The following is a 144179-nucleotide window of genomic DNA, read 5'->3' on the forward strand; positions in this document are numbered from 1 at the left end:
CAGCTTCCTTCAGCAAAGGTCACCACACTTTTACACAAACATGCTGCAATGATAAAAAAGTATATTTATTGTCAGCAAGCATCAGAATGAGTCAAGCATCAGTTGGTACTCAAACCTGCCCAGTGTCTTTCCGGACATGAAGAATGGTTATTCAGCAAAATCTAGTTTACGTGATATAAATCAGTTACATAGCATCCATCGAATATTCTTTCATAGAGAAGAGGTCATCTCATCAGACGTACGGTTGGTGCACATTGTAACAGACACCAATAATGCCATTTTTGGGGGTGTAGGTTATAGCCGTGTTGGTCTAAGGGCCTAGGCAGACAAGGTTCTTTGGGTAAATCCGGTATCTTTTATTAAACCAACTACTTGAGTAATAAGGGTTGGTCTAATCTTTTATTTCTTTCATCTCTTCCTTCAATAATACTCAAGTAGTTGGTCTAATAAAAGATACCGGATTTACCCAAAGAATCTTGTCTACCCATAGAGCCAGGTATCTGTTCCAGATTTTTGCAGTAGGCAGGACAAATGCACACTGTCATCCTGCAAACAAGGCTATAAGAAAACTTGCCTCCCTTTAAATTGTCATCCTTAAAAGCCACAGGTTTATTATGCATTAAAAAAAATAATGTTACAACAAGGTCACGTAAGTGCATGGAAAATACTACCTATGGAGAAAGGAAGGTGGCTGTTCTGCTGTAAGCACAATTACGAGAGTTGAGCCATGGCGGGCAAAGAAGGGGGAGATCTCCCAGTCCATCCCCAGAGATGTAGGTGAGAATAGGCAATACAGCTTAGTGGCAAGAGAGTGTCCAGTAGCATTGTAACTAGGGATAAGAGCTGGGCCCTGGGAGGATGGGGATAACCTGCTAAGGCTGCCGGATCAGAGGGCTCAGAAACAAGTAATAGCATGGGTTAACAGGGGTACTTTGAAGATATTTTTAGCACTAATAGCAGACGAAAGAGAGGACAGGGGGTAGTACTTGGTCCTCATATGGGAGGGAATTTTAAAGGTCACCTTCCTGTCTGCTCTCATCACCTTTAATTGTTGCCACATCCGGGGGGCCTGTCCCTGAAGATTCAGGGCCTCCCTGATGGCAGCTGCTGTTGTCAGAAGCTCGTGTTTTAGTGCCAAGTCTGGTTGCCCTAGCTCCAATTGGCAGCCTTTTTCTCTGCCCATTGCAGTCTCCCCATGCCTCCTTGATTCTGTACCATCAGCAGAGGTGCAGGATTTTTTGTTGCTTTTCTCAGCCTTTTCTACCACAATGTTTGCAGCAGACTGGGAGGGAGCTCGCTGCAGCAGCCTCCATCCCTACTTCTTCCACCCTCTGGGCTTCTTGTAAGAAAATCTGAGCCACCACTTTCCAAGTTTGCTTCTCATGTTTGTAAATGCTACTGCAGCAGCTCTGATCAACTGTGGCAAGTGACTTGCTTCTCCTTCCAAGAGTACGGGCTGTGCTGGGAACTGCCAATGGCCAGCAAGAGAACTGGAAGAGAGACGGAGACAAGATACTTTGCCACTGAGAGGAATTGACAGCAGAGTAAATGCTCCCTAGAAGAGCCAGCACACATTAGGGAGTGGAGTGTACTAACTAGTTAGGCCACTGCATCATTTTGAAGCGAGGGCTCTGCTTTGCAGCATCGCCTCATCACGCTGCACTAAGAGATAATAGAAACATTCACCAAAGTGAAAGCAAGGTGCTTTGTGGAGTCCACATAAACCAGCCAATGAAGTGACTGCCAAGACTGCATACGGTACAGCTGATGTTCCTGGCACCCAGCCTTGGAGGAAATAAAAAAAGGTAAGTAGAGGGATCACGTGCACATCCTCATGTGTTTCTTTGTGCAGATTTAAAGATTCAGTCACCCAGAGGCTGGACACACTGGCTTTTTAAGGGCCAGTCAAGTGAGAGTCCCTTCTTCTCTATCTGAACGTGAGTTATGGTTTCACTTAACCACAAGACTGAAAAGAGGAATTTGCAAGTGTGAACCTCTTCCTCAGAGCCTGAGCATCTTAACGTGACAGAAAGCTTTTATACCGAGTTCCCCTGCAGCCGAAGCAGGAGCAGCAGGGAAGATTACATGTAGTCTACTACTCCCCTGATCCCTGGTGAGTTGTATTAGTTTAACAAGAGAGAGTTAGAGTACTGCATGGTTCATATATTCAGGCAGGATCACAAGCAACAGAAGGCCTTGGCCCCTAAATTCTACAAGTATTTTCACAGTTGTATTTTCCCTGACCATCTCTCAGCTCAAATTAAACAAAGTGAGCATAAGACCCTTTGTTCCCACGGTCTTTAGACATACGGTTTAAGGTTCTGCAATTTATGATAGTCCAGAAAATGTCAAATTTTATCCTCACGTTATCCGCCGCTCTTGCAAAAGAAGACATGTACTACCCAAGTCTGATCTCTGCACTGCTTCTAGTGTTGTTGATGCCAGAAGCACTTCCTGCAGAGCCCAGCGTGCCGTGTCTTAATATAAAGTCAACTGTTTGAAAATGTAGTGGTGACCTCCACAGGTGATATTAGGTATGTGGGAAAAGCCTGAGCACATGTTCAAGTCTTAACAGTTGGTTTTTATTACAGAAACGAATCTTTAATGTAACACTTGGGCAGGTTCTGGTCAAGAGTGCTTCTTGCATTTAATAAAAAGTAATCACAGGTGGGGGTAGGTGTCTCTTGTAATGCTTCTACAAATGCTTTCAGTGACGGGTTTCGGTTCATTTAAAGAATATAAACAGCGGAGACTTAAAATTGACCATGAGATGAGGCTGGCAATTAAAGTCTGAAATTGCTGACAAAAGTTCCCAGGCTGTCTTTAGCCTTTGACCATTACCACCAAGAGAATAATTTGATTTTTGTCATAAATATTTGAGTGTGATGTGTGGCCAACTTGGTAGCAATGCCCTCGGGAATTCTGGCTGTGAAGCTGCTGATTCTTTATATGTGCTTTATGTCTAATACGCCATGAGAAAGCAGACATTTGAATTCAGGTCCTAGATGAGGCCCCAACACTACATGTTTGAAGACCCAATGATATAAACCTGACTGGATGGCAGGTAAATTATAAATTTAACAGGGCTGGGAGGGTACCTTAATTGCTGGTGGAAAATGGTCACTGGAGAATAATTGCAAATTTGTATCAAGATTATCCAACATGAATTAACACTATTAGCAGTGATATGAATTGCTCCCTTCTAAAATAGGTTCTGGATCTGTTTTGGGAGCATTCATCTTAATCCTGACATAAGTGAACAATTAAGTTCAGTTATGTGTTTGTTTTTCCCCTAGTTGCAATTATTTCTCTCGCTTTGCTGTAGGAAGCAGACAGCAACCCATCACAATGTATTTGGTCTTGCGAGCTTTGTGAGCCCAAATAGCAAGCAGAGAGATACTACTGGTCAATCTAACAAAGACTGAAAAGACTTCTGACTAACTGTAGCACTGTTTGAATCCCATTTCTTACATCTCAAGAGTAGGTACCGACAAGCAACCAACCCCGTTTGCAGCCTTTTCACCTTCTTTTGGGCTCCTTTGAAATGACAGGTGGTTTTAGTGGGATGTCTGGTAGGACAAGATAAAGCGTCTTCCCTGTTCATGAACAGTTAAAAGCTCACAGATGTATAATTGACAACTGTGGCACGCGAGAAGGCGTTTTGTTGCTCTTCTGTTTCTTCTCTCCTCATCCGTTTCAGCCTAACTTTAGACTAATCTCTTTGGAACAGAGACTGTCACTTGCTATATGTTTTTACACCTAGTACAGCCAATTCAGTTGAAAATCACTTAGTATAAAGTTATACCTGCTTACAGGAAAAGCAGGCTGTTCCAGGAACAGAGGTCAGCCAGAGGAAACAGAAAACCTTTTATTTAGGACAGTGTAACCTGACAGAATTGGGCACAGATCACTACAGAGAATAGAAACCACAGAAGTAGTAATGGAGGCACAGTCTTCTCTCTCACTATGGGAGATGCTGTTAGATCTAGGAAGCCCCAGAGGAAAAGCAGCAGCAGATAGCTAAGAGGCAGAGGAAGTTAGACATGCAGGAGTTTCAAAGACAGAATTATACAAGGTGGTAAATGAATGAAACTTTACATAAAGAAACATGAGAGCTTGCAAAATACCAGTTGAGCCAAGGCAAGGCATCACTTAGTTTAGATCTAACAGGGAGAGGGTTTGCAGATGAGAGAATAGAAGTGGCTTGAAGAGCAGTGAAATAGAGCCTTCCTCCTCATTTTTGTCATTTCAGGCACTCAAAGCAGAGGCTACTGCTTTTACTAATCCACAAAACCCCTACAGTTTGCTTTCATCATCCTAGGGCTCCTGTTATTTCAGCAGAGGGGATATAGGCTCATTTTCCCCTGCCCCCTTTAGGATCACTTGTCATAAAAAAGTGCCCCTATATGTAGTACTCCCTCTGTTCTACCATTACCAAACTCAATTAGGGAGCTGATAGTACAGTAATATGACAGAAATGAGCATAAGATAGCCCTTCCTAGCTATATGGAAGCTCTATTCCAGAAGGGGCACTTACCTAAAGTGCATCTGGGTGAGACTTTCAAACATAGGTGAGATGCAAGTGCTGCCATGATGGGGGGGCACAACTCCACCCCACCACTGTCAGGCACTGATGTCAGACAGGCAGCAGCCCTGTGTCTTACTATTAAGGCAGATATTTGCGGGGCACATAACTACCCAGTGCAACGCCAATGCTGTCGCATACCTACACCCCCCTCCTGAACCTTACGAGCAAGGAAGCAGTGGGTTGGAAGAGATGAAACAAAGGAAGTTCAGTTATTTTGATTCTTCTGTAAATCGAGCTCAGGGCCTCTTCTTATTCATCTAGCACTAAATGTTGTCATACACTCAGTGTATTAATTGGCTTTACACCCATGTTTGGAAGCAATTCCCTGTTTAGACAGTTTCCAGTTGGAAATTTGTTCTCCATAACGTCAACATAAACCATCCATAGACATAGTGCTGTTATAAGAGACATTTATTATTGCTAAGGGTGGGGACCGCCCCCCCCCCCAATTACAAAGTGCTTTCCATAAGCCTCTGTGGTCCTATTACCATCCACATAGAACGGTTGTCCAGAGTAGACCGAACTTTAACATTAAAATTTTCTTCCATCGTTCGTTCCTTTTTTGGAAAAAAAGCAGCAAGTACTTTTGGTTGATTACAATGTCAGATCCACTTCCAGATTTTTACAGCATGAGACAAATAAAAGATGAGATGACTTTAGGACAGCAAGTTACATCTTAGAGTCACTGATATTGCTTTTATTTATATACACCAATACATTTAAAAGAAAAAGCATCATCAAACTAATATTGTTTAAAGGAAACACTGGAAAATACTATGCCAGGCAAGTGCAATTTTTTCTTCTTTAGGTCCCTACGCACATGCTGGGCTTCTAGGCAGTCCAGCCTGGAGAACTCGGGTCTGTAAAGAAAACTGGTAGAGAAAGGAGGTATTCTGTAAAGGTGTGGTGGGGAAGTTTCCCCACCACCCAAGAGAGTCTTGTTCTATGCAGCAAGGCTAGACTGCATAGCACAAGAGCAAGAAATGGAGCAACAGAGAAGTACCATTCAACAACATGCAGTTTGTCCATTCCCCCTGGTAACAACAAGTACTAAATCACCACAACCCTTTGAGTATTTGCATGTGCTGCAGTCCAAGGCTTTATTTCATCTTACTAGGGGCATTCTGGAAGAGGTTAGTGGCCTTGATACAGAGGTGCCTTGTGGAAGAGGCATCTTTTCAGGTACTTCCCTGTCAGCTCAATTTTAACAGTTGTTTTTGTACTTGCAGAACCTGGCAAGGGTCCATCTCTAAAGGCTCCTACAGTTGCATCTGCAGAGTCTTGTTTCAGCAAGACATCTGGTTGCTCTGAGCCCATTAAAGAGTCTCCCTCTCTTTCCACATCTTCAATCTCATCAGCAGGGACCTGGAAGTCTTTATTGCTTTTCTCATTCTTGAGAAAGTTTGTTGCTGCAGCAGGTGGAGTGTCCTCACACTCCTCTGCAACAGCCTCTATAGCCTCCTCTACCTGATGGGCTATTGGTCTCTCATATAGAAAGCAAAACCCCTTCTTGCTAAATTTGCCTCCCATGTTTGCAACACAAGGGAAACACCCAAAGGTGTGAAAATCCACTTGCTTCTCTTGCAACTCTGCTTCTTGCTTCAGCAGGTAGTCTGCAGTGGAGACTAGCAACCAGTGAGATCTGTGGGACAGAAACAACATATTAGCTATTTGTTCAGCCCGAGTGGTATCTGGTAGCACAGATAATCCTCTTCCAAACTCTTAATTCACATTGGTTAGTTGACCTCAAAAGGTTAGACCAATACATTACTTTGAAATTCCAATGATCCTGCCAAGCATTTCTGTTTTGTACTATGTCACTAGAAGCAGACTGAAAGGATCATTTCACCACAAGAAAAGTGGGATGTGTCAGTTCACTGGTCATTTTTTGTTACTGGCACTAGTTATGAGATATCCCACCCTCCTCCTCATCCCCTATAGATCTGTGAAGGGGAGGGGAGGGAAGGGGAGGAGGAGCAAGGCAGTTTTTTTCCCCCGTTGTCTTTCAAGGGCTCCTTTGCAATTTAACAATCCAACCCACCCAATAGACTTGGCATGTGTTCAGTACCAAGAATACAGTGAAGGTCTTTCTAGCTTCTTTAGAAAAGAAGATGTGTCCATACCTGTAATGGCACTACAGTAACAGGAGAAACCAATTAAATCTTTCCTGTTATCAAAAGGTGTTTCACATCATTTTCTACAAATATTTTAGCTCCCATGGAAGTGTTCTGAACAGATAATATAGTGTTAGTCTTAGTGCACTTCGCTAAGCAGACTTTGCTTATTGTATTTAGTAGGTCAAGAAACAGTAAAAGAGAGATGCATCACATCCCATCCATCAAGGGTAGTTCCTTGAGCCATCCCCTACCCATTAAAGCCAACTTGCTTCAGAACGATGGCATGCTCCAACAGCAACCAAACTCACAGAAATAAATATACATAATCACATTGTTATACTATACACAGCTTGAAAATTAAAACCTAGAAGAAGCACTTTTAACACATCAGAATACAGGAGAACTCTTACCAAGCAAATAGAAACATTCCCCCCAGCACCTCAGAAGACAACTAACCTCCTACCACCTAGCCAACTTCTACCATAGGCGGCAGCCACGCCTTATATAGCACTAGGTAGTTACACTGAACTGCTTCCCTACAATACCCCAAACATCAGTTCCACCAAATTACTTTCCCCTCACATCATTTCCTTTACCTGCAGAGATAAAGGTAAATGCTCTTTTAAACTCTTACAACCAGGTAGTTTTATCTTTTCTATCACCTTCTAGTGGTGTTATTTGATTATACTTTAAAAGTTAAAATAATGAATGCCCCATACTAATATATTCCCATGTCTCTGTGTACATTATTTACTTGGATTAGGCTTTAGTGTACGGTTGTGGTATGAATGAGCTCGTTCATGCAAACTGGTGATGAGACAGGCACCAATCCTGCAAACCATCCCACATGTGGCCTGGTACATACAGAGATTTATATGTCTGAGCGTAATGGGGATTTGGCCTGTTGCATCAGCTTTGCCAGCTGTTTGATGTACAACCCTGCTGCCATATCATTTGAAAGAGACTTGGCTTTGTAGTGGTTTCATTGAGACTACAAATTAGATTGGCTTCCTAACAGGATCTGATCACCTGCCGTGGAGCAGGGCAGAAGTTACTATTAGTGTTCCACTGCTTCTCAGGGTTGTGAAGGCCTGGAGGGTCTGAGCAGTGAAAAGAGGAATCCTAACATACCTTCAGCCTGTAATTAGTGCTCCAAAGCCCATGTTATATATAGGCAAGTGTCACAGATCCACAGGTAGAAACACTGTAGAGGATTCTCTGGCTCCTGGAAGGAAGGTGATGGTGGGAAAAGGGACAGTTAATGGCTGGCTGGAGATAGGGGGTTGTGGTGGGAAAAGGGGGAATAGAGGTCCCTGCCTGGCTGAGGGGAGGTTGACCCTAGGATGTTGTCACGGGGATTTTCATGAGCTGGTAGTCTGAATATAGGGTAAGGATTTTGTTGGTTTTGTTTACCATACCCTGCTGTCAAAACATTTGATCACTTTTTCTTTTTTATACCACTTGTTCTTCCTTGTAGCAAACCCTTTTGTCTTTATGTTACTTTACTGAAGTCCCTGTGGTAGATTGTGATTTCTGGGCAAATTAATAACTTGGGCATACCCATTTAGCAGAGCAGGGAACCAGGAAGCTAACACAAACCCCAGGCGCATCTCCGGGAGCACCCCGCTGCCCTGGGGTTTCGCCACAGCAAGATCCAAGTAAGACCACATGAAATACTCTCATCCACAAAGGTCTACAAATAGATTCCCAGTTTTATTTTTTCCTGCCATCTCTCATCCCAGGAGAAGCATCAGTTTTCCATGCATGCCTTGGAAATATGAAATCAAATTTAAGTCTTTTCAATTACATCAGCCCAGACCCCGTCCTCAGTCAAGCCTAATTTCTGCCCTCTAAGCAAGTTCACACCTGTTCTGCACAGGAAGAAAGTGGCTTTTCCCAAGCATAATATCTGCACTGGTTCTGGAGACCTGTTGGCAAAAACACCACAAACCTCCAATATCTCCCCTCTTCTTTTATTACCTCTAATGGAGGAAGTTGGTTTTCGACACACGTTTGAGTGTTATGACCAGTACATTTGAAAGGAATGGTGTTGGGTATTTTGCAGAAATGTCATTTATGTATGCATTATGCATTTCTCCCTGTGAAAGTATTCACCAAGGGGAGGAAGGGCATGGAAGTTAGGTTCTTAGAAGCATCTTATGGAGTGAAAGGTAATAACAGAGAAAAAGAGCTAATGCTCTAAATGTTTGGAGACTCAGTAATATGCAGAGGATTGGCTTTTACATAACTTACATTTTTAACAGGGCTGTGATAGTTTCATAATTGTTCTCAGGAGAACAATTACAAATACATATAGATCCATCTAATGCAAGCAAATGATTTTTTGCTGTGATGTGAACCACTACCTATCTGGACAGTTTCTAGACTGGTATGAGACTACACAGCTTAATGCTGGCTACAAAACAGTCGCTGTCCATTGTTTGTTTGTTCATTCATTTGTATCCTTTTTTTCTAGTTACAATTACATCTGCCATGGCTGAGTAGAAATCAGACAGCAATCTACAAGTGCTTAGTGGATCTACTGAGATTTGTAATCAAGTTAGGAATCTCGTCGACAATTATTTAGTATATGGTAGACTAGTCTACATGGTAAATAAGTGACAGGTAGATAGCTGCTGTTTCAAGCACAGGTATTGGCATGAAAGAAGGCAGAAAACTAACCACGCTTCCTTGAAACTCTGTTAAATATTTGATCGCAACTGACTTTTTTGTTCAATTGGATATTTTGGCAGCAAAATATATCCTTTGCACACTTTTTTCAGGTTGTCACTAAAGGGCCAAATTTTGTTGTTGATGAAAAATTTGAAAATGTTAAAGAAAAACCTGAACTATTTTTAAACTTTTGCAGAGCCCTCACCTAAACATATTCCTGGGAGAGCAAGTGGAAAGACAAAACAGGCCAAATCTTGGGAAGGGAGTGAGGGCCTTGTTACACATTAATTTTGAGTGGCTCCTGGAGCTCTTAACCCCTGGACTATCCACACATTAATACCTTTAAGCACTTGTTATGGCAGTTAAAAGTTATGGGACTCCAGGGCAGGATCATCTCTAGCTCCTGGGTCATTCAAGTATGGCCACTACCCACAGATGTGCCACTCCAATTGAAGGTGTGACTGCAAACTAGCGCTAGTCGATCAACATTCGTGCAGCTCACGGTGTAACATGTAACAAGGCCCTTAGATTAGGCAGAACCTCGAATTTAAGAGCTAGAGATAAATTACCAGCCCCACTGAAGTCATTGGAAAATGTGCCATTGACTTGAATGGGGTCAAGATTTCATCGCTGGAACAACCACTCAGTGATAGATTTCAGAATAGGTGCAGAGTGACGCAAATGGTTTCTGCTTTCAGAGAGAAATATGGTTTTAACGGTGCATTGCACAATAGAGGGGCAGTGAATGCTACTGAATGTTAAGATTCACTTTTTCATAAATTAGCTGCTTTTATGCTCATGCCTGTGCCCACGTGAGCTGCTAAATTCATGTGCACATGAGCTGCTAAGTTACATTCACTGAATGAAAACACAAGCTCTAGGTCTCGCTATTTGTATGTTGGTGTTATAAAATGACATTTCTTAACAGCCAGTACCGGTGACTCATGCAGTAGAAATGGTTGCATTAATTTAATTCTGTCCTTTGGATTCTCCTCTGTAGCAGAGGCAGCTGAGTCCCAAAATGGATTGGACATTGTCTTAATTGCATCTGTTAATGACAAAAAGGAAGTGAGGAGAAGCAAGGTTGGTCATAAAAAGCCATTCATTGAATACAAAGTTATTACACTAAAGCTGTAAAAAGCCATAGAAAATACCAATTATTCAAAGAACGGAATACCCCAGGAATCACACTTTTGGCTGCTCAGATACTGAAAGGTGCTGCATATTTAGGAAACAGTCTGTAAGATTTATGTATTTCGTGTAGAAGCCCTTTTCTTCACCTGATCTCTGCAGGGTCTCCCCCACCTTCCTTGTCTTCCCTCCCACCAGCAGGGACCAGGGATGTTTTGTCTCTACTCTGTCACTTTGCCACCTTTGTCCCCGAAACACTTCCTCACTCTCCTCTGGATTCTTTGTAGCTTTTTCTTCCACCTTCTGTGCTATTGGTTTCTTATAAACCCTGCAAAAACCCTTTCTTGCAGAGTTTCTCCCCCATGTTTTTAGGGCTACAGTCAGAGGTGCCATGTACGTGGGGACCCGAGGGCCCTGGCCCCGCCTCAAGAAGAGGGCAGTCACTTGAAATGCGTAAAACTTTCCATGTGTCCAACTTCTTAGCCCTCCCTCCCCCCCACCCCCAGCAAAAATAAAAATCGGCACCTATAGCTACAGTGATAGCTGAAAGAAGCTGTACAAGTGACTGGCTTCTGTTTCTGCAAGTGCTCACTTCTTCCTCCAACAGGCACCATTCATGCTGGGGATGGGCAGTGAGATCAATGAAAGATCTGTAAGAGCTGGAGACAGACCTTCCTACTTGCATAGCGCAAGTTATGTGTGATTAGCAAAGGCTGTGCTCTCCTGAGCAGCCAACCAACGTTAGCCAGTGGCGTGTACCAGTTAGACCTGTACATCTCCGTGAGATGGGACTGCTCAGGCAGAGCACTGCCACCTAATGAAAATATTCACCCTGGCCAGTACTCAACAGAACGAGCTAAGCACCGAGGTGGCATGCAGAGAGGCTGAGACCATGAGTGCCCACTAGGTGACATGACAGCCTATGCAGAAGTAAGACATTCCCTAAGACCTCTGCTACATATTCAGATTACAGCTAGACAGAAACCAGCTATAGAGCTGTTACACATTTTCAAGCACTAATTTTATAGCTGATTCACTCTTTTGATACTTGGGTAGTTATTTTTATTGTGTGATAATTACTTTGCGCATGAGGCTGGTCTAAATTTATTGCGTGACTGACCAGTTAATTGCATAATACATGTAACGTGTAGCAGGGGCCTGAAGGCCCACATCTGCTGTGCTCTTTGTCCCTCTCAATGACTTGTCAGTTAACAGTTTTAGCCTCCCAAAGGCCTGGCACATTTATCTGCCTCTTCCTTTTAAAGGCAGATTTAGATAAGAGCAGTGAAGGGACCTCTCCATCACTTCTCTGACACTACTACCTAGGCAGAAGTGGAGCGTTTTGAAGATCTGGTAAATTAAGTTCAGGTACATGTCTTTGAGATTGAGGTTTTAGATGTGTGGTGTTATGGAGGGAAACTCCTACACAACATGCAGAAAAAAGTGTCTTTCCAGCAAGCTTATTTAAATAGGTGCTTTGTCCAGAAACAACCAGTTGAATGTGAAGTCACTGACATTTCTGTTTTTGCCAAATAGAAACCTTATCGGGGATTCAGGCTGGACTGATGTCCTTAGGGAGGACCTAGTCCCAGCCATAGAGTATTGGAGAATTACTATTACTGCACTGCTCATGCTCACATTGCTGGCAGACAGTATATTGGAGATAAGGAGGGCATATCTGCACACTAGAAAGAAGTCTTAAAATCCCTTAAATGAACCTAAAGAAATGTTCAGTGCTCCAGAGCTAATGACATATCTAGGCAGAATCAAATGAAACAGATGGCCTCCACTTCAGACTGCTACAGACTTACTGGCAATTTTATTGTATTCCTCTACCTTGCATCCCAAAAGAAACATAATGTGAGTTGAGAGCACAGCATTTCATATCACATTCCTTGAAAACAGAAGAGTGGAGGTGCTCTAATTTACTTCAGTCCTGATCACAACAGACTTGATCTTCACTCTTACCCAGCACTTGCCTCGTATTCAAGTCCGCCACCTGTTTTACATAAGAAAAAAGTGCCTTACTCAAGGCTAGTATCTGTATGTACTCTGCAGTCTTGTTGATGTCAGAAGGATATCTCCTGAAGGGCCAGCTAAGCTCAAACTAAATGGAAAGAAGTCAATGATTTGTAGGTTTTATAGACACCACCTGGAGAGACAGCATATGCTCATTTTGTATTTCAGTCTAGAATTTGCATTGCATTATAAAGGATAAGTAATTAATATAATATTCTGATCACATCATCAAAATCACCACCTCCAGAGTCTCTCATGTCTTCATTAAATATAACACCATCACCAGTGGGTAAGATTCTGAGTGCCTTTTCTGCAAATTTTCATTATATAGATATACTTATATATCTGTATATATATACACACACGTGTGTGTGTGTGTGTGTGTGTGTGTGTGTGTGTAAAATTCATCATGGGAAAATATCCGCCAGGTAGTGGGAATGTGACCTAGGTGTCTAGAAAAGCTTGATGGGATGAATATGAGTTATGAAAATGCCTAGCATTAGATTCACCTACACTGAGTGTTGGAAGACCTAGTAAAGTACACAGTAGTTGATAGCAGATAGTTTACACATTTAAGAGTAGGCTAGCCTCATAATTGCAGCAGAAATTGTTGCCTGGAGAACAGTTGCAAATATGTATCAAAACTGTCCTAATTTAAGCAAATATTTTTAGTAGTAATAGGAACAAGTACCTACCTGACTAGGTCCTAATCTGGTAAGCGAGCATCATTCCTGCTGCTGAGCATCAAGGAACTACCAGTCCAGTGAAGCTTTATTCTTCCCTAGCTATGATTATTATTATCATGTCATTGTAGAAGGAGGATGACAGTTCATGAAAACTTTCTGACTGTAGCCAGAATTGTGAAGCAAAATAGGAAGTTGGATGATACTTGTTAGTCTAAAAAATATGAAACCCTCCTACAGACAGTGCAGCTCAGTACAAGCAGTGGACACCTTTGCTAGTGTTTTTACTTGCTTTTGTACCACTTTCAGTGTACAGGTGCTTTCCCCAGTTGTTTGGTAGAATAAAAGGAGCGTGTTAATCTCTGATTAAGAGAACACAGATGTGCATTAGTGCACACTAGCGTTGTGTGAGAAGCTTCTTCATTGCTCTTGTCTTAGACTGTAATACCTGTTTATATTTTGCATATGTAACTAAATGGATGCTCTAATTTTAGTTTTGTAGTTTGAAGAGTGGGTGTGAGGGTACAGGCTAGAACTACTGAGAATTTCAAAAGCAGTATAAACATGCATGGCAATTTATAAATAGAGCTGAAAATGTATCACACTGGGGACAGCGGCTGAAGGCAATGAGGGAGGATCAACAGTAGGTGAGGAACGATTCCCAAGCAGGGAAATAAAGCGTGGTTGGAAATTATCATCTGTTGAATGGCAAAGGCAGGTTGCAAACTGCAGTTTTTGCTATTGCTTAGATAAGATTTGGGCAAAAAGTCAGTCTGAGCAAAAGTTTCTCATTCTGTTGCACTGTCCTTGTTTTTCTCCCTCTTGGTGGTATTTTTTTTAGACTGGCCTCCTTTGACCAGGCCTATCATTTATTGTCTGTCTTCAGGCAACTTCTGTAGTTCATGGGCTGTGTGAATGAAGGGGAGTTAGAAAACTAGGACAAGCTCATCTAACTACAGTTTGATGATCCTTGGTTCTTGAGCAAGGACATGCAGATGCGGGTCTAGATGTGGCTTCAGAGTATCTTTTAATGTCTGATGTTCTTCAGAGTCCTGTAGTATAATTTAAGCATTTGGATACTTTTGAAAGTTTCACCAGAGCTCTCTTGCCACCGGCATGGAAGGAACACTACAGAAATCTGCAGTTTTACCCATGTCCAGGACCCACTCCCTGCTCCCCAGGCAGCGCACAATTAAACTCCATTCAACAAGGTGTAGGTTTGATAGTCCAGCATGTTATCCTTATAAATGCATTTTATAATTTATAATTTCTTTTATTACTCCAGCATCCTATTGCCATTCAAATAGAAGTGTTTTTTCAGAGGGATCCTACTAATGTATATAATAAGCAATTACACTGATGTAGTTTAATCCATTGAATGATTCTTGGTTGGAAGAAAAAAAGGGAACTGACATCCCAGAAGTGGGATTGGCCTTCAAATTAGATGTCAGGAAAAACCTTCAACAACTCAAACCCCTGTAGAGCATAGCAAACAAGTACCCGGAGCTCTGACAAAATCAGGAGATTGCAGGAAGTACTGGGAAATTGTTTTAGACACATCTTGCACATAATAAATGCCCCACAGATTCTGCAGAGCCTCGCCAAGGAGCTGAACAGCTATGCTGCAGAGAGCAGTCATTGCATGGCTTTCCTGCCATGGAGGAGATGCAAAATTGGTAGAGGGACCAGCTGCATCTCACTGAATTTCCTTTTCATGATTATTCGTCAGTAGCAACTCAGGTAAAGGCAATTAACTCCCCCCCCCCCCCAAACAAAAAATAACCTCATTGTAACATTCAGCTCTAAGCTTTAAAACCAGGTTCAAATAATTGGTGACTGCAGCATTCTTATCAGAAAATATAAAAGGGCTTCATCATACCATCTCATTCACCCTTGCCTCCCTGAATTTCTTGCAGCTGATTCCTGAATGGTCACTGCAAAACAAGGTACATTTGTCTAATAGGCAGAGCTGGTTACACACAACTTCTTTCCAAGTCCCTGAACATTAGTTCCATTGAATTCACTATTTCCTCACACCATTATCCCCTGCTATTCTGTATGAATGATGGAGATGACTGCTACATTAAATGCTTTAGAGTCATGTGGTTATATCTTTTATATTCACATTGCAATGACTTTGATTTATTACACTTTGCTTTAAGTGTTAAAAATAAGCAAAAAATGAAATTCAACAGCCTAGATTTATGTTTCGCCACATAGAATTTAACATGAATTGGCTTTTAAGTTTATAGCACTGGTATGAATGTCCCTGTGCTTGCAAAATGGTGATGGTTGTGGTGCTGATCCTGCAAAACAAACGACATGTAGAAGTTTACATTCAGCTAACAATGTAGCTGACTTCAGTGGGGTTAATCTTGGTGGGTGCAACTAAGCATCTGTGTATCTTTGCTGGGTTAGGGTCTAAAAACAGAATCAAGGGGGACTGGAAACAAATGGCTCAGGCCAGTGACAAACCATGACCGCTGCTGCTGATCTACTCGCTGGTCTGCAGTAACACAGTCTGTTCTTCCCCTCCCTCACCTTTAATATCTGCACTTCTAGATCTTAAACTCCACAGACCAGGGATTGCCTTTTACTTTACATCTATATAGTAGCTTGCAGTGTAATGACTAAACAAGCAAGGGCTATGCCGAACAGTGGCTCTCACTGACAGATAACCAAACACAGCAACAGAGCAGCTGCTCAAAGGGTACCCACCCTTTGATCATTTTGATAGAATAAGGCTATTTATTTAAATAAAAATCTCAATCTGTATCATGCATCCATTCAGACCTTTTAGGGGTTGGTTTCTCAAAGAGTCAGAGTACACTCGCTAACTATTTCCTTACCAGCTGGATAATGCAGGATTATGAAAAATCATGAATGCAAGGGCAAGGGGTCCCTTTGAAGTTAGCAGGATGATCCAACATTGACTAAAATAGGGCTGAGATGATAGCAGTGGGGCATCAGTGGAAGAAAAGAAGCTGGAAGATAGGGACAGAATAACAAAAACTGGCTGATATCTTCAGAAAGAAAGATATCTTCAGTGGTGCCTTCCAAAGTGGAACAATAGTAAGAGAAAGTTGCAGGGAGTTGTCAGCAGTTTTGAGAGAAGAAAGTGAGACTGATTTAAGAAATACAAGAGGGGAGAATGGAGAAGAAGGTTAATGGAGGAGGAGGAGGAAGTGCACAGGTAATAACAAGTACATAAGGGAGTTGGAGGACAGAGGAATGTCAATGCTGATTGAAGCAAAGAAGTGGAGACACATTAAGAGGAAAGAGCCAGCTCATTTTGGGATGGGCAATTTGAAATGTCAGCAGAAGCGAGTGGAGGGAAGGCAAGTCAATTGGAAAACAACAAATTGACAAGAGGCAGTAGGTGAAAGAATGACGGGTAGTTTGAGGCTGCTCTCAGCTATACGAATGTAAGATCAGGGAACATCCCTCATCTCTGTTTCAGAGCAAAGGCCACTAGAATTGGCTCCACAGCACTGGAGGCAGAGGACTGAGCCCTGTGGGACAGCGGTAGGTCTATGTCTATCTTTTTTGTTCGAAACACAGACACAAAAGAGGCTGTTGGAGGTAAGAGGCCAAGTGAAAACAAGGAGAAAGTGGTCAGCGGAGTGAAGCCAGATATCCTACAACGAGAGGCAGTGAGTTTCTTCACTTGTGGAAAAATCCAGTTCAGTGTAGAGTTCAGAGAGAGACAGAGAGAAGCTACAATCAAGCATTTCAGAGATGCTGCAAGACAGGCTGGCAAATTAATTCAGCTGCAGAGTACATGAAAGAGAAGGGGGTTTCTGCAGAGAGACCTAGAGACTCTTTAGTGAGGGTGAAGCCATTGCAAGTGAAGAAGAAATTTTCATTTCATGAACCTCCCTTCTTTGACTTTTAGTTGTCACGACTATTACTGGAGCCTGAAACCCCGGAGATGGTACAATCACCCACCCTGGTGATCTTCAAAAAGCATCTTGATGCCCATCTTGCTGGGGTCATCTGATCCCAGCAGTCTTTCCTGCCTAAGTGCAGTGGGGCTGGACCAGTTGATCTGTAAAGTCCCTTCCAGCCCCTAACAACTATGAAACCCATTTGTGTCTGAGGAGCTCTCCAGCTTGCTGTGTAAGATCTTCCCTTTGGTTGCTGCCCACCTGGTTTCACTAGGGAAGAGCTGTGTGTTGAGCCTTTAGTCCAAGTACAAAGGCTTTTTTTTTGCTGAGATTTTAGTGGACACCAGGTGTACAAAGAGACCGATTGTGGGTATACAGGGCTTCTCCATTCATAGTTACACTTCACCTTGATGTGCTCCAGCTCTGTGATTGAAGAAGGCCCAGAAGGTTTAAGGTGTGAGTGTTTGGAGGTGGTCAGCCGGAAAGGCCATGTGCCCAAATGCATCTGACTGTAGCTTTCTAGTGCTGTTGCAGCTCAGAAGTACAACTTCCTAAGGCACTTATATGCTTGGATACCTGTGTAAGGTACACTCACGCTGTCTTCTTAGCTCTACATCATTTGATGTAGAGATTAATTTCTTCATGGATCATTTGCTTTCCCACCCATTTCCAGGGGGGATACTCCCTGCTTGTCAGACGTCCCGCAGTTGAAATGTATTCACTGGAAGCAGACAAGACACAGCTTTGACATGTTATCTTGTGCCATTATAAAAACATTCATTGGCCTGAAACATTCACAAACCCCTTCATGTTACAATACAGAGAAGGCCAATTGCAGAAAAGGCCAATTTTCTCACAATTTCCCAGTTGGTCTAATAAAAGGTATCATTTTGGAAGCAAGAGTTAAATTTTTTTGTATGTCTTCTTGGCTCAGACCAGCGTGGCTACCAAGTACACCCCTCACCCACTTTTGCACTCGCTTTGGCAACACCTTTTTTTCACTGTCAGTGCTCTTGGTTTCCCATGGGCCACATTTAGCAGCTTCTTGCCAAGTTTGCCTTTCAGGTTCGCAATGCTGCAATGGCACTCGCAGGAAATGAAGATGCTTGGTGACGTTAACCAAGTCCATGCTGGGACCACTAGTGACTAAAGAGGGAGAGATCTGTAAGAGGAAGAAAAGAAACAAATGGGCCCCTTAATTACTCAGTTTGTAGGAGCAAGTTTCTAGTAGCAAAGGAAAAAGCTTGCCATGGGTAGCCAACCCCGTTAGTCAGTGAAGTGCATTAATGAAGCCACTACATCACTTTGAAATGCTAATGCACCAAGAGAGTACTGCGATTTCATGTAGCGCCGCAAAACAATTACAATATTCACATTGGAAAAGAATAAAATGCCCCATGGATTCCACAGAAACCAAACAATGAGCTGGATGCCAGGAATTCATAGACCGAGGCTGAATTTACTGACTCCCTCCACTCTATATCTTTTTTATGCTACAAGGACCCATTGCACCTCCTTTGTTTCCTGTGAATGACTCCCTGTCAGTTTAATTCGGCTAAATTATAGGCTCAATACATTATTGCCATTTAAATGAATATAACAACAAAAATAGAATTAAGATTTCCCCTTTCTTTAACACTAATGGAATAGGAACTTCAAAAAATAAACCAGAGATTTTAGGATGGATTATTTCCTGTGATTAATCCACACACACAACCACTCGCTACCCAAAAAGCAACAGAATCAAAACAACGAACTGTCTTGAAAACTATGTCATGATTCAATCGCCAAAGTAATAACAACCAAAAACATAACCTCACTGTAAGATTTTAAAATGAGAAAAGGTATCTTTAACAGAATCTTTCATTTTTTTAACACCTGTTCTCCATACGAAGAAGAGGTTGGATATGTGTACTGATCATAGAGTCTTGCTGTTATTACCAGAGTCACCTGAACCTAGAATAATTACAGGGGTTCATGGTATGTAGGCTTTGACACTACCTTCAGCCTAGATCAGTGGTTTTCAACCTGTGGTCCAGGTACCCCTGGGGTCCGCGGGCTATGTTTAAGGGGTCTGCAAAATATGCCTGTGATCAATCAAAAGTATGTGAATACCCTCAAAGGGGGCTCCTCCAGTCAAAAATTTTTAAGTGTCCACAAAGAAAAAAGGTTGAAAAGTAGTGGCTTAGATCATATATGCTGTTTTTTTATTCCAGCCTAGCAGTTACTTGTATTACAGACATATTTAAGGTTAACATTTTTTTACAGATTTTGCTCAGGTTACCATTGTCACCTTCCTTGTGCAAATGCTCTTCTTCCCATACTAAACATCAGTTCAGCACAAGTGAACGGTGTTCCATTGTAATTTTTCTTTAAGTGCTTTTATTTTATTCCTGAGTTTTAGTTCATTTTAAAGAATGGAAACAGCAAGCACTTGAGATTAACTAATAGAAAGAACTGACACTTAAATATCTGAAATTTTCATCAAAAGATCCAGGCCTTTTTTTTTTCCCTTTTATCAAACAAAGTTGTTTTTTGTCACAGTTTATTTGAGTGAGGTGATGAGTAAGCCTGGAAAGAAAGGCCTTGGAAATTCTTGTGGAGATATCATCTTTTAATATTATTGCTAATACACCATGGGAAAGCATTTGCCAAAGGATACCTACTCAGTTTTGGGTACTTAAGAAGTCTAAAATAGCACACAATTAAAAAAAAGTGTCATGCATTAAATATTTGGAGACCCTATAACAAACAAGAGAGAAGGTATTAAATGCTCATTACTAAGGCTGGGTTAGTGTCATAATGGCTGGAGAAACTGCTCTCTGGAGAAAATCATGAACATGTATCTAGATGGACATTTAGTATGTGTGAACAGTCGTTCAGTGAACAAATCCAAACTCAGTGGAGGCATTTCTAATCCAACTCTGGACTAAGAAGAAAGCACTTGGTGTAGTTAAGGTTTTTTACTGATGTTTTTTCGTGTTTGCTTCCCTTGCTATTATTTTCACGTTCACAGCAACATTGAGAGCAGGTGGCAATTCATCAATGTTGGGTGAGTCTTGTAAATTTGGAAAAAAAGCAAAATAACCTGAGAGGTTCTGTTTTTTAGATTGAAAAGTGACTCCTATTTACAGCATGGATCCACCTAGATACCACATCTGATATGTAGGGAATAGATGCAGTCAGGCAACCAGTTCCTTCCTAGACACTTGACCGGCTCTTGGACACCTTTCAGGCGGTGTCCCTTGAATGTTCAGAACAAAATAAGGAGGCATCTTTGCTTTTGTGCAGCGAGGAGTGCACAGATCTCTAATTGGCAATTGTCTTGGGAGTGATGTTCACTCTCTGCTCTACTCTTAGACTAGGCATCCTAAGTGGATGTTTGATTTTAGGCTTGATGGGGAGGGGGAAGTATGACGTAACAACTGGCACTATGAGAAGAAAGCAGTCAATGAAACGGAAACACAGGTCATTAGGTGAAGGAGGCAAGAGCCTTTTTACGTTAGCAGAGAAGACACAATAGTCAAGAATATCAGAAATGGAGCCAGATCGAAGAGGAAGGGAATGAACTTTCATAGAAATGAGGGGGGGAAAGGCAATATGAACTTCAGTGCTGCTTTCAAATACATTCAGAGTTCAGGAAGAAGGGGAGGAAAAACAACTTTCAAAGTTGCTGTAGGCACCTTACAATCTGAAGGTTTAATTGAGGAAGCAGGCACTATTGAAGCAGGCATAGGTTATAGCCATGACATATTTTCATGTGGCTGTTTTGAGATTACTTTTGTTGGCAAATTTTAGAATAAATATCCCACATTAGCGACTAACGCATGTTTCCATCACCCACAAGTGTCCTGGTACTGTAAGCATAAGATATGTTGCAGCAGACCCAATTTATGAAATAAGCAGTTATCCAAATTTCATTTCATCCACTGGATGTTCCTCTGCTGGAGTGAACACACAGTTGATATCTCAAAACAGACCTGACATGCTAATTAACAGATGCCAGGAAAGCCATGCATCAACTCACAAGATGTTTTGCATGCTGTAAACAACACCTAATGTCTTCATGCAGTTAAGACTGCATAACAAATTAAGCGTAAGCTTTAAATATGCACTCATTCTTTGCAGATAAAAATTACATTGAGGCTTCAAATACCCATGGAAAATGCTGTTTGCATTGTGGGAAGTTAAATATAATGTTGGAACTGCTTTTAGGACAGTTTAGACACCGAGATGGACTCTACTTTCAGTTAGTCCCAACTTCCCAGATACAAAACTCTGGAAGGATTTTCCTCAGTGGATGCATGCCGTTTTGACCCCATAGAGCCCATGGTTCTGTTGTATGCAGGAGAAGAGTAGTCAATACAGATCAGAAGCAAGAATGGAAGCACCCAAAACACAGCTTAAAATCGGTTTGACTGTGGAACTAGGGGGAAGAGCTAGGTGCTGGAAGGAAGGCAGTATGCTGCCCAAACTGTAGTCCCAGACGGCTATACCCACTCAGTAGCACTCATTAACAGGGTGCACACTCTCTGTCCACCAGTCCTGGTCTTGAGAGAGATGCTGGGGACTTTTTGGCCTTCACAGAGTGGGGGATTCCTTTGTTGGCATCACCTGCCTGTCTGTCCTCACCCCTTTTATCTGCCGTGACTGTCCAAAGCTAGGAAGCGTCTATCCCTGAAGAAGCAGGGGCCCCTGCACTAGCAACAAGAGCTAGAGATGCTCTTATTTAGGTGCCAAGTCTGATTTTTCTGGTTCAGATTTGCAGACCCCCACCTGTGCCCACTGTAGGGTCTCCCCTTCCTCTCTTGTCATCTGTCCTTTCAGCAAGCACCTGGGATTCTTTGCCACTTTTCTCATCCTTTGTCACCATTATGTGCACACAGGTTGGGTCCTCGCTCCACTCCAAGCTCACCGCAGCATCCTTTGTAGCTCCTGCAGCTCTCTGGGCTATGAGCGTCTCATAAAAAAGTCTGAGCTACAGCTTGCAGAGCTGGCCTCCCCTGTTAGCAAATACTACAGCAGCAGCTCAGCTCTGGCAAATGATTTGCTTCTCCTTCAAGAGCCTTAGCTTCTTGCTACAGGGGGCACAGTTTGTTTTGGAGACTGTTGGTGACCAGTGGGAGATCTGTAACAGAAAGATATAAGATACTTTATCTACCTGATAACTGCAGTTATATACCAGGAAATAAATTAGGAGCTTCCTGGAGCAGCCAGTCCATATTAGCCACTGGTGTGCAGAGATTAGACCAGTACATCACTTCAAAGGACTAATATTCCAGCCAGACATTGCAATATCACGGTACACCACCACCAAGTGATTGAAACATTTGCTATGGGACAAGAATGAAGTGCCCCATGGTTACTTATAAGACAGCCATTAGAGAAATGCCAAGACTGCGTTCAGCATTGTTACAGCTGTCCCCCACGCGAGAGCATTGCAGTCTTTGAGGTAATCTAAAACAGAGGGATCAGAGGCACTTTCTGCTTTTTTTCTTTTTACTGAGTCCTTTAAAGTTCATAGTTTCACCTGTGTGTAGGTGCTTCCTCTCCTCATTTCCATTTAAAAGGGAAGATGGACCCAGGAGCAGCCCAGCAGAGGACTGCCTTGCATCTCACACTGCTGATTAAAAGGGTGTTTTTAAAAGACAGTTTTAAATGAGGCTGGGTTTGAAAGGCTATGCAGTCAGAGCTTGAGGAAAAAGCTTCTCTCCTACACTTATATTGACTCGGTAAGGCCATGTGGAGAGCAGATTTGGTAGGCTCTGGAAGTCTACCTTTCTTTGAAGACTTTTGTCACTGCTCCATCAGTATTAATTTAACTAGAGAGAACGATGTAAGTGGTTTGAGTTATCGGCATAGATCAGATTTCAGCCACTGAGTTGAGAGAATTGCCATCACATACATTTCAGGATCACGGGATCACAGGAAAGTAGGGCTTGAAGGGGCCTCAGCAGATCATCTAGTCCAGCCCCCTGTTCAAGGATCATCCCAGCCAAGCATCTGTCCAACTCGCTGTTGAAATCTTCCAAGGATGGAGATTTCACAATTTCTCTAAGCAACCTGTTCCAGTGCTTGACTACCTTCATAATCAGAAAGTGTCTCCCCATCTCCAGCCTATGTTTCCTCTGCTGCAGCTTGAGGCCATTCCTACTAGTCCTGTCCCCTACAGTCACAGAGAAATGCCCACCACCATCCTCACTATAATTTCCCTTCAGGTATTTGAAGACTGATTGACACCCCACGTTTCCTGCCCTTCAGACTCAAATAACCCTAGCTCCTTCAGCCTTTCCTCATGAGTCATGCTTCCCAGGTCTTTAATCATCTTTGTTCTGAGCTGCACTCTTTCCAATTTGTGCACATCCTTCTTGAAGCATGGAGCCCAAAACTGGATACAGCAACCCAGGTGAGGCCTCACCAGTGCTGAACAGGACAGAAGAATAATTTCCCTTGAATTGCAAGCGATACTCCTGGAAACACAACCCAGGATGCTGCTGGCTTTTGTCTTGTTGGCTCATATTCATCTTAGGGTCTACTGTGTGGGTGCTTAACTTTTTTGGCCCCCCATGCCCAATGAGTGAAGTGGGGTTGCCCAGGCCTGACCAGGATCAAGATCTGCACTACCCCTTCTTGGCTTCTCTGCCAGGATCAGCCCCATACCACCTTGCATGCCAGATCTAGCCTGCAACGTTTCACAGGGACCTGTGGGTCTACTGTAACCTCCAGCTCCTCCTCTGGAGTACTGTAGCTTGGCCACTTGTTCATCAGTATGTACTTGCATATGCCATTATTCTGTCCCAAGTTCAGGACTCTGCACTTGTTCTTGCTGAACTTCGTCTGATTAAATTTTGAAATCCTATCCAGGTCATTTTGGATCTCAGGCCTACCTACAGTCTGGAGCATCTTCAATTCCACTCAACTTGGTGTCATGCACAAATTTGCTGAGCATGCACCGAGTCCCATCATCCAAACCACTAATGAATATATCAAACACTACTGAACCCAAGACAAACCCAAGTGAAACCCTACTTGATACATCCTCCCAACAAGACATTGAGCCACTGATGACTACTTGTTGAGTACAACAATCCAACCAATAATCCTGCCCCATTTCCTTTCAGAATCCAATCACCTTTAATCATAATCAACATGTGAATGTCACTTTTATGCAGTATTTGCCTTTACCTGTTTATAAGGCTCTTCCTTATCTCTCCTAGTCAGCCTTTGCCTGTAGACAATTCACATATACCCCAGTTCCCCAGCATATCTCAGCTTCAGAACCATATTTTGCTTCAGAAGTACCAAAGATCATAGAAATAAATAAGGATAAAAAGTCATATTGTTCCTGGATAATACCATGGCATATTGTTTTAAAAAGCAGCTTAGAGTGAAGAACCATCCTCATTTCTCTCTCTCTGCTGGTTGCACCACTCTTGCTTTTATCACTTAGTGGGCATGTCTACACATTCATTAATGTGCCCTAGTTACTGCACATCAAGTTTAGTACTTGGTTACCTAGGTACTAATTCATTGAGCAGTACAGGGAGTCCTCGACTTACAACATTTCGAGTTACAACATTTTGCACTTACAACATTTATAAATTGACACCCCATTTCAACTTTCTGACATCAGTTTCAACTTTACTATGCTTGATCTGATGCAACACCATGCCAGCGAACAAGTTCACTGCATCTCCCATGTCCCTGGAGAACATCTGTCCAAACTTGCTTGGACACTTTCTTTAAGGAAGCAGACAAGACTCCAGAAAAACCTGCAGCCAAGACTCCAGCCAAGAACCCTTCAAAAAGCCCATCCAGGAACCCTTCGAAAAGTCCAGCAAAGTCACCTTGAAGAAGTCCTTCCAAATCAATATGATTGCTATTTACAATATAAATGCATTAATGTAGCTATAGGCAGACAAGGTTCCTTGGGTGAATTTGATATCTTTTATTAGACCAACCCAAACAGTTGGAGAATATTTATTAAGCAAGCTTTCGGGTTCAAAAACCCTTCGTCAGGTTAAGGAAGTTTCAGCAGTTGGTGTGTGCTCTTCCTGGATGGAATGAAATAATGTAGCTATGTTATTCATCTATAATTGATTGAGCACAACATTCTGGGTTATTTTTGGTGAAAATAGGGTAATCGGGCCTTGGTTCAGGAACCAATCCTCATTTATAATATTGTTTCCTGTGGGAAAAACAGTTTTGAGTTACAATGTCTCAACTTAAGAGACAGTTTTCAGGAACCAATTATGTCGTAAGTCCGAGGACTGCCTGTAACGTGCGCTACTGCACAGTAGTGCTGGCTCAGTCTTTAGTGACACTTACTGCACAGTAGCCTAATAGCAATGCACAGTAGCGTATTAGCATGGGTTTTGCCCCGCATGCTACTGCACAGTGTTATTAGGCTACTGTGCAGTAAGCGTCTCGTATAGACCTGCCCACTATGGAGCAGTGGCACCCAAGGAGAGGAGCACATCCAGAATATTAAAAGGAAAATTGTTGTGCTTTTCCAACATAATCTGGTGACTATAAAGGCAAAAGCACCATGACAAGTTCTGGGCATGTTTTGAAGCTTGTGGTGCATGCAAGAGAGATCGGATGGATCAGCTTGTCCTGCTCCCCTGCTCCAGTTCTGTGACTACAGATTCCCACAATTTGTGATACTACTAGGCTTTATCTCCGGGGGTAAAAAAAACCCTACCTTGTGTGTGTCTTTGTATGTTCATTCTTGAAATTATTAAACAAGATTTAGATCCTTATGAATCTGATGCTTTGGGCCTTTTTTGGACTTCATCTGACACTGCCCAGGCTTTAGTTTTTTATTCACCACCGGTTCTTGATTCAAACAAAGGATTCATTTTTTAAGTGTGGGAAGTCAGCACAATCACCTTCTGAATTACCTTTTGTTTTCTGTGAAATGGGCCTAGTGATGGGTCATCATCCGGACCCAGTGTTGCCAACTGCCCTGACATTTCATATTATCCATAAAAGCTCAGTTCTTGGAATCAAGTGATTTCATGAAAACACCTTGAATATTGACCCCCCAAACCTAAGAAACTAGAAAAGAAATAAAAAATCCCCCCCATTAAAAAAAAAAAGATCTCATGAATTTAAACCAGTTTTATAATGTTTTTGAGAATAAATAGTTTTGAATTTTGGGGGTTTCCGGTAATGCTGACCTTTATCTACCTACATCTACCTTGTGTTCTAATTAAATAACTCCATTAGCTTGAAGTAGAAGTAGGGTGTTATCTGATACCACCTTCAAGTAGGTCATACTTGCACTGATATTAAGTCACGACAGGATTATAGGGTTCTTCTAAGTTTCCCATAAAGACTTTTATGCATTTGTTGTTTGGTTTCAATTTATCTGAAGAATGTAAACAGTTGAAAATTAAAACTGCCCTTGAACAGATCCAACAACTGGAAGCTGAACTTGCCAACAGAATGGGCCATTGCCTCTTTCCCTCTGGATCATTATTTGCAGCAGACAACATTTGATTTTGTCACAAGCTCATGATTGAGATGCTCAGTGGAGTTGGTGACTGAATGAAGAGTTAGAGCCTTTTATAGGACATGCATTTGATATCTTTCTGTACCCTAAGCTGTAAAACAGTGATTGCTGAATACCAGTGACTTGTCATTTGCTTAAGGTTTGTTTCCTGGGACCAATGTTGGCCCCAACAAAAATATATCTGCGGGACTAAGTATTTGGAAACCTTTTAACATATTGTAAAAGCAATATTATGTGGTACGCATTTTACCTCAAAAATGTTATATAATAGGCTAGAATTGGGTCATAATCACTAGGCAAAGTATATGTTAGAGACCAGTTGCAAAAATGGATGCATTAGGCTTCTCTTTTCATGTGCTCTTTTTAGCAGGATATTTGTAGATACAGGAACCATTCCCACTGAGGAAGCTCATAATGTGGCATGATTTCAATTGCTGAGAACACAGGAGTCTTATATTGGGTCCCAGTTATTATTATTATTTTGCCAATTACAATTATGATGATTACAATTACGTTGCCATGGTGAAGCAATGATCCTAGCACAGCACAAGGTTGAGGTCAATGCCCCAAGGTTTGGTGGTTCCAGTAAGCTCTGGAAAATTACTACAACCACAGGACTCTGGCTAGAGTGGTAAAGACTTACATACCGCCTAGTCCAACTTGGACACAATTTTTCACATGCAGAGGCTTCCTTCAGACAAGCTGCCAACCCCAATGCCAGCCATTTCTCTTCTTGTTGGACCACTTTCAATTGCGGAGCAGTTTCTTGGGGATTTTTGGTAGAGCAAGATAAGGATGTCTCTATGTTAATATGCTGTTAACAATGCACAGTTGCATAAATGACAACTCCTGTGTATACCTGTAGACTTTTCCATGTCTGTCTTTAATTCAACCCGTGAATCTTTTGTATACAGTGCTAAAGCATCCAGTTAGGCTATACAGTGAAAAGGGTGCTCTGATTTTAAGACTTCAGTAGTCTTCAGTAGTATGGAGAGCAAGCATGACAACTCAAGCTAGAATATAAAGCTCTGGACTGCACTATGGCACTATGCATTTGTGCTGATTTACAAACAGATGATGGCTACATTCCCACTATGTCTAGGGTTACTGCTGTGGTTAGGACATGGATCTATTTGTCACCTCCCTTACCCTTTGATGGGACTCTAGGCAGCTTCTCTCATACCCCTTCACTTGAACAACAGCATGGAGCTCTATGGGCCTCATTTTTGGCACCTACAGGTTCAGAGACCTAGTGGTTTTTCTCTCCATTAGGTACTTTGGGTAATCCCTCTAGGCCTTGTCTGTATTTTAGGAACTTAAATGCTTCTGAAAACAGAGAAGCATAGGAAATTAGAGTAGAAGAGACCTCAGGAGATCATCTAGTCCAACCCCCTGCTCAAAGCAGGACCATCCCCAACTGTAGCATCCCAGCCAAAGCTTTGTCTAGCTGGGTCTTAAAAACCTCTAAGGATGGAGAGTCCACAGCTTCTTTGGATAACCTGTTCTAATCTTTTACTACCTTCCCCATGAGAGTTTTTCCCCCACTATCTAACCTTAACTTCCTTAAAACATGTTCCATGGAACCTGGTAGAATAAGGACAGTTCAAGTGAAGGGGGATAAAAAAAAAAGAAAAAGCAATGCATGAGCTCCTTAAAACTACAGTCTAGGGCAAAAGAAATGACATAATAGATGACCATTATGACCACTGAAGTCATATTGATTGAAAGGACAAGGTTCAATTTGTTTTGGTGGTACAGGAAGCTGGAGATATCATTTAAGGCAGGCAAAGCATAACATAGCAATGTATCTCAAGGATGCCATTTTAAATAGGGAGTATGAATAAAGTTGCAGTAATCTAATCACACCCAATAGCCTACTGCTTGGAAAACATTTCAGTTATGGGAGAACAGAATGGATTTAAAGAGATGGGCCCTGGAGAGAAGTTAATTGCTTGATTTTAATTTTTGCACAAAGTCAGAGTAGTAGAAAGACAATGAATTGTTATTAGAGTATACAAGGAGTCTCTCTTTAATCTCTCAGTCCCAGGGAGTCAGAAACAGAGTGCTCCAGCTTTAACTATGGGGTATAAATAGAGGACACATCATGCAGTTTCATCTAGGTCCAGGCTTTACTCTCACACCCTTACAAGTCTGGTATTTTTCTTCTAGGTTTAGACTAATGTAAGAAATGCAGATCTGACCTGAAGGACTAGAAGAGAAACAGAGTACAGAATATTGAGGGATGCCAACAGACTGCTGCCACCCCCTCTAAGGGGACACAGCAGAGGCCATAATAGGGTGGCCAACAAGGAAAAGAGGGTGTTTTCTCTTGTTCTGTGAAGGAAGCAGCCTTGGCTAAGCAGAGTACCAAAGGGTGTTGGAATTCACCCTTTTGTTGCCAGCTGCATGTTGCATGCAGGTTTCTAGGGCATCTGCAAGCTATTCCATGTATCTTGTGCCATGACGTACTTGATTTACATATCCAGCAATGCATGCTTCTTCTTGCAGCAGACCCCAGCAATAACATGCTGGAAAAGACTTCACAGAGAGCAGAAGATCTCAGAAAATACTATTTTATTATTTCAGGACTCCAACAACATTACAGCAAGTAGGTCTACGTGCTCTCACCTGCACCACTCCACAAGGAAATGCACCAACTGTACATACTGTGTCCCTTAAAAAAAACCAACAAAACAAAGTTTGTAAATTGGAGCATCTGTCTGCAATGGAGAACTGGCCTTAAATTTGTGGTGGGGAGAAAGAGTGTAGATGCAGCCACCATGATACACAATAGCTCATGAGAGCTCTAGGGAGGCTCATTTACAGAACAGCGAGGGAAACGCTTGCCAGGAATCAAGTGGCTGGTGTTCTGTGACAGCAGAGTAGCGTTGGGGGAAAACAGCCAGTGTTCTTGAACAACAGAAAGAGCCACACAAATAAAGGCTGCACCAATCTAAAGAAGCAACTGCTTGTGAAGAAGACTGCACTTCCTAACCCTACTGGCATAAATCCATGGCAAAGGCAGTGATGGTGGTGTAGCTGCAGGAGGGGAGCTGTACCCAAAGACAGTTAAGGTAGTTTATGCTCTTGGAGTCGCACAAGGGCTGGGTGGGTTCATGTGCTACACGCATTGAGAATGACCAAAAGCAGGTTATTATTATAGCCAGGAAAGGTAGTTCAGGATCACTAAGGCAGCAGTATCAGTTCGGTCAGCAGGTCTGTGAAGCTGCAGGGTCCATGGCCGCAGGAATGGGATCAGCTGCATCCTTTGGGAATGGTTCTTCTAGAGAGAGGGGGCCATGGTTGCTAGGAGTGATGTCCGAAGATAGGGCTCCTTTGGTTTTTGCTGGGTGGGTGGCAGGACCCTCAGCCTTTTCATGCCTGTCCTTCACACCATTCATGGAAAGTCCTGTTGGAGGAGCTTCTACAGTTTGCAGATTTGCAGCGTCACTGATGGGCTCACAAGTTTTAGGGGCCGAAGCCATTTGCTTTTGCTCCATGACCTGCTGTGGCTCTGGCTCTGGATTGGGCTCACATTCCTGAGGCTGTTCCTTGTTTGCTTCCAAGATATTTTTTGTGACTTGGGAACTGGCCCCCATTTTCCCACCCTTTGATTCTGTGGTCCCAGCCCCTTCTGGGATGCTGGCAGCTGGTGGTGCTTCTGTAACTATGTCAGCAGGATGGGCTACTTCACTTGCTGCAGTGGCCTGACTTTCAGTCCTTTCTACAGTGCCTTGTGCAGTCTCTTTAATAGACTGGGCCAGGTCAGAGACTTCTGTGGGCTCTGGTACGGTCCTTGGAGTCACCCATGCTTCAGAGTCCCCTGTTGTCTGTGCTCTCAGCTGCCCTTTACTCATCTCCTCAGTGTTCAGTGCAGCAGACTGGGCCTCAGTCACCTCTGTGGTGCCTTGTGCCATCTCAGCAACAAGATGGGGCTCATTTTCTCTAAAGGCATCTGCAGACTGGGCACCGCTCCCCTGTGCTCCAGACAGGCTCTTCCCCATCTCCTCTGTTGCCTTTAGAGAAGCATCTACAGAAGGACAGAGCTCCCTTTCCCCCATGGCAAGCTCAGCTTCACATGCTGTTGACAGAATAGCCTGTGCGCCAGTCTCCACCGTAGCCTGTGCAGTGGGCTGCACCTCAGTGACTTGTATGCTGTGCTGCATAGGCTGCATCTTCTCTGTGACATCCATGGCAGCTTGAGCCTTGCCCTTTCCCATCACGGGATGTACAGAAGCCTGGTCCTCAGTCATGGCTGCAGTTTCATCTGCAGACTCCATACTGGGCAAGGCCTCTGTGTCTATAGAGGTTTCAGCAGCAATCTGGGTCTCATCAGTCTCCCCTTTGGCTGCTAGGGTAGTCTGTGTAGCAGGACAAGGGCAGGTCTCCGTTGCCTCTACAGCTGTGCCATCTTCTGCAGTAGTTTGGATCCCAGTTTCAGTAGGCCAGGCCTTGCTAGTTGCTTGTGGTACAGTCTGTGAAGCAGGATGGGCCTCAGTAGACCTTTGTGAATGCCTTGGTGTCATCTCTGCTGTGAAACTGGGGTCTGTTACATGGTCAGTCTCCAGCATGGTCGGTGTGGGAAGCTGGGGCTCAGTCTCTAAGAGGCTCTCTTGCCTGGCTCCCACAGTAATCACCACCTCACTGGTCTCTTGTACAGTATGGGCCATGGCCTGGGGTTCAGCTGTGTCTTGCATGTTGGCTTTAGGAGACAGGGTCTCAGTAGTGGCACTGAGACTGCAAACAGTAGGTTCAGTCTCACAGGGAGTTATTTGTATGCATGGTGCCACAGCAAGGTTATCAGTCTCTTCAGCAGTGCCTGCGACAGAAGGAGCCATGCCCATCTCTCCAGCATTTAAGGACTCAGACTCTGCAACAGCATGGGTCTTACTATCCTTTGACGTCCCTGTGGCTGGTTGTACCTCATGCATCCCTTGGGAAACTGCTTGCCTAGGCAGTGCAGCAAACTGCACTTCGCTCTCTCCTGCCGTCACGGGAGCATCAGGGTTTTCTGGGGCTCCGACTGTGGAGCCGTGTGCCATCACTGCACCATCCTGCATCTCACCGCTGTGTCCAGAGGTAGGAAGGGATGAAACATCATGGAGATCACTTTGGGGGTTTGGTGGAACAAGCTGCACCTTGGTCATTTCTCTGGGCTCTGCAACAGGATTGAGATCATGGTTCCTTGCGACCTGTGGGGACTCGGTTTCCATAAGAGACTGGCTCTCACTAATTTGGGAGGTCTCCACAGCAGACTGAGCTTCTACCTCCTGAGGGATCACTAGCATAGTCTGTGCATTCATCCGGGTCTCACCAGTCATTTCAGTTTCTTTTTGAACATTTGTTACCATAACCTGGCTCTCACCCCTTTCCTCTGTGTGAGCCTGGACCACGCTAGGCTTTTTCACAGTTGTTTTTGCAAGCTGGGCCTCACTAACTTCCTGGGGAGCCTGTTGTGTTACCTCTGCAACAGGATGGGCCGCAAACTTTTTCGGTAGTCTCTTGATCTCCATGACATTCTTCTTGGCATTTCTCTCTCTCAATCTCTCAAAAATCATGCCGAGTCTGCTCTTGCTGCTTTTGCTCCCCATCGCTGGGGCGCTGCCGTACCAACAGAAATAGAAACGGACCGTCAGGGGGCAGAATCCGGGAGCGAGGGGACAAAGGAAGGTGTTGAGCTTCTGGATCAAAACCAGCTCAACACAACAGGTATCACATCTGTAAGGGAAAGAACAGCATGAGCACCCATACATCTTAGATAACTAATTGCAGTCAGACTAGAGTTAACACATGGGATACCCCCAACCCCTCTCCCTTCTTTCCATACACATCCCAGGAGAACATCAGTGCTGATATTTATTATTACACTTCAATTTATTATGCACCGTTACAGCCCTCTTCTAAACCAGAAAGAGCAACTATCACAGAGGCCAACTTTATACACATGGATCACTTCTACTAGAAGTGGACTAATCATTTTGTTGTTATGGAGCAGATTTACTAACTGAGAATCCCAAAACTAACTGAAATGCCTAAAATCCCTCCCCACCAAATTGAGTCTTGGTTCTTGCATCAGAGCAGACAATAAAGCCTCTTTTGTTGTAATATGCCAGCCATTTACTTAGCAACAAAGCATCCTTGTGCTTTCATAATGCCCCAGGATACTAGCTAAATATATATCCAGACCTGTTTTAACAAGAACTAGAACAGAATAACCAAATTCACAGAAAAAAAACCTGAAAAAACCCTTAATTTACCAGCTCACCCTCCAAACAACGTAAGAGCTTCACAGCCTATGCTAAATATTCAGCATTTAAAGTGATTCAAATACTTGTATTGCTCTTATATAGGGTTAAAGACCCACACAGAACTACTTCCCCCCCACAACACCCTGAACATTAGTTCCACTTAATCACTGGTCTTCTAGCCTGTTGCTTGCTTTCCTGTTTTCTCCTAGATGAAAGAGGCAGCACATTTGTGTGACTGATTCTAATTTGCTTAAAAAAAGGGTTAATTGGCCCACTCATATTATTTCTGATAGCTCTCACCTGGTTCTGAATTTCAGCGTGCAGCATGCATTGTGAGATCCTGCAACATCATGTTCTCTAAAAAGACATCATATCAACAAATTGTTGCACAGCAGGCTAGCTGTGTGCAAAGCTGTCTTGGGGTGATGCTTTATATAAAACAATTCAATGTTGTTAACCCATAATAAAAAAAAAAGCCAAATCCCTGTTCTCTCTTTTTTCAGTCTAATAGATCCCATGGCTTTCATACAGATGTAGCTGGGATGGCTATTTGTCATGCCAGCTGATCTTATTTTTGGGCATCTCAGCAGCTGTCATCACCTCATCACTTAATCAGACCACTCCTAGGCAGTGAGACATAAGAGAGGCACATCCCACCCCTGGGTGGTAGTATTTAGTTGTGGTTTTTCTTGCTTTTTGTTTAGTTTTTGATTTCTTTGGACTAGGCTTATCTTTTTGCTATATGTTTGTAAAAGCATCTAGTAGAATGAGCACCTTGATCTATGGCTAGGGTACCTTGGCAAGTTTTATAATGCAAGTACCCATCTGTAAAGGGAAAGATGAATTTCTTCCTGCTTCCCTCAGAAACCAACCTGCATATGTGAGTATTAACATGGAAAAGAAGGAATAAAGGGTTGTTTCTGAAAGAAAAGGATTTAACAGATCAGTTTAGCTAGACTCTGGGTAGAATTGCAGAATCTCCTGTTCCTCATCACTGAAATACCTAAGTGGGTTTGGGAGCCTCTGTTTTCTGAAAAATCTTAGAGCACCTTTGGGACCTTGTATTTTGGTTAATTCAATGATCCCTATCTCTTATAGCTGGACTGATACTTGGGCTAGGAGATATTATCAGCATCTTCTCCTTCAGAGCCCCTGTATTTGCACAAAATAAAAGATATTATAGGTGTTCTTGGTGTTTCCAACAATGTGGTTTTGTGCATTTGGTGTTAATGCATTCTCTAAATGATAGATATCAGAAGTAGGCCCAGTATTGTCTTTTGAAGGGAGCCAGAGTCAATTGTGCTGGGCATAACTACAGTTTAACAGGAAATATATAATAGGATAATCTTCATTTAAAAAGCCCTCCCAGTCTCAGCTCCTAGTGCAAGAGGATAGGTGAATACAATAAAGGCACAGAAGGGAAGCTTGCATGCCTAAGCATAATGAGACTATTGTGACTACTACAGTCAGCAGGTGCCACAGCCCCCTCTCTCTGTTAACTGCTCCAGAGCATTTCACAGGCACCCTGGGAAACATGAGCATTATGGAAAAGTTTGAAAGAGATAAGGGCAGTCTTGGAAGAGGCAGGCATGTAGATGACGGGCAGTTAAAGTTGGCCATGAACTGTGTTTCATAATTAAAAACTGCAGTTGCCAGCAACGTGTCTTGTACCCTGCTTGCACCCTCTCTAAGACTTCAGGTAAAAAAAAAAATGAAATTTCCCCCCTGCCGCTGTAGGAGAGGAACTCAGACCTAAACCAGGTGGACTTTGAAACTCAGGACTGACTGAGGCTGAAATGTATATTTTCACAGAATATGCTAAACAGAGAAGTGGGATATACAACAGCAAATACATTTTTAATGGAGGTTCCCAGGTGAACATAACTAGGACTTAGTATGAGTCACAAGAAAGATGTCAGTAGCCTTAAATATTTGAAAACCCTCGTAACAAACAAGGCTCCAGTTTACAGGATCCAGAGCCATTATATTCAAGGCTTTTACCCTTTGTATGAGTGGCTCCTAAGAATGGCAGTGTCTTGGTTTTTGGAAAGCATTTGCAAGTATTTGCTACTGTTGTTTTAAACTTGTTTCCTACTTCAAAGTCTACATTGATAGGGATGATCAAACATCAACATGCTTAATGATGGCAATTAGGAGCCTCTGGAATCAGCTGAAGCACATCTCTCCTTATTACCTATGAGCATTACTACTTGAGCATACAGAGCTCAGGCTACTCTCTCAAAGTTCTTGTAGTTGTGTTTGCCTTGTGAAACAAGCTATTTTTAGGCAACTTCTGGTTGAAACGTGAAGGGGAGGGGTTCCTTCTTTATCCTGTTATCCCAAGGACGTTGTTTCTCAAATGTATACAGAGTAGGTCAAACAGTTACTTTCATTTCCAGCCTTTTCTCCAGATATCCCGTGAACAATAGCATGTTTTTTTTTTTTTTTTGTGCCTCTTGGAAGAGAAGATACACAAACCTGCAGGTGATGATGCGGAGCTGTATAATGGAGTACTTTTTTACAGTGCCTCATGGTTTGTTCTGTTCTGTACTTTAGGCTACTTGTTCTGGGGATTGGGGATGTTGCAAGGGGAGAATTCAAGATTGAAGTCTACTTTACAACAGCTATTTTAAAAAGTAAGGCACCATTGACCAAGTGGTGGAGAAAGGCTTGTTAGAGATAAGAGGGCAGACTTTTGGAACATGAAAGGAGAATGAGACAAAGTGCCTTTAGGCACAAGAAAGCTGTTTTTTATCTTGGAGGAGAGAGGCTCTTCAGTGTCTTGGCTTTCCAACATACCCAGAAAGAACAAGTTTTTCATAGAGAGTAAAGGCCACTCTACATCACAAGAGAATATTGTATTTGTAGGCTCATTAGACTCTCATGGATCTTCAATACACTAAAGATTGGAGGTTATAATGATGCTGCTTAGACGGGGTCTGACCTATCACATTCTTACCTAACTGCTCAATTTATACAATATTTAACAAAAATAACTAAACCAGCTCGGACTGCATTCCAGTGCTGGGGAGGTAGTGGCCTGTACTGCTCTATACCCATTTAATTGAATAGTACAACTTTTGTTTTGCGACGGGTACTGAAGCCTGTTGTATGACCACAGCCTTTAGGATGCTGTGAAAAATCACAGCACAACTCAAGGAGCTGTACTAGAAAAATTGTTAATGGGGCAGCTTTTGTAACACGCCTTCATTTAAGCCTCAAAACTAAATTGCAAAAAGCAGTGAGTAGAAAGCAGACCACCCTCCTTTTACAGGAACAGATTTTCAGGGCCTTGAGCAGGGTGGAATAGGACATACAGGCGCCTTGTGAAATAGGACATGGGGCCCAATTTCTTTCAGTTGTCCCTCAAAGCTGGGTACCTGGTTCCCTTTGACTGCTTCAAAAACCCCAGGCTTCACTATTTTTAGGCCTCTTTGTGGGTAGGATTTCATAATTGTGCAAATAGCACTCTTTATAGGCTGGTTGAAATTTTTACATGGGGGCACAGCAAAACCCCTCTGCTCATTCAAAGGCCTGTAGCTATACAGAAGGGCAGGCACTGCAAGTACAGTGCAGAGGTGCACATTGATGGGCATAAAATATTTATTACATTACAAACAAGTCTTATCACTTGACAGCATAACATACAGACTCTCATGTTCCTTCTTCTCATCTCTGAACTTAAATGCACCCTTACTTGTATGCAGTTCCCGAGGATCTGTGTTGACTTGCAATGTTTAGACAGCTACATAATTTCAATAGCTTATTGTACATGCAAAGTGGTCTTCACTTCTCTGACAAAAGCAGATCTTGTGTTCAAGTGAAGTGAATGGTCAATGCATTAGCTTGACAGATCTGCATAGGCTAATTCAGATGCTAGTGTTGGTTACTCTGGAGATGGTAAGGGATATACAGTATAGGATGGTGTTTGCCCTTACTCCTCATGACCCCAGCTAAGAGGAAGTGTTTGAACAGTCTTGAGGGGGGGGGGGGAGAGAATCTAAAAATTGGAAACTACTTTTCAAGTTCCAGTTGGCATTTTGGTCTTTTCACCAGACATTTTGATATGGACCTTATATTAAGTGGCCCCTGTCTGTACAAGGGTACGCTAATAGCCAGTTAGATGTAAAAGCTGTTTTTTCAGTTCCTAGCTATTAAAGATGAGACTAATTTTGGCAGAATAACCATTATAACATATCAGAGCCCTATACAACTACTTCATGACATGTTCTGGGCGAGACATGGCAAGCTGAGGCCTGGTTGTGTGCAAAGGTAAAAGCCTATTCATTTGTTTTGCTGTGTCTGCACTTCAGGATCCATTGTGAATATGTCATTCGTGTAGGCTAGCCGAAAGCTTAGCCCAAAGCTATCCTGTGCTCCTACAGAAATGAGTGTTGTGCTAGCAGCACATATAAATAGACAGGCACCTCACACTGCCACAGGTGTTGTGTTTTCCAGCCACACTTGCTGACTGCACCCAGGTCTGAGTTTTGTTATGACAGCTGTTCACAAACACCCCCTTACTGAAAGTCTACATGCTAAATAAAAGGAGGGTGAAGTAAAATAGCAAAAGGCAGCACAAGCTATCTATCAGTCTCCAAAAGAATTGCCACACTCGCCAAGAGCAAATTCATAAGCCATACCTACAATAGTAGTAGGGAAGAATTAAAATATATAGGCAGTCCCATTGTGACGCACAACATTGTAATGACACACCTGAGGAACCACGAGGTCCTGAGCAATGCACTAAAAAATACATACCTCCCATGAATTTTATGTTCAATCACTTGGAGCTAGGCACATGTGCTTTAATACTTCCCCAGGCTTCTACAGAGCTTGGCAGCTGCTCCAACCTTTTCCCCCAAAACGTCTTGGAGCAGCAGATTGCTCCTCCCTCAGTCAGTTATTCCATTTACTATATGCCTTGCTCCATCCTGCCCTACTGCACCCTGTCATTGTTCTTGCCTGTATAAAATCCCTTCCACTGGCGATGGTAGCCTCCTCTCCCTTTGCACAGGGGAGAATTGGCCCTGCAGTGTCTAACGATTGAAGTCTCAAGCTTTCAGGTGATTAGGACAGACTGGCAGGAACCAAGTACAACACTGAGATGGACATTTGCTTGGGAAAGCCTGGAGGCTGTGAGACTCTTAGAGCTGCATGGATCAAACCGGAGAGTAAGCACTCTGTTCTGTCTTGAGGCATCTGAAGAAATGATTTTCAAAAGCGCTCAGCACCTAGCAGCTCCCATGGAGAATACTGGGGGGGTGTTTGGGTGCCAAGTGCCTGAAAATCGAGGCATATATTTAAGTGAAGTGCTGGGCATATCAGTAAGTACCTTTCTTTTCCAGTGTGCATGCACACCCACATACAGATTTACTGGCTTAAAAATGTATAAAGTGCCTCTCAGAAGGACCTATACCTTGTACAATTGGCAAAGACAAAGCACTAAACTTGAACTGAAGCAGCAGTCAGACCAAACGTACTGCCAGCCATCACCAAGAGGAACTTGCACAAAAGCAAGCCCCATCGCCCCACAGGTGAGTTACCTTGTCCAATGAATGTAAGTAGGTATGTAAGTATGGGATGCAAGTAACTCCAGCAACCATGAAAGCATGGCTTAAGGGTGCTGTGCATCTGCCGGATCCCTGTTATGCATCCACTGCCTTGTTCAGCTTTCCCATATTTTGAGTATGTGGATCACACAAACTTAAGGGGGAAAAATGTTGTTTTTTGTTTTGTTTTGTTTTGTTTTTTTTAATTAAAATCCTCCCTGCCCTCTAGCATGTTTATTTTACACAGTAAAATACTATTTCTTTTATATGTGGCATTACAATATTTTCCACCCTTTTTTAGTATTCTCAGCAGTTGGGTTTCTACTCAGTTGGCAAGAATATGACTTCAGAAGCAAGGCAGTCAGTCAACTACTTGGGAGCTTTCTGGGAGGAAATGTTGTCATGGTATTAGTGTGTGGAGTAAAGAAGCAGGATGCCTGCAGTCACTTCCCAGAATTGCCAGTTTCTTGCTTTGTAAAGGTAGAGAAATCACATAGCCCTTGTGTGAGTTAGTTATCCAAGTCTTGCTATGTACCCTGGATATTGCTATCCCCATTTTACAGATGGGGAAACTAAGACCCAATCTTCCCAGCTTCATTTAAGGTCTGCTGATATGGAGTGTGCTTAGCATCTTTGAAAATCAGCTCCCTTGGATTTGTAAAGTACCCACAGATTTTTGGATAACAGGTGTGATTTGAGAGCAAAGTGCTGTTATAGTCATTGCAGAGTTTGCATTAATTCATTTCCATGTCCTACAGTGATATGCCATGTGCAGGCAAAGTAATTTGGGAGTTTTCTCATCCTTTAAAAATATCTTTATGGCCGTAGTATCTAGTTGTAAAATATATCAATCCAATAACACTATAATCTTGAGAGATGACTTCCTTTTCTTACTAGCTGGCAATTGGACATTGTTATGCTAGTCCAATAAATTTAGTAGAAATAGAGACAGAGGGTAGAAATTGCCATCTGGTGGTTCAAAGGTTTACAGTGACATTTGCCATTATGACAACAAAACATGAGCTTTAATTAGGGTCATTCACTCACCCTGACTGTAACAGATCTTTTATATGCACAAAGCACAGCTTAGTACATCTGCATCCTTAAGCACCTAACTACACTTGCAGATCTGGCCCTAAGTGACTTGCAGGGTGCCAGGTGATTGCCATTTTGAGACCAATCTTTAAGGGTGTAGCTACCCCCCAGGGAATGACTCATGTCCTGCAGGGGACAGAAGAATTGTAGTCTGATTTGCAATGCTGTGCGCTCTCTAATATTGTCCATTATAATAATCTCAGTTCAGTCTCAATTTCCTAGAATCCCTTTGGACAGCCAAGGGTAACAGCCCAAAGCCAAGACTCTTCCTGGTGGTTATTAATCCCAAGGAAAAACACAGCTGGGCTTCCAGCAGCATCATGTAAGCCTGTGTGATTTATCCCATGAACTGTCAGTCTGTTTACCAGAGTTTAGACACGTCCAAGCCCAGCTGACAGATGAGCCCATAGAAACCAGGGCAAAGTCCCAAGCTTTGTTCCTAGTGGTTGGCATCCTTTAGGCTGCGTGGAATAGCACGAGACATCTTAGTGTGGGCCTGCTGGGGGCTCAGCCCTGGGTAGGAGAGGAATTGCTGAAGATCTCAACACTCAGCTTCCTCACGGCCAGCAAATGGGCCAGAAAATGGATCATTTCACATTCCTGCAATCAGATTCCTGGAATAAGCAGGGATTTTTCACAACACAGCCATAGTCACAAAGGCATTTTCTATTATTGGTTTGGTTTCACACTTTGCCAACATCTTTGACTCCCAGGAGGTTGTAATTCAGTGGGGAAGCAGTAGATAGCATTGTGGGGGGGATGAATGACACAGGAACACCTCTTAGCCATTTTTTTTTTTTTTTAGCATTAACCATTTCTCAAGGCATCCATCCCCTTAGGAGAGGCACCGCTGGCATCACCTCCATTTTACAGATGGGGAAAACTGAGTCACGGGTAGAAAGTGACCTGACCAAGGCTCCAGTGAGAGCCAGTGACAGAGCTGGGATTAGAATTCGGGACACCCTGTAAGTGTGCCAGCGTGGCATATAGAGTAACACAAAGTTTGCTGTAACTGTGAAGCAGGCTCCTGGATTTCTCCATGAGTCCTGTACACTACATTGCTGTCCAAGGCAGAAGCGTTTCCAGTTTGTGTTGGCAGCTCAGTCTCTGGAAGATGCCGAGAGCTCGTGTAGTTAGGTATTACCTCTGCGCTGAAATCAGTGCCCAGGTCAAAGCTAACATGGTTGTGGTGTGTAATTCTTCAATTTGCACTCCTCTAGAATGGCATTAATGGCTGCATGCCAGCTCTGACACCCGGCCAGGCCGCAAGTCTTATTACCAGTCCCTGCACGTGGTACAACGCACATTAATGCCTCCAGCTGCTCCCCAAAGGCTGGCATGCCACAACCTCCAAGAGGAGCTATCATGCAAGGGCTGGGAAGGGAAGGGCCGGCATGCAGCACTGCTGGTAGCTCTCTCACTGTTGAGGGATGGATTATGACACAGTCCATGCAGCATTGCTTTGAGACTTGAGGCAAGCTGCCTGGCATGCAAAGGTATCCTTCATGCCAGGGCAAAACGGGACCCATACACAGATGCAAAAGCGTTAATGGGCCACAGTTGAGTCCATCCAGGTCCAACGTGGACCTCCAGTGGGGTTTTCTTCCTTTCTGGCTGTTTGCATCCACCAGACTGCCAGTATGTGGGAGGATCTGTCTTTCAAACACAATAGGAGTCACTGCAGGAGGCTGTGGATGGAGCCATCTCTCTTCCATAGGATGCTTATTCCATAGAGGAGAGCTTAGTTGGGGCATTTGAATCATTTCCCTTTCTGAATGAGACCGAGTACCTCCTCAGCAGCAGTTTATGTGATTCAAGTGCTACTTGTTAAATGACTTTCTTAGTAGAAAGTGAAACCCTTTTCTTTGCCTTAGTTTTGGGCAGGAGAGTTAAATTACTATTCAGAGTTATTAGAGAAGGGGTGAGAGAACTGAATTGAATCCTACAATGGAGTTCACATGGGGCTGCTCAGCAAAGCCTGATGCACCGTGACACAGTAAAACACCTCTAGGGCTTTTATCCTTCATGTAACTCAGCTTACATCTTGTCCCTTCTCTGAATTAGATCGGAAAAGACTCCTCTTTGATTATTATTTTTTTTTTTTTCTCCTCAGTCTCCCCAAGCTCAGGATGATCAACCTTAACTAGTGAGCATATGAGCTAACATCAAATCAAGTTCAGTGTCTGTTATACCACAGTTTGTGCCCTGGAAGGGAAAATAGGCAAGAGCCAATTATGTCCATAATGGTCCGGGTGGGTGCATGGGAGGGCAACAGTGGCTTTAAGGAGGCAACGAGTTTGTTCATATGTCATGGGAAGCTGCATCCAGCTGCCCATGGTAAATCGGGGTGAACTTTGAGCCCTCTTTCCTTGCCCACGCATGCCCCAAAGGATGTGATTTTTGTGTTGTGGACTGTTTGTGTTTTTCTCTTGCTCTGATTTCTAAAATAGGATTTCACAGCCAGCCATGCTGTCTCTCCTCTTGTGCTGCAGGCACCATGCTGCAAACTTCCCTGACAACAGGGCGGCTGTTAGATCGGGGATCTGTGGTCAAAACAGATTAGCCCACGGGCACTGTTGTGACTGAATTGCTGTAGTCACCCTGGGATGACTCATTGCTGGGGGAAGAGAGTGAATGAGGTCAGGTTGTTTCCATCCAAGGAGGGGTCTGCATGGTGCACCTGCTGTCTGTGCTTCTGGCAGGCTGTGGCATCGATAGGGTTCTGCTCACCATGCTGAGACACCGGGATCTGGGACTTCAGCAGGCATTATGCTAAAGGATGCCAAAGACAGTTCAAGCATAGCCTGATGTAGAAAAGACAGCAGAGCTCAGTACTGGTAGACTCGCTAGTTTTATGCCAAATACACCGATAGGGCTGAGGATACAGTTCTGCTGCTACTTGTCTCATTACAGGGTGCAAAACAGTGTGGTATTAGACCTATTCATTGTTCCTATCAATAGCAGTAGTAGGCCAGGGGCCTCAATCCTGGATCAGAAGTATTGTTGTAAGGATTATAGAGAGGCACAGTTCAGCCTCTGAAGAGCTCCTTGTTTCGAAAGCAATTCCCGAGGAAGGAGAGAGGGTGCGCACTTCTGTGGACGTAGAACGAGCTGTTTAGGGAAGCTGTAGCATCCCCTTCATGGGAGGTTTTCATGAGAGTGGACAGGCATGTCTGGGATGGTTTAAGAACAGCAAACCCTGCTGCTGTGGAGCAACAAGTTCCCTTTCAAGGTGGCCGGGACTCCCTGATTCCACTTTTACTAGCTCAGGATCGGTTTAGTGCGTTTTCTGGCCTTCATGCACATCCTGTGCTGCAGAGTAGGCTGCAATGGGTCAAGTGGTATAGTTGGTCTGTGCTGAGCCATTGATAGTGATGTGAGTGGATGGATCAGGGACAGCCCTCATCCGGGCAAATGTGGGTCATGCATCTGAAGCCAGTGGTATTTCCAGGAAGTCTGGACACTGCATGGGGAGAATTCATTGCACCTGGTCCTCTATGACCCACATGTGTTCAGGTGTGCTGTGTCCCTGCACATCCACCCCTGCAGGTTGGTAGCAGTCTGCCCCACATGCCAGCTACATCCGTCTCTCCATCCTAATACGTGGCATGAGCACCCAGTGCAGATGCTACTGTTCTGACCTGTCTGAGGTTTGCCTCAGATGAGCCAAGAGAATTGTTTTCGGGTATTGCTTTTACCTGCTGTTAAGGAGGATGAGTTGCTTTGCATGCACCACCCCCAGCTCTCACTGCTGCGATGCAACGTCTCCCAGAGGCAAGGAAGTCTTAGATTGCAGCTTGGGTTGCAGCCGTTCCTGTTTCTTTCTATGTGCCCATTTATCACTTAGAAGGAACAGCCATTTGCCTCTGACCCCTGTGCTCATCCTGGAGGGACACAGTTGTTATAGCATCGTAGAAAATGAGGATTCGAAGGGAACTCAGGAGGTTGCATCTAGTTCAGCTTTGTGCTCAGAGCAGGACCAGACCCAACTAGATCACCTCGGCCACGGCTTTGTCTAGCTGGGTTTTGAAAACCCCCAAGGGTGGAGCTTCCACCGCCTCTCTGGGTAACCTGTTCCAGTGTTTTACTACCCTCCTAGTGAGAAAGTTCTTCCTAATATCTAACCTAAACTTCCCTTCCTGCACCTGGAGACCGCTGCTCTTTGTTCTGTTATCTGCCCCCACCGAGAACAGTCCAGCTCCATCCTCTTTTGAACCCTGCTGCAGGGAGTTGAAGGCTGCTATTAAATCCCCTCTCAGTCTTCTCTTCCTTAGACTAAATAAGCCCAGTTCCCTCAGTCTTTCCTCATTAGTCATGTCCCCCAGCTCCCAAACCATTTTTGTCACCCTCCATTGGACTCCCTCTGATTTGTCCACATCCTTTCTGTAGTGGGGGGCATAAAACTGAACACAGCACTCCAGGTATGGCCTCACCAGTGCTGAAAAGAGGGGAATAATCACTTCTCTTGACCTACTGGCAACACTCGTACCAATTCAGCCCAGGATGCCGGTAGCCTTCTTGGCACCAAGGGCACGCTGCTGGCTCATCTTCAGCTTATTGTTCACTGTAGCCCCCAGGTCTCTTCCTGCAGAGCGGCTGCCCAGCCAGTCAGCCCCCAACCTGTCCCAGTGCATGGGATTGCTCCCTCCTAAGTGCAGGACTTTGCACTTGTCCTTATTGAACAGCATGAGATTCCTTTTGGCTGAACCCTCCAATTTGTTGAGGTCACTCTGAATTCTAGCCCTAACCTCCAGCATGTCTACTACTCCCCGCAGCCTGGAGTGATCTGCAAACTTGCTGAGGATGCACTCTATGCCAGCTTCCAGGTCCCTGATGAAGACACTGAATGTTTTCAGTCCTCCATAAGTCTCCATTGTTGTGTCTGTCAGGGGTAAAATGTAATTACAGACATCCAGAGCAAACCAAAAAATACCCCCCAAAAACATACTCCAGTGCAGCCCTGGTGAGTTCAGGCCCATCCTTCAGCATCACAAGGGGAGATCTTGTTTACAAATAAATAAGCTGAGCTTTACTGTCTTACACCAGGCTGACAGCTGGCTGCCAGCTCCCGCAGCCTCCAAATTAATGGCTGGCTTTTCAATTGGCTGCAAGATCTATTGCTGCTGGAGTAGCCAATCCCCGATATAGGTCTGTGGAGTTGGGCTGGCACAATGCTTATGTCTGCAATGGATGGGCTTAAGCTTAAAGTGAAATATCTCCTCCTGCTGCCAGATTCTTAAACAAGCCAATCGCTTCCCCCATGAACAGCAGTGTCATCAAATTGCCTCCCCACCGCACTTCATAAATTGGATTGTACAAACATCCAGTCCATAATTTGTGAGATCAATTTCTCTGCTCACTCTCTCACACACCTTATATCTCTTCTTCTCTCTCTCCTCCAATACTCAAATCATCATTCACTTGGATCAGAGGCTCCAATTCTGCCCTTATTCCATGCATCCAGATTTATTTGTAAGGACTTGAGTTGGGTGAAACTAGGGAAGATTTAAAACATGAGGGTTTAGAGGATGAGAGAAGGCAGAGACAGGCAGATGATACTAGGTTCTGTATTTCCTAAGTGACTTCAATTAACCAAGAGGAGTTGATGAATAAAGTTGCTGCCAGTTCTTTTGAAAATCAGAGAGAGCTTTGCATTTTGACTACCATGAGTATCTTGATGTTCTCTCATGATGTAGTGCTATTTGTTGGCAGATTTGGGGCACTGTTTGGAAAACCAGGCTAACTTCTCTACTTGCTGAGGCTCATGGCTTATCTAATTCAGGCTCCTAATGTAGGAATGTGGCCAGAGATAAGCAGTCCGGTTTGAACGAACTCAAAAGGTGAACCACCCTGGTTCAGCTTGTTGCAATTGAAAAAAATGGCCTTTTCTTTACTTCTGTAATGGTCAGTAGAATAAAAAAGAAATGAGCAAACCACTTGGCGTAGCTTCCCCTGTTTCCTTGTGACTTGCAAGCTGACAAGAGAATCGCTTTACTTGTTAAATGCTGTCTCATTCGGTGCTGGACTAGGCTGAAATAAAACCCAAACAACTAATCACAATGAAGTGAAATCTCAACCCATCCGTTTCTCCTCCATGTTATGGCTCAGGTCTGTCCATCGCACCTGTTACCAATTAGGATTTTTGTCAGTGACTTGAGTAAGTGCTGGATCAGATGCTAAATATTTTCAGTGCAGCGGAGAATCACCAGTTGGACAGCCCTTGAGAATTTGGGCCTGATTCTTATAAACACCAAGGCACCTTGATGTGCAAAGTCAGCATACAGGGGCTTTAGCATAAATGAAGGTGTTAGGACAGGGGCGGGCAATTATTTTGGTTGCAGGGCTGCTTACTGAGTTTTGGCAAGCCATCAAGGGCCGCATGACAAGTAGCCGGGGCAGATAAATATAAATTTTCTTAATTTTGGGGAGGGGCCCCACGGGTCAGAGAGAATGGCCTGGCGGGCTGCATCTGGCCCCCGGGCCACATTTTGCCCATCCCTGTGTTATGGTGTCCAGACTGTGAAATAAGCTCCCTCCAGAGGTGCAGTCACCTGCCCTGGAAATCTTCAAGGGGAGACTGGATAGTCATCTTGCTGGGGCCACCCGACCCCCAGTTATCTTTCCTGCGTGGTATAGGGGGCTGGACCCAATGATCTTCCAAGGTCTCTTCTGGCCTTACAATCTATGAATCTATGAGATTCAAGTCTTAAAACTGCTCTTAATCCACAGGTAGTTTACCTCATGGGTAGCGGCAGGAGTAGCTTCTCCCAGGGATAAGTTCAAATTGGACTAGTCGTGACAACATCAAAGGCCTGGTCTACAAGTGAAGTCATACTGGTTCACATGAAAGGTGTGATTTTAAATATAGGTATTTGAACCAGTACAATTTTGTATCTGATTGCTTTTGCATCATTTTAAACCTTGTTTAAATTATATCAGTGGTATAAGTAAATTTGCAGAGCTAACCAGTTGTGAAACTCATGCAGTAAACGTTCACACAACGATTTGACTTGGTTTCACTAACTTCTTAGTTAGTGAAACCAAGTTAGTTCAACTTGTTGGCATCTAAACGCTTCATTCTTTGGCCCATATATCTACTTTGGTTAAGTCTACAAAGTGCCATCCACCCTGCCTTCTACCTGGCCCTGACTGAACTTCTCAGCAAGAGTGCGAGTGCAGCTGGGGTGGTGGTTTTTTAGAGTGAACACCAATGGGACCTTGGCTAAGACTACCAATCTCGTATAAGACCATGCACATAGTTTGGCTCCTCTGTTCCAGGTGGAGCCCTCCGTCTGTCATTGTGCCTGCCCATGCACACATGTGCGGACATGCATACAGGCATTTATGCACGCATTTTTTCTCTAATTTCTATTTCAGGCTTGTTATGAGCTAGGAGAGTCCCTTGCAGCCATTGTTCTGTTGATCACATCAGATCATACCCATATGTGAAAATGCATCAAACCAGGCAATACAAGCTGTTGCCACATAGAAGACATGTTTGCATGAAGTGTGGGTTGTTTTGGTTTTGTTTTTTTTTTTTTTGTGTTAATTTTAATTAATTTCTGCCTTTAGGCTAGAAGAGAGTAAGCATTTCCTAAACACAATAACACTAGGAATGAAGGAGCAGACAGCTGTGTAGAAGTGTATTCCAGCACATGCTTACATTAATGCATTGAAGAAAGGCTGCGTACACGGCAGTGGGGTTAGGCACCAAGATTTAATTCTGTGATTTGCATTTTTAAAATGTCAGTATCTTCCATATACAATGAAGTCCTACTAGTGGAAAAAATGAAAATTTGCTGCATTGTTGCTCAAACAGTGACTGCTGCCTATTTTAGAACTGGCTTAACTCCTCTCACTTTGACCCCTGTTAATACAGAGTAACACCATTGAAGTCAATAGAGTTAGTGGTGTAACAGGTGACTAAGGTGAATGATGATATAGTAGGTAATAAACACACTGAACACAGCTAGTGAGCAACCTGTAGGCTGGTATTTTGTCTCCGTGGAATATTGGTTGAATAATTTAGAATAGAGGACAGAATCGTAAAAGCACAGTGGCAATGGGCCAAAATATATCAGTTCAATTGTTCTTTGAGAATAGTTTGCCCAGCTCTAAGCATTAACTGTGGCACTGGAGCTTCCAGTAATAAAATTTATACAGGATTTAAGCCAGGGGTGGGCAATTATTTGAGCCAGCAGGCCACTTAATGAGTTTTGGTGAGCTGTTGAGGGCTGGGGGGATGGCTGAGGAGATGCCAATTGATCCTTTCTGTTGGCTGGTGCCAGAAACCTGAAAAAGGATGGTTATGCCCAGTGCTGTTCTGCTTTGCCAGAGCTGGGGCTGGGCAGGGCCATGCAGCGTGCAGGCTTCTCCACTCCGCTTGCATCCCCACCACTAGCTTCCTGTTGGATCTGTGCAGTCCTGGCACCACAGCTGCTGGCAACTGGGCCTGCATGGGATAGGGCATCAAATAGCTGTCCCACCTGCCTGCCCACCTGCTGTGACCAGGAAAGTTGTGGGGTCCTCCCCCACCCTGCTGCAGCCAGCAGACTCACCTTCTAGCAACTCATCACGGTGGGCAAATGGGCAGGACAGGTACTTGATGCTCTGCATTATGCCCCATCCCATGTAGACCCAACTGCTGGTGGCTGCAGTGCCAGGATTGTGCAGCTGCAGTGCCAACATGAAGTGGGGCAGGGGGCAGAGGGGGTGCAGAGGAGTTTGTGTGCTGCCCAGCTTGGCCCTGAATGCGGCAGAGTGGAGTGGCACAGGACGCATCCCTCCTTCCTCAGGCTCCTGGTGACGGCTGGCAGGCCGGATAGGATCCACTGGTGGGCCGGATACAGCCCACAGACTGCATTTTGCCCACCCCTAATCGAAGCCATCCTGGCCTAGAGAAGCCTGCTTTCCCCTTCTTACTAACTCTCGGAGCATGCTGCTGGAGGCATTATAGATAAACGCTTGCATTTACAGGCTCATAAGAGATGCTGCACACCTCGTCTTCCTTGTTTTTTTGTATGGGTCCAATTCACCTCTGGTGTAACTCCACCAAAATTAGCGAGCCTGTAGCAGGGGTGAATCTGGGCCAATATCTTTATCTCGGGAGAGTTACGCACATCACAACCTCATTTCCTCTGCTGTGGAATCGTGTAGCCCAGAGCGCACACTACAGCCACTGTTTGATTATCCTTGATTTACAGGTTCAAGTCCTTTGAAGTACATTGCTAAAGAGATAAAGATTTCTGTGGTACTTTTCTGTGGGCAGTGCAGGAGCTTTAGATTTGAGCAGTAATCTTCGAGCTGCATCAGACAGGAGAAGGTCAACAAAAGAAGAGAAACTTTTTTTTTTTTTTTTGGAAGAGGAAAAAAAAAAACCAAACGGTTCTTTGTTACTTTTGACTGTTGAGCCAGACTTGCCCCAGGGCAGAAGAAGATCTTTAGGGAGCAAGGCTCCATCCTATTAGTGTTCAGGGTATGAGGGCAATTAGCGGCTTGAGCAAAGCTGCCCCACCTGCTGAGAGCATCTTTATCTGTAGGTTGTGCTGGAGATGCTTGCTGTGTGTGTGCTTGTTGTGGCATCATTTGATGTGGAGCTTATCTAGAGCTTGACAAACAGGGCAGAAAAAACAACCCACCTAGGCCTTGGCTAAGAGCTGGGGGATTGAAGCTTTGTGGGAATTTAGAAGTATGCAGGGAAAATAATCATCACCATTATTATTTATTTTTTTTTTTTCCCCTGTTCTGTGTCAAGGCTCTGTGCTAATGGTCTGATTCTTGTTTTCATTAAGACCTCTTTACATCACTCTAGCAGTGCAGAACAGGCTTCAAGTGGGCGTAGATTTGCTTTTACAGTAATTTCGAGACCTCTATGCACAGCCTTGCTCTGACTTAAAGAGACTGTTGGATAAACAAGAAATAAACCCTTAGATTCCAGTTTAGCAAGGGAGTCAAATGTAAGCGTAACTTCACAGAGGAAGGTATCGGCATGCCCAGGGCGTGGTGGCTTCAGCATTCAAAATCTGGCTCTGGAAAGGCTCCTGGAACGTCAAGTCACTTTTCTTCTCTATCTGTTTGTAAAATGGGGATAATTCAGCTTCCCCCTCTCACAGATGTGACATGAGGCTGAATGCCCTGGAGCAAATTCTGCTCTTTGTTACATCATTGTAAATCTGGGATAGACCAAATTAGGATAAGTACAGCGTGGACAAACCCAAGACGAGCAGTGATCTGGCCAGAACTCTTCTTTGCATGCATTGCTTTGCATTGGAGCTGGGGTTTTTGCTCATGCCCATCTGTAGCTCCCAGGCTTCTTAATGGCCCTTAATAAGCTCCTTCTTGCCCCTCCTTGGGATGCGTCTGATGGCAGGTATTCTCTGTGAAAAGCATTTGACTTAAGACTTTACTCCCACTTCTTGGTCCATAAGGGTGCCAGTAGATGTATGAGGAGGCTGCTCTCATGCACTGTAATTAATTGAATCTGCTGGAGTTTGCTAATTAGTGTACCTCTAGCAGCCTCTGCATCTCATGTATCAGCACCCCCAATCCTCAAAATGGCAAGGGGGGGCTTTAAGTAAAACTCATTCGATGAGGTTTAGTTCAAGAGCCCATGACACCATTTTGAAGTGCAGGGACCCTAATACATGAGACACTGTGGGTGCTTTAGTTAGAGCAGTTCTCAGAGTTGTTTTAATTAAAGCCCTCCTCCTTCCCACCCCTGGAGCACATGTAAAAACACCATAAGAGTCTGTATTGGCTTGAAGGCAAAGCTCCTCTTCTCCTTGGCCTTCCCTGGGGGTGGCGAGTCCAGCGTCGGTGGGTTAGGAGGAAGATTTTCTTTACAGTAGATTAGCTGAGGGCAGAAGATAAGATATAGGGTTACATATCAAAATCAGGAGACTGGAGTGGAGGATATTTTGGATCAATGCAGTGCTTCATGTAGCTTCATTCTGGTTAGTCAAAAGGATGAATAAACCAGCTGACTAATATTTGTTTGCAAACAAATATCCTCTCCAAGGAACTCCTTGAACATGCCCTGTCCCAGTGTTGCAAGAGTAAAACAAGACAGTCTCCTTGCTAGCTAGGTCAAGCATCCATGAGTAGTTCTGGACCTATACGAAAACCTGCAGATGCTAAACCCTCGTTAATATTCACACAAACCTGTCCTTCCTTCTGCTCAGCATTTAATGGTCCAGTAAGCAGGACAACAGCATCCTAGAAAGAAGGCTCAATCATCCTAAGCCTCCATTTTTCACACACTATTGGAGTGTTTCTAATAATAGACAGGACAACAGTGCCTGCCCCAGACTCTCTCATTAGCACGCCCTTAGTTTCAGCAGAGTTGGCTGATGTGTTCATCGGACCTTGAAGGGTTTAGTCAGTTTGCCTCCATATCAGCCTACAGAATATGAATATGTGCGTGAGACATGCGCAGAGACATACATGCACTAAAAATGCCACCGGGGATGAGGCTCCAAATATATAGGCATCCATCACACATACAGAAGTGCAAATGCTAGGAATATTTCCCCTTTTCTGCTGTTGGGAGTCCTCTTCCTTCAGACTGGGCAAATGATTCTGTCCCCAGGCCTTTGGCCTGAGTGGGTGACAAATGCACACAACCCCCGTGAACTCAAGGCAAGTCATGTGCTCACTGTCACGAAGAATAAAGCTCTGTAAGGAAGACTGAGAAAAGGTTTAAAAAAAAAATCTGAGCCAACATCTGATGCAGCTCAATTCCCTGTGGCTTTTCAGCCTGTATAGGAAGGGAGAAGCATTGTTTAGCTTTGCCTGCAGTGTGGAACTGGGAATAACAGCAGCAGCAATTCTTTGCACTTGCACATAGTGTCTTGTCATCCAAGAATCATGAAGCTCTTTCCAAAGGTCCCTCCAGCTTCCTGACTGGGAAACGAGCTCAAAGGGGCAAATTTACTCCCAGGCCTTATCTACATGACAAGGTGCAGCGCCATGTTGCAGAACTGGAGGTGACACTAAATGAGCCAGTGCAGGTACTGGAAGCAGCATGGCCACATTGGTGCACTTAGATAATGCACCCGCCTTCTCAGTTGGGGACTAATAAGCAAGGGTGGCTCGCCATGCTGAAACAGTCATTCTGCCTCCGGTATTTCTACATGGAGCTGCATTGTATAATGTGGAGATACCCTAATATACATGGGTTTAAATCCACAACAACGTGGCTACTTTGAAAAGCAGTGCTACAAATTGGCCAGAACAATACGGAGCTCTTATCTTGTTGTTTTCCATCAGTAGGTCCTAAAGTGTTTTACAAGGGACAGCAGCATCTTTGTCCCCTTCGACTGGTGGGCATCTGGAAGCACAAGGTGGTAATATGACTTGCCCAAGGTCACTGGGCAGGCCAATAGTGGTGCTGGAAAAACAACAAATGTCCCCCGAGTCTGCTAGGCCGCATCACATCCCTTTCACATAGTTTAAAGCTGACATTTTTCCGAGGGCTCGCTGCTTTATGTACCTTGTTTTGGGCGATGCAGTTTAAGACTTGGGATCAGAATATGAAAGGTATTTAGATACCTGCAGACTAGGTGCCTAGTGAGAATTTTTTTTTTTTAAAAGGAGCCTACAGAAATCCATGGGACTTGGCTTCTGACTATTCAACACTCTGCATCTTCAGGGGCATCTATATCTTCAAAACCTAGGCCCTCGGGGACTAATTTGCAGAGGTGCAGAGCCCTTGCCAGCACAGTCCACTTGAGCTACATTTCCACGTATTTGGTTTCTATGAAATCAGCCCCATACTAGCTACAGCCAGTGCCCCAAGTCACTGGAGATTTGGCATCAGTGACTGGCACAAGGTCATACAGAAAGTATGATCTCCTGGATCACGCAAGGCCATATTACCTCTCTGTGGAATGAAACAATGATAGGCTGTAATTTAGCAAAAAAACAATTAAGCACAGTCTTATGAGAAATGTCCTAATAGGATGTTATGTTAGACTGTGGAACAGGCTCCCACAGGAGATGTGGGAAGCTCTGTCATCACTCAAATATACTCAGTAACACAGACAAGACAAAGCACTCAAACAGTGGTTCTCAATCTCTTTAGACATGAGGCACCCCTCGATAGACTCAACACACCTGTCAGAAAATGTCAGCTCCTAGTTTTCATTAATGTTTTTACTACAGAAAAGTAATAGAGCAATTCTTCTGTTGTGAAGAACTCACAAAGTCCACAGCATGTGTCAGCGTGTTTTTAACACTGTGGATTCCTATTTGAAATCTCTGGGTTTATCGTAGGAATCATGTTGGCATGCCTACCAGTGCTAACGTTGTGGGGCACTCCGTGGTACTTTTGAAAGGATCTCAAAACATCCCAGGGTGCCAGAGTTGAGAATCACCGTACTAGAGAATAACCAAGGGGGTAATTGCAAAAAAAGAAAAAAAAAAAATTAAACTAGGATATCACTGGCTGAGTGACTGAGCAGCATCATGGTCCCAGACAGTGGTTCCTAACCTTTTTCTCCATGATCCCACTTCCAGACCAAGCCCTAGTGTTCTCAGTGAATGTCTTTGGGGCTTATGACCCCACTTGGTAAGTGCCACGACCCCATTTGGATTGCAATCCCTGAAAACTATCATCGAGAGTGCAGTGTCATGCAGTCTAAAAACTGTCATCGAGAGTGCAATGCTGCAAGGTGCTGAACACCCAAAGCAAGCTCCAAGGGGCTGAGGAAGTCAGCGTGAGTTGGGACACCCTGCAGATAACAGAGATGCTAGCACCTTTCAGGATCAGCCTTAAGGCCCCAGTCCAGCAAAGCACATAAGTATGCACTTAATGTTAGGAATGTGCCCAAGTGCTTTGTTAAATCCAGGCCTAAATGAACATTTTGTACATCTGCTTTATTTTCTGTAAGTGTTTGTTTTCCAAAGATGAAACACCAGTCTAGTGAAATTTCAGATCCCGTATCTTCCATCCCCAAATCTGGTATTTAACATGTTCCCATCCTGAACCAGTATTGTTATCTCTTTCCTCTGACTATATAGCAGGTGGGTGCCTGAGATAAAACCACTGACCTTAGGATGGCCTGGAACTGAATCAATTTCTAGTCCAATTACAAAAAAACCCACTTTCTGGGCAAAAGAGTCAGTTGCCGCTCCACACAGGCTTGTGATCTTTGCTATTACCAAAGGAGTGTGAACATGCTGATGTTCAGATAAACAGAGCATGGGATTAACAGGCTCTGTCCAGGTTTCATTCTTTAGGGATATTCTGGTCCAGCTCATCCACATTTTCCCCCCTTTCACACTAAATCCATATGCAGAATCAGCCACATTGGCTGCAGCTCCAGATGAGTGAAATAAATACTAGAAACACAAACAGCCTGTGACAGCAAGGGTGGGAGGACAGCAGAAGAGAAAGGAGAGTGCTTGATTTCTTTTTGAGCCTTAGTTTCTATCGTCCATATGGATAAAGGGTTACTTTTTTTCTCAGCTCTTGCCTATATTACCTATTGAGAGAGCAAGAAAGGACTATTTCTTACCGTGTGTTGACACAACAGCTAACACAATGGATCCCTGATCTGTGGTGGGGCCACTGTATGCTATGATAATATGAAGAATTGATGGCAAGAGCAGTGTACCTCAGTGCTCACAACAAAACAGAAACCTCATAGAAACATACGGCTGGAAGGGACCTCAGAGGTCATCTAGTTCAACCCCCTGCTTGAGGCAGCATCATCCCTATCCAAACCATCCCGTACAAATCCTTGTCTAACCCTGCACAACAGCGCGTAGCACCCTAACCTGCCATGGGTAAAACAGGGAGACACCAGCAGTCAGTGTCCTGTTGCTGCAAGGGCTGGTAAAATATGTTTGAGAGATGCTAGGGACCCCTGCCAGCCCCCCCCCCCCCCCCCCCGATGCCCGCTGAGCAGTGGGGGGCTGTGGGGATCACCCCTTACCCGGCAGCACCTGCTGAGTCAGGGCTTTTCTTTAAAAGGCTGGGAGCTGGGGCAGGCAGGGCTGGGAGAGGGGCAGGGGATGGGTCTGGCCTGGCCGATTTGGAGATTCGGCCAAATCGAATCAGGACAGTGATTCCAATCACCGAATTGAGTCACTGTCCCCCGAATTGGCTAAATCCAAAGTGAATACTAGCAGCTTTGCACAGGCCTAATGCTTAGGTGTACACTCTGTCATCGTTTTTATTTTAAAGCTCAAGTATCCCTCATACTTGGGAGAACTCCCTGTAAGTATCTGCATAGCTATTAGCTACCTCATTATTCTCCTCAAATACCTCATTAAAAGTCTCCTTCCCATCCTGCCTACACTAAACGTAGCGGAGGTTAATGCTGCTGGCGCACTGCCACCACTGCCCATCATACTCACTAGTGTCCCCGTATTGCCTTGTAATGCCCTTTTTCTTGTATATACTCACCTGTCGTCTGTTGTAATATGTAGAATGTATGTTTTTTGGGGCAAACTCTGCCAGCTTGTTCAGTGCCTAGTATTGGGGGCCCTGGCCCATGGTTCCTCCCTGGTATGGGGGTGGTGGCAATAGTACTAATAATGCTGAAACTTAGGAGTGCATCTGGCCCATGGAGCAGAAGATGTCGATGCTCATATTGAGAGTTCGTTGTAGTCTTGAACCGGCCCCTGAGACAGCTATTGTCTCTCTTAAACTATACCATCACAGAAGATAGTTGTCTGACATTGGAGAAATATAGCTTTTGATTTCCGTTTTCAAGTCAAGTTTCTGTGATTTCTGACTATCCCAGGTATAATAAGCCTTTTAAGTGTCTTGAAGACAAGGACATGAAAACTTAATTAGTACAATCAATTACTTGTGAAGGGCAAAGTTCACCTCTCAGAATAAAACTATGTGAAACACAGCAAGTTTGGCTTACAAGGTTTCAAGTAAACACTGTCTGTGGTCTGACCTGTAAGGAGCTTGCTTTTATGACTTCTGATTATGAATAAACCCAAAATTTTCAAAGCAAAAATCAGTAGAAAACCCTGAGTTTCATCTGGTTGCTCATCAAAGCCAGGGGAAACCATAAATTGCATGTGGTTTTGATATCAAACCGAAGTTCAGCTCAGAAATAAGCCAAAGGGTTTGCCGGAAACTTGGAGCCAACTTTTTGGTAACACAATCAGAGTTCAGACTTGATAACAATACTGAGTGAGCTTTGAGTAGTCCCAGGATTTGCTTCTCAATATCTTCTGATTCAGACACTTCATTACCTGCAGTGCACTGAGTCTTTGCAGACTGACCTGGTACAGATGGGGCCAAAAATCAGATGATTGTTAAGGATTCCCTTTCGCGCTCTGAAGAATGTATGAACTTTTTTTGAATACAATGGGAATCTCCTTTTCTTTGATATCAGAGTGGATGACAGTTATCAGAAAGTCTAAGGGTTTGTTCAGTTCCCTGGGACTGTAGGTCTACGGGAAGACAGAGAGCAGGTGTTGCTAACTCCAGGCTTGGATTCTCTTAATGCATAGTAGAGATTTTGCATTGACACCCGCTGAGCAGGGGTGGAGTAAGGGGGAGGTGGAAGGGAAACTTGAAAATCTGAATGTAAATCACTTGCCTTTGGTCACACAGATGGTAAAAAAGGAAGTCAGGAACTGAACCCAGGTATCTCATGTCCCTGGTCTGTGTTTTTGCTTTCAAGTTTGGGCCATCTTGCTGGAATTGCATCTTAGCTGTTCCTGTTTTCCAAACACACAGTACCGTGCGCTTCTTTCCATTACTGCCGGTTCTTCTCCATCCTGCCATGTTCCTCGAAATATCTATCTTTTCCACTTAAAACGGTTTCCTGCTTAGTGTTTATCATCAATTACTCCGTAAATATGCAAAACACACATGCAAGCCAGCAGCAGCAGCAAAAAAGATAGTAGATGGAACAGAAACGCCAGCATATAATGAATGTGCTCCTAAAATTACCATCTCGAGCCGTGTGAGGAACAATATGACATAAATTACCGTAAGGAATGCACCATATCCTGCCACCACACCTATTAACTGGTTTATGTTTTTTATGAAATAACAATTGTAACTAGCCTTGATGAGCCTTGATGGAAGCAGAACATACTTTTTAGTTGCCCCGTAGTGTTTTTTTCTAAGTGCTTAAAAGGTACAAAAGGTAGTTTAAAAGAGATTTTTAGGATGCTGCAAATTATAAATGTCTCTTTGTCAGCCACAAATGACTGTAATTTTGTGCAAACGTTTATTTTCAATTGACACCTCTGCTGAGAAGCAAGACATGCCTTCCCTCAGAATTCAGAATAATTCATCTGAAAAGGTTTCCAGGGCCAGAGGGAGAGGACCAATTTTGTGCTCTTTATTGACCAGATCCGTGCTCTATGGCACAGAATACAGAATGAGCAAGAAGGATGGCATCAGCTGTGTGCCCATCTGCCTTGAAGAGATTTGCTATCGGTGACCATGTACCCATCTGCATTGAGAAGCTTTGCCAAAGGTAACTGTGTGTCTCATTTCCATCTGTCTTCACAGCACATAGGCCAGCACCAAAATGCTGGAGCTGAGCTTGCTTGAATTTTAGGAAAACTGATCCAGATCCAGCACCATGAAGTAGGGGGGAATAATAAGCCTGTCCCAAGCAACCTGGAACGATTCAAAGACCTGGCCTTCGCTTTTGTCCGAGACCCTGTAATTAGGGCTAATTCTGCACATCCTTGACCTTTGCCAGGCAGGAGTGAGTGGAATTTCTCTTTGGGATCTGCATTGGGTCTGGATTTCTTTTGAACAATGAAAAATTGTCTTTTTCAAAAAAATAATAAAATAAAAAAGAGAGAGAAGCTTTTTTAAAAAAAAAAGTAGCCAGTCTTATCAGCCCTTGCCATTTTTAAACAAAATTTTCCATGATACTTTTACCAATATTGTTACTTACTGTTTTTTTGTCAGAACCTATATTTTGTGCTGAAAAGTGGCTTTTTAGTAATGAGGGAAAAAAAAATCAAAAACACGATAGAAAAACAACGGGTAACAGCAACACTAAGAGTCTTGTTAGCTTATATCCAGTCCCCTTCAATGCCAGAGCAGTCCCTACAGTCTATATAATCCAGGGCTAAATAGGGATTGTTGGGCAGCCTTTCTTCTGGTACGTGGGACCTGACTGTGAGCAGCCTCACTGATTTCTGTGGTTTAGGTTTACCTGCTCTGTGGTATGTAGCTGTAGTACCCCAGGAGCCTTTTGGGAAAAGTCTGAAAATTCAAAGAAAAATTACACTTTCCTCTCTTCTAACTTGTTCCCAGGGAACACTGATCTCCTACTGCCACAGGCCTGTAATCTGAGTTGGCTCTACCCCATGTCCTGGCTTGCCTACATTGGCTGGAGGACATCCTCTCCCCTACCACAGCCTTCTCTGGTCCTTTCTCCCCTCCATGTAGCCTGATGAGAACCGGGTAGTTGATTATTCCTCTTTCCAGTGCTTGCAGCAGAGACCCAGGGAAGCGGTGTGTAGGAGGGGAGGCAGGCAGTTACTCTCCTGTAGCATCTTTTATGATTGCACAAGCTGAGCCCGTCTGACCCAAAGGGGCTTCTTGCAGAAAAAGATACTAGTCAAGCTCTTTCTGTTTGTGCCTCATGCCTTTTCCCCACCCTGTAGAGACCGTCTTACATATTTAGACTTTGAGGCAGGAGCTGTCTACTTCTTTATTTATACAAAGCCTAGCACAAGGGGTCTCATTCCTGGCTGGTTTCTAGGACATAGAGCAAATAGCGATGACGATGTCAAAAGAGTGGGCAGAGTTGGTCCCTTGCCTTTCACAAATGTTCTGAAAGCTTTCTGAGGAACTGACATCTATTTACAGCTATTTACAAAAAGGAAAAGTTACTGTCAAATATTTAACTTTAAACACGCATTTTTTGTTTCTGTCCTTGCTGCCAGATGAAGAGAACCGGGACTGATGTTTTCTGCTTTCCTATTTATGGGGGTGTTTCCTATGTATTCATTCCTTGTCAGAGTGTTTGCTTTGAAAAAAAAAGAAAACCACACTTCTAAAATACAAAAAAAATAAAAAAATAATAGTGCACAGTTTTAGTGCATTTGAAAGCCCTTTTCTTTCTCTGCTTCTGCTTTTGAAATGGGGGAGTAAAAAGATGGAGCAACAGCTAGAATATGAAAGAGAAGAATCTATTCTTGAATGGTATTTTATTCTGATAATTTCCTTCCTTCCATGGAAAACATTGTACCTTCAGGAGAAGCAATAAAAAAATTATGCAGCTAAAAGTAATAATTTTAATTGGACAGTTCAGATAAAATCAAAAGCAGAGGATTAAGATTTCTATGCAGAAAAGGTAACAGTGAAAGGTAATGGAATGTTTTCTTTGGAAGATCCTTCAAGGAAAATAAAAATACAGGGGTTAGGATTCATACATATCCCCAAAAAGTTATGCTTTATATTCCTTCCTTTTTTGTTTTGTTGCTATCTCAAAGTTAACTTGTCATGTTGCATTTATCACCATCTCTAAAATACCTACAGGTGTTGAATGGATTGGTAAAATATGCTGTTGAATCTTTGGGTTCAAGTTTATAATTCCTCTGGGGGATTTAGATGTCCATTTTCATGGACCTCCCTGGAATCGTCACTTGACCACTTTGACTTTCTATGGCACGAGGCTCCCAAACTCTTTGGCCAGAAGGCAGAGAGTTAAAGCTCATTTGCCTTACATTTCTTACTGCTTATTCTTTGAATCTGTGTGTCAACCAGTCAGCCATATTTTGCCATCAACTTATACGTTAGCAACTGGAGACTGAATTGTTCATCTTCCCTCCCCACTCTCCACATGTTCCCCTTTCTCTTCTATCTTTAGGCCTCCAATGCCTCTCTCCCCATCCTTCCCCTCAATCAGGTCATTGCCTGGGAGCTGTTTTTCTCTTCACTCACCTTCCTTGCCTCATACATCAGAGGTGTTGCCAGATCTCATGGCTCCTCCTTCCACATTTCTTCCAAACTCTCTGCCTCCTCAGTCAAGACCCTTGCCCAGACCTTCATCATCTTGTTTATTGCAGCTTCCTTCTCTCCAGCTTGTGACATTCTCAAACTGGTTCAAGACACAGGTCAGGTCATTGCTCTTGGTCATCACTGGGACTAGGTCACTCCCATCTCTGAGTCTCCAGGTCCCCATTTCTGACTGCATCTGCTTCAACAGATTCACAACGTTCACAACATTCACAGGTTTTTTGCAATTTTATTTACCTGTTCCAATCTGTCATTGTGTTGTCCTTCACCACATCAGCTCTACTAGTCATGCCAGCTTCCTCCATCTCCATAACCTCTTCTCGCACAAATATCTTTGGGTGCATCGATCCTTCTCTCTGAACTCATCTGTGAGGCTCCTCTCCCTCTTGCCTCAAATCCCTCCAGAACCGCTTCTCTTCTGATATATAGTGGGACTCAGCCAACAGGGACATAGTTAGGCTAGAAAAATGTCAATATATATTATTGGCAAAACTCAAAATGTATGTAGTTTTCTACCTATGGGTAGGGACTTACCAAAATTGCAATTCTGCATTTTTTGCAGAAACCACAATTCCAGGAAAAATCGCAGGGTCTCTGGGAACAAAAGAAAACTTACTGAAAATAAAATGCTAGCTCCCTTTGGCTGCTGGCCCAGCAAGATGCCTGCCATCCTTGCCCCTCTCTGCCAGTTGGGCACTGTGCTCGGCCTGTAAAAATGGCTGCTGGCCCTGTGATCTGCATGCAAAATTGGCTAAAAGACTCCTCCAGTTCGGCAGACTGTGGTATATATGTGTGTGTGTGTGTGCAGATAAATACATATGCATCTTTGTGTGTATCCGTGCACATACATACACATGAAAGGATTTATGTATTGGATTTTTCCTCTTCCTCCTCTCTTCCTAAGTTATTCATCTACTTTGGTCTGGATATATCTATGAGTCCCACACAGAGATTTGCCCACATTGAAGATGTGGATCATAGCATCATAGAAAACGAGGGCTGGAAGGGACCTCAGGATATCATCTAGTCCAACCCCCTGCTCAAAACAGGACCATCCCCAGCTAGATCATCCCAGCCAAGGCTTTTTTGAGTCGGGCCTAAAAACCCCCGAAGGATGAAGTTTCCACCATCTTACTGGGTAACCAGTTCCAGCGCTTCACCACCACCCTAGTGAGAATTTTTTTCCTAATATCCAACCTAACCCTTCCTTACTGCAACTGGAGCCCATTGCTCCTTGATCTGTCATCTGCCAACACTGAGAACAGTCCAGCTCCATCCTCTTTGGAAACACCCTGCAGGGAGTTAAACGCTGCTATCAGATCCCCACTCAGTCTTCTCTTCTGCAAACTAAATAGGCCCAGTTCCCTCAGCCTCTCCTCATAAGTCATGTGCCCCAGCCCTTGAACCATTTTCATTGCCCTCCACTGGACTCTGTCCAGTTTGTCCATATCCTTTCTACAGCGGGAGGCCCAAAACTGGACACTGCTCCAGTACTTTATACGCTGTTCCAGGCAAAGATTTTGTCTCCTGTGATCTTTTGGGCATAATGAGGCCCTCACCCTGTCTGGAGGTTCTGGGCATTGTAGCAATATAAAGAACAAGTGGCAGTTAACACCTGATATATAATAGATCAGAGGAGTCATCAACGTGGGACATTTAGAGGGAGTTTTCTGCTCTCTACCCGACAGGTCAGTAAAGAGCTGATGTAGACCCAGAGCCAGATTTTGCTGTTGATCTCACGGGAATGTCCGAGCATCCCCAGTGGTGCAGTGAAGTTACCTCGGATTTGCAGAGGTGCAGATAAGAGCAGCGGCTGGCTGACAGGGAGCAGCTCCTGCTCCCTCCCCTCACCCATTCACAAACAATTCATGTTTTATTCTCTTTCAATTCCGCTCCTGAGCCACGCCGTGCGATCGGTCTGCTTTGCTGCGCTTTGAATTTCTATTCACATTTTCACCCTTATTGGATTGCAAAATCTCCTCGGCAATGTGCTGATTACACAATTGAGCCTTCATGCTCTGGCATTTAGAGGTGGTTGCAGACATAAAACTGTTTATAAATTCAATATTCTCCGGTTCTGAACTCTAAAGTCAAGGTGTATCCTGTGCGCATATTCCTCAATGTTGAGATGCTAAATGCTCATATGCAGAGGCAATTATCTTGAATATGCAGGAGCAGACCAGCTCAAAGATGTGTGTGTTCAGCTTTATTCATAATTATCCTGTCATGTGTTTTAGGCAATATGGAGTATTGGAGATGTAGTTCAAGACTTAAGTAGAACACAGCCGTATCTCACAAAAAAAATTGTGACAGGATGCATGTACACACAGAGCAAGAAGGAGAGCAAAACTGATTATATGCATATAAAGCCTTCTGTTCCTGCACACATTCATATATACACGTTCTTTTCTGAAAATAAATATAATATTTCTGGGTTGGAGATTGGCTATTGTATTTCCCAGTCTATTCTTCAATGCCATTTCAGCCACCTTGGCCAGCAAGCCATAGAAGTGTCAGCCAGGGGGCAAAGGGGATCAGTGAAGTTAGGATTTGTGGCTGAAGCAGGCTGAAGACAGGGAGGGAGATAAATAAAAAGTATATTTTAAGTTAAAACATTGTGGTTCTCAAAACATAAAGATCTATAAAAATGTTAATTTTCAGTTTTCATTTTTTTTCTTCTCTGGGGGCTTTTTATGAAACCAGGTCCCCTAAACCAGTGTTTCTCAACCAGTGGGACAGGGAGGTCATGTAGGTGGGACTTCAACTCATTTTAAAATGTCCATTAATGATTAATATAATACTAAAATGCATGTAAAAGTAAAAAAACACTTCTTGGGAAAAATGGGGTTTTGTTTTAATCATGGTGGGACCAGGGTTTTTTGACAAAACGGTTGGTGGGATGTAAGGTGCAAAAGGTTGAGAACCTTTGCCCAAAACTACCAGGATTTTTTTGGGAGGAGGGAAAGGTTCAGAGTTTCATTTAACAGATAAAAACCACCTGGTGATTTTTGACCAGTCCTATTATAGACCCATCTACAAAGGGATAAAGGAAGAATCAGAGGTAGGAAGAGAGGAGAAAGAGAGAGTCAAGGAAGTAAAAAGTGTTGGTTCCCAATTGTGTATGAGCATATAGGGTCTATGTGTGAGAGAGAAAAAAGGTATGGCGCATTCTTCAAATCTCAAGCGAAACAGCAAAGGAATAACTCTCAGTTCATAACAATGAAAAGATACCTTATTTTTGCTACTTACACATTTCCAGGAGAAAAGCTTATTTTAATGACCTCTTCAGAGCAGAACAGTTCAATAGGGACATTTATTAGATGTGATGAAAAGCACACTAGTGACTTGGTAGCTAACTGGGGAAGACGAAGCCAGCTGGATTGTTTTAAGGGATAATCAATCAGCTCTCTAAGGTAGGTGTGAGGCAGGCTGTTTTTCAAATCTAGCATTGTCTTGGGGAGAAGGTCAAGGGACAAGGGATGTGTTTGATGGTAGGCTGGTATGATCTTTGTCCCATTTATTAGGTTACAACTTACAGGACACGATAGGATTTGTTATTCTTGTTTCCATATTTATCATTACTGCACCCAGGTGCATATAGGGATAATAGCTGGGAAGTCAAAGGGGACTTTGTGCTGATCCAGACTCCTAGGTCCAGATCTGCACTACAGTCAAGGAAAGCACAGCACGGATCTACTGATGGGGACTGACGATACCACTTTGCCTCTCTGATTCTGGGCCAACTTTGAACCTGCCTGAGCCTAGGTGGTCCATAAGGCTAGTGTGGCTGGCCACTGCCAGTGGCACACAAGGCCAGAATCGGTTCCTGCTACCTTTGATTCCTCTCCCCAAATAGCGAGGTACCTCCATTGCCTCCTGGTCAACTAGGGGGCATGCCTCTTTCACTTAGCCTTCCAGTCACACCAGTGCAGCTCTAGTGACATCCGTGCTCTGTACCATCTCGGTGGCTGGAGAATAACTGCATCTTCCCCTTGCTTAGAGCTTTGCCATCCCACCATAGGAAAGTCTATGTAAGCACAGACTTTTAGCGTTAATTTATCAGGGTCTATTTGTGCATGCATCTGTAACCTAGAAGGGGAGATTGTGCAGCTTTGGCTGGCGTAACAGTCTCAATCTAGTAAAACAAATAAAACCCTTCAACCGCCAAGTGAACAACCTTGCAAAAGAGCAGGAGGGAGGCATTAAGGTCCCCAAGGGACCAGCTTAATTATTTTGGCATCGACAAGATGGGAAGGGTGTTAGCTTCACTTTTGCCCCTGGGCTCTCTGTCTAGAGAGATTAGTGCAGGTTAATGATAAAGGCTAACGAAATGTGATACAGGAAATGCTAAGCAGGTTTGCCCCCTGGGCCTCTGAAACACATTGCAGAGAAGTTGTGTTTTCTCATTTGTTCAGGGGTATCAGATATAATTCTGATAAAAGAGCGAAATGAAGGGGATAGAGGAAGGAGGTGGAATCGCTGAAGGGAAGACACTGCAAGCCATCTATTTGAAACTTGAACACTTGTTATGTGCTGTAATTCCACCACACCGGAGCTAGTGCAAGGATCTTTGTGGTAAAACTAGAGTTGGGTGAGTGGGCAGGAAGCGGGGAAGTAGCTGCAATTAATTTTCTTTTAGTTAGTGTGGTGAGCGAGCTCCCAGTACTAGCCATACTCCTCAGCAGACAAGGTGTATAAAGCCATCTTACACTGAAACACCGTTGTGACATTCAGAGAGGACTTTTTGCATCCATTTATATTGTCATTGGACAAATATAATACTCTTTTTTCATAGCACCTTCTCCAAAGGTCTTGGCCAACCTAGTTTCAAGTGCTGGAGGAACGCAGCTTCCATTGCTTCTCTTGCAGACTGCTACGTGGTCTAACAGGGCTCCTTCAGACTAGAGCCCAAATCCACTCCGATCAAACAATGAGAAATCTGCCTCCTAATTAGGGCATGAACTTTTCCCATCCAACTTCTACACCACGAAGACTGCTTTCTGAAGAGAGAAAAAGGGGCGGAGGGCAGTGACGCTTCCCTCCTCACAAAGCTGTTCTGCATCTGAAAATAATTTAGAAGGCGCTTTGAAACCTTCAGATACAAAACACTGTACAAGTTCAAACCATTATTGAATGTAACCTTTTGAATTTCCCTGTCTAGTCTGCAGTTTGCTTGTCTATCATTTGTCAAAAATCTTTATCTCTGATGTTCCCCCTACAATAAATAGCTCTTCCATTCTCTCTCTCTCTCTCTCTTCCTGGGATACTTCCAGCCTACTCAGTTGGCTGGATCCTTCACTGGCATAGCTCAGCATAGTGCTAGTATTTTCAGCTTGTGTTACTAGAGGACCTGGCCTATTTAGAGACGTAGGATCTTCCACAATAGATTTGCCTATTAAATTAATGAAGCAAAAGAATAAGAGAGTCACCTCTCCAAAAGGCAAGGATTTTTGGGGGGGAGTGATGTTTTTTATTGGACCAACTGCATGGTTGAAATCAAGTTTGACTGGCTTTCAAATGCAAGATGTTCTTCACGGGGCAATAGGGGATATTCTTAGCTATTCAGCCCGTTCTCATGAGGAGTAGGCCCTGAATGATCACACGGGATGGGGAGGGGATCATTCTCTATCCAACTATTTTTCATTCAGTACTGTTTCTCACAACTGCGGACTGGGGAGGGGAGGAGTTGTCCTTACCTGAAGTGCCTAATCAAAGGAGCACGTAAATGCCTTTTGCAAATTCCAATCTCATTGCTACTAACTTTGCTTCCCATTATTATCTTAATACATTATGAATTAGAAAGTGATTTAATTGGGTCCTATGTGCTGAGGAAAGAAAAAGGGTAGAGGGGTGGGAAAATGTCATGCAGATAAGTGAAATGAAAGTATGTAAGGCACTTGTAACAACAATGTTCTCAGCCTTTAAATAGGAATAATGAAAGTCACACACTCTGCCAAACCTGATGATTGACTTCTTTAATCTGGGCCGCTCTGTAGTTGTTCCTCACCATCTGACTGTGAACATTGCTCAGTCCCTTGTTAGAAATTGGACTTGAGGCGTCTATTTATGGCTTAGCATCTTAAAGAGAAATCAAAGGCATTGGACAGTTTTCACCCAGTTGGTTCCAATTCAGTCATTTCCCCCCATGCTAGCCCCATTTCAAGGTGTCTGATAGAACTGGATGCATTGCAAGAGAGCTCGCTAAAGCATTAGACTAGTTGCTCGGGGGGCCCATTCTCCACAGCCCACTCTGCCATTGTCTGGTTCTGTGACCTCTTCCTCCTTCCTCATTTTTTCTGGCCTATTTTGCGAGTCAATTCTTAAGGGCAGGGAGTGTTTCTAACTGTGACTCTAGTGCTTAGCATATTGGAGCCTCTAGGGGCTACTGTACTACAAATGATAATGAAGCAGTCGAGCTTGGTGTATTGAATGGGCAGTGGCAGTTCCTATGGAAACAATAGTAAAGAGTTTTTGAATTGGTATTACGTTACACAGACTCTGTACCTATGGGGTGAGATATTCAACCAAGAGCTCTCTGAAGCAGGGAGGGATAAGTAGGAATGAAAAGAGAAGGAAGAGAAGTTCAACTTTTCCTCCTCCGCTCAGTGTGGGAAGACAGAGCAATAATACATTTTCCCCACCACCAACAGGCCCAGATTTCTTAGGCAGTTGGCAGCAAGCAATAGAGACAGCGGAGAAGAGTTCAGGGACTGATTTTCAAGAGCTCAACACTTGCAGCTGGAATCTGATTTTTAGCATTCAGCTCCTGTTTAAATAGTGGCTGATTTTAAACGGTGCTCAGAAATGGTCGTCTCTGGGTGCAGACAGAAGTTAGGGCCTTGCTTTAGCTCATGGTGCTTTGTGTAGATGTTTGCCTGTTGGGTTTGTGGGGGCGGGGAGGGTGGACCCAACCTGCACCAGGCCAGGTCAGCAGGCGGGGGGACTCCAGCAGCCTCCCAGGAGGCTGGCGAACTGCCCCTCTCCCCAGCCCCACCCCTGCTGAATAACCAGAGCTGATGGGGCAGGGAATGGGGGCCCCTTGCCTTGCAGCCCTCTCCCCCCCAGCTACCCTGGCTGGGGTACTGCGGGGAGCTGGGTTGGGCCCATGAGGCGAGGGTGCTCCATTGCATCCTGCTCCCCCAACCCAACTCTGGCCGTTCAGCAATGCGGTGCTCCATGCTGGCTGCTCCCAGCTGGGGGGTGGGAAAGGAGCCCCCTCACCTGGGGGAGGACAAGGTGAGGGGGCCTCTTTCCCCAGCCTTCCTCCCTAAGATGCTCTGCTTTTGAGTGCCCTAATGTAATACCTGATTTAACCAGGGTTAATTTTTGCACAATCGGGCATTTTATAAAATCACTCTGCAGCCATGCACATGTGTTAGGACATAGTGGCCGTGCGCTTTCAGGGGCCAAATTGCTCGAAAAATTTCATTTCTGTCTTCACCCTTTTATTGTGCCACAGAGGGCTACACTGTCAAAAGAGCTCTCAGCCTCTGGCAGGCCCCAGCGATGGCCAACTGCATTGAAAAGCTGGCTCATACAAATCGAACTAGGGATCTCAGTGGCTGAAAGCTGTTAGCATTTAATACCAGTAGGAAATGAGCTTGGTGCACCTCAGTCTGGCTCCCATTGAACAGACCACATCGCAAACCACCATAGCAACAGACAGCGATGAGCCCTCGTGTTGGCAGACTCAGGAAGGAGGTGGGGGGCTGAATGAGTAACAGACCCTGAGCTTCCTCCCTTTTATCCACGGAGATGATGTCTCTCCAGGGCAAGATTAAAGGCCTGGAGCTTGCCCTGCTCTGTAATGTCCCAGTTCTCTGGGTAGAAAGAGATCTGTTATCTCGCAGGCTGATACTCCAGCGCCGTTCGCTGCTGCTAACATCTCTTTAACAAAAACCAAAGAACAGAGGGATGTGAAACAGAAGGATGGCCGGACTCTTTCATTCAAATACAATATCCAAGGACAACTAGCTTTATTTAAGTGCATGTGGGGCACCTATCTGAAGAGCTCGCAGACAACGTACATCTATGCCCCTGTGGGTCAAATGCATCAATCAGCCATTGTAGGGAAAACAACCCCCACCGTTGCCTCTTGCGTCTGTGCCCGAGAGCAGATTGTAACGCTGGAGTTTACTCTGTTTGTTTGTTATTTGCTTGTTTCTCTTCCTCGGCATCTGTTTGCTTGAGGAAGACACAGAAAACTGTCAATTGAAACTTTTTTTTTCAAACTAATTACATGACTGACTTGATACAATTGTTCTCCCCCCCACCACATTCTGTGTTTATTGGACTCAAGCTCCCTGAAAACTCAACCATATGCAGGGTAGACATAATTCAGTGTAAATGGTGAAATCCTTCCCATCCTTCTCTGGTCCGTCCTTTGGCAAAAAGAGGATCTGAAAGAATTAGCCGTATCTTTTGCAGATTTATTTTTGGGAGGGGGGGTGGGGTCTCTTCTTGCCTCAATAGCCCTGTTCTTAAGATCCACGCAGAAACTTGCGTGTAAGGAACATGTTAACTGCTGACAATATGGAGATATATATATATATATATATAATAGGGATGGTGGTGAGCATGCAGAAAGCTAACAGATATTGAAAAGTGTAGAAACGTTCTGGAGAGGCTTCCCACACCAGACCGGGGAAGGGGGATAGGAACAGGGGAATGAGGATAGACTCCCTCTTCCATTCATTTGCGCTTTTATTTTTCCATGGTTGTATTTATCCCTCTTCTGCAGCAAGAAGCCAAAGCTGATCTCTGTTTTTGCAGGGCAGTTGTGGGCTTGCCTTGCTCATAGTCAAATTAAAGCAGCTTCAATGCTGCTCTGCCTCATGCTTTGCTCCCCATAGCTTTCTGTGGGCTATGGGAAATGGAGAACAACCATAGCAAACTGTGCTCCAACCCTGCCCTTCTTCATCTTTCTCTCTCTATGTATTCTTCAGTGTACAACAAAATCCTTAGTAGTTTCTTCAACTTATTTTCTCTGTACTGTTCTGTTGGCTATTTCCATCCATTTAACATCCCTTTATGCTGCCAAGGGATGGGGGTTGTTGGAAATGAGAACTGCCTTTCCCCACCAACTTTCTGTCCTTCCTGCCTCAGAACATGGTCCCCCATTGCAGGATTAGTTCCTGCTGCTAAAATATCGTGTGTGGGAAACCCCAGGCTGTATCAACAGAAAGTGTGAATCCTTTCCTCACTTCAGCGTGGGGGGGAGAAGATGTTTCATATCACACAAGTGCTGAAGTGAGACAGATGGTGCATTGTAAGTGGGGAAAGCTGGGAACAAACGCTAGCGTGGAGGGGATGTCCTGTTCCCGCGGTGGCATGTGTTGTAAGGAAAGGGCCATATTGCTTTGTTAATTTACCTTTTATTCTAATTGCAAATGGAAAATAAACATTACCAACTCAGGGCCAGGCCTGCAGCTAGCTCATATTTTGTTTGTATTTTGGGTTTCCAGTTGCATTGCACACTACAAGAAGACTGGCTCTGCAAGAGGACTAGATCCTTTGTGGTACAGTACTGGAACCAGGAGAGCTGTTGTGAAAGCAATAGGATGAAAGAAAGACTCCTTTAGTCTTTCTTTACATTTTGTACATTTTGTACATTTTGTAAAGAAAGACTAAAGGAGAGCGTCTTGGGATGAGCTGCTTCTCATCACAGGCTTACTATTGAGGCTCAAGCCACATTCTCATCTTTAATTATCTGCAATTATATCTGCATGGACTTGACAAGGTACTTGGAATAAGCGAATCATTTCCATTAACAAGCTCAGACCTGGGGGAAATTTGGAGACTAAATAGACTTGTGTATGGCATGTGGGTGTAGTTTCCTTACGGTATTAGCCCCTTGATAGGGGGCATTGGTATTGTCCCTGGTATTTTTTTTAACTGCTTTATCACTAATATCCTTATAGCATAAGTTTGAGAATATCATTTTAATTCCTTATATCCTCTTGTTTTAACACTTCTTTAATTAAAGATCCTAAGATCGAAGGGTTTGTCATATCAATGCACTGATTCCTTAAGTCCACAGTATCCTGATATGAGCCAATGATTAGGATGCTAGGACCAGTCAAGTAACCCATGTCTGACAGTGGCCCAGTCAAATCTGCTTTCAGACGAAGATGCAAGAAGCCTAGGTATGGATAGTTATGAAATAACCTGGCTGTGGAAAACATTTTCTTCCAAATCCCTCTGATTGAGGTTGTCTTCTTTCTTCTGTCCTGAAGAATGAGGGTTTTATGAATGAAAAATGTTTGCAAAATATTCCAAATGTGCAGAGTATTCTGGTATGTAAGTAAATGCTATTTATCATGGCAAATGGGGTGTAGAAATGGCATGTATGCTCTTAAGGAACTCATCTTGCCTCTCTGTGCCATACTTCTCTGTCTACGACATGAGGGTAATGATAGCATTTCACAATAGCGCTAGTGCATAGTGGTGTCACGTTGTTCAGTTCCAGGTATTTAACATACTTTAACGTGCCTGGGGAGGGATGGTCCTGTGATAACGCATGTGACTGGAAATCTGGGTTTAAATCTCACCTTTGAAATGAGGATGATTTACCTCTCTTGGAGGTTCATTTCTTTTATGTCCAGCTTCTGCCATCCTACTCCATTTGAGGAATACCTGACCCTGTGAGCATCCTCTGTGAAATCAGCAGGGTACCCATGAGGTGGGCCAGAGTTATATGTGGCAAAATCTGGTTCTTAATGTTTGAGGGGCACTGTGCTATGGTGAAGGGGACATAAGTCCAGAGGTGGAGGGACACATAAGATTTGCTATATATATCTGTTCCTGTTGTGTCATAGGGATGTTGGTTGTAGCTGTGTTGGTCTAAGGACATTGGCAGACAGGGTTCTTTAGGTAGATGTGATATCTTTTATTAGACCAACTAAATAGTTGGAAAAATGGTTCTTTGCAAGCTTTTGGGCACAAACCCTTCTTCAGGCATAGAGAAAGACCAACACGGCTACAGCCAAGAACCCTAAAGCGTGGAAGATGTTGAATTTTGCTGTTTGCAACGGCAACTTCACAACGTGAAAAAAAGGAAAGCACACAAACACCCACAGACTTCCCCTATGTCTGAAGAAGGGTGCTTGTGCCCGAAAACTTACAAAGAACAATTTTTCCAACTATTTAGTTGTTCTAATCAAAGTTATCACATCTATCCGAAGAACCTTGTCTGCCTGTTGTGTCATTGCACACATCTTTGCAGAATGAATCCACGTCACAATTCTTTGATCCCTCTCTCTGGTGAGAACTTTTTGCAAGCTTGGCCCTCCTTTGAGCACCAGTGTAAGTGGTCACGCAGGTTGCTGGGCAGCAGAGAATAACCAAACCCAACAATCATAAAATGTTATCATCTCAGCAAAGATCATGATGCAACACATCATGCTAAAAAGGCCTTCTTCCCTTGTTCTTTTAATCTCTGTTAGATAAAGATTTTCCTCCCTTTGCCTTCAGCCTCATGTTTCTTTTTCATCGGCACATATACATTGATAGCATAACTAGGAAGAGAAGCTGTGCTCCCCTTCTTTATTTTAAGTGTGCCACAAATTAAATAATACTCTTATTGGACTGGATGGTGGACAAAGCGTTTTATAAATTCTTAAACCATATTTGGAACTATCCAAGTGATCATTATAATGCATTATTCAGTCACTTAGAAGTACTTTGCAAAAAACCATGAAATATATCTTCATTGTAAGTGCATCTGTTGTTTCTTGCGAACGATTAGCTGTCACTGAATCATAAATTTTATTTTATTGTGTGGCTAAGATCATTTGTCCTAATTAAGAACTGTGTATGAGACAAAGAGAAACTTGCTGTATTGGGTAGAAGTCGGTCCTTTAGTCATGCTGTGTCTACCAAATCATAAATGTAGTTGACATTATAAAGTATGTTTTATTGTTATTTATATTAGGATAGAGTCTGAAGATTGCACCTGAGCTTGAAGCTTTCATTGTTATGGGTCTGGGAATGACACATAATAAAAAACAGCCCCAAATTGGTTAGACTTTTAACAGACAAGACAGACAAAGACCAGGAAAAGGAAGGACTATTATTAGTGCTGCTTGACATCAGATTTTCCCTTAAAATTGTCTTTGCAACCAAGACTAAATGTTTTCACTTTGATCAAAACCTTTTTTTCCAGAACCTTTCCAAATTTGTAAAATCTCCTTAAAAAAAACCCACTTTTGAGTTTGCTTTTCAATAACCAACTTTTTGTTAATAGAAAAATGGTATCAAATATTGAAATGTTTATTTTTCCCCTTTATTTTTCATCAGAAAAAATGGTGTTTTTTTAACCAAATATCTATATATTCGTATGAATGAGCGATTTTATAGTTAAGACGGTAGTCTGAGACCCAGGGGTCAGTTCTGAGCAATATATATAATAGTGGGTGATTTGAGAATGGAACTTGGTGTTCTTTGAGATACGGCTTCAAATAGCAGCTCTCGCGTGTCTCATCTCTGTTCAGTTCCAGGTGAATCCCTAACGACATCCTTTCTGTGTCTGTTGTCTGATTCTATACTCTGGTGTCATTAAAGGACTGGAGGTGGACTTTTTCCACCATAAAAAAGTCCAAATGCAAACGTTAAACTTCTCTACTCCTCTTTCCTATATTATAGCATTGTCTACTGTCAGCCACCTTCTGGTCAAATATTCCAGCAATACTCTTTGTGGAGGAGGGTTGTGCACAGAGAATATGTATGTCCTGGTGGGATGTTCCTGTCCTGAGTTACATAGGGGTATATCAAGTTAGTTACCCCAACTTGATGCTATATGAACTGAATTTTGCTCCAAAGCAGTAGGGGAAGAGGGATAAGAACAGGAATTTGAAAGCTGGAGGTGTGCTGATATGCCCTTTGCTGTGAGACAACAGCTGGAGAATGCAGCAGTAGGGTAAGGGAGGAGTTGGCAGAGGTGAATGCTATAAAAAAGCCCCAGGGGTAGGAAATACTGTGTTACGGGGCAGTAGGGACAGCAGAGGTGCGCAGGTGTGGTAAGCAAAGGGTCCAAAAAAATTAGTGATATGGGAAGGAGCCGTTGTGCAAAGTTCTGTGTCTATCCCAGACCACAGCAAGTAAGAAACCTTTTCTGAAAAGGAGTCAGCAAGGAAATTACTTAAGGGCTTGAGAAAGAAACTTGAGGCATTAAAGCAGCCAGTTTAAGATGCCAAAGCATGGCTGTGCAAAGGGCTAGCTTCTTTTTGCTTTTCAACATGGGTCCAGAGGAATGCCTGAGTTTTGTCTGGGCCCTTTGCCTGGGAAAAGAAAGCACAAAGCAGCACATCCATCTGGTTACCTCAAGGCCAGCTGGAGGAGCAAGCTCTGAACTTCTCCATATACCTACCAAAATGGGAAATGCTAAACTGTGAAATCTGCAATCTGTTCCCTCCCAAATGGGCACAGACCAGGCTGTGTGTATTTAATGTGTTTCCTGCTGCCAAGCACCTTCAAATCCAACCGCACAGCAGTAATGATTGCTGTGGTGCCATCACCCTATGGCTAATTGGAGGAAGTAGGTTTTAATTATTTTCTGCTTTCTAAAACTTTTTTTTTTTTTTTAATTCTTCCCTAAGGGTAGGAGAAACTGTGAAGAAACCACAGGGCGATTTTGCCTTGTGATTGCCTCTTATAGAAGGTCTTTTCTGGATATTAGCTGAGGGTCTCAGACGTTGATGTTCCTCACTTTTGTCATGACAGCAAATTATTGCTTGTTGGGCAAATGTAACGCAGGTCCCTAATTGAGCTTTCTGTATCCATTTTGAGGGGGCTCTTCCTCTGTTACAAGCTCCCTCCGGGAGGGCTCTTGGTGAAGTTTGAGAGATCCCTCTAAACTTTTCCAGTTGCTAATCTGAATGTAGGTGCGGTGGCAAAGTGCATAAGGGATCTTGTCTTGCTTTGGCTCTGGAGTGCAAGTCTTGCTCTGTGTTCATGCCATAGGCTGCCCCCAGGTATAAGTGGGTACCTGGTCATTCAGGCTGGGGTGTCAAAGGCAACTGGATGTGATGACAGCTACCTCACTGCCTTGAGTGCTTTTGACCCCAAAAAATAGATTTTCAGAAGGATTCTAGAGTCTTTGATTCTGGAAGCCCAATTTGAGATCTGAAAGAAGCCTTGTGCTGAGCCATCTGCCCTTGTATAACTTGGCCTTGCATAAAGCACCTGCAGTTGGATGCCCAGAATCACTCAGCACTTTAGAAAATGTGGTATGTGGTGCAGATGCTGTCTCCTAACCAACGGACATGGTCCTTCCTGCAGGGATGTCAGTAGAACTGAGCAAACGCCACAAAAAAAAATCTGTGTACTTTTTAATTTGTTTTCCGTGACTATTTTAGTAGTTGAGTTTGCATACTAGCAGCTTGTTGGGAAAAATCTGAGCTGATTTGAAGCAAATAATAGCTAATATTCTTGGAAGGAAATTTTCAGAGTCATGAAATCTGATTCTAAATATTACATTCAATAAGCACAGGATGGAAACGTCCTGTGCTCTGCATCCAACCATTCTCAGATACCCATCACCTTGTAGAATTTGTCATTTGTCCTTGGACTTTCACAGAGTAAAGGGTAAAATTTACTAAACCTGTTGTTCACTATTGCACTGATTTGCACTGATGGCCTTTCCTTGTTTCTAAAATTCAGAGAGAAACTGGAGATCCACACACCCTTATCTTGAAAAGACAGAATTTGAATTTGCATTCTCTCTCTGAAACTTAATTATGGCTTTTTTATCTCTATAATGACCAACCCAAAGCCAAGAACCTATAAAGATGTATACAAATTCAGATCTAGATTTTGCAGATTGAGCACCTCTCTAGTTAAATGCAATGTCTTACCTCTTGTGCTGTCATTGGTGACGCTACAAGGTGAATATAAAGCAGATATAAATTGCTACCTCTTGCATAACTGAGTGGAGAGTCCTGAGTGGGTCACATATAGCACCTATATGGTTCATCAGGTGCAAGGCAGTGGAGAATGGGGTCCAGGGCTTCTTTTTTAATATCCCTTTTTACTGTATTTACCATACTTTGCACCTATAGATTTTTATGTGCAAATCTCAAAATATATTTCGAGCATCACACCTCTCAGCTCATCCTGTAGCAGGGATGTATTTTATTGTCTCCTTTTTACTGAGGAGGAAAATGGGGGACATAGGGTGACATCATTCACCCAAGGTCTCATAATGGGTAGTAAAACTTGCATCTCTGGACAAGGGAGTCTCACGCTGGGGCTCATGAGCAGGTGTCAGGGATGTAATCAATCTCTTCTTTCCATGTGCTGAAGAGTAAGTGATTCCTAACTCTATCTCACATTAAAGGCTGGTTCTGGCTGGGAAAGCTTGTTTGTTATGTGGGAAAGAGGAAGAGGATCTTGGTATGCAAAAGGTCAAAATAATCTGCTATTTAAAGAATAAAAGCAACAGTAACCCCCCATTTGTCCCTCGCCATTCTACCTGTTTAATGTGGCCCTCTGTAATTATTTATTTGCACTTTGGGAGCAACAAGGTGCTGGTCAGGACCGTGTCGCACTAGGCACTGTACAAACATGGAAACACGAGAATAAAGACTAGACTCTTGGGGTCCTTTAAACCCTGAGCACTGAATAAAAAGGGAAACTTTCCCTATAATGTGTTACTGTGTCTCTATTAAATGCCTCTGGGCAACCCCCTTAGGCTGTTACAAAACAAACATATTTTCCCATTCAGATACTTCGGATAATAATTGAATCCAATTTTGGGCTGCCACTTTAAATTATTATTCACTTTAAAGTACTCTACTTTTCCTAGACTATGAAAATGAACTTTCCTCTCTGAGGAAACAGCATCGCACAGCAGCCTTGAAACCCCGGTGTGCTTGGAATGCTGATTTTCTGTGAAACACTCCTCCCAATCTGGTGCGTGCTCTCCGTGTTAGCAGGATGAGTTTCTCACCTGCCATCAGGAATCTGCGACAAACACCTACTTTTACTTTCCCATGAGTAATCTCTCTCCACCGCCGCTTTGCCTGCTTTAGAGCCAATTTCACCGATGGAAGATGTTGCCTTCCCAAAAACAACGTTTATAGAACGTGCAGGACATCCTGGGGCTTATCAGAGGCTGCAGGGTTTGATCCTTATTCCCATATGGAAACAAATCAAAATAGCAAACTTTTTCTTAGAACAGAGAGTCCTGTAAAATCACAATTCAGAATGACAATGCATGCAGTTTTACTTTGGTTCAAAGCCAAAAGGTATCCTTAGGTCTATCTGAAAACAAAAGATTTTGGTTTGATTTTTTTTTTTTTCCAAGGAAAAATGGGGAAAAAAAAATGTTTAAATCAAAATATATTTTCAGGCAAAATTCCTAACTAGGTGTATTTGTAAAAGGGATGCAACATCCAGCAAAGTTGAAAGATGCCATAAAAATAGCAATAAAAGCAAATACTGTTTAAACATAGGGCACACTTCAGCTTTGAAACTCATTGCCACAGGATAGCATTTATAGTGTTCATTTTAGCTATCATTTATAGCAAAAATATAGCAAGATTCTTGGATAACAGAATTATTGTATAACTAAAATTTCCAGAGGTGTAACCAAAGGAATGTCGAAAAAGTGTTAATGAATGCTAACAGATTTGGGAGGGGTAGAAAACCTTTTGTTTTTAGGCTGCAGGCAGTCTCTAATGCCTATAGATTAAAAGGAGTCTAACATTATCTCACATTTACCCAACGCCCATCATCCTATGAAATATCTGGTCCCGGCCACAGTTGGAGTCAAGAACATGGGCTAGTTGGACTGAGGGTCTGTTCCAGTCTTGTATTTATAATATGAATCAAACCATATGCATTTAAACACACATCAAAATGTCCCCATCACCTATGGTCTGGTCTTCCAGTGCCCTGGTACCTTGTGTAGTTATTTATGCCAAATTTCAATGGGTTAACTTCTGCACAAGTTTCCCTTTGTGCATTTTTGGTATGGTATCAGTATAGCCAATGCATTTACTATCACCTTCTTCTGAGGTTTACCAGACTAGGATTTGGCCCTATACTGTAAAGTCCAGGGGAAGAAAATAAAAAAAACAGTAAAAAAATTAGAAATAGATGACTAACAAACAGTCCTTCTTTTATTTTTTTGGACTCTGACAGTGACTATTCCAGAGCTTTCACATAAGGAAACAGAAGTTGTTCTCACTTTGAAATAGCTTGGGCTGAAATCTGCCCACAGCAACTCTCAGCAGAGGATTTGCTATGTTTCCCAATGGCAGAAGATGGTTGGAAGAGCTTAGTTCTCTACCAGGTGCCAACGAGCAGTGAATCTGGGCTCCAACCACATGGCATGGCAGTGTGCGCGAAGTAAGATGCTTTTCAAGAAGAGATCCCCTGTGGGGCTTTAAAGGACGTGTGTAAAAAAGCAGCCGTGTAGAAGAGTCTGACTCTATCACTCTGCCAGATAATACATGTGGGAGCTGGAGAGACAGGCCAGATTGCCTCCAGCGCAAGGACCTAATTTAAAAGTACAGTAGGAGCCATATCCAGGTAATGTTTGTTATCAGATGATAATGCTCTTTCAGCAGGAGACCAGACAAAAAGGGCTCCTGGCTCACTTTTAGCCGTGATCACTCACTGCTCATGTCATGTCTATTATAAAAAGGCAGAGGTGAATTATAATTAAACAGGGTTGCTCCAAAATAAGTCACCAGGGCTTTTGGACAGACTTTCATAGCACCGCTCCTGCTGTCTGTCAAGCAATCAAATTTGAACTAAGCTGGATTTAATGCATTTGTAATGTGAACAGCACTGCAGCCTTGGAAGGTGTCTATTCGCAAGGGTATACTTGTCACCACACTGCAACCACAGTTTTACCTCTGCCCAAGGCACGAGCGCTACCTTGTCTCCTTAGTCTTCCCTGCCAGGCTGCCTCCATCCCATACCAGCCCCTTCTCCCTATCCTCTGACTCCTGGATTTCCTGCCCCCCCTGCAAAAAAATGACACTAGCTTCACATTTCCTCTGCCCGAGGTTTCCTCACCTTGTGCCGTGCTCTCTCCCCCTGTTGAGGCCGACTGACTTGTGAAACCAGAATGCCATAGTCTAGCTCCTCAGCCAGGAGATTCATGCCATCTGCCTCTCTCCTGTATAATAGAAAACATCTTACCGAGAAGGAAGAAAAAATAAAAAATTCAACACCCAGCTTACCATCAGACAGCTTGGAGGTAAAAGAGACTGCTTGAACTTTTATTTGAGCCTAACTTGCGTAAAAGGAACTTTTCCCTCTAGGAGACTATAACATCTTTTTATTCTCTTGTGCATTATGAATTTTCTACCTGAGAGAGATGTTACAATCTATGCTTTCTCCTTTGCCTGAGGAAGGACACATGAGCCCGAAAGCTTGCAAATGAAGAACATTTTTTTGCAGCTATTTAGTTGGTCTAATAAAAGAGATCACCTCTGCCAAAAGTTCTGCATAGAGTAGCTCATCACGTGTGTTTTGCAGTGTGGCTGGCACAAAGGCTGCGTGTATGTGCAATGGAGCCAGAATAACGTATGCATGTGTGCGCACAACAGTATGCCTGACTGTGGTTGTGGATGTGCATGTCCTGATGAGATGGGAGTTGTGTTCCTGTTCACAGTGGCTGGCATGGGGGAGCAGAGGGGGGAAGAGAGAAAGGAGAGAAGTGTATATTTGTGTGCAGACTGTGCATACATGTGTAATAGGTCCAGGCAGGGCTGTGTCACTGGACTGAAGATTCATTTCCCCAGGCAAAGGCTCGTGAGTCATTTCCTTGTGCAGCATGAGTGTTTTTAGGGCAGAGTTAACTGTGGAGCTCCTAACAAAACTTGCACAGATTTCGAGGATGTGTCTACCTGTGATAGCAGGGGGCTGGACTCAGTGACCCAGCGGGACCCTCCTAACCCTATGTGCTGTGCTCCCCCTGGTTGGCATCTGAGCAGCGCTGAGCAGCTAGATTATGACCTGCAGAATGATATATTCTGGCTAAAAAAGGGACTAAATATTTGGCTCCTAAAGAACAGAAGGGCAGAAAGAATCACAAACTGAAATCAAATGAATACACATTCAAGCAGCGCTACTGGAAAAGCCTGAAATCTCACAAGCCAGACCACCTAGTTTCTGAAACAGCAAGAGAAGCCATTGCTCCCTGACTTGCATATTCAGCATTTATTTTAATTGGAGCGCTACCTGGGCTCTGAGGTATGAGACTGTAAATGGAGAGAACCAGAATCACTGCTGTTGGGATCTAGACAGCATGGATGAAAAAGGTGTAAAGCAATATATTTTTTCGCCTGGGGAGAAGGGTGAACTAAATGAAAAAATAAGGAATGGAAAACTGAGTCCCCAGTGGCCTCTACAAAAAATTCCCCAGGGAGAAAAATGTATCCAGGAGCTCTCAGCATCTCAAGTGTGTGCTGCATTGCTACCTGTGCAGCCTTTCCCTCTGCTCTGACAAGCTTACCTTTAATTATCCGTGTATCTGCTTAAATATCTCTCTCTCACACGCCTTGACTTCCCTCTTCTAGCTCTCATTCTCTTCTTTGATCTTTCCTCTGTGGCAGTCTCTGGGATATTACCATCTGTTTCCCCAGGGAAATGCTGAGACGTGGAATTTATTGTGAGAACACAAAGAAATCGTCCTGCATAACCCGGCCGATATTTCAGAGGTGGCACCGGCAAAATGAATTCAATGTTTTTATAGACATAACTCAAGCAATGTAGGTTTGGGGTTTTTTTTAGCCCCTTGCTAGTAAATAGAATTGTGTTTGTAGACACCAAGTGCCAAATCCATCCCTTGTGTCGCTCCTTCAATTGAATTGCATTAGAGACTGTTTTGAAAAGGGGTAACTATAGGTGCCAGGCCCAATGTATCAATCAGCGACTTAAAGCATCTGCTCTCACATAGGGAGGGAGGCCAGGTGCATGAGTTTGGGCACCTGGATCTACATCTGGATGCTGTCTTAAGACTGAAAATCACTCCCGTGTGGAGTGAGTGTGCCAAGATGTACGCAGTAAGTGCCTGGAGCTCTTCTGAATTTGACTCCTAGATCTCAAGGCAACAATGACTTAGAGAGAATGGGCGGTCTCAGATGAGCATGTGCATGCATGGAGGGGGATATGGACATGTGGATATGGGTATATTAATAGAGGCAAACACTGTTTATCCATCAGTAGCTCTGTTATGGGGAAACGAGACAGAATTTGTCCCTCCTGCCCCTGTAATTCAGACATTGATGTCAGAGCATCACCCAGCTGCTTTGAACCAATTGTCTCCTCATTTACCATCACTGGCCCTTTTTGTTTGTGCTCAGATATGGAACAGCTGGAAGGAAGCTGGCGGTAAGCTTTTCCCTAACGTTTCTATGGAAACCGCTAGCTCTCCAGCAGGTTCTCCAAAGGGCACAAGCTGTGGATGCCTCTGAGTAATTGTTACATTTACACACTTCTGAACCTTATCCCTGGACACCAGCAGGTCTCTGTAATGGTTTCCTAGGCAATTGCTTTCTCCTTGCCATGGACAGTAACAGGCACGTTAGCAATGCTAAGCGGTGATTCCTCCCTCCTTGCTGCTGACAGGGAAACACCAACCTGAATCTGGAGACAATAGGTTTCAGCATGGTGCACTTCTGTTTCCGGAGGGAGCATGCTCACACAGACCCAGAAGAAAGTATTTCTACAGGCGGGCTGGTAGCAAGTCCATCTTGTCCAGATAACATGGAATGGAAGATGGTTTTCCTGCCCTGTGAAAGGTTTGAAAAACACTCTTGCTTGACGATCTCTCTTCTTGGACCGACTACCTAGCTCGGAGGGGTTAGGCAAGCTTTCAGGCACAAAATGCCCTTCTCCAGGTCTAGGAAAGAAGCAGATACACTCTAAGCTAAGTGCTAGGCAAAATAACGACTTTTGTGCAACCCTTAGGGAAGCGAACATAGTCACTTAAAGAAGTGGAGCCAAAAAGAAGTTTTCACAGGTAGCCGCAAGCCAAGTAAAAATGATCCTGTTTGTCAGGGTGAGCACTCTTTGAGGACCTTGTCAGGCCTTATGGTGTAAGCCAAATAAATGTTAATTGCCTTAGTGGACTGGTCACAGCAGAAGGTGAAAACCTGCTCTGCTTGCCCCTCACCTGTCCAGCTGTGACTTGCCACTGAAGCTTGGTTAGGGTGACCATCACATATAGAGGACATTCTGGTTTTCTGCTACTCTGTCCTCTATTAATATGAAACCCGGCGCCTTTATGCCTTCTATTTTTGTCTTCAATAGAAAAATAGAGGCCATAAGGGCGTCCGGTTTTGTACCAATAGAGGACAACCGGACCGTGCTGTATGATGGCCACCCTAGGCTTGGTGAGCAGGGGCAGGACAGGCTCACTGCTCCCACCACTGGAGCGCCTGACAGCCACGGTGCCTCCCGATGCTGCTCCATGTAGGAGCCCTGGCTTTGCTTTGCAATCCAGCGCAGGGTGGGTGTACTAGGTTTGCAGATTTATTTTGTTTTCCATGGCAAACTGAGACCTTTGCGGTATATCCAGATGCACAAGAGAAGCAGAGTGTACCGCATGAAAGGTGCCGGTCCTTCCCAACGCATGTCCAGCAGGGGCAGTGCTGCTATTCCCTGTTCAGGCAAGCAGATCCACCTGGCGTGCTGCTGTATGTCCCAGCACCCGCACTTGGAAGGGTTGGACTAGGGAGTTGTTTTCTCTGGGGCCAGCGGTGCATTATTCCAGGTGCCTCCAATAAGAATCTTTTCTGCACTGGTGAATACCCCAGGTGCTTCAAATCAGAGCACAACTGCCCTGCCGCTAACCCTTGCAGGTGTTTCTGAGCAGAATCTGTGCTCTGTGGCTGCATGCTTGAGGGGCTGGAACCTAGACCATTTCTGCTGTGCTGCTGAATGAGCCAGGTATGACCCACCATCTCACTGATTTCAAATCTTACCTACCTATTTCAAATGTAATTGTCCCATAGCAACTTTGCGGTCCGCTGGCTTTGGCGAGTTGTTGAAACCAGTCTAGTGTTTGTAAATGATTTCTCTGATAGCTTTTCCCTGAGTCCCAGTACAGGTGAAGAGCATCCTTTTTGGGAAAGTTGTCTTGTGGGTTAGCATGTCTATGTGGAAAAGGGGGAGAGATTCAGAAATGATACAAAAGATTGAGGGAAATGTGTAAATCAGACTCCCTTGCACACAGACTCCCCAAGAGCTGCATAATATGTCTAAGGGAATCCAAGTAAGGAAAGTGGGAGAAAGTGGATTTGAAGTAACCCTCACTTCACTTCCCCCCTTCTCCCTGTTGCTTGACAGGGAGGTTATAGGATTTTATGCTCCTGAGGCATCGGTGTAAGAAACTCTTAAAGCATTCTGAGCACAAAGGAATCTAACCTGCGCGTCCCCTCAAAATGTAGCCCCATTATCTATCATTTTGTACAGTATGAGACTTGGAAGGAAGTTTGAAAAGGAGAAGCAGCTGGCTTTTTTCCAAGGAAGAACGTTTTCAATTTTTTCGTGCAATTTTTCATTTCCTAGTTATGAAAACCCTTCTATTAGCATCCTTCTTTTCACAGCTATGGTAGGACAAACGATTGGTAGCACAAAAATTATTAAATGAACCTAGTTCTTTTCTTCCTCTTTACTAGTGATATCTGAACAGACTTTGATTTTTACAAATTTGCTCATTATTTGAAATTGTTCCGCAAAAATCTTCATTCAAACATGTTTTAGACTATAGGTTGTTCATGAATGGTACAGTTTAGCTAATTGCTATATGTTGTTTGTGCTGTGTGATTGACATCAAATCACTTGGCATTCTCAGATGGGGGACTGGAGATTATAAAAGATTGGAAGAGTACTCAAAGATATTTCTAGATGATGGCATAAGGAGTGGGTTGAAGTTTTCACTCAAAAAAGAAAAAAAAAACCCCAGTGGTTGTTGCTGTAGAAAACAATCTTTTTTTCTATAAAAACGAAATAAAAGAAAATAATTTTCATTCTCTGAGAATTTTTCAGCCAGACTTTGTTATTAACATTTTCATCGCAGTGCTTTCAAAATTATTACCAAAACCAAGGTCAAAATTATTATAGGCATTTTTATCTTACCAAAAAACTTTCTTTCAGTAAGATTAAAAAAAAAAAAGGAGATAAAACATTCAGTAATCATTTTTAAAGTATGTCAATGCATTTTAGTTAAAGTATTAATGGAGTTAAATGTAATACAGTTCAAAATTTTTATTTAAACTTTTAGAGAAAATAGAAAAATATGTCAAGCAACATGGAAATGGTTTTGAAAGTTTTCACCCTCTCGTTTTCTTAATCAGTGGAGAGATGTACAAATCTCCATGTAGTCACGGGTTTTTGTTTCCTGTGGAAAGTCCTAGCTGGGTAGAAGACAACCATGAGGCTGATTCACCGCGTGGTCCGAGAGGCAGTGTACTGAATTGCACAAAGTATTTTCATCCCATAAACCTTCATAGGCAGAAAAAAAAGAATTGCTCTCCTGTAATCTGTGTTGACCATGAATATGAATGGCCACAAATACATCAGCTTGGGGTTGTGGTTTTCATTAGAATTGGTATTTGATAATGCAGTTTTGTAGTATTTTCTCAGCTGAGCTCCAGTTTTAGGAAGATCAGTGAAGCCCACCCAAATTCACCTTTGTGCTTTCTGATAATCTCAGGGTGCTGAGGGGTCAGATAGTCATAAAAACACCCCAGTGTGAGTGTGAGTTTTAGCTGAAATGAATCCCTCTCTCTCTGCCTCTCCCCACCCCCTTCTCTCTTAGTTTATTTTCTTTAAAAAATAAAATATGTGTTTTTAGTCTTGTTTTGACAGCTCTTCTGGTGTTTTGTTCCTTTGAGGTTGCGTCATCTTTGAGCTGCGTGGGTTAATGGGGCAATTAGCCATTAGTTTTGAAAGCCAAGGTAATTTTTAAGGTAAAATTATTCAAAATGTGTTATTCAGCTGCTACCAAAATCCTTTCACTTGAATGGAAACTTCAATGTATTGCAGATTTACAGAGTTTAATTCTCCAGTCTTGTATCTTATTTTGTCATTTACAGTTAAGCAAAGTGTGAGCAAAATGCATGTGTGATGCTCCCATCTGCATAAGTTAATGGAGACTTCCAATGTCTTGCATTTCCATTCCGCTTTGCATTTGCTTTACATGGTGTGAGTGGTTCTGCAAGACATAAAGGAGTGGAGAAGTAGCCCAAAGCAATTTACATATTTCAGGCAAAAATCACACTCAAAGCCAGTGGGCTTCATGAATTTGACCTTACTTCAGATATGCACAGGGATCAATTTATCCCCTGCTGAAACTCAGCCAGCACTTGAATTAAAAGTGGGAGCAGTTTGCAAGCTCAGGGCAGCACTGTACTTGACATTTAGGACAGAAAGTGGGGGAAAAAACACCATAAATTAGTTATAACCTGAGGAACAGACAGAGGCAATGCACTGATGTCTGAGTTTTGAGCTTGTCCGGGACCCCTGGGTTTTAATTACTATAGGTGGAGAGGAGCATTTTGAATTTAGCACTCATCTGGAAGCGACAGCGCTTCCTCACCAAAGTAGCCATTAACTTCATGCTGGGCTGTTGGCTCTTTACCGACTGACTGCCAAAGAAGAATGCCAGCTATTGAATCTCAAGCACCTAGGTTTTCTTTAGAGGTTTCCCATCAAAAATACACTGGTATGGCCCACAGTTCTCTCCTTAAATATTTCCAAAGAATAAACCTACCATCACTTTCCTGGGAAGACTAAGCAGTCCAAGAGTTAGGTGCAGAGGAGAAACCAAGATGGGAGGGATAGAAGGCAGCATGTCCTATCATTTCATGAAAGGGTTGTTCAGACGAGTAAAAAAGTCTAGTGACTCACAAAAGCATGCATCTTTTCTCCAGTTAGTGTGCCAGAAGGCAGTATGTGATCAGGCTGGTGTTTCACTCTCTCAAAAGAAGGTTTCTAACTGCAAGACCATGCAGAGCCATTCTTCATGTATGGTCTGTAACTGAACTAGGTTTGCACATGGGAGATAAACACCATGAACAGAAATACAAATGGCAGTAATAGATTGATGTAGCACCATGCAAGTCAAAGTCGTTACGGACACAGCATAGGGAATCCTTCACCTGCCATTGAAATGTTGCCACCACTGCCTTCAAATGTAGTGGCTATTTAGCAATGTGTAGCAGAATACAGAAGAATCATAGAAATTAAGGGCTGGAAGGGACCTCCAAGGATCATTGCGTCCAATTCCCTTGCTCTGGGCAGAGATACTGTTGAGATCAAATGATCCCAGCAAGGTGTCTGTCCAGCCTCAAAGACTTCCAAGGTTGAGCACTGCACCACCTCCTTGGCAAGTCTATTCCCGATTCTGGTCACCCTTCAGGATAAGAAGAGAGGAATATCTTCTTAGCCCGATACAGTAGGTCTGGTTGTCAGGTAGTATAAATAAGAACTTATACATTCAGTAGAGCGGGATGGAGATACTCCAGCTGATGACCTGAATGCAGAACAGGAATTGAGGACAAGAGAAAGCATGTAACCAAGGGTAATGATACTTAGGGAAGAAGCTGACAATGGTGCTTTATACCTTTTTGAAAGACCATTCTGTTGGGTGCCTTCAGGAATATCATTTTTTATTAAATTCTGTAGATGATTTTAAAAATTCTATGGACAGGATCACATTCTATATTGAATTCAGTTGTTTTTGCAGTAACTTCCATAGACCCTATCAGTTGCATCCCCGGCAAACTGCGTGGGAGTTTCCACCGATGGCTACATGTTATAGTTCACTTAGTTGACAGCTATAATATTAGCCAACACTAGGGCTAAAAGGATGGGTGTCCACAGACTGAGCTAAAGAAACAGACAATTTAGCAGAAAGCAGTAGCAGACTCAACCCTCTGTGGATTTGGCGCAGACATGATGTATAGGTATATCTGCATTAACCAGGCTCTCAGTAGAGGTCAAGAAAGGGCTGGATTCTGATATCAGTGATGTTGATATAATTTGGGAGTGGAGTACAATATTGAGCACCCTTCACCCCTGCTCACACCTTTTGATCTTACAACCTGAGTTTTCTCTCTTCAAAGCCCCATGGGAGCCAATTCTGTATCTGCAGAAGGCACTGATGAAATACTCTGATTTTCCCTGTTGATGTCAGCTGTGGCAGGGCACTGTGTGTGCTGCCACTTCAAGGGCCTGGAGCTGGCAGCCTACAGGTGCCTGACGAGGGCAGTCATTTTGGAGGCAAGGGCTGCCTATATAAGCAGGGCAGTTTGGCTGCTGGAGGCCAGAAAGCAACATCGCCTGGCCATAGGGCTGCTGTGAATGACCCGGAGGTAAGGGGATGGTTAGGAGGCTCCTGGTCCTGGGCATGACCTGAAACTGCACCCTGCTGGGAGTGGGTGGCCTGGTGGGGCTCTGAGTGGCGCGGGAGCCCCCAGGAAATGCCAGGCCAGCGATCCCCCCGGTGAAAGGCGGGTCGGGGCGCCTTAACCCCTAGCTCCCACCACTGGGTGGGTAACCCTATGTTTGAAGGGCCCAGAGTGCAAACCCTGAGAGAAAGTGAGGGGCTAGAGACCTGGCCCGAATGAGATAGTACCCTTGACTGGCCCATGCTGGGGCCAGGACCAGGATGGTCAAAAGGGCCGGGGGCCCACCACGAGGGACGCCCAAGAGCCAGGGGTCTGGGGTCCCGACTGGCCTGGAGGTGGGCCAGGGCCGGTTAGCCGAAGGTCCCGGGGGGACCACACCCAAGAGGGGAAAATGGCTTCGGGGGGCTAGTAGCCCGGATGAAGGCGGAGAGGCCGCCTGATCAGGAGGGATCGTAGAGGGGTCCTGTTTGGACGAGTCTGGGGTCCAGCGTGGGGGCCGGAAGAGATGAACACCTAGATGCCATCTGCGAGGCTTGGGCTGCGTTATTGGGGAGGTAGGAGCTGCAGAGCGCCCCTGGCACGGGGGCATTACAATGGGCAGCCTCCCACTTAATTAACATCTTAATTGAACCAAATATCATCAAAGGCGTGGCGGGCGGTTGCCCACCAGACAGGGGGTGGGCCGTGGAGATCGGCCCCAGGAGGCCCCCTGTCACATCAGGCTACTACTAAAGCGATCTAAAACTAGACTGGAGATGATGTTGGGAACTGTGTGACGGATCAGTTCTCTGCTAGCCGCGGGAGGCAAAGGGGGATTAGATTTAATGGTCTGATCTCCCTCCCCCATCACTGATTTATGTGATTCTCTGGCATGAATGCAGATCAGGAGACTCAGACCCCAGGGTAAAATTCACACTAGGGCAGGCAGCCCAAACTCTGAGAGCCACCCCAGGCCTTCAGTGGCTCTTAAATGGTGCCTAGGTTTCATGCCAGCTCTGTACACAGCGGTGCATGTCATCTTCATCTAGCTGCAAAGGGCATATCCATTACAAGATTACAAGTGTTCTGCCATGGTGGAACAGGGTCAGTAGCAAAGCTAATAGGAGTCACCAGTGTTTGCATGTGGACTTAAGAGCTGTGAGCACTGAGCAGTGCCATGTGGCCTCCCACACTGCATCTAGCAGCCCAGCACGCCTAGGGGTGATGTTCACCTAAAAAAGCTTTCTCTCTTTCAGCCCCATGCAAAGTTGCAAGTGCAGTGCTTTTGTAACTGAAATCTCTCTGACTTTACAACAATGCAAAGGATGACACCAGTTTCCAGGAAGCACAACAGCAAGCTCTTGGGTTTTATTTTGGTAGCGTTCACAAAGTCTATGTTAAACCAGCCACATATGGGGGGGATGTTCCCCATTGCCCTGTGCAGGTGCCTACCCCATCGCAGAGAGGGTGTAGATGCTGTCTGGCATGGTGCAAATGAGCGCTCAAGGTGCAGGCAGCAGAGAGGCGAGTGGGTGCAGTGCCTGGAGGAGGATGCACCAGGGGGCTTGTTTGCTGGTTTCATGTAACCCGCGCTCTCAGCTGGAAGGAAAACGCTCTGTCCTTCCTCTTCCTACTGGCTCTGCAAAATCCTATCACTGGCAGGGCCCATTAATTTTTAATTTAGCCCTCTCCACACTGCACTGCTGTTGTGTTTTATGAGCACATTATACTGAAATGAAGGCTTGTAAAACAGAGAATTTTGAAGTTAAAAAAATCACCCTCATTATACCTAATCTGCATGCTAAAGTGGAGATGAATGAGCCTTTATAGCATAGCCTGATATTAATTATTATTATTATTTAGTATTATTATTTCATCCTTATAACTTAGCTGAAGATTGAGACATAACTTAGACCCGATATCCAGAGGAATTAAAAGCAGCTCCCTCTGATCTGGAGGTTTCGTGGCTAGGAGAATAAGCTGTGCAGATGATGTGCAGCATTCGCAGAAAGACCGGTGTTGTTCTGGTAAGATCATTTCCTCTCCTGCCCAGCTTGCTTTCCTCCCTCCCCCTACCAACAACTCCAGTGCAGTATATTTACCATATGAGAACGTGTCCCCATTCTGTCAGTCACACACAATGTGATCCTGAGATTGAAAACTGTCTCCATGCACATTTCCCACTGTCATCCCAGCGAGAAGCGGCTCTGCTCTCCAGGAAGGCAGGCAGCGGCACAACAACATACGCAAGCGACGGTCACAGTCATAACGCGCTGCTCATTTTATGTCTTGATGGCAAATATGCTAATAACCTCAGGTGTCTGCAGCTAGTAGCCTCTCTCTGCACTCTCTGTTTGCCTGATTTCATCTCTGGTTCACTTCCCCTGGATTCCATTAGCAGAAGGCACGGAGAAAACAAATTTATGTCTCTACTTTAGCTGGAGGGTTAGGGGGAAGACTCCCAGCAGAAAGATTAAACTTAGAAACGCAGCACGAAACCTCGCCCGTATCCCACCAAGTTGGGCTAATGAATGCAAAGAATTTTGACTGGGGAATTTCGACAACTGGGACCACATTACCTTGCTGACGGGCCAATCTCTTCTTTTTTTTTTTTCTTGCAGTCATGACTCAGGGGCCTGAGTCAGGAATGAGGGCCCCATTGTGTTAGGAGCTGTATAAATGCAGAACAAAAAGATAATCCTGAACACAAAAGATCCTTGTACATTTTCCCCCTCCTTCTCTGCCATTGTCAAACTAGTTGCTGTTTCACTGCTGACCTTCCTAGCAGATGCATGCCGAAACTCTGAACTGCAAGCAGAGCCCCTACTTTTGGGGTGGTTTTCATCTGACATTGTGCATGAACCTTCAAACTTTTTCCCAGGTTCCAGCAACTGCTGCTAGAAATGCACGGTACGCAAGTGCAGGCGTGAGAGCTGCCTCTCCTCTGGGCTCTGAATACCATCAACGTTTCAAGGTTAAACATCTCTCCTGTTGTTTCCATCCAGTTACAGTGACAGGGACAACAGGGCAAGGAATTGAAAATCACTTCCATTACCCACCTCTGGTCCTTCACTGACACAAGTGAGCATGCCTGAAGTTATCACAGGCAAAATTTTGCTTTCAATTTTACTCATGGGGTGAAACGCCTTTATCGTCTACATCAGTGACTTAGCACTGTTGTAACCTTAGACAGAATTTGGCCCTTGATTGATAGATCCACTGGGATTGCATGAGTATGACTGGAAGAATAATTTGGCTGTATATCAGGTGGGTCCTACCATCCATGTTTTCAGAGAGACAGAAATTGTAATGTATAGATAAGCAAAAAAACTGGATTCAATTGGCACTTACCCCAGTTTAAATTGGAAGTGACTCCATTTAAATTGGGACCTGATTCAGCTCTTGCTGGGTACTTTGCTGCTGCTATGGGCTCTGAATTAGGCAAACACTTCACCCTTATTTAAGAAAGCACTTAATCATGAACTTACTTTCAAAACTGCGCTTAAATCCAATCAGCTTCAGCAGTAAATCATATGCTTAGGCATTTTCCTACATCAGTACCACCCCCCAAATGGGTCCAGTGACCAGAATCAGGCCCAGAAGGTGCATTTCTGCCTTTACAATAGAAAATAGGAAGGTAATAAATGACACAGATTCTGCATTCAGCAACCTTGGTGTAAAGCAGCAAAGTTAAGAGTTACCCAAGGGGCATGCCAGTGTGAGAACAGATGTAGTTTGGTGTCTTCACCTTCCCCAAGCCTTCGTTGCCAGCAGCAAGCAAACAGGGAAGCAGAGAGCAGAGCGTTTGCTTCTGAAATCTGAAAGCAAAAGTAATTCTCAGGTTGTAAATATTACATTAGGACTATTAGTGAACCCAGACTGGCCCAGGAGGTTTTGAAGCCACAGGCTTTAAATTGAGAGGAGGAAAGAAACAGTTTTGGTGTAAGACTTGTCTGGACTTCACATTCCAGGAAGCCCAGTAGAAAACTTCTCCCTCCAGTCTTGCAAAACATAATGTGATGCCTTCTAGCTGCTCCTCTTTATTACAGCCTGCATTGCTTCTAACAGCTCTCTGAGCTGTTCAGGAGGAAGCTGTGCAGTCAGGAAGGAGCTGAAATGTAGTACTTTACCATCCCCGTTTGATACATCTTAAATCTTTGATGCTGTCTGCTTTAGAATACACAGGCCAGCTGATCCAGTCTCAGATACTGCTGGCTTCTAAATAAAACTGCTTAACACAAGTGGTTGGGATGTCTGAAATATTTTTTTATTATTGCCCTCTCTGAACTTTGCCTGTGGCCTGAAATTAATCCCTGATTGCTCTGCTCTTTGACTCTGGCTCTCCTTTGGGTAACCTCAGTTTATTGTCTGCTCTCTGGGCTGATGGCATATAACACGACTCAGTCCCCTCTGTAAGTCTTTCTAGTTGCATTACAGATGCACCCGCAAGTCCCAGCGGAGATCAAAGCCCTGTTGTGCTAGGAGATGTACACGTGCAAAAGAATAAACCACCTCTGCTTTAAGCAACTCCAAATCAAACTAGATGGGACAGCTAAAGGGAGCATTATATAGTTGATGGAGAAAAATGGCACAGGGAATTTAACTGAAATTCCTGAAGCCAGAGGCACGTGGAGCTAGCTCAGATCTCCTGCTGGTCATTCCAGTGCAAATGAGATCAGATCCTGGTCCTGATACGTGACCGTTCCTTAAATCGAGCTAAACACCCTGGTCTTTCCTAAGGAGCAAGATTTGGTTATCACTAAGACTCTCACGTCCGGCTTTCTATACTATGGGCTTGATCTGTTTCTGCTTTCCACCTTCCACTAGTTAAGCTAAGGCAGCATCTGACCATCTCAAAAGGGGTCAGTGAAAATTTTCCATGAAACCAATTATTCAGTGGGAAAATATATATCTATATTTCCATCAAAGTATTGAAAATGAAAAATGTTCAGTTAAAACCAAAGAGGTTTGCATCTGGGGTTTATTGGACAAAACATAGACATTTTTCCATTGGAGAGAGAAATCCAACTGGCTCTGCTTAGATGTAGTCTAATCAAAATCAGTCCCTGGCTAGGGAGGGGGGATGCTCACAGGACACGCATCAAACTGTGTGCAGGTTCAGGACCAAAGGGAGGAGTTCAGGGCTTGCCTTCAACCTTTCAGGCCATTCAGCCACATCTTCCTGATGAGAAATGTGTTGCGAGGAGCATCTGTTCTCAGTGAAACATGCCATTACTCCAAGCCATGTATATTTTATTGAGGTCATTCACAATATCTGGTGTTTTCTCCCTCTCCTCTCCCACCCTCCATGTAATACAATTTTATGAAGCTGACATTTGAGACTCCTCTGCTTCCGAAAAACAAATTATGTGAGGAAAGCTGACAGCAAAATGTTTGTTTAGCTTTTATTAAGCACCAGGAGAAAAGCTTTATGAGATGCCAGTAGAATAAGACGAGCAAAATCAAGTCCTTGGCCACCAGAGAAAACATCCCTTTCCCTTTCCACATGCTCCAGTTTGTAGTAGATATTAGCAAATGGGAAGTGATTTTTAAAGCTTAGGAATTACTGGGGAAAATGATTTTGATTGAGATTGCTTATTAAAATTGAGTTTCTTAAAATGTCTTAAAACAAGTCTGTAGATACTTCAGACCTTATTCCCTATGCAGTGTACTATGGTCGCTGTTATTAGCAAAGCAATCTTAAAGGTATGTGCTCCCAAAGCAGCTCATTTAGCTGATAAGAGAGCATGGTGTATAAGACACAGTTGGGCATGTAGAGTTGGCAATTGTAGTTGAATAATTCTGCTCCAAACCGGTAGAGGCTAGGAAAAGACCCGTGTGCACAGGTACATGCATGCACACACATACACATGTGCACACAGGATTTAATAGAACAGTTCCCAATGCCTCCCACAACCATGCTTAAATGTACCTGGGTCTAAATGGTTTGAAGAAGAAAATTATACTTTGTCTAAATTTGGGAATATTCAGATAATATATTAATATTTTGGTCCATTGGAGAGACTGAATCCAGTAGTGTCAGATCCCAGTCTACCTGTGGTTCAACCCCATATCTAATTGTAAACGTTCATATTTGAATTTTCCATACTTATACATTCATAAGGTGAAGCTCTCACCTCACTGGAATCAACTGAGGAATTTCCCGCAACTTCACTAGGGGCCACTAAATAAGTGAGAAGCAGCTTGTAAAGCTGCATTGCCAACGCCATTGATACCGACTGGAGCATAGCATTGAAGAGCAAGATGGGCTCTTCACTTTTATTGCATCTGCACTGACAAACAATTTATTAGCATTATGTAATTAAGCATTCCCATGAACCAGAAAGTTGTAGGTTTATTTTACAGATCAGTAAACTGAGGCACAGAGAAGTGCAGCAACTCGCATGTAGGGCATCAGGAGCAGGCCAGCCAGCACAAACCCTGCCCACCATTTAAGTCCTATTTTGCTGGCTTAATTTGAATGCAAGTGCTCCATTAGCATGGAGCTGGCTTGCTTAACAGGGTATGGTTTACCCTTGTGAGTGACTTGGGGCTAGAAATCAGACCTGTTCCCACTGCCCTGCTCTACCACCTAAATACTACTCTGTTCGGGAACTTGGAAGATGCAGCATCCTGATCCATTTGCTCAAGATACTGGCCAACAATATCCTGCCTGGGGCTGGGTGATTTGGAAAGAGCCTGCTGCCTAAAAATCACAGCATCTGACATGTCACCCAAAAGAAACAAAAAAAGCAATAGATAATGCAAAGTGCTGCAACGCCGGTCCAGGAACGAAAAGCAGGAGGATGTTCCTAGTCAGCAGATGGTAATGATCGTAGAGAAGGTTTCCGTGGGTCACTAACCTTTCAGGCACTCCTTTCCAAGGGTAAACACGGCGCTGAGTCTCACCAGACGGACTCCACCTGCTGCCGTTTTTCTTACGTATGACCTTGCACAGCAGGACCAATTACCTGGCTAACAAACTGGAGATGAGTCCCATGCTTTGTGCCATCCTATCAGCCGAGCTAAAGTAGCCACTGTTACCATGGCAACATTGCTTCAGATGCTGATGGGAGAGCAGTTGTGATTAAACGATTGAGGATCAGGTGCGCGGTTTTATTACCTATAGATTTTCCTGGTTATATCGCATGATCTTCCTGACAGTGGGGGAAAAGACATCTTTATTATCAGACCTCCCCCGAGATGAAATTCCTTACAGAGGCGAATGGACTGTTTATAGACTTGATGGATTCGGAGGTATGCGAGACGGTCCACTGGATGAAACGGCCCTGTGGAAATACCCGAGGCAAAGAAGCATGGTTTGCACATGTAACAGGCTGCAGTGTGGAGGCTTTTGCCCTACCACAGGCTCCCTTTTGAAGACCAGTCTGCTTTCAGCTGGATTTTCCTATTTGTCTCGTGCGTGCTGCAATGAACATGTAATGTGTTGCCTGTGGGTAGGCAGTGATGATTGAACGGAGGCCTTCTACATCTACATCCCTGAGCCTGTGGCATCTGAGATAGAAACCCCAGACTTTAATGCAATGTGCTTGTGAAATGTGATGGTTTTCTCAACTTCCCTGTTGTCCATGTACTAGAGGGAGAAAAAGCTAGGCTGCGGAAGTGTGCGTTCCTCCGCAAGCAGCCGGGAATAAGATGGAAGCAGCCTATCTCTCTGGTTGACTGTAAAACAAGTCTTGATGAGGCCAGAACCATGTATCAAAATAACCATCCTCCCCTTCTCTGAAAACTGCATATTCTTATAAAGGCCACTTGAAGTGGACAAGGTTCTTTGGGTGAATCCGATATCTTTTATTAGACCAACTTAAATAGTTGGTCTAATAAAACCTATTTAACCTATGGACCTATTTAAGTTGGTCTAATAAAAGATATCAGATTCACCCAAAGACTCTTGTCTGCCTACGTCCTTAGACCAACACAGCTACAAACCTACACCCCTGTATCTTGAAGTGAAGCAATTCTTGTTACTTGAAGATGAATGGGCACATGTGAAGAACACCTGGCCAAGGAGGCCCCAAAAAGGAGATGCTTGGCATTTTCCTGAGCGGGGTGGGGAGTTGACTGAAAGATGATTTTGCCTGAGATGGAAATGAAGGCACTTCTTCACTGCTGACCACTTGAGGACATGATTCTTATGAACAATCCCCTGGCATTTTTCTCAAGAGCAGAGATGTTAGTTTTAGCACCTTAGGTAAATCCCCTTCATTTTCAGTGACAGGGCTTTCTGAAACCAGCTATAGGAAATAGAAATTGGGTGAATTCTGCAGGGGAGCTTTTCTGGGAACATTTAAACTAATGACTTAATATCTAAAAATTGCTTGCACCAGCAGACAGAGTGAAGAAGAGAAATGTCTCCTAAGGGAGCAAATGTTGCACAGTTTATTCACTGCAGTTTAATTCATCCTTGCTGAGGCTGCATGAACATCATTGATGAAGACAGGCCTACGTTTGTAGGAGCAAAAATCTGAAAGAGTTTGCAAGAATGGCCAGAGCTGTACTACATAGACTGGTTCTTTGGACAGAGAAGGGGAAGGAAGGCTGGGGTTTCTTTATTGTGACTGCTGGAAGCAGACCAGCTGAGCACCACTCTGGCTCTTTTTCTCCTGAGCTGTTGAAAGCAGGCCATTCTGTCTTGTGGCACCTGGTGGGGTCCCCCAAAGTCTTGGCCTGAACTGGGGGAGTCATGGAACGACCACCTCTTTAAAGCTACACCATGGACATCAGCTCCAAGGGAAATGGGAACAGAGGACAGGAAAGAAAAAAGCCAAAACAGTTGCTGGGAAAAGGACATTAATGTCTTAGAAAGCAGCAGTTTTTAATGTTGTGCCAGCAGTTGAGAGGCCTCCCAGTGACTGTATTAACTTATGGATTTAAAATTCCTCATTCCTGTGTTGACAATATAGTAGTAATTAAAGCATATTAAAAATACCTGTATAAATTCACGGAGGCAATTGCAGTAAAAAAATGCTGATTAAACTGTCCTAGAACAGGGCTCTGATGGGAAGGGGAGGTCCAGCAAAAAGCCAACAAGTGTCACATTCAGCATCTGTTTCAATTTGGTGCTAGGGACATAAGTGACTAGGAGCTGCCTTCCCTGGCCTGAAGCCCTGGCTGCTCCATGCCGAGAACGGCACCTGTTAGCCAAGGCAGCATGTGGGGATTAGTTTTTTGTGATTTCTATCCAGAAATAAAGTAGCAATTAGTTGATACCCTCCTCCCTTGCCTGGTGTGAGTGTAGCTTGAAGAGCTGGGGCCCTTGGTATTGCTGTGCTTGCAGTACTTGCTTTGGCCATGGAGTGGATTAGTGTTATGGAGAATGATACCGTTTTACTCTATTAACATTGTACAAGTTTATGGCATGGCTGCAGTGTTTAAATAGAAAGAAGCATCTTGAAAGACTAGTAATGGAACTAGTCATTCTCTGGGAGAATTCCCCTAATGATACCCCATTAACTCAGGTGATCTCCTGGTACTGAACACATCAGGAATCACAGGACTAGAGTCCATTGCATGTTAGAAACCCACCTCAAATAGAGCAGCTCATTGCAGGGGTAACTGTGCACTGCAAAGTCAACACTAGCAGAGGGCCCAAATTCCCACCATGTAAAATGAACTTGTGACAGCCAGTCTGCAGGGGCCGTGCTAATTCTTTTGGCTGCACTGATGTAGGAATATTACTGCAGTGGAAATAGGGACATAGCTAAGAGGATCCTTAAGTTTAGGCTTCATCCAGGCATAAAAGTCACCAGAACCTTTGGGACAGAGACTATACATAATAGACAGACAACTGGACCTCATCCTCCTGGATGCACAATGAAGTCAGGAGAATGGAAGAAGTACAGTCCAGCTGTGGGCAAAGGAACAGCTTCAAGCCAGCAACGTCAGCCAGCGGGGCAGTGGGCAAGCAGTGTAACAGCCTCATCCCTCCCTGCCAGCTAGGAGAGCCAGCGCTACAGGAGGGGAGAGGCCAGGGACACGTGCTGCACCCTGTCCCAGAGCGACTTGGCTTTCCCAGACCTTTGGAGAGAAATCTAGTCTGCTCCTCCAGCATCTGCCCTGTACTTCTCAGGGCGGGTTATTCTCCTAGCGCGCCCCAAGCACAGGATGTGACATAAGGCCATCACTTGCCCATGGCGTGTCTCGTTAACAAAGTGAGATACTATTTTTCTGGTGCTTGAAATAGATGAAAAATATTGCAGTCATTTCCTTTCATTATTTATTTCTTTGGCTGCCTGGTGCACAGCTCTGCAAAGGGTTAAAGACTTTGGGGAGGGTTTATGCTTGGTGGTTTAGTAATCTCTGTGTTCTCCTATTAATATTTAAAATGCAGAATCTATCATTTGTTTCTCCCTCTGATCTACAGCGCTTGACTCCCGCTTGCCTCTTCAGTAAAGCAGTGCAGTAAGACATAGTAACAGGCTGGCAAAACACCTGTCCAGAAGACTCTCCCTGCTGTGATCCTGATAGGAAAAGGTTAAACAAGTTCCTCTTAAATGGGCTCTGCCTGACTCACTCACTGAAGAAGTTGGATTATTGCCCTACTCGGATACAATGGAAGAGATGCATGTATTCTCTAGAGAGGATATAGTGCATGGGCTGAGGGAGGAGTCCCAGGTGCAAATGAAATTAGAGAGAAGGACTGAGATGAGAGAAGGTTTGACATGTCATTAGTTTGTTAATCAAGCCAAACCCTGGGCCACAGGAACTTGTATATCGTCATTCAGTAATGAACTTTCAGTGTTCATCGGTAGCTACAGGAGCCTCTTTTCCTACGGCTGATGTATGTAGGTAGCAATCCATCAGTCCCTATGCCAGAGATGCTTCCAGCTTGCTTGACATGGGCTGCAGCCCCACTGTGCTGCTGCTCATATAAATAGTATTTGAATGCTTGCTCTTTCTCTTTTCCCACCTCATTTTTTAAATCAAGTTTCGACTATATTTGTCTTTTCTCCTTCATCTCACCCCCACATGCTGAGGAAGTTTCTTGTAGACGCAGAGAACAAGCTATTATTATACCGAGTGGTTTTTTTTCCCCCTCTAGACTGAGACTTAATAGAAAACAACTCAGAGAAGGGAAGCCAGTCAGCTGAAGACCTGGATTACACAAGGAAAGGACAAACTGCTGGGACTCTTGTGAAGTAGTTTGCTTAACTAAATTCTGTAGTGGCAAACAGCGCCAGAGTTACAGCCCAGCCCTGGAGGCTGCATTTTCTCTCTTTGCCCTGGAAGAGAGGCAGTGCAATTCATACCAGTGCAAACCTCCCTCTTCCATCAGCCTTATTCAGTGACTCCAGCCCATTTGCGCCTTGGCCTCTCTGTTGATATTTTCCAAATCCTCCCCAGCATGCTCACGGGATAATGAGCAGCTCTAGCTGTTAGAGCATGACATTTGAGTCCCGCTTCTGCAATGGAGTTGCTTTACGAACGTGGGCCACCATGCTGTCCCTCTCAGGGTTCAATTCCCACATGTAGAAAATGGGGATAGTACCTCTATCTTTGAAAAGAAAGGGTTATTTTTACGTGCTGCTGATCTCAATGGGTTTGAATTGCCCTAGAGGAGAAAAGGCTCCGTTCTCTCAACTCCTCTTGCCTGCTCTCCCCCTCTCTTCTGGGTGCAAGTAGCTTTAAGCATCTTACTACATCTCCCCTTGAGCGTAGCTCTTCGTAGCATTGCTAAAGGAAAAGACAAAGCTCCACGAAACCTCATTTCATTGCAATGGATAAAGAGCTCATTAGGGAATGTTACATTGCTTCTGGCTGCTTCAACTGATCAGAAGAGATGCATTGATGCCCAAACTGCTCTGAGTGAATCCTAGATTACAGCAAATTGTATAAGGACCACTGGCAGGAAAAGACAGAAGTTAGAGCATTTCTTCTGTGATGTTAAAAGTCAATGCAAAGATGAAAGCTTTATGCATGCACAGTGGTCTGCAGTGTTTTTTTAACATGCAGCAGCCTCTCACCATCAGTATGAAAGGCTGGCAGGAAGAACCTTACACTAAGATGCCTTTCAGATCCTCAGGTCTAATCATCCTGTTTGATGTACAATGTAGAGTTGTGCAAAAAGGAGGCAAGGAGTTGGGCTTCTCAGCTAGGGAATGCGAGGTACTGTAAAATCCTGGGTATCGGCTACTGTGGATCAATGCTGGTGATTCATCAAGCATAGACAGTGTCCCAGAAAAGCCTGGTCCCAGCCCTAAAGAATTTCCAATCTCGAGGTCAGAGCACTGCACATTGGGTTTATGGCAGGATTGTTGCCTAAAGGTTGGGAGTTTGTCCATGCAGGAATGTTACGCTATTATGAAGGTGGGACGTAGCTCTCGTGCGGACACGCTTGGATACCGGAGAATTTGGGGTTGGTTCTATCACTTTGCAAAGAGTAAACAAGAAGTCACTTTTACCCTGAAATAGGTAGCCCTAATGAAAGGTATGCTGGTATAGCTCTAAAGGCTTAGCAGTACACAGAGTAGTAAACAAGCCTTTAACAAGGCACACGGAGAATGGTGATATTGTGCTCTTCGATATAACCAGAGGTGATGACCTGGCCCCCTTGGACAGTGGAACGGTTGTGGTTCTGAAGCTTTTGAGACTCCCCCTGGCTGCATAAGCAGAGCCAAACTAGCTGCTTTGTGCATATCTTGGAGATGCAATTACCACTCTACGGTACGTAAGGGGGTGATGCCTGTCAGTTAGTTACAGGGTAGAAAAGAGAGAGAGAGAAAGGAGAGGAAACATTTTGGATTACTGCAGCTCTTGCTTACATGGGATAGTAATGAGAATTTAAACATTCTTTTCAGTGGTGTAAAATGTTGGGACAATTAGACAGTAGACATAGCTGCAATGCTCCTTGTAGCATGTGAACTGTGACTGCTTTTTCCCTTTGACAAGAGGAAGAGCACTGAAATAATGAAGCATTCTTCTGTATGGAGATGGGCTCGTGTGCTCCAGCAAGCAAAAGGCCCCTTTTCTGAAATTCTCTCTCTTTTTTTCTTCCTTACGAAATGCGTCTTTGCAACTAGCGTGTTTACCCCTAAGGGTTATGGGAGAACTCTGCAAATCAGCTGCCACAGTGGAGATCAAACATGGGTTTGCTGCATCCAATAGGTAAAGGCAGATGAAGGATACACTGAAGGCATTGGAAGCGCCAATTCCAGTTCAGAGAAGTCCTTTTATGAGGTTGTCCAACATGCCAAAGTGATTTTACTTTAAAAATGAATGATCGGGAGGTTGAACAGGTAAAACATGTCCAGGCAACTTCGGGGGTGTTTTGGTTCAGATTCTAACTCTAGGAACAGCTCTTTGAATGGCACGATACTGGCAGGCTTTATTATCAGCATCAAATTTGCCGTTCCACCAAGCAGTTACTACTGGAGGTCCTGCTGACCTGCTTAGCACATAGCCACTCAAGTCACTGCTGCTCCATATGGGCAGAGGAGTCTGCCTATGGACAAGTCGTTGCTGGATCAGCACCCCCACCTTTCATTTGACTCATTTTTCATTCCTGCATACCCCTTATCCCCAGAGCAACCTGGACTTACCCAGAGACCTGGTGAGAGGACTGTCTGATGGTTACCGATACCGATGGTCACTGACGCCTTCAGCAGTTAAGCACTTCTACCGTTATCATCATTGTGAACACTTTGCAAATCCTGAATGAACACAGCAAGCCTCTGCTACCTAGACAGGCTCTCTGCTCTGCCAGTGCTTGGCTGCTGCCTCGCTGTGACACCCGGAGAAAGTCACTTTGCCTCTTACAGTGCATCACTTTCCCTAGCTGTAGCACAGAGCGATAGATAGTGCAATGGCAGGGGTGTTGTGAGGCTTCCCCAATTAGCGATCGTGAAACTCTCCAAGATCCTCACACGAAAGGTGCTAAGAAGTACGACATATTTTTAATTACTGTAAGTAACAGAATGTACAGCAAAATCATTAATCTGAGCCCACAGAAAATATTAATGATATATAATGGAGGTTTGGGGAGGGAGACGCATCTATCAGCTCCTCTCTGATTTTGAACTGTAATTTTTTTCCCCCCGTGATCTCCTTCAGTCTGAGCATCTGCAAACAAAGCATTCACTCAAACATCTAGTGCACAGAGCTGTTTCACTGGGTCTCCCCCTCCTGCCCCTGAATCGCAGAGCTGAACCGGACCTACTCTTTGCTCCCCCACAGCGAAAGGTGGGGTAATTGGGTTGCTGAATGTAACCAGACAGCTGATGGTCTAATCAGACGCATGGTGGCTGAAGGTACAATCAGCCGCCCAGACTTGAGCCTGAGAGCTGCTTAAGGAGCACCTGTCTGGTGGAGAAGGAGAGAAGTCACATTGCAGAGCAGTGTGGGATTTTTGTTTTTGTATCTTCCTTCTTTCCTTACCCCCTAGTCCCAAAATTGGGTCTGACTAAATACTTCACTCCTTTGCTGGCGATGCGACCTTTGAAGTGTTGTGTCCTGTTCCATTTTGGAGACGCTGAAATCTGTGTTGAAGACTCCAAGATAAACTTTTTGGAAAAAACACTTTATGTCCCTTGTGCCATCCCATGAATTTAGTGATTGGGTGAGCACACTAATGAGTTCCCACACGTTAGCTGTAATGGCTCTGCTGGACTGTGCTATAGATCATAGACAATGCTGAAATACTACTGTCTCTTGGTTAGAAAACATAACAAAGCACAGCAAGGCTGTGAAATAATTGAAGTTAGGAAATAAAAGCTATATCCAGTGGAGGCTCCAGAGGGAGTTGGAGGTAGGCTGGGCATTCTTGTTTTAATCTGGAGAACATAGAAACATAGAAAATGAGGGTGGAAGGGACCTTGGGAGGTCACATCTAGTCCAACCCCCTGCTCAAAGCAGGACCAACCCCAGATAGATCATCCCAGCCAAGACTTTGTTGAGTCAGGCCTTAAAAACCTCCAAGGATGGGGACTCCACCATCTCTTCCCAACCCTCATTTCTATGATTCTAAGGGGCTTAAGTCCTGGCCTAGCTGCTGAGTTTTAGCTGCTTAAAATACAAGTGTGTAGGTTATTCAATCTTAATTGCATATTAAAAAAAAAAAATCTTGCCTTACAAGCAACCCTTCAAAGGAGGGGCACTGCGGGGAGGGTGGTAAACTGACCTGCAAACTGTAAAATTTCTCCAATAGCTCTCTCTCATTCAGGCGTCGTTAGGGGAACATCGTTGTGCTCTCAATGGTGGCCGCATGCTCAGTAAGGCCTATTGTATTTGCATAGTGCCACTGTGTTTTTTTCACTTTTTCTCTTTTGGACTGACTGCATCTTTAACTGGTTTAGGGAAAATGTCAGACAAATGGAAAAGCTTAAAGCCAAAATGGTGGGGGTCTCAGCACTGGCCATTAGGATGAGACCCACATTTCTAGTACTTCTTTTATTACCCTAAGCAAGTTGCTTCCCCTCTCCCTGCCTCAGCTTCCTTACCTGAATAGTGAAAATAATGGAACTGACTCATCTTCATGCTTTGACATCTGAATTATTTCCACATTGAAATGGCAGTTAGGATCAAGAATGGCTGGTTCTTCCCCCAACCCTGCAGGACATCTTAAAAAAAGAAGAGCTGGTTTCCTGCATTCAACGGGGAGTGCTGTCTCTGACTGCAGAAGAGGCTCACTTATTTGTGTTTAAGAGCAAAGTTTACATTATCTGGCCATAATGGGAGCAAGTGAGCAAGCTTACAAGATAATTGCACCAAGCCCGAGTTTACCTGCCTCTCACCGTATGCTGAGTGGTATCAGCAAGCAGTGTAAAACTTTTGAAGCTCTTGGAACTTCCTGGTCACAGCAGGGTAGATATTTGCTTTCACCTCTCCAGAAATGCTATTTTAAGTCCATACTGTGCTTATACAGAACCCTGATCCTCATGGTTTCAATGCAGAAATCACCTCTAATAATGTGTGTGTATGTGAAGGGTGATATGGGGGGTTGTGCAGTCTGTAAAGATTAACTTGAGCCAAAATCACATGTTGGAACGTTCCTGCAATTTGGGAATGTTCAAAATCCACACTCAAAATCTGTTAAGTCCTTTTCTTTTACTTGATTCAAACTCAATGTCAGAACATCTTCAGTTCCTGAGTTTCTGGCTTTTCATAGTCCAGACCAGAAATTCATAGCCTGGGCCCATCTCTAAAAGGGTCATGAGTAATTTAAAGTCATCTTTATTTAAAAATGACCACAATCTCTTTGTGGGAACTGTAAAGTTGAGAGTATTGGCACTGGATTTATGACCCAGTCCTGATAGATTGTTCCGGACAGACCCAAACCTCAGACTGACCACGACCTCTTCCACTTAGTAATAGGCAAATGTTATCGATACACAGTGATAGCAGAGAATAGTAATGCAGGCAAAGAAAACAAAATAACTCCCTTGATTCTACTTATCAATCATTTCAAGGGTTCACAGAGGGACGGTACGTGTGGCCATTGTACAGGCTTCCCCCTGTGGTTCTTTCTTGAATGTCAAATGTCAGCAGCCTTGGAGATTGAGGACAGAGGCCCACCACCCCTAAGGAGTAGGTGAGATGGGCTGGTGGCACACCCTCTGCCCATGGTAGTCTCAGGATTTCCCCCCCACACCTCCCATTCCCCGACAAGGTGGGAAAGATGGGCCAGTGGTGTGACCTCCTCCCCTCAAGGGCTTCTGGATCCTTTCACCCAGGATCCCTCCTTTTATATTCCTTCTCCTCTGATAACTCTTCATTTCCAGGTAGCATTGATTGGTTCCCCTGTGGTCATCATACTATCTTTGTTCCGTTTTGTCAGCATGTTCCTTTGTTCCAACAAGCCCATCACACTCATCCATCTTACTTTGGTCATTTAACAAATGGTCTTAATTTGGCCCTCCTAATTTGATCCATCCACCAAAACTGGAAATCCCAGGGGCTTTGTAGCTGGTCACTGTGGCCTAATGCCAATGCTTCAAGGTCCCTTATCTTTGTTATGGTTTTTTCACAGAACACTGCAAATTTCCCAGCCTGTTTGTCTGCTAGCTTCAGACACGCTGGCTAAGGAGGTGAAACTTTGTCACAAACAGGTTTTTAGAAACCAATTAACCCTTGCTGTTCCCCCGAACCATTGTTCTAATGCATATCTACTTTACCTATGAGCCAGTTCCTAAAAGCAAATCTCTAAATATAATTTTCTAACCATCAACAAGGTTCATCCTGGAACCGCCCACCAGTACTGTAAAACCTCTCTGAACTGCCTGTACTTGTATGTGCTGCATGACTGGTGGGAAAGCTCAAGAGAAGACATGGTCTGCAGTTCATTCCCATATGATTTATAGCTTGTACTAATCCTTAGGAGCAGATCTTTTGACCACCAGCTTTCTGGGGAAGGGCCCTCTCATAGCACATGTCTGCAAACATCTATCCCACTGGTAAGTGCTGCAGAATAGATTCCTGCTTTCGATGGTTTTTTACAGGGTACTGTGTCACATTAACTTGTGGTCCCACTTAGAACATGTAAGAGCCAGACTCACCACTAGAAGCAGTAAATCCAGTATTTTCACACAAGCTTCAGTTTGGGGGTTGGGTGAAGTTTCAAACTTTGTTTCCACATTCTTACCCCGTTTGGTTTCCTCTCCACCTACATGTATCAAACTTTGTCCCAGTTTACCTAGCCTATCACCCTCTGTGCTGCTGCTTAGTGTAAGGCAAGGCAGCTTTATTTGGTTGTCTCTAGAAGATGACAGAATAATCCCTTCCCTTTTTCTTTTCTTCCCTGAGTTCAGCTGTGGTTACAATCAAATACAATGATGAGACTGGCCACTCAATTTTCAGTTCTCCTGCATCTCAGCTGGGATTTCAATTCTAATTTTCAAAGCTGCTGTGCATATAAATTGTGTCACTAGTCACCTTCTGTGTTAATTGGTGAACCGTGGTACTTTATGGTGGAAAATTCCTCATTGCCAGCAATTGAGTGGAAAAGTCCCTGTACACTCAGCAGCACAAATGTGCTGGGAGGCTGGAGTGATGTGAAGGCAGATCAGCCTGTCACTCTTCGTTTGTACTGCAGATTTATCGGTCCCTGGAAAGGTTATTCAGCTGATGTGGAGCCGTTTCAGCAGAGCATCAACACTTGCCTTCCATAGAAATCTTCACCCATCTCTGCACATATTAGCAAGAGTAGCAGTGGTTTCTCATAGCTGGACACCAACAACCCAAACTCCTGGGTTTTGTGCTATGGCTCCTTTGACCTGACAAATTTTGAAAAGTGCCAAGCAATTATTATTCCCCTTAACAATGATAGATTCAGGTATGCAGTAGTCAACAGCCTTGTTTTCCATGATCCTATTTGCCTCAGTTTCCCTGCATGTATAAAGGGAGTAATATCGCCCATCTGAACTGAATAATGCAGGCTTAGTCTATGATAAATCTGTTGGAAATAAGTATGAGTGATGGGAAGAGCTCTAAAGGATCTCTAGTTTGTTTAAACCTCCTGGTTGGTACAGGATAGGTCAGGGTGAAACCCTCTGGAGATGGGCTGTCGTTTTGAGATTACCAGAATCCTGTGATCTAGCTAAGCCGGGAATAAGATGGTAGGACAGCCTGGCTCCTGCTCTGCACCTCAGTTGCCTTTTGCCTGTGGCCAGGAACAGAAGAACATAAAATTAGTTGTCCCAAATCCCATTTTATGATAGGGTCCCCTAGAGTGAACCAATCACCCAGTTTGCTCATGGTAAAAGTTGCCATCCTTCCCAATCACAACTAAAGGGAGTTCATTCATTGATCTTGTTCTAACTGTTGAATTTTATGAAAATGTCACATTATTGCCTAGCACCTAAAAGCCTCAGTGTATTCAGGGCGCTGTTCTGCACCAAGTTATAAAGATGTGCAGTAAAATGGCTGCTGTCTCAAAGAATTCACAATAGTAAAGGCAAGATGCAACAAACAGGTGATACAACCAAGCAGTGGAGACGGGGCAGGAATTGGCAGGGTATAATTTTGAACACTATTTAGTAGATCTCTGCTGCTGCTATTCCATCTTCTCCTATATTTATGAACTGTACCCCTGTCTGCATCTCTTCTTCAGTCTGTTGAGTTACACCAGGGATAAGCTCCATCTGGGCTCATAGAATCATAGAAAATGTGGGTGGGAAGGGACCTCAGGAGGTCACATCTAGTCTAAGCCCCTGCTCAAAGCAGGACCAGCCCCAACTAGATCATCCCAGCCAACGCTTTGTCTCGCTGGGTCTTAAACATCTCTCAGGCTGGAGATTCCACCGTCTCTCTGGATAACCTGTTCCAGTTCTTTACTACTCTCCTGGTGAGAGAGCTTTTCTTAATATCTAACCTAAACATCCCTTGCTGCAACTTGAGACTTGCTTCTTGTTCTGTCATCTGCCACCACTGAGAACAGTCTCGCTCCATCCTCTTTGTAATTACCCTGCTGGGAGCTGAAGGCTGCTCTTAAATCCCCTCTCAGTCTTTTCTTCACAATAAATAAGCCCAGTTCCCTCAGCCGCTCTTCAGAAGTCATGTGCCCCAGCCTCCGAGCCATTTTTGTTGCCTTCCGCTGGACTCTGTCCAATTTGTCCACATCCTTTCTATGGTGGTGGGCCCAAAACTGGACACTGAATACCAGATGTGGCCCCCCAGTGCTGGATAGAGGGAAATAATCACTTTTCTCTATCTGCTTCTACTAATGCAACACTCCTACTAAAGCAGCCCAGTATGCCATTAGCCTTCTTGGCAACAAGGGCACACTGCTGGCTCATATTCAGCTTATTGTCCACTGTCACACCGAGGTCCTTTCTTGCAGAGGTGCTGCTTAGCCAAACTTCTTTCTTGTCTGCCTGAAAGAGCACACCTTCCCCGCTTCCCCTGCTTGCTGCAGTATCGCAGCTTCACTGGCATGTTACTTCCTCCTAGCAGCTTCCCAGCCCCATTCTGCATGTTTTTGTAGTGCAGCCTGTCTACCTCAGTGACTTATTTCCCTTTCATAATACTGTGTAAACCAGAAATGATCCAAATACATTTGTATAAGCTCTGTTTATGTATCTGTAGCAACCTGCAGATGGCTATGAAGTTAAGTGTGAACTCCCATGTGCCGAAATGTCACAGCATGACGTGTTTGTGTGTATTTTACAGTACTTTGGCTTTCTTGCATACCAGCTGAGTGTTTGCTGTATGATCGTGGGGGGTTATCTGAGGCGGGCAGGAGAGCATGCTGTTAGCGACAGGGAACTAAGTGCCTTAGCTAAGTGACTTGCCATTCCCTCCAAGTCAGCTAAACTTCATAGTCCAGGAAATGTTCATACAACGCTCCTAATTACACTGCATTTCTCCTGCAAACCTGGAGGTGAAATTGTGGAGGAGTCTGTGATCAGAAGTCATGAATATGGATAGAAGCCATAATGGGGTTCTATATTAGGTGGTTGAGGTAGTTGTTAGGGCTGTGCGAAGCTTCAGGTGGTGATTCAATTCAGAGGCGATTCGGCCTGATTCGGTGGCTGAATCTCCAAATCCAAATCGAATCAGGGGACCAATTAAAAGGTCCAAATCGATTCAAAGCTCTCCATATCTTTGGAAAAGAATGAAAAAAGCCCTGGGACTCACCACTCCTGCAGTGGCCTCAGGGCTTTGGGGGCTCATGCAAACCCACCCCCCATGGTGTGGGGCAGCAGGGGGCAGTGGGGATCACCCCCTGCTGGCAGGAATGGTGAGTCTGGGGGGGTTTGGGGTTTGCTTTTTTTTTTTTTAATAAAGGGTCAAAACTGCAGCGGGTGGGCAGCTATGGGTGGGGGGGGTGGAACAGTGGGAGGGGGCAGGGGGCTTGTGCAGAGCCCCCCCCCCCACCCCAAATGCTGCGTGGGGCTGTGGGGACAGTGGGGATCACCCCCCCACCCGGCAGCACCTGCTGAGTATGGGTTTTTTTTCCCCCCAAGTGCCAGGAGCTGGGGTAGGGAGGGCAGCCATTGCCAGGATGATCGGGGCAATTCAGAGATTTGGCAGAATCAATTCAGGACAGTGATTTGAATCACCAAATCGAATCACTGTCCCACGAATCGGCCGAATCCAAATCCAAAGAGAATACGAGCCGCTTCGCGCAGGCCTAGTAGTTGTACTGATGCGGGTATTGTATTAGTATGAATGTTAAACATTAAGGTTGTCATTATCCGTCAGCTCAGTAGATTCTGCCAGCCCCGTAGGTTAGGTAAGAGTGAAGAGTCCATCTAAGAGGGAGGATTGATGTCCAGCTCAACTGGCAGAGCTTTTTTCTGGACCACATAGATGTGGTTTGTAGAGACCTGTTTTAAATCCTATAGTATGCTTTCTACATGGTACCAAATCCAAGTCCAGCGGCAGGCCTGGGGTGAGCAGAGGAAACAAGTGATGTGTGGCACGGGGGATGCTAACATCTCCACTTGTTGACAGCAGAAGAACTCACGTATGCAGCAAAGGGTGCAAGGCATTAAGGTTGGCCATTGCCCTACGATGTGTCGCTGTGGAAGTGTATGGACATTTGTGGAGAAGTCAGTTTGCCTGGTTTATTTTCTGCTCCAGTTACCCTTGACATGACAGTGAATATTACCCTCAGTTTAGCTTCCTACCTACACTGTGTTTAGCTATTATAGCTCCTGGAATTTTAAAGAATGCAACACACTTGAGTGCATATGAGCATTCAGATTTCTCTATGGAGAAGGCAGGCAAACAGTAGTTTACTACGCCCACTTTGCCTGGGTGTAGATGGTTGCAGGGAGCACAAAGTAGGGGAGAGTCTGATCCTTAGTTTTTCTCCATTGGTGACTGTAATCAGTACTGCCTTGTTGCTATTTCTGGATTGGAGTGGCAGAGGACTTTCTTGCAAGACCCTACAGAAAACCTGCTCTTTACCTGAATGTGCTCCTTTAAGAAGGGAGGCAGGTTTTCTGAAGTTCAGGTCTCAGCTTTTGCAGCGGGAATGAGGCAATCAGTTTGTTTTCTTGAGTAGCATACTGGGACCATAAACTCATGTACTGCAAATGGGCAGAGCTCAGTTCAAAACAGCCAAGGGAAGCTTTTATTTTCCTATTTCTGTCCTTTTCCAATCAATCCCTGACCCTTCTCCCCCTCCCTATCAGAGTGTGCACTTAGTGCTGTGGAGGATGGCTTTCTTCCTCTCATGCTCCTAGTACTGTCCACTTTAGCCTTTGCATGATAGCAGCATTATCAGAAGACACCATTACATGGTCTGCCTTCCTCAGCTTCCAATAACTTCCCTAAAGCATCCCCCAATGTTTGCAAACCAGGCTGAGACTGTTGGATGAAAGATGCAATGCAAGCATCAAATCTGTCCTGGTTATCCTAGAAGCACTTCTTACCTTCTGAACTAAAGAAAGAGGAAGGATAATGTGAGTCTTCACTTGAACCCATATAACTTCACCTTACTCATTGGCATAGGGAGACTGGGAGGTAAATGATGGCTGTGTTCAGCCCAGTAAGTTCTTTCTTTCTCTCTTTCTCATTAATATTGGCATTGAAAACTTCAGAAACTGCATTCAAATAACTGCTCAGGGATTTAGACCTTCATCTGAGAAGCCCAAAGTCCTGGCAGGCTGACCTGGCCCAGGATGAAAAGCATATCAGCAGAGCTCATCTTGTTTCTTTTTGGCTTAACTTGGGAATGCAAAGGCAGCCTCCAAAAGCAGTGGAGTTACTTAAATGCTTGTGTGCTTCAGAGGGTCAAGCTGAGCTTGGGCTGCACTTTAGGAATGGATCCTGGTGCTGTATGACAGGATTGCAAGTAATCCAGTCATTTCCTGCAACTGAAATGGCATTCACGCCACTCAGTGACATGGAGGGCTGCGTAGTTCAGCTGTGTAAGGGCATACACCTTGAATGACAGCCGGGAAGATGCTGATTTGCATACAGAAGGCAAAAGTCTTTACAAAGTGAAGATAATGCGCATTGTAAAACAGTTACAATAACATTCACTGCAGCCATGAAAACAATTTTACAGCAGATTAAACACAGTTAGAAAAAGAAGAGAGATGAGCACGAAAGCAATACGAACACTAAATTAGGGTTTAGTCAGCAGCAAAGATGGAGCGTAGGAGACGAGGAGAAACTGCTGTAACTGCCCTCTGCTGTCACGGTCTTTCCAGACCTGGTAAATCCTGTTGTCTGCTCTTTCACTGGGCCACCGATATTGGTACTCGCTGCACTTGCACGCTCCAAAATTGCATGCATGTCATTGAAAAGTGAGAACCAAGGTGACTGATGCCTTGAAGAGGGGAATAGATTAAAGCTGGGAGGCTGCTTTCTTTTCCCCCAGGACAAGTTAGGTGGTGAATTCTGTAATCCTCTTCAGATTACCCCTGAGCAGGTGGATTTATTGAAATGGCCTGTATTGCTGTGTTTCAACCTGTAAGTCACATGCAAACTGCATGCATCAAGACAGCTACTTAAAATGCTTTCATCTGTCATCTCAGTTTCATGGTATTGTTTCTGCTTTGATTCTCTGTCTTCCAAGCCCTGGGTATTGCACCTTTTTAGCATGAGTACAAGTGTAGCAATGCACTGACTGGCTTTCTTGTATGCGTACTGGCTTTTTTACTATTCCATCCAGGAAGAGAACAGACCAACTGCAGATGCTTCCTCAGCCTGACAAAGGGTATCTGTACCCGAAAGCTTGCAAAGATGAGGTTTTCCAACATGAGTTGGTATAATAAAAGATATCAGATTTATCCAAGGAACTAGTATGCCTGGCTATGTCCTTAGACCATCACGGCTACAACCTATACCCCTGAGATGAACGTGTGGCTTTCAACTCTTAATCCAGAATATGATCATTTTGATTGAGCACCTAAATCACCTGGCTTCTGTTACTCAACGCAGCCATTGTAGCAATCACTGATTTGACATTCCCCTTCCATCAATGTCTGCTGCTCACTTAGAATTCTGTTTCCATAGTTAGTCTTCCCTTCAGAGGTGATCACTCGTATGCTTGTGGAGTGAAGGGCATGAGGCGTGAAACAAATGCGTCCCAAGCCTTACCTGATCCAGTATTCAAGCAGACAGTCTTATGCTGTCCCAGCTCTGCTAGCATAGTCCTATGGAGAAAAAGCCTACAACCAGCTCAGACTGTGCAGGTTGCCAATTCAGCTGCACAGAGAGGTTCAGTGGCTTTGTGGATGTACCCAAGCATAGGGCTTGCTCAGTGCCTTGGGTAAAATAAGATGGATGATGCATAATGGAAAAGCAACTGTTAATGCAAATGTTAATGCAACTGACCATAAAAAAATCATTATCTTACTCCAGCATGGAGAACACAGAAGGGAATCTGCTTGGGGCACCAACTAGTGCAGATGCTTGTTGTGATCAGCAGCTTTGTGAGCTCAATGTCATTGAAGAATGTCTATGGTGAGAAAAGCAAAGTCGCACGAATTGAAGAACCGGGTCAGTGGAAATCTCCCCATGGGGATGACTTTAAAGTCTTTGCTGATGTAGGGGAAAGAACTCGAGGAGAGCATGGAGTTGGGCAGAGACAATGGAATCAGTGCAGCAGTGGGACACTTGATGGCTGGAAGCTGCAAGCCTCAAAACTCACAAAGTGGAGACTAAAACAGGAATTTAATCTAGCTACACAACTCAGAGGGCTACATCTCACCTGTCCCTTTGCAAAGCCTCTTCCAGGAACCTGCACCCTTTCTTTGGTTGTGTTTGCTCAGCTGCTGTTTGCTGTCAGCAGCAGCAATTCCTAAATATCATTCTATATTTTGAAGGTGGCCATTGCTGGTCTGGTTGGGTATCAGAACACATCTCAGAGCCTTGCCCTAGCCAGAGTCCCCTTCTTTGTCTATCTTATTTGTTTCTTCTTCCAGACTTGTCCTACTTTTATGGTATTTGTTTTGTGGGAGGGAGGACTAGCAGTCCTCTGCCTTCTGGATGGAGGGCTGACTGTCCTGAAGGACAGGTCAGCAGTGCAAGGTGAGGGCTTGGCAGGGTGGAGAAGGACGAGAGTTGCATCCAGGTATATTGGATGAAGTGAATCAGCTGATCAAACACTCCAGCCTGGAGCTGGAGGGAGGCACAGAAACTTGTAGCCAAGCCATTTCTCCTTTGGGATCAGCACCTCTACCCTGAAAGATGCAGCGTGAATTGGAATCAATTCCTCTTGCACCACTGATGTGAATGTAGGGAACTGATTGAGAGAGAGATTGAGCATGAAGGGTGAAATGGCATTTTAAGAACCTATGTGACAGTTGCTTTCCATGTCCTGGCAGGAGCCAGTAACAAGCTAGTTTTGTCCTTAGTCTGTTTGGTTTGCAGGAGGTGCTCTCTGGCAGTTCAGAATTATTTTTGGTCTATTCTCTTACTGCAAACAGCATGATGCAGCTAAGCAAGGCACAGGGACAAATCCAGCTTAGCTGGGGCTATTAGCATGTCTTCCATAGGAGTTTTTCAAATTTCAGCATTGCCAGAGCATGCATGTCATCTTTATTTTAAACATTCACACTTGTTTGTGGGGGGAAATATCAAAAATGATTGTCTTTTCTGTGTTGCAGCCTCTGATGGAACCTGCTCACATAAAAGCCCTTTATATTGTCCTTCATGGGGTTCTCTGTAGTGACTTGAACCCCGGGATTCTTGCACCAGCATGGTACGGATAGGGCAGCGAAAGAACGGTGTCTCCCCGCAGCTGGCTTTTTTGTTCTAACTGTCTTGATGGAAAAGGGGCATGGCCATAAATGCCTGTAATACTGCTGTGCCAAATTCATGTCCCTTCACAACCTTTCTCAAATACTTTTGCAGACAGCAGTGAATTACCCCACTCTGTGAGACAGGCCAGTGCCCTTACCTATTAAAGAGATGGTGAAACTGAGACCGAGAGAGAGAAGTGACTTGCCGGAGAGAGAGCTAAGGCCCGGGTCTCCAGATTCCTTTTTTCTGTAAGACGCTACGTGCTGAGACCCCCTCCACTGACCATGGAAAACAGAAGGCAAAGACTTCTTGTGTGCTACCAACTAATGGGGTTAATCTTGGCTCAAGGTGCTGACACCTGTGCATTGAGTACTGAAGGTCTCCAATTCAATCCTGTCTGATATCCCACAATTGGGGACCTTTACCTTTGCTTCCACCACTGGACTGTCTCGCTTCTTGAATTTCCATTAACAAGCAGCTGGTTCTGCTGTTTACACAGGCGTTTGCTGGTTGATTGTGCAGGATTATCTTCCTGCAGCACATTCACACCAACAAAAATGGGGAGTAATCTTGTTAGAGACACAGAGAGAGGAGAAACCCCATCCGATCGTTAAACATTGTGTGCTTACAACCCACCTGTCAGGTCTGTTTAATTCAGCATGCAGGTCTGTGTCAGAGCTTTTATTGATTCATTGGGATTGCAGGGCATCTTTGTAGATATTAATCTTGTACTTCTGACAAGCTACCGGCCTATTGCAGACAAAGCAAAGTCAGTCATAAATGCTGGTGACTACAGTACCTCATTGACTTTCTTCTACATGTGTGTCCTCATTTCTCCAGTCATCATCTTTGGCCCACGAGTGTGCAACAGTACTAGTGTAACTTGATAAACTAGCATGTGTTCTCACCCATGCCCCTTGTTGAATGGATTTTGAACTGCTCCACTGTGGGCCATAGTGTATGTAGATACCACATTGGAGCATGCTACAGAGCATTACAAGGAAAAAATGCTTGCGCCTGTCGCTCACCGGGCCATGCATTTTGGATGCCAAAACTGTAGTGTACAGATCTTGTGCTGCATGGCTGAGCTATTCCCAGTGCCAGTCCCAGTCTTGGACATACAACCCTGTTGCAGTAGTGCTGCATTCAGCTTGAATGCAATAAATACAAGTGACTGGAGCATGGTTTTATAGTCCAGCAGTGTGCACATGCTAATGGATTCCATGCCATTAATAGATAATGATGATCTTCCTTCAGACCGAGTAGCAGAGAAAAGTGGTTTTGGAGTTGGAGGAACCAGGTTCTCTCTCTGCTGTCACTAAAGGTTCATATGAGCGTGGAGTTATGTCAAAACAATTAAGTAGCTCCAAGGCTTTACCTGCACGATATCTTTTGTCTCAGGGGTTCAAAGTCATATCACAGCAGAAGAAGCTGTATGTACCTCAGCCCTGGGCCCAAGGACGCAGTATGCCCCTCCAAGGTTTTGCATGAGAGAGACAAAAGAACTTAAGCATCATCCACATGGGGTGCCACAGGTCTCTGCATCCTGCCTCCAGGTGCCTGCATCCTGCTTCAGTAACAACAGTGGGAGACTTCAGCATGGTGTGACTGCTAAACTTTTCTCCCTCCTCCTCCACCCCACCCAGCCGCTATTGCTTATGGGGCTGTCAGACATCCCTTTGCTAAGGCTTGCACTGATACAGCAGTCTGTGGTTGAGTCAGAGATCACCAAGCAGATACACTCTAGCAAAGGTCAGTTTGGCAGCATTGCATTGAACATGGGCCTCAGAGTTGGAAAGGCTGTGAGAAAAGTGTTGGCTTTCCATTTTGGGGCTTCATGACCAAACTGCACCAAGCTGAACACAATTTGAATGAGCCCCCTTGGCATTTGGCCAGAAGCACTGGCTGCAAAATATCCAGCGACAAGGAATACGTTATGTATTCTGCGTATTGCAGGGGCGCTTAGTGGCCCCAGCTAAGAGCAGGGCCCGCACGCTCCATGTTGGCCACATGTGCAGTAAAGGGACGGCCCCTGTCCCAAGGAGTTTCTTACCTCTGAGCGTAAGTTGGACTAAACCAGGTGGTTTTGGCAAGCAGCTGGGGTCAAACCCAATGAGCTCATGCTCATCATCGTGACAAGTGCTAGTCACATTACATCAGCTGCTCAGGTCCTGTCAGCATCTGCCCTGAGGAACTTGTCATCTACAGAGATGAGACAGAGTCCGGAAAGGGGAAAGGGCTCCAGAGAGGTGAAACAGCTTCCCTATGGTTGCCTTTATGCGGGAGTCAAAGTGCTATTACTTTGGGTGTAATTTGTGCATCTGATGAGGCTTTGGGGTTTTTTTTTAAAGTATACAGTTTGATTGATTGATTGATTGATTGATTGATTGGTTTTTGCTGGGTCTTGGTTGAGGAATGATTTGGGGTGGAGGGGCCAGCAGTGTTCCCCAGTGCTCTTGGCTGCCAGTTCAGTGCTGCATTCACCAGGCCTTTGATTGCACTCTACTGAAAACCGGTCAGGACCCATGGTGAGAAGTGATGTTTTATCACATACAAGAAGGTAGTTCACACAGATCTTTATTAGAGAGAGGGTTTCAGCAATGTTGTTATGTCCTTACAGACAAGCTCTCCAGTTTCAAGGAAATTAAGTATTGCACAGGGTGCACATCAAACAGGGGCATTTGTAACAGGGCGGAGAGAAGTGAGTTTTGGGGAATGCTGCATTAGAGTTGCCTGCTTCATCCAGGATTAACTTTGGTGTGGTTTGGCTACATTTTTATGGTTCCCAGCTTGTCCACAGGTAACAATTACAACAGAGCAGCACCTGCCCTTTCGAAAGCCTCCAAGTGCATGCAGGTCCGTTCCCAGTTAAAACTACGCAGCCCCTTTTGCTAGCTTGGGGGATCTGTCCATGGTACTAAGCGTGGGGGTGATCGAAAACTTACCTTTCCCTAGTGTTTGGAAGAGATCTGTACAGAGGCTGATACGTCTTTGCCATGGTTGGAAATATGAGTGGCCTGGCCAGAGTAGCTCATTGCAAAGCAGGAGTCAGGCTGATGGCTCTCCAGTGTAAGTGTTTTCCCCCCCTGAATATTTATAGGTAGTTAACAAATTCATTAAATCTTCAGCTGTGTGTACTGTTCCTTATTAATTTTTCCAAATTTAATCAAAGTAATTACATTTATCTTGTGTATGCTTGCTTTCTACTGCATGTAAATGTGTAGAAGAGAAGGGTCCTCACCTTTCTCTTTGGACAGCCGCAGACTGGTCTACAAAGACAGAGTGCCAGCCAGAGGGCCACATTCATCTCTAGGCTCCTAGAGCCGAGGGACAAATTTGTCTCTGGGCCCATGCATACATACTTAGGATTTTGTGCAGATGCAAATTTGTGCACACCTGGGCATGTGAGCTCAGGTTTACGTGTCTCTCTGTCTGCTGGCATCTGTACAAACATGTACATGTGACACTGCACCTATACGTGTACTTATGTGTCAATATGCACCTCTTTCTGTCCTGGTGTTTTCATGCATGTGCATGTGTTCACACACATCTATGTGTGTGGAGAGGGTGCATGTGGGGGTGAGGTGAATGCTTATGACTACGTAGGAGAAAAGTTTCGACTCCTCAAGGATGGGGGAAGGTTAGATAAAAGTCAAGAGGTTGATTCTATCAAGACCTTGTGGGATTTTCCACTCTGGCAGATTCATTACTTTTAGAAATGATAACGGATTGTATCTGAAGGGGTGAGAGAGAGAGTGATTTAGATCATGTCCATTACCTGTCAGCAAATAATATTGCATGCAACTTTGGGGAATGAAATGAGTACATCTGGCGTCACTGGTCATTTTCTAGTTTGCCTTTTCCTTTCTGTCACCTATGGTTACATCCTCATTTTTTTTTTTTTGCACTAAAAAAGGTATGAAATTTCAAAACCAGGCATCTCATGTTATTAAAATATCCCAGGCTGCCTTTGCCCTATTTGCTTCCCCTGAATTTTGCTGTTGATTTTCATTCTGGCGGTGCACAGAACAAGGCTCCTATGTGTCCACAGCAGGTTTCTGATCTGCCTACACCCCGGAAATAAAGGCAGTGTAGAACCTGTAAGCTTCCTTTTCCTGGACTGTGTATGTGGGTCTAGAGAAGTTGCAAAATAAAGGACATTTCATTCTCCCCTCTTGCACTGAGAGATGCAGATCTCCCTCTGCTACCTCCCCTTCCTTCCTGTATCAGTCGATTTTAATGACTGAAATCATGGAGACCTGAGAAAGGAGCAAACAGACCTTAAAGATGGAACCTCCCATCTGCCTCTTTCATCTCTCTCTGATCCACGAGATCCTTATGCAAGTCGCACGGATAGTGTTGTTAATTGGGCTGTTTCTCTAATGGCATTTCAGTAAGCAGCTGAGCTGAGGAGTTGAAGAAAATGGTGCTTTTATTTTTAAATGTCTGTCTGGTCTCTTGCTATGTGGGTTGGTGCCTTTGTTTTTTTTTCCTCGTGTCCAGCCAGAAAGCCTCTGATCAGTGGTTTAATTTTCTGAGGCTGTGCTTAATTGCCATAAACGGTCCCTCCTTTAAAGCCCAGTTGTCCTGGCTAAAACAAATGGCATGGAACAGGTTCCAGTTTTATTCCCTCCTGGTGACTTCCAAATACATCTGAGCAGTTTATTAATCAAAACAATGTTCCTTCCCAGTCTTGAAAGCTCCACCTGGGATGTGAAAATCAGTAACAAATGCTCTGCCGTTGGAGCATTGCTGGTAAATCTGTTGAAAATGCATGAGAAAGATCAGGATGCTGCTCCTGCCATCACTTGTTCAGCTGGAGCAAGCTATGTCTCCTAGTGGCTGTCCCACTAGAAGGATAAAAGACTTACCACTGTCTGAGATGGGAGATCTCTAAGTTATACAATGACTCAGTGTTGACTGGAGATGCACAAAGCCCTCCATACTAAGCCCAAATTTAATCCCTTGATTTTTAGGAGGGGTTAATATGTACCTTGTTCTGACTCCCAGAGGAAACCTAGAGACCAGGATGCACAAGCTGGCTTGCATTTAAGAACCCTTAATTTATCTGGGTATATCGAGGCTGCTCCTTCCAAGCAATGACCCTCCCCTGAAGCTCTGTTTCCATTGCAGCTGCACAGGGCTGAGCTGGATTTCTGCAGAAGAACAGAGCAGTTAAAGTGCAGATATGTAAGCATACTGGCACTCTGCCTTCCTGACTCCAGATGGAATTTATAACCATTTTACATCAGGACTGTGCAGCAATCAAACTGGTGTTGAGTGGGGGCAAGCATTTTGTTCCCTGATCATCCATAACAAGATGATCTCTTATTCTAATACTAGGCTGCATTCTTTTTGCTTCCTGGTCTTATTTATTCTCAAATCAGACCTCTTATCCAAGAGCCCGTCTCTCCTTGAGAGCTGTAAACTCAAGCCAGCTGCCTAAAGAAGGTGATTTACTGGTTGTCTTGATTGGGGATGGAGTGGGGAAATGACAATCTATGTAGGCACTTCTATACCACCATGCTCGTATATTCCTAATTGTATCTGAATGCCAAGTGGTGTCTATGCCTGGGGAACGGGGAGGTAAAAGCAGAGATGAAAGACGGAGCCAGCATGTTGCAGGGGGGTGTCTGAATGTGTATGGTGGGAGGAGGAGGAGAATTTAAAGCTGGTTCATCACCGATCTTAGAAGTGGTGCTGTCTTTCTCTCAATTTCCAAGATAAAGTGTGACTTACCTAAGAGGATATGTTTGGAGCTGATGGTTACTGATGAAAGAAGACAGGCCAAGGCAGCAGCTTCCACTGTCCTTCAAATAACTAATCCTTACGACATCAAAACAAACTCTGTCTTTACTGCCCACAAGGGTATTGCCTTTAATTCAGACCCACAAATACCTGCTTGTTACAGGAGGAATTGTGTCGCTCCAAAAGGGGAGTAATTCAGGGCAGCCAAGATAATTGCAGCTTTAAGAATCTGTGTCATGCTGAAAGGTTGAGTACAGTACAGCCGCTTATTAGAATACAAGGTGACCTAATAGAAGTATTCAGGATTGTGCAGGAGAGCTGGATAAATTGTTCTTACAAAGGGAGAGGAAAATACAGCAATAGAGTAAATCAAGAAGTCAGGAGTCGGCTCCATCCTGACTTACAATAATGATTGCACATCTTTGACCTGAAATAGGTATGAATTGAAATCCTGGAGATGAGAGGTCCCAGTCATGGGAGAATTTGCCGTGGTCCCAGCTGTGCGCCAGAGAGCCATTTGATCAGTGCTTGGGGCATGGTGCATTGTTTGTAATTTTTAGGAAGTGGATCATGATGTCTTGACATTGGATTGTAATGTTTCCATCTTGATCCATCATTGTGGCTGCTAAGGAAATGTGGGCGAGTGAAACCTTGCAAAGTACAACCTGCATCATTTGTTAAGATGTGACATTGCAAAGTGTGTGTTGCTGTCCACGAGTTTCCTGCCGGATGCTTCTCTGTCTCTCCCTCGCTTTGCCTCCTAATCTACAATTTCCTTGGGACAGAGAAGGCGATCGTGGAGCCTAGTGAAACTCTCATGTCAGTGGAAAGGTTTCTGTTCATTCTCACGGAAGTTGGCTCGGGGGTTTGAATCTTACCAGTTTTGTTGAGGTTCTAGCCAATGTCAAATAGGATATGGATGGTTCAGTATGGGAACTGATCTCTACACTTTTTGTTTAGGGTAAAAATATTCGGACTCCAGATAGTCCCATCAATTCAAAAAGAGCCTTGAGAAGCAACAAACTGAATGTCATTATGTCACAGAGAATCTAACGTACACATCGGAGAGGGACTGTCTTTAAATGTGCGCCCCTGCCAGCAGGATGAAGCAAACAGAAGGCTAATAAAACACAGCATCGTGTGCTATCAAAAGGGCATCTCAGCCTGATTTGCTCATAAAAACCTTCCGGCAAATTTCTGCTTGGTTACAGTGGAGAAAATCTTCATAAATTTCATTGACTTTGATGGGTTTACTCCAGACTTGTGCCAGGGTAAGTGAGCCAGGCTCAGTGGTCTTTCAAAAGTTTACCATGCCACTTCTTCCCTCTGCCTATCTCCTTAAAAGTCTTTTTGATTCCTGATCTTGACCCTTTTTTTTTTTTAGTGCATTACACTGTATATAAGATCCTGAATGATTTGGAGTGGAGCCCCTATCTCTGCTTGTTTTGTGCAATGCATCCAGTATGTGCGCTGAAGAAACAGCAGCAAAATAGAAGAGAGAAACTTGAGTTGGCAAGTACTATGCTATAATACATATGGAAAATGCTAAATGGGCTGCTCTTTGCTTTGGATACAAAGAATTAACGGGAGAGCCTTATTAGATATTAATTCTTACTGCAAACACCTGGCTGCAGCAGTCATTAAAAAAACTCTGGCATGATGCAATGTTCTGATATGTTAATCACATTTCCATATGGTGCAGCGTTTTCCTAAGTATCATTTGAACTCTGTAACTCAAAGCAAATACATATTTATGATTTGAAAATAGCTGACTGAATAATTGCACATTTAAGTAACTTCTGTTTCCTTGTTAACAACAACAAAAAAAAGTCATTATATTATTTCTGCTAAATAGCAATAGGGGGAAATAAAGTCATTATTTATGGGGGCAATTTATACTAATTTCACTCTTCATGATGTTCATGTCCAGATGTTGAGGAGATCAAACAGAGGACAGGTGTGAATAATGGAAACTAGCCATTCCCAGAGGCTTGAATATCCTTCTGTGTAGTCTTAAGGATGGCAAGTCTATTACTTTCTCACCTACAGCCATAAAACCCCAAGCTCTGTTCACAATCTAGTCACTACATGGACAGGGAAGCTTCAAGGACATCACTAAATGGCACTAGGAGCTCAGGAGCTGTCATGCTTCACCTAGAGTTAATAGCCAGCATGTTGCTGCCCTGGGGAGTGAGGTTGTGCTATATCAAGGGTGTTAACTTTTGCACACGAGAAAATATAACAATCCTTATTTCTTGTTATGGAAGAAGCCCTGGAATTCTTCACGCGGGAGAGATGTTAGCTGCATTCCCCTAGCCAGGCTCCTGCTTGGGGAGCTGTGCATCCCGCATGTAAACCCTCCTTGCAGTTTCAGTGAATTCATGTTTTGTTTTCCACTTCCTACTTGTGTTCCCGGTTGCAGCGTGTTCCTTTATTCAGAGGTGTTAATATTTAATTGACAAGATACAAATCAGCTTGCTCTCTTTTTCCAGCATGCTGCCCCCATGTGTGCTGGACTTCCTGTAATACATAGGTGGGGGGGGGGGGTGGTCCTCTATGGCCCAAGTTTTCTTTGGCTGTCTTGGGTATGGTAATGCCTGGGTCCTTCCCCCCATTACCCTGGGGTGTTTGTGACTCATTGAACAGCTCCTGTGTTCTCCCAAGAGCTGACAGCGTTTTGGTTGTGAATGAATTTCCTCGTGTGTATGTAGTTACACATGCATGCTTTTTTTTTTTTTTTTAAAGTCAGATTTCTATGGATGGGATGTGATTCTGATTAATAAGTAGGGCTTGAAGTATTTTTTAAAAGACTTTTTTATGGGAATAGCTCTTAGCAATCAAGAGATATAAAGAGATCCAGTTCAGCTGATTTCCTTGTGAATTAAAATGCATAATATGTCTTGTGCTCAATACATTTTTGAGGGTATAAAACTTGTTTACAGGATCTGGAGCTTGAAACACTGCATATATGAAGTTTTATTTTAGCTACACTTCTCTTTTAACTATCGACGGAGAAACAGCCTCAAACAATAAACCAAATGGCACACAGCATTCATGGATTTTGGACTGGGATGCACGGCATAATTTTGTTGCAAAGGCCAAAAAGTAAAAATCTTAAAGGGCTCTGGGGTCTCTTAGATAACGAAATGTTTAGTATTTTGGATGAAGGCTCCTTAATATAGTGTAGCAGCACAGATGAAAATTGTATTCCGTCTTTAATGATAGCGGTGGATTATGAAATGAAACTTGGTAACAGACTCAAACCTGCGCGGCTCTCAGGAAATCATACATCTGTTAATTTAAAATACACTTGTTCTGCACATTGGAAAGTGTGAGACTGTCAAACGGTTTATTGGAGACTAACATCATATGTTGCATTCATGTGTGCCTAGCTGTGGAGTCTGTATTGCTTAAACACTACACCGACAGGGCACTGGACAACTAAAAGGCAGAGTTGGGTCAATATGGCAGGACAGTTCCCATTAAATCAGTCTCCACTGACAGAGCCTGTGGGTGCTCGGGCCATAGGGACTGGGATTAGCAACGCTTAGCTTTAGTTGGCACTTAAAGCACCCTGGTCCCTTTCTCTTCACATCCCCGCTGATCCTCCTTGTTCCTCCAGATGGGCTGTCAACAACTGAAAGTGGAACAGCCAGCTCCATCCAGGAGGACCTCTAATGGGAAGTGCTGTCGGAGGAAAAAAGAGGGGTTTTCACCCCTGAACTGTTCTGTGCCGCTGCTGCGGTTCAGCAACATCGGCCTGATTACAGAGCCCCTCTTCTCTCCCCCCTCCCATCTGCATGTGGAATAGAAAGGCACTTCGTGCCCTCCTCCATAATTCATTAACTTGATGGAGGAGATGTGCAGGAGACAAGCAGGTGGATTTTGGAAGCGGTGCCCCAGAAGCACTGCCGAACCCCAGAGTGGAAAGGCCCTCCTCTATGAACAGCAGTTTTAAATAATCTTTCGCTTCCACCCCCTCCCCATGGAACTCTGCAAATGGTTACTGAAAAGATCGTGAATATTTCATGGGCTGGGTTCATGAACCAGCTCCCTGCCACAGCTTGGGCTGTGTTGTTGGGGGCGCAGAACGAGACAGCGAGAGAGAGCTGTCAGGACTCGGTTCCGCTGGAGTGTGCTCCTGACGGCAGCTCCTTGCTTTCTACCAGACACGCTGGCCTGATTCCCAAGTTTGGTCTCAAGTGAATCAGCATACTAAAGACAATTTAATATTTAATATCTCTTCCTTACTGCCCTTGGATGCTGTTGGCTCAGCCCAGAGTGATAAGGAAAAACCAGTGACTTATGGGGAGTAGACAAACAGGAGGCAGATGTTTCTCTGCTCTAGGAGGTCCCTTTCTTCCTCTGCTCTCCCCCAGCCATGCTCAGTTCACCCCCGAGCTTTGTCAGGTAGAGATGCTTGAGCTCCTTAACTATGAAAGAAAGCAAACAAGGAAATACATTTTTTTTGCACCAGCTTAGGGTGCCTAAAATGAATGAATGGAGTTTAGTGCACCCCTGGGGCAGGGGGCTGGACTTGATGATCTTCAAGGTCCCTTCCAGCTCTAATGCCTATGAAATCTATGAAAAAACCCTCACCTGGGGATCTTCAAGAGGCTATCTCATAAAAGTTCGCTTTGCCTGTGAGGTAGGTGGCTATCACCCACTTCTTATACATGAGGAGCCTGAGGTAGGGAAGGGATGCAACCTGGGCAGGGTTTGGACAGAGGCAGAGCCAGGAATTGGACCAAGCTCTTGGCGAGGCTAAGCCTGTGACGTGGTCATTCGACCATCCTGCTTCTGTGCGTAGTGCAAGGAGGATGTACCATGTCCCAAGCAAGTGGACACACCAGCATTTCATACAGATTTCCATGTGTAGCCTTTGTCCAAGTGCCGCCACTGCTGGGGCAGCGAGCAGCCATGCTCCACCAGCCGGGAGAACTGCAGCCCTAGCTTGTGGGAGCAGAAGGTTATTATTACCTGTGCCAGACTCCCAGCTGGTATGCGGTGTGTCAGTGGGGCCTTCAATGCTCTCACCTACTGAATTATCAATGCCCCTTTCAGGAGCAAATGCATTTTCCCTATAAGTCTCCCATCCAAGTTTAGTGATCCAGTTCAACTCTGCTTAGCTGAGAGCTGCCGTAGCTGCAGCGTGTGGCAACACAGGTAACTGCTTTGATGTTCTGTGTTGATATTACTCTCTTTAACATTATACTTGCAATAGAAACCCAGGCAGATTGAAAAGGTGGTTGATAGTATTAGGCTAATTACTGTTTATCGTTGTTTGCGCAAGGAAAGGGAACGCATGCCTTTTGGGAAAGGAGCGCGGTAAATGTATCCATTCTTGTGAATAATGCAAGAGAAACATTGACAAGTGAACAATTGTGGGCAGAAGAAACTGGAGCCTTACAATACTGGTCTTCTAATTAGGTTATTCTGCACGCACTTTTGTGGATAAGCCTAGTTCCTTTGTGCTGGAACTGGTTGGGTAGGGTAATGCTTTGTGTTAAAGGGCATGAGTCCATCTTTACTTACATACTGTGGATCACTTAATCACATGGCAACTACCCAGTAATGTCAGGAATGTGGTCCAGTCAAGTGCCAGGGACTGCTGAAAGCTTTGCATAATGCAGTAATTACTCTATACTTCCAAGATAAGGCCCAAACTCCTGCTAAATTCATGGGCTGATACCCAATGTCATAGGATGTGGCAGTGCTGGCTCAGATACCCCTTCAGTTTGCACCAGTATCAATATAGATTCAGTGGCGTTACACCAACGTAAAACTGGTGTAAGGGAGCCCACTGATGTATCTGTGAAACCAAACATTGTGATGGCTTGGATACAAGGCCAGGAGAGTTTTGGTTCTGGTTGTAATTGAAGGTGATACATCATATACCAGAAGGAAAATGGCTTTAATCCACTCCCAAGAAGTAACCAGGGATGCTCTCAAAGGGCCCAGATTTTATTCATGCACCCTTCCTTGCAGCTTAGGGTTCTTCAGTAAAAGGGGTGGCTCCCATATGGATTCCCTGAGCTAGAAAAGCATTTTTAGCGGAGCAAACGAGCAGGGAAGCTATCCACGTGGAAGCAAAAGGCAGCACAGAAATAAGAAATTGGCTGGGACACGTGAGAGATGGCAGATCCCAGATCAGCATTTTTATCCTCTGTCTTAGCTGCCCACTAGTAAATTATGGAGAAGACAAGCAAGACACTAGGCACCCTTCCACAACAGGAACCAGCCCCCATGGGGAACTCACTTGGTGTCCTGGGAACTGATGACCTGTGAAATGCTGCAGATATTTTCCCACTTGCTATACAAGATTGGCGTGGGCTACATCTATCCTGGACACGACTCTGTGGCACATGAGTGACTTATCCACTGCGAACTTTAACAGTCGTGCTTTAAAAAGTTATTACCTGCCTTTAGAGGAGGGGGTCAGTTGGGAACCAGAGATGACTTCAAGACTGCATCTACTCCCAGCAGCAAGTCACAATCAACTCAAATTAACAGTCCTCCCTAGTTTCAGATCTTCTTACTCAAGTGGCAGTAAAAGGTAACACCCAGTGATTTCTCTCCTTGGTTGGCTTCACTTGCATCTGTTGGCCATGCATCCATTGGCCATGCAGCCCCAATGCCTAGATCCTAGCCAGGGTCGTACATACTAACGTGGACTTGGGTATGCAGAACCTGCCAGCGGTTTATGCATTTTTCAGCACAAATAACCAACATTCCACATTTTTTCCTCCAGTTTTTGCAAAACATAATTAATAACAAAACATTTGGGAGTTAGTGGCAAAGACATTTTACAGAAACATTTATTATGCAAATAGCTAAATGAATCGCATACATTTGCATCTGATTAAACATGATGTAGCATGAGTGGTTATAATGGAGCCAGCTTTATAATCTGATTACAAGGGGGCTAAAAAGTGACTCTGGGGAGGAGAGATGGTCTTAAAATGCAGTGCACACCCCGCAAAACCAGCTCCTACTTTCAGCAAGGAAGTGCTGAGGTTCTGGTTAGACATAGAAAGTTTGATAATAAAGGAAATGTGTTTTAATGAAGCAAGATATGTCACCTGACTCTCTGTCTTAAGGTATTCATAATTTAGCTTCTGTCGCAATGATGCCTTAGACATTGGATACCTTTCTCTCTTTTCCATCATACTACCTGTGTATTAATCTCAGATGCATAGTAGGATCCAGGCTTAAGGCTGAGGTTTTCTTATATTGCTGTAATAGAAATAGCAAATAGCAAGCACTGCAGGAAGTATAATAAATTGAGAAGATGGTTAAATGTTGGAGGTTACTTGTATCTCTTGCACATGCCCTTTCTTTCCAATCTCATATCCACCATTTTGCCTACAAACAGCTTCCTGGTAGTCTCAGGAACTTAGTGGAAAAAACTGGTGGTGTCTGTACTTTCCCAGTGATGCAGTCTGTAAAGCAGTGAAGAATAACTAGGCCCTTGCCTTTGGGTTTTTCAGCTGATTAAATTAATGAGATTTACAAGGTTTTGGGAGCAGGATACAAAACAAACAAGTGCAGATCTGCAGATAGAAGTGAAAAACAAGCATTTCCCCAGCAGCTGGGGAGAACAAGTAAGGCAAATAAAGCATTGGTTATAGAATAAGAGTTTAAGGCAACCAAATAGACACTTTATCCTCAGCCACTGTAGTCAATTCTCACGGGAGCCCGCCTCAAGAGTTGTGACTGCGGCTGCCAAAACTGAGATCCTGATTCTATAAAAAGTCCAGGGAGAATTGAGGTTTCTGCAAAAACCTAGGAATGGGCTCATGTATAGCTGTCTATTCCATAAGCTGGTTACAGAACAACCAAGCTCTACATTAGCATTTGTGTGTAGTTTTTAAACCCATGAATCAGCTCCACTCTGTCTAAGCGGCTGAGCAGGTGCAGGCTTTCTTGTTGAACAGAAAGGAAGAAATGGGAGCTCCTTCCCCCAGTACAACTCGGGTAGCATAAGCAAGTGAGGGAGAGCCAGCCTCAAGTTATTAAATACCCTGAAGCTCTCAAGCAGCATAAATCAGCTCATGCCCTGCATCCTATGTTAACTGGGCACAAATACTTCCGTTACAGACTAACCCTGCTGGATGGGTGCAGCTCATTTTCTTTCAAGGAGTGTGGGGTCCCATGGTCTGCGTCCCCTTCATGAACCGAAGCTCCTAAGTGACTGACACCTAGGGCCGTGCAAATGATAACATGATTTTGTTGTTGTTGGGCAGCCAGAACTTGAACATGATTTTTAGTGTGAACAAGTTGCTTCGTTGAATCACTGGCTGTTTAAACATGAATTTTAAAACAAGACGTTCCAGGTTGAAAATGTCGAAAGAAACATTTTGACATTTTCAAAATTTCTCCTCTCCGCTGTATTTTTTGGTTAAAACTACTTGTAAATTGGGGCTGAATGCTGTGAATTATTTTGGCTGCCCGGAAACGGCATTTCTTGGCAAAGAAGTTTTTCATCCAAAAAAATGTTGCCCAGCCCAACTTTTGATGCACTGAATCAGCCAGGCCTACATACACGTCTTGTAGAAACGGTTCCTCCAGTCTGTGTCTTTCCTGTTCAGTGCTATGCATGGTGTGGGCTGACTACAACATTATTTATGGAGCTGAATTCAGTCTGACTTGTTTATAATGACCGTAATAATCACCGAAACTATTTCACTTATTTCAGCTGCTTTCCGATGTATCTTTGTAAGAGACCATTATACGGCTTGCTACATTTCTGGGCTGCTTATTATGTAAATCAGGTGCCATAATACTTTATGTTTCATGGATGAAATGTGTTTTATAAGATAAGCTGCTTGTTTTCACCCTTCCACCCCCATCATACGTATAGATCAGAATAAATCAACAGCAAGGGACAATTGAACTGAAAGCCTCTACCACTCTCAGAGGTATAAGGTATTTGGGGCTAATGCAGTAGCTGTGCGATGTAGGAGATGCCTATTTTGTAACCTTAGGTCAAAGACGTTGGGACTCTTGACATGTTTTGTCAATGAGTGTGTCTGTTCTTCGAGAAAATCTCGGAGGCTGAGTGCCAAGCAGTTCATAGCTGGTGCGTGTCCATTGAAAGTGAGGTGCTCGTACTGTGTGGAGCAAGCTTTCAGGTTAAGTACCTTTTAGCTGATAAAAGGATCATCGCAAATGCTAGTGTGGCCTAATAGCCTTTATTATAGACTTTACCATCATTGTCAAATTGGATCAACCTTCCTCTATTGCTGCTAGTTGAGCAGTAGAGATAATATTTCTGTATCACTCTGGCTCACATTTGCCTCTTAACGTTTTCTCAGATGCTCATGAGTGGCCTGCAGCTTGCCAAAGTCCCTCATCCCGTTGCCCAGTTGCAGTTCTCTTAACACTAACCCCAGAACTCCACTTTAATTTAACTATTAATCCTAGTCCGTAACTAGGACGGTTCCTACTGTAATCCTAAAGATAGTCAGGGTAATTTATTCTAGATCTCAGGCATCACTGAGGACTTCAGGTATGTTCCTGCCTCTGAAAGGGCCAGAATCAGAATCAGACCCCAGACTCATTCTCTTAAGCTAATGCAAACACCTCCAACATCTCTGCACTCTCCCTTTGAGAATCACTTCTTTAAAATGGTTTGGAAAAAAATAAACTCCTAAAAAGGAAATAAACACACAAAAGGGGAATGAATGATTTTTCTGGTCATGATCAGGGTCAGAAACTGAAAAGTATTCCTGTATTTGCCCTGCATTCGCATGGAATGGTTTAACCAATAAATACACCTGCTGCCCTAATCTGATCTAATTTTTCCTGTGAGAAACAAAGGACAGTGTCCTGATGTCACTCATACTATAGTCAATCCAGGCAGAAGGCAAGGTAGAGATGGCCTTATAGACTAACATGGCTAGCAACCTGTCTCTGCTCATGGCAAAAAATTGCATTATGAGAGTTTGGGAGTTGAGACTCCAACTACCCCAAGACGAGGGATGAAACATTGAGACCTGAAAAAACAGACTTACTCCTGACTCTCCCAAGTCTGAATGAAAGGAAGAGCTCATCCTGCATGCACGTGGGTGAGATGGATCTTTCTCTGCCATGCAACGTAGAACCGTCCCAGGGACGGGGCAGAGATGCTTGCAGGAGATAAGGGGGGATTTGTTTGCATGTAATTTTATTTTATTTCCAGACTTTTTTTCACTATTTTGACACCTCTTGGCAATTTTCCTAAGTGCTTAAGCAGCACATTACTGTGAAGGATGTTTTTAAGCAGCTACAAGTTTAAATTGGGTAAGGCTTATTTACTGTTTGACTTCTGGCTCTGACGGCATTTATTTCTCTAAACGATTCCTGCCAAATGAGTTATTTTTCAGTTAAATTGAGCAGGTTCCCATACTTGCATTTTCTCTCTCATTTGCATTCTCTCTCCCTTCTGTCAGTGTCATTCAAAGAGAGCTCCCCAGCTAAGGGATGCTTTTAAAAAGTCAAACCTCGCTTGACACTGAGCTTAAAGGGAAGGGGAGCGGGAGAAAGGTTGGGGGAGAGCTTGTACGTCTTCAGCTATGGAAGTCTCTCAGATGCTGCACTGAATGGGGATCACAGGCATTTATCACCCACCTTCCCCTGCTTTTTATTGGCAAGGCGGGGGGGAATAATGTTACTTTTAGAAATAGGCTTTAGGATGCCAAGACAAACAGCTTTAATGCTGCGATCCTCCTCTGCTTACCTGGAATCTGCCTTGCTCTGCTGGTGTCAGTCAGGGAGGTGCATGAATCGATCAGAAAGTGTCCAGATGCATCCTATGAGGCTGATGGAGCGTATGCTCCTTCTTTGGGAAGGCACTGCTACCACAGCTGCTATATGCTTGCAGCTCTTTAGGGCTTACAGTGACTTGAGCATTCAACCACTGGGCTGGAAGTTGGGAGGTCTAGGCCCTATTTCCAGCACTCCTGCAGATTCCCACTCTGTTCTTACTGTGCCTTATTTTTGCATCTGTAAAATGGGGACAGGAATGCTAGCTTTACTGGCATATTGTGGGATTTCCTTTCCAATTGGAGAACATGAGAAGGGTGCAGGATTATTTTTTGCTTTATACAAGTGAAAAACCTCATGATTTGAATTATAATCCTGTTCTAGACACCAACATCCTCTGGCACAATGAGAGAGGGATTTAACCTCCCCATTCTGTCATTTATCTGCAATAGCAACAGTAATACCTACCTCAGAGGGGTCCTAAAGCACTCGTAACATAAGACAGCAGAGGATCACCTGGGCCACTGAAGTCCAGTCCCCTGTTATCAGAGGAAATAGTATTATATGTTCTGTTTCAGAAATTCATTGGATTAAAATCAAATAGTGGGAAGGGAGCCAGAGGTGCAGAGAGGTGAAATGGCTCTCTCCAGCTCTGCAAGCACGGTTGGGCTAGATCTTGGTCTTTCCACTACCATATGAGCGCTCTACCTTTTGGAGGATTGGCATCATTGGCGATCCCTCACAATCGAGGATGATCACTCCCATGCCAGTGGAAGAAGCCTATGCATGGCTTATTTTACATGAGGTAGCCATTGCACATCATCATCAGCATGGATCTTGGCTGAGGAGAGACTTGTGTCCAGTGGCAAGGAGATCCAAGACAACTGAGGTTAATCTTCCACTGCTGCCTTCATCCACCTTTAAAGCCATTGAAAAGTGGGCCTTTCTGATCCACGTGCTTCACCATGGAGGTCTTTGTGTGGTGTTGAACTTCTCTTTATCTGATACCTCATCTTTGATCTTATCACCATGGGTGACCCTACTAGGAGTGTAAGACTCCTGGGTCATGGGTGACCCTACTAGGAGTGCAAGACTCCTGCTCTTAGGGTCATTGATACAAGCATTGGTACATGCAAGCCTCTCCACCCCATCAAGGTGGATGATAGAGAGGCTATGACCAAAGTACCTTCAGGATGTCTATGTGGGATGTGCTACAGACATGTGAATGATAGTAGGAGCCATTATGGAAGCTCAGGAATTTCTCAAGAAACTGGCAAAACTTGCCATTCAGTCTCTCCAAAGAGGAGTATGGGTGATGTCTCAAGCGAACTAGTTGGAGACCTCAGCCATGTCCCTTCTTAAATGCTTTCCTAGGTTGGAAAACTGCAAAATGGGCAATTGTGAAAACAGATGCCCAAAACTAAAATAACAAGGCATGATTCAGAGCTGGAGAAGTGTCCACCGGCAGAGCTGTGTGGTACCCAGACCCCAGGCCTTTCAGGACTGAGGGACACCATCAGTGCTGTTTGGAACAGCAGGGAGGGTTGCATTTCTGCGTTGTGTCACCTTGTGTTATACAAGGTGAGGATGGCCAGGAACATAACAGCCTAGGAAGGGATTGTATCAGTGGATTCTGGAGGTCCACCCAACCCTGAAGGTGCTGGTAGTCAAAAGTAATATACAGTGGCACAGTTGCATGGGCAACGCCTGCATATCTTGGAGCCAGCACCACATCCAACTCCAACTGATGCTATCATCCCTCACTTCCTTGAGCCAACAATTATTTTTGTTCAAGTTGAGAGCATTAATAAGATAATAAGCGTGCATAAATTGAAGCATTAGCAGAGGGATTTCCTGTTCATGAACCAAGGTTGTTGAACATAGCACTGTAAAGTATTGTGAAGGGTCCTCGGAGAGCTGTGAAATTCTACGTTTAGGCTAAAGAGACTTAGCAGGACTATGTACATAGCTTATTTATTCATTTTGGGTGGGGGGCGGGTTCTGTTGGTGAAATGGCTCTAAGCTGCACAGTATTTACTGGAGTACCTCTTTAACTGCTGTAATCTCTACTCTTGTTCCAAACATGATGGGCAGGTAAACCAAATCGGATAAAATATGAACCCACCTAATCTTTTGTCCAAAACTCTAATTAAAGCTGAACACAGAATCATTCATGAGGACTGAAGAAGTATTTGACCCCACTCCTGCTTTTTCACTTGCATTTTATGATTCTTAAAAGAACGATCCTCAGTTTTTCAGACCGAGTTCTGCGCATAATAGGCTCAAGACTTCCCCAAAGTGCGTCATGCTTCAGAGTCCTTTGTTTTTTCATGGTCTGATTTCTAGAAAGTGCTGAAAATGAGGCTTCTTCAGGATGTCTCAAGTTGGGCATCTGACATAACTGGTCTCTTGGAAGTCATGGGCTACAGGATTGAAGAATATTTTACCTTAATATATTCACATCAGCAGTTTTTGCTGACAGGAACATGAAAAAAATGCAGGAAACTTCAAATGGATGTTGGAGACTATTCACAGAAAGCAAATTTGTGGCTTAGCACGAATGTGCAGACTGGAAGCCTCATTTCAAGAAGTTACAGTCATCAAATCAGAACAGAAACAATGACACAATAAATAGCTTGTGCTTCTCAGATGGGGACAGCGATGCATTCATAGATGCTAGTGTTGGAAGAGATCTCAACAGATCATCGGGTCTAACCTCCTGCCTAGGTAGGAAAGAGTGCTGGGTCAGATGACTCCGGCCAGATGCCTATCCAGCCTTGTCTTAAAGACCCCCAAGGTAGGGGAGAACACCACCGCCCTTGGAAGCCCCTTCCAAATTTTGGCCACCCTCACCGTGAAGATGGACAACTTATGCAGAGTTTGAAGGAGAGGAGGAGGAGAAGATTTAAAGTGTCAGGTGATCTGTGGTAAGTGCTTTATAGATCTGCTCTTTTCTATCGTAAGCGGAGGCCAAATCAGGGCAGTTTAACCCTTAATGAAACCACCACCTGCTAACTGTTTAGCTTCCGTTTGCCATGGGACAGTCCAAGGCATTCGAAACATCTACTGCGCTTCAGCTGACATGTAGTAAGTCCTTCACCTTTTCAGCAGATCTAATTTATTCATCTGTCTGTAACTCTAGGGAATACTCATTTGAGCTACAGAACAAGAATCACTGGCAGAAGAAATGGCAAATTTTTGTGTATTCTGAGAGGAGAGTTTGTCTCCTGGTTATGACACTGTCTTATGACAACAGCTGAGTCCAGGAACTAGTAGATTTGCTTAAATTGATGAAAAGGAGATTGAGAGGGGACATGATAGCAGTTTTAAAATGTTCGAAGGCTGCCTGAAGTCAAGAGAGCAATTGTTCTCAACTACTGAAGAGGAGAGAACATGAAGCAGTGGGTTTAAACTGCAGTAAAGTAGATTTAAGCATGAGAAGAAAACATCCTTACTGCTAGGACAAAAAGACATGGAATAAGCTGTCCAGGAAAGCTGTGCAAGCCCCTTCCTTGGGGGGTTTAAAGAAGAGGTCAGAGAGATGTCTGTTTGGGATCGAGTTGGATCAGTGCATCCTGCCTTCATGGTTGGGGACAGGGGCGGGAGCACAGAATACATGCCCATCAAGGGGTGCCATCTGTGTGTGCATTAAGGTGTTTTTCCTAATGTGCATTAAATTTAGTACCTCCAGTGTGAGGTACTAGACAAATGACTGTTAGGCTACCTTAACGCACAGTAATGAATGTGCATGGTTTTTGAGTGACGCTTAATGCACAATAGCCTGTTTTACTGTGCGTTCGCATAATAGCACAATTTTACGTGATGCTTTAATGCACAATAAAATAGGCTACTGCACGTTAAAGCTCACATGTAGCCGCACCTAAGTTCTCTTCCAACCCTTGGATCCTGGCTTTGTCACCACCTGTCTGAATAAAAGACACTTAATCTCCCAGTTGCACAGTTTCCATCCATAAAATGGGGCAGTATTGTCTCCAATCCTTTGTCTTGTCTGCTTAGACTGTTAAGGAACGTCAGCTGCTTCTGTACAATGCCTAGTGTAACGGGGCCCTAACTTCAAGCCTCAAAGCACTCCTCCTATATTACAAGTAATAAATAACATTAATAATGATACTCCATATTCCCCCTGATCATAGAGAAAACTAGAAAGGAACTGTTTACAAGCTGAGGCGATCCCATTGCTATCATTTGGAAATGCAGTTTTATAGTCCTCAGATACCCTAGCTATAAAATACTGCCCTGTAATGACAATTTATTTTGCTCAACATATGAGACAACTTGAGCTAAATAACATTGACAATAGCTCCACTATTTGCTTGGGCAAATTAAACAAACACTGTCAAAACAGCAAGATTCCTATCATGCATCGGCACAGGGTGTTGTAATATATCATGGGGCTTTTATGAACTCAGTCCTCAAAGGACATTAATGGAAGATATAGTACCAAGTCAATGCAAAGTTGGCCTTGTATTATTTATTCCAAGCAGCAACGTCTCTCAAATATTCATAACATGGCTTGTCCTAATTAAGAATATAACAATAATTTTTATTGGATATCATTAAAGTTGTATAAATAAATCCCCTCATTTTATGCTATTATTTCAAACCAGTTAAGCAGTTCATGTGTCACATTCAAATAGAGGCACAAAGTGATAACTTTATAAATCAGTTGGAAAATATAAGTCTTGTCTTATGGTTTCTGGCCTCTGTTGTTCTCTGGAAGAAGCAATTTCTGTTCTTGTACAGTAGAGCTCTGTGCCCAGGAATTGATTTTGAAGTGATGAGCTCATAATTGGTTTCAATTGACTTGGATAAAATCTTTTCCCTTCCCTTTGTGAACTTGACTCAGACCCCAGCAGACCCTTTTTTTGCAAGACTGGAAAGTTGATATAACTTGGTGCTAAAGCACCCTATTCCTTGCACTCTCACGCTCTGTCACGCCTGTCCAGGAGTGGAAATTTTCCCAGACGGGAGCCAGACTTCCAGTTCACTCTTCTCCTAGATATGGAGGTTACCTATGTGTCCACAGCTACAAGAGTGATGGGCACCTCCCAGGCTTTAGGGATTTCCATACTTACTCGACCCTCAATAAGTAGATTCTATACATGGAAAACGTAGAAATTTGCTATAATTTTCCAGGTATAGACTCTAGTTATTGGAGGTTTGCCTTGAATTTGTCCCCCTCCCACTACTACAGCAGGGAAAATAAATGTGGAGGGTCAGGTAGCCCTTTGCTGTCTGATCCCCAACCCCCATTTTCCCCCCAGCAGCCCCACCCCCCTCTCTTCACTGTCAGACTGCTCTCCCTGGGCATGCAGAAGTGAGGAGCTACTTTGAAAACAATGACCTTGGAATTAAACATGGTTGTAGCAATTTGCACATAGCGCCCATGCATTTAGCTCATCCAGAATTGATGCATGTTACCTTTCTTTTTTTTTAAACAACCGCAGATTTTAGCACAGGTTTCCACAATCATAGTTTTGAACAAGACTTTAGCAGGTACTGATATTATTCCAAAGCCACAGGCTTGTGATTTATCACATAGTTAATTGGACTTGGCTCCACCAGAGTCAACAGCATTTCAAGCCACGGTGACTCCACCAATTGGCATTGCTCAGTGTGTGTGTGTGTGTGTGTGTGTGTGTACTCCAGATAACCCCGACAAAGGATCCATGTGCTAATTAGCACACCCACTCATGACTGAAACCAGATGTTCTTGTCACAAGTCTTGGGATGCTCCAAAAGTTTATATGTAGATCAGGTGCAGGGAAACCTGGTCTGGCTTCACCTCATGGAGGGGCTACACTAATCATATGCACCAGGCTGAGAGAGGGGGCGACAGAGGGATTCCAGGTAAAATGTATGCAATATTGTGGCTCACTATGATTTGAAAAAGTCAGCGGAGAGGGGGACTGCACTTAATGGGCACTACTGTATGTCGTATTCAGAGGGGCTACGCTAGCCTGTCCTTGTGGTAGGTTCCCATTAGCATCTTGACCTTCTTGGCTAAGATCAAATGTAAATGTAATATATTTTTGTCATTAAGGGAGGGGGGGGGGGTGTCAGGGCTGGTTCTGGCCTCCCTGGTATCAGCCTGGTATTGCAGTGCCTCCAGGCCCAGTGCCAGTTTACACACACACACTCTCTTACTTCCCAACAACATGTTTGCTCAGTGTGGACCATGTGCTTTTTAGTCATGCTAGTTGTTGGCATTTGATCAACTTCATAGTTGGTTGCCATTGCTGAGCACATGCTGCTTTTGGCAGCAGCTTAATGATAGACAACGTATTTTGTGATATTTCCTTGTATGCAATTACAAGATGAGGGGCTTTTTCCCCACGCCAATTGGGGGGATGACCTCTTCTTGTATTCAAGCAAATACAGTATATTGCTGCAGCACCCCATCAGAGGTAAGGAAATGCCACCCCCATTTTGTAGAGGCACAAGGGATTTTAAGTAACTTTCCCAAGGGCACCCAAAGGCAGCAGTGCAGCTGAGAACTGAACCCTGTCTCCTTACCTTCCTGCCTTCTGTTCTAGAGAGAGTCCCACTTCCAGCAATATTACTATATAATTAAAATGAGCTACTGTACTGCTCTGCAGAAGGAGATGTCAGTAGGCCACACAGATTCAGTGAGGAGAGAAGTATGCCTCAGCCATCTTCTCCTCTACCCAGGTATGCAGACTACCTCATCCTCTCCCTGATGGGGGCTGCCTTAATTTTTCCAGGTGGGAACTAATGCGATGCTTCCTGCTGATGCCTAGACCTGGGATCCCCACTCTATCCAGCTGAAAGCTGGGGAAAGACAAAGGCCACAAATACTTACAAAAAAAAATAAAATAAAACCAAACCCAACAAACCAAAACAAGAAAATTAAAACAAAAAACCCAGCAAAACTAGTGGATCCATCAGCCGGGGCAGCTTCCAGGATCAGAGACACTTCTAGTAATAATATTGCGCATACCTTTACCTGGGGCCCCCCTTGTGTTTCCTGCATGGGGGGTTACTTTATTTCTCCTTCCTGCGATTTCTTTCATTTCATTACCCATAATGGTTAGTAACGGCCGTTTCCTTTTCACACTTCTATAGAGGGGACTTTCCATGGAGAGAGCTTGATTGCCAGAAAGTGATTTGGATTTGCATCTAATATAATAAAGGTGGGCAATTTACAAAGCTGTTTTACACTCACTGAGTTCATTAGCCTTTCTTGCCAGCTCATAAAGCAGAGCGCCTTGTAACCTGCACAAAGGTGATCAGTAGCAAAGCAATTAGGACACCGTTCTGGGTGGGGCAGAGGAGAAGGGGAAGGAGTTCCCTTACTTAAAAACAATTAATTTAGGCCAAAAGAGGGCAAGTAATTTGGTGTCTCTAATCTCAGAAGTGTCCTCTAAGAGTCAAGGAAATGATTCCTTTCTTATTCTAAGCCGCCTTCTTCTTCTCTTTCACTCCTTTTTAACATTAAATCAGAGATAATCCAGCTGTTGGACTGGGCATTAGGGCTCCTAGGTTCGCTGTCTATCCTGTTCTGGGAGAGGAGGCATGGTGGTTGGGGCAGTAGGAGCCTGCACTTTCCAGGGTCTGGTTCTTAGTGCTTGCTCTTGGTTTGGGGCTTTGTTTTGTCTACCTGTAAAATGGGTGTGGTGTATAGACTAAGCATCTGCCTGCCGGAAGGGCTTTCCTTAGTTGCACCGTGCTCACAGATTCTTTGGAGGATTCCTAGGGATCTTTATCCTTCAGGCAAGGCACTGAAGCCAGCTCATATCAGTATCAATTTAAGTCATCATTTTGTTTTCATTCTGGGTTTGGTGGGCAGGAGAGGAAGGACGCTGGTGAACTGCGTAACAGAGAAGGGACTGTGTGAGCTGCTGGCTGGAGTTAAGGTGCTCAGCGGAGCCGAGCTTGGTCCAGTCCTTAGTGGGGAGTTCTGTTTCCATTCACAATTGCTGATTGAGAGATGGCAGATATTTTTTTTTTATTGGATCTGAGGCTGATGCAAACAAAACTCCCCTCTTTCCCCCCTTCTGTCTTCCTGGGACTTTCAGAAGAACCAGGGGAAGGTTGCTGATTTTTGTTTCTTTTAATTTTTCAGTCTACAGAAAATCTTCTGACAGCTCTTTTTATCCAGCATACAAACAGGCAGGCCAGAGCTGTCAGCAAGTGCTTCCAGAACATCAAACCCAGTGGGCATTGGAGGTGGGGAGGGCTCCCTAGGTAGTTCCAGCTGCAGAAAGAGAATACTTTAGAAAATGAAGCTTGCTGCTTATTTCAGCTCGTGTATTTCTGATTCAATGGGATGGGCATGAGAATGCACCTGAATGACTCAGTTAAATGCTGCAGGCAGGAGGTGATGTAGGAATAGCAAGTCAGTGGTTCCCACTGGTAGCAAGAAGTTAGCTTGGGATTCGGTGCAATAAATATATTTCTACATAGAAGTTAGAGAAGGAAGACTCAGGAGTCAGTCTGCAGACAAAGCTTGGGGACAGCCCTGAGTGCACCCGTGAGATGGAGAGGAGGGTTTATGCCTGACCTGTCTCCCATACTGCTGAGAGAGACTTAGTGAGTTGATTGGAATTTGTCAACAGCTGCTAAATAGAGCCCTGAATCCACTATAGATGTCATCGGACAGTGTGATATATTGTGAGCTGCACTGGTGTCTCAGGGGGCATTGCAAGGCTTTGGGGAGGAGGGAGGAACCCAGATTAACTGAGCCTCTCCTGGACATGCTGGAGCATCAATGCCCATGGGCCAGCTCTAACAGGAACTGCTCTGCAGTAGCTGTGCACCTCATCCCAGGCAGCCTCGCCGCCTCCTTGACCAGACTGGAAGCACTGCACGCTCCTTCCCCTGATCTAGAATGAGTGGCACGTGTGACTAGGGAGGAGAGGGAGGAAAGCTGCCTTCGCCCGCCCATGCACCCTGCTGTCAGTTCTTGTCAGCGTCTCGGGCACCAGGCAGCAAGCGCCCGTCAGCAGGCAGAGCAGGGAGCAGAGGAAGATTACTGACAGCTGGAATCAGGCCCTGTGAGCCTGCAAAGTGCTTGTGGCAGTGGTTGAAATTAAGTATCTTGTCTGAGGTTGATCAAGTGCAATAGCTGCTGTGGTTAAGCGGTTCATTTTGATGGTAATGGTGTCATCAAAAACACTGTGGGAGCTGCTTTGCTTAGGGGCAGACTGGGGTAGCACAGGCGTCTCTCTGGTATGGGTGACAATGAAGAGGTAGGAACGGCCTGGGTGCTGCTCTGACGGGGTGAGATGGCACAGACCTGCTCTCTGGCGGTCGCAGACTGGCCAAGCCCCTGTCAAAGGCTTAGTTACGCTCGGTCCCAGTGGGCTCGGGCATTAGAAGGTCTTTTCAGTACTCTAGGCACCCTGCTCTAGAAGTCTGATTCGGCGCTGCTGATTGAAATGGCAGGGATGCCATTTTGGCATGGTTGCCCTGTTGAAACGTGTGCAGTATATTGAGCTGTCACCACATCGTCACTGGCAGCTGGGGGTGGATGGAGCCACTGCCGCGCACACCTCGATGAGAACCACATCTGTGTAGCAGCCCAGTGGTGCCTGCCACACCGGTCCTGTTCAAGATCTGAGTCTTCATGTTCGTGGCCTCCCAGGGGACTGCCCCTGACTGCAGCTGGTTGATTACTGTATTTACTCAATTCCAAGCTGAAGGTCTTTTTCCCATATAACATTGCGGGGGAGCCTCTCATCTTGGAATTGAGTACGAGGCAGCGGTGAGGGATGGCAGGCAGCTGCTACAGAACCATCCCCAACCTGGGACCAGAGCCACAGCTGCTGCTTGCACCTCTACCATCTCTGCCTCCTGTCTCCTCTCCCCCCCACCACCAAGTCTCAGGCTCCTTTCTGTCGCACACCAACCCTGCCACCTACCCTTGCTCCAGCTCTGGCTCCAGCCTTTCTGCAACCTGAAGCATGGAAAAAGCATGCCCCGGCCCCAGCCTGGCCTGGTAGCAATAATGGTAGGCATGTGGCAGCTCCAGCCCCAGCTCCAGCTGCAAGGAGCTGTTCCTGCTGCTTCTAGGCCAGACTTGGGTGGGAGCATGAACATGTTCTGTGCCTCAAGCCAGAGCCCAAGCAAGTGGGAGGGTGGGGGCCCAAGGTTGCAGAGAGGGGAGGTAGGTGGAGAAGAAGAGGTTGGGGGGTTGAAGGGGTCCTGGAGGGACAGCAGTGGCATGGGGGAGAGCCAGCAGGAGGCAAGGTACGGGGAAAGCAAGGGGCAGGGGTCAAGCTGTTTGACCCCACCCCGTCACTACTGATCTCCTCCACCCCTTACCCCTCACTGCCTTCCCTACCACATACCCTGTGCCACCTCCCCACCGCCTGCCATCCTGCTGCTGCTTTGCCCTCTGCAGCAGTGTCGGGATGGAGTGGGGGTAGGGGGAAGTAGTGGACAAATTTAAGACAACCCTCCAATATTTAGATTCTTGACATTTAAAATTTTAACAAACGATTACTGGCATTGTCTTAAATGCAGGGTCATCTTGCAGTTGGGTAAATATGTCATTGCCTCTACTCTGTCTCTGCCCACAAACTCCCACGATGCAGATGTTCCACTGGACCAATGAAGCTGTCATGTATTTCAGGGGGGAGGTTAGTAGATGCAGGAAGGGGGAGACTTCAGCCCGGGCTGGAGATCCTTTGTAAAAGTGACAGCGACACCTGGGCCTGAGTGCAAACCTCCTCTCTGACTAAGCTTCTTGTTAACGATTTCTTCTTGCATGCACAAACACAGTGCACCCACAGAGACAGGAGCAAGTGAGCAAACAAAAAAAACCTATAAAGCATTCAAGCAACTTTGCTGCAGACTGAGAGGAAAGGCGGAGACAGCGGTGAGCTGTTATTTCTCTATCTCAATACTTGACTGGCAGGTAGGCTGGTGGTTGCAGACTGATAGGTACATGGAGAGGTGCTCGGGATGCGCTCGAATGTTGCTGATCTTATTAGAATTGACAGAGATTGTGCTATTTCTCCACTTACCGTTTTGATTCTGAAACTGAGCTTGGACTGGACACGTAAGCTTAGGCCATAATAAAAACAGTTGACACGATAGTGCCAGTAACTCCCTACTGTTTATTTACCATCTGTCTGAAATGTTTTAACTAGAAATGGTTACAGGTTTTTCTTCTCTTTTTTTGTTTTGAGACCGAGGAAGGAAAATGTATATTTGAGCTTCAAGCTCATTAAGGCACTATTAATAGCCTCTCTCTCTGACAAAGATCCAGTTCTTTTTTTTTTACGTTTCAGCAACTTGACTCCCTTGCTCTCGGTGCAGAGTGCAATCTGTGCCCGCTCTTTTTTGTTTCATAGGCAGAAATGTCAAGCTTAATTTGTTGTCTCTGTTAAACCAGTGAACTAAAGCAGGTTGAAGATCCAAGGACAGCATGTGGGGATTTTTTCCGTGGATCCATGTTTGCCCATCTACATATTGGCTACCTTCAGTTGTGAGGGGAGTTCAGCAATTCATCAAGCATGGCTCTATCTGCCTAGGTATAAACAGCAGGCATCCTTTTTGCTCTACTAAAGGCTTTTCCACATTACATTCCAGCATGATAACCTTCTGCACAGGCTTCCTCTTATTTATGAGTGCTATCCCTTCTTGGTCTCGCAAATCTCTTTGTTACTATAGTTTCAAACATTTAAGAAGCTATTATCAGGCTTCAAAACATCCTGAGATAACTGGCTGGGCCATTCGGGCAGGCAGAGGATAACATCTGTCTGTCAGATTGGAAAACGCCTGGATGAAAACTGACCCCTTTCCTCCTCTGGGGATATTATTCTCCAACGGTGACCGACGATCATTATTTAGCATCGTCGTTCTGACAAACTCTGGCTATATTCCTCTTCCTGCAAAATACTTTTGCAGCATAAACATAGCTGAAGGTGTCATCTAGCAATGCTTTCCCACTGGAGCATCACAGAGATCCTAGAAAAAAGTGCAAAGTTTGGGGACTGGTTTCACATGCCCTCCCAAAATGAAGATGCAAGAAAACCTGAAGATGGCAGTAAAAATGGGCATCTACGAGTGGCAGTGGAGGTGGGAGTTTGAGAACCTATATGGCAGGGGTCGGCAATGTTTTGGGGATCATTGCCAAAAACACCCTCAACCTCGACTTATAAGATGTTGAAGTGCCAGGGGCAGATGGTGGGGGAGGTATGGGGGGACCCGGTGTTGTGGTGCCACAGCCCTAGCCCCTTCCTCGGGGCACAAGTGCCAAGCAAAATGCCTTTGCGTGCCATGCTCTGGCATACATGCCAGGGGTTGCCTACCCCTGTTATATGGTCTTCTCTAGGGAGAAGCAGCTTATACAATAACAGCTTCAGATTTAAATTTTGGAGCTTCTTCCAAACTAAATGTTGGAAGAAGTGGGTCAGTGGACTGGTCACTGTGCATTTCCACGATGGTGCTCCAGTCAGCATTGCATCATGGCTGAGGGCCTTGGAAACAGTCCTCTACTAGACCTATCATCATTTCAATGAGAGAATCTGGTCTCATTTAAATGAGAGAATATTCATTATTGCCTTATGTAGGCAGATGCAAGAGGGTCGCAAGGTAAGTGTAACCCCCACCCTCATGCAAAGGGAATACCTCTATGTCTGGGACTCTGCAACTAAGCTGCTTTAGGCCAGGTGAAATAATCCTCTAGGTATTGCACATGGAGACGGCCCAGACATCCTGGGCAGAGTCAGCTCTGTATTGGCCCTAGAGAACATCTGTGCGTGGTGAGAGACCCATAGGACTATTAGCACTTTTCAGCATTAACTTTTGAGGGGGTCATCTTTATTGATGTTGGTTTTGGTTTTAAGTCATACCCCTTCTTTCGCTCCCTGCCCTTTATCTTTGAATTCAGTTAGTCTTCTAGTCAGGCTGCGCTTGGCCTGGTAAGAAATGGATTAAGCTGGACTTTTTACTCTTGGGCATAGTCTGCAATAATTGGCAGAGCTTCTGTCAGAGGCTCGTGTCTCCGAAAACGCCCAGGCAGAAGGAGATTCTCTGAGTTTTTCAATTGAGTGCGAGTGAGTTTTTCTGCTTTCAGACTTCTCATTTAGGATCCACAAAGCATGCGCCCCATGTCAGAGCATCTTAAATAAGAGAGGGAAGCATACATATGAAGTAATTTAGCGCTCTCTCTGCTGTAGCCACGGCTGATGCTGCCAGTCCTGTCTGAAATTCTGAATCACATTTCCAGGGTTTTTACTGACCTTGGGCACGAAGTCGCTTCAGCTGCGTGGGCTTCAACATACCCAGCTATAAAATGATAGTATGTTATTGCCTCACAAGACGTGGTGGGAATAGCCTGGAATGTGCTTGTGGATACCAGGAGCTGTAGAGACGTAAATTATTAAAAGATTGAGCAAAGCAGAGCATTGAAAATGCAGAACTAAAATCTCCCTGCTTTATTTACAGCATAGGACAACTGGCTTTAGTCCGCCTTTCCCTATATAGGTTTAAATCATGAATACGTCTGCTTATTCCAAGTGAGGTACGCAGCTTTATAATGACAGGAGATAGAGGATTTGGGGCTTTGTAACTACCCGGGCTTTCTCCGGAAAGGAACGTCCTTCCTTTAAGATGGCATTGCTCTATTTCAAATAGAAATAGCAAAATTGTGATCCTTTGGTAATTGGAAGTTAGTTTGCTTCCAAACAATCAATAACAAATGTCATAAAGTACCAATCTATTCAGAGAATTAATTGGAGATACTTAGGAGAAATTAATAATGAATGTTCAAGTGATAGTTCCTTTTTAACCTTGCAAGAATATTAAGACAAAGTAAACATCAGAGGAATTACAGTAAAGCAGGCAAACTCTGTGGGAAAATTATATATGCAAAGAGTGAGAGAGCTGCATAAATCTGCATGTTATTAATGGGAGATGTTTCCTGAAATTACCATACAAGCTGAATATTAAGCACAATAAACATAAAAACACAACAATGAGCTGCTACATTGTGAAGAAAGATGTTACAGTGTGCATGGAGAGAGCGATTGCAGTCATTTTTCAAAATGCCTAGCTCTTCATACTAGCTGATATTAATGTATGTGAAAGTGCATCCCACTTTGAGCTACGCACTGTCTGCTCAAGTGTACACTCAGAGGAAAAAAAAAGTCCGTCTCAAATTAAGACTGGGATGCTGGAAAAGGGAGGTTTCCAGTTCAATCCCTATATGATCATGTACCTATAGGTCCATCACCTTGTAGAATTAGTCCATGGGTTTAGGTTCCTGGCGGATGCTTTAAAAACAAAAAGTCCTTTTATATTTGCATTCTGTAAGGTTTGACAGCTATAGACCTCATTAGCTTTCTTCCTAATACATTTTATAGGGCTTTTTAACACCCTCCCAACCCCACCCAAGAGCATATCCCTTTATCACCAGAAGCACAAGACTATGGTAGAATTCAACGTCAATGATCAAAGTAAGACGTTCGTCAGTAATTGGTCCCTTTGGATCTGAATCCTGTGAGATGTTAACCACCTTTTGTAAGGATGCTGAACCGCCTCAGTCCCACTGTCATTAGTGGGGTTTGGGCTTTCAATGCCTCACCCTACTAATCTCAGTATTCCAGCATCTAAAAACCGGAGTTCCTCTGAGCTGTTCAAGCGCTGGAAGTGTTTGGCTCTGAACCCGAGCTAATTCTTTGCCAAACTGTATTTTTAAAGGGAAGTCATTTCTAAGGAATGGTATCAAATTGTTTTTAGAACTCATTAAACTTAAAAGGCCAAAGCAATTCTCTCTCATGCTGCTGAGAGCGTGCGTTGGTGTATGTGGACTTGTAACCGATCGGTTTCTTGTGCTTTCAACATCAAAGAAATGACTTCAAAACTGCCTTGGCCAGAACTGCGACGTCTGCCGCAAACGCTGAAAACTAAGAGTCTGCATAAAACGATAGAACATCATAAGAAGCAAAAGCAGCGCGGCTCTCTCTTGTGGTATAAATTGTGGAGCCCTTACTCCGGCAAAATCCCCATTGAAGAGAGGGGATCTACAACTGCACGGATGGACTACAATTTTTAAACCTGAATAGAGCTGAATGAATAATTGTTAGTAACTTTCCTTGGGACGCTTGGCTTCCCCTTTTGTATGGGAGTTATCAGAAAAGCAATCCTCACATTTTGTTCATAAGGATGAAGTCCACCCTGATGCACAGAGCTGGAACAAGGAAGATGCACCCATTTATGGTCCTTTAAAGTTGCTTTTTGAGGACCTAACTTGGTGCCGAGGCCACGTGTAGGCCCTCTGCACCAGGGCGAATTTTACCAGCTTGGAATTGCTTTTAATGAATAACTTGTGCAGAAGTTTCTTGCTGTGTTCAAGGATTTTGGACAATCAACCAGCACTCAGGGGGAAATGAGGAGTTGCTTATTTCCAGTGCTTTAATGGATGGAAGTGACTTGTTTAAAATTAGATCTCATATAGGTCTACGAGTCTTCAAAGCTTTGGGAGTATCTAAATCCCAGGCTGAAGAGTCTGGGGGGGTAGGACACTTGCCGGTGGTAGCACCACACCGACTTGAATGATTGAGCTCTGCTCAGTCAGTAGAATTCAGAACTGATTTGGCCCAAGACACGAATATATATATATATATATTATTTTAAAGTTATATATATATATATATATTCATATATATTATTTTAAAGTTCACAATTCAAGAATTATTCTGCAACATTAGTTTCAAATTTGCTTTTGCCACAGACAGTGCTCTTAGTTAACCTTCTGGCAGCATGTTCACAAGAAGGGACTGAAACCCAGCTCCAGTGCAAGCAAGGCCAGCTGTTTTTTGAGTCAATATTTGTGCAAGGACAGAACCACAACAGCATTACCTTGCCCTCCTGTATCTTCCCATCTTCTTCCTCGTGCACTTGAACTTCCATGCGCCTTGAAGTTCCTGTCTACATCACAACCAGGGCGGACAATATTTTTTCAGGACTGAACTGAAAAAGAGAGTTTATTCTATGCTCCACTTCCCACCATACGCGATAATTAAAATTCAGGGCGTGCCTGCCTACTGATCTTAAAAGAAATAAAACAGTCACGCAGATGCACTTGAGATGGACTGTAAACACAATGTCCATTGAGGTCTCTTATTATGTATATACAAAATTGTTCATTTCCCTTTGCTTCTATGCTCATTTGTTACTGTTAGATTTCCCCTGTGCCGGGGAGCTCTTGA

The 144179-nt window shown here is 44.2% G+C and overlaps 1 protein-coding gene and 1 long non-coding RNA gene across 4 annotated transcripts; one reads left to right on the plus strand and one right to left on the minus strand.

The window, feature by feature from the left end:
* Positions 1 to 29172: 29172 nt before the first annotated feature.
* Positions 29173 to 33396, minus strand: LOC106738095 (uncharacterized). Of its 3 annotated transcripts, none has more exons than XM_014593765.3 (2): positions 33164 to 33396; positions 29173 to 32333 (listed from the first exon to the last, which is right to left on the minus strand). In XM_014593765.3, the coding sequence occupies exon 2, from the start codon at positions 32204 to 32206 to the stop codon at positions 29825 to 29827; it is 2382 nt and encodes a 793-aa protein (XP_014449251.2). In that variant the 5' UTR covers positions 32207 to 32333; positions 33164 to 33396; the 3' UTR covers positions 29173 to 29824. The 3 variants fall into 3 exon arrangements, with proteins under 3 accessions (XP_014449251.2, XP_019342838.2, XP_014449252.2); XM_019487293.2 differs by lacking the exon at positions 33164 to 33396 and adding an exon at positions 32881 to 33056; XM_014593766.3 differs by lacking the exon at positions 33164 to 33396 and adding an exon at positions 32873 to 33056.
* Positions 33397 to 33402: 6 nt separating this feature from the next.
* LOC132246454 (uncharacterized) lies at positions 33403 to 120497 on the plus strand. The gene is made up of 4 exons (XR_009457744.1): positions 33403 to 33743; positions 56840 to 56966; positions 118189 to 118499; positions 118613 to 120497. It is a non-coding gene; the product is annotated as an uncharacterized LOC132246454 (long non-coding RNA).
* Positions 120498 to 144179: the final 23682 nt, after the last annotated feature.

The sequence above is a fragment of the Alligator mississippiensis genome, chromosome 16, assembly GCF_030867095.1.
Source record: "Alligator mississippiensis isolate rAllMis1 chromosome 16, rAllMis1, whole genome shotgun sequence".
Taxonomy (NCBI): domain Eukaryota; kingdom Metazoa; phylum Chordata; order Crocodylia; family Alligatoridae; genus Alligator; species Alligator mississippiensis.

What these genes read in the sequence shown, in the direction of transcription:
- LOC106738095 (XM_014593765.3), bottom strand. Translation starts at nt 32,206, where the DNA reads ATGGGGAGCAAAAGCAGCAAGAGCAGACTCGGCATGATTTTTGAGAGA.